The sequence below is a fragment of the Mauremys reevesii genome, linkage group 6 (genome assembly GCF_016161935.1).
Source record: "Mauremys reevesii isolate NIE-2019 linkage group 6, ASM1616193v1, whole genome shotgun sequence".
NCBI lineage: Eukaryota > Metazoa > Chordata > Testudines > Geoemydidae > Mauremys > Mauremys reevesii.
The window spans coordinates 83,233,397-83,377,575 of NC_052628.1; the positions used below are offsets into that span (position 1 = coordinate 83,233,397).

The 144,179-nt window shown below is 42.0% G+C and overlaps 4 protein-coding genes and 1 long non-coding RNA gene across 12 annotated transcripts; 4 read left to right on the top strand and 1 right to left on the bottom strand.

The window, feature by feature from the left end:
- Nucleotides 1-2,184: 2,184 nt before the first annotated feature.
- HABP4 (hyaluronan binding protein 4) lies at nt 2,185-28,109 on the bottom strand. 2 transcript variants are annotated; one of them, XM_039543453.1, is made up of 8 exons: nt 27,613-28,109; nt 16,603-16,753; nt 14,394-14,555; nt 14,132-14,203; nt 12,499-12,582; nt 5,930-6,098; nt 4,018-4,200; nt 2,402-2,731 (listed from the first exon to the last, which is right to left on the bottom strand). In XM_039543453.1, the coding sequence occupies exons 1-8, from the start codon at nt 27,914-27,916 to the stop codon at nt 2,675-2,677; spliced, it is 1,182 nt and encodes a 393-aa protein (XP_039399387.1). In that variant the 5' UTR covers nt 27,917-28,109; the 3' UTR covers nt 2,402-2,674. The 2 variants fall into 2 exon arrangements, with proteins under 2 accessions (XP_039399388.1, XP_039399387.1); XM_039543454.1 differs by lacking the exon at nt 14,132-14,203 and having other exon boundaries at nt 2,185-2,731.
- Nucleotides 28,110-28,506: 397 nt separating this feature from the next.
- Nucleotides 28,507-31,763, top strand: LOC120407660. The gene is made up of 2 exons (XR_005600161.1): nt 28,507-28,786; nt 31,502-31,763. It is a non-coding gene; the product is annotated as an uncharacterized LOC120407660 (long non-coding RNA).
- A 3,012-nt stretch (nt 31,764-34,775) lies between these two features.
- On the top strand, nt 34,776-49,028 carry ZNF367 (zinc finger protein 367). The gene is made up of 5 exons (XM_039545863.1): nt 34,776-35,525; nt 37,803-37,953; nt 43,626-43,745; nt 44,085-44,223; nt 46,414-49,028. Exons 1-5 carry the CDS (start codon nt 35,196-35,198, stop codon nt 46,649-46,651), a joined length of 978 nt encoding a protein of 325 aa, XP_039401797.1. The 5' UTR covers nt 34,776-35,195; the 3' UTR covers nt 46,652-49,028.
- A 2,205-nt stretch (nt 49,029-51,233) lies between these two features.
- Nucleotides 51,234-79,064, top strand: SLC35D2 (solute carrier family 35 member D2). 4 transcript variants are annotated; one of them, XM_039545976.1, is made up of 12 exons: nt 51,245-51,868; nt 56,569-56,602; nt 57,244-57,330; nt 61,086-61,153; nt 63,088-63,159; nt 64,262-64,330; nt 66,897-66,999; nt 68,952-69,044; nt 73,179-73,246; nt 74,670-74,748; nt 77,578-77,660; nt 78,398-79,064. In XM_039545976.1, the coding sequence occupies exons 1-12, from the start codon at nt 51,732-51,734 to the stop codon at nt 78,483-78,485; spliced, it is 981 nt and encodes a 326-aa protein (XP_039401910.1). In that variant the 5' UTR covers nt 51,245-51,731; the 3' UTR covers nt 78,486-79,064. The 4 variants fall into 4 exon arrangements, with proteins under 4 accessions (XP_039401913.1, XP_039401911.1, XP_039401912.1 ...); XM_039545979.1 differs by lacking the exons at nt 77,578-77,660; nt 78,398-79,064 and adding an exon at nt 77,199-77,416 and having other exon boundaries at nt 51,234-51,868; XM_039545977.1 differs by lacking the exon at nt 63,088-63,159 and having other exon boundaries at nt 51,239-51,868.
- A 7,594-nt stretch (nt 79,065-86,658) lies between these two features.
- On the top strand, nt 86,659-112,363 carry HSD17B3 (hydroxysteroid 17-beta dehydrogenase 3). Of its 4 annotated transcripts, XM_039545802.1 has the most exons (11): nt 86,659-86,890; nt 90,113-90,159; nt 96,299-96,374; nt 99,320-99,427; nt 100,336-100,403; nt 104,157-104,192; nt 106,894-106,928; nt 107,942-108,023; nt 110,760-110,825; nt 111,110-111,259; nt 111,725-112,363. In XM_039545802.1, the coding sequence occupies exons 1-11, from the start codon at nt 86,737-86,739 to the stop codon at nt 111,833-111,835; spliced, it is 933 nt and encodes a 310-aa protein (XP_039401736.1). In that variant the 5' UTR covers nt 86,659-86,736; the 3' UTR covers nt 111,836-112,363. The 4 variants fall into 4 exon arrangements, with proteins under 4 accessions (XP_039401736.1, XP_039401737.1, XP_039401739.1 ...); XM_039545803.1 differs by lacking the exon at nt 110,760-110,825; XM_039545804.1 differs by lacking the exon at nt 96,299-96,374 and having other exon boundaries at nt 86,811-86,890.
- The last annotated feature ends 31,816 nt before the right edge of the window (nt 112,364-144,179 follow it).

Below are 144,179 nucleotides of genomic sequence, written 5' to 3' on the forward strand. Positions count from 1 at the left end.
TGCACCTTTGGAAAAATAGAAGCAGCAAAGAATCCTGTGGCACCTTATAGACTAACAGAAGTTTTGCAGCATGAGCTTTCGTGGGTATCCGAAGAAGTGGGTATTCACCCACGAAAGCTCATGCTGCAAAACTTCTGTTAGTCTATAAGGTGCCACAGGATTCTTTGCTGCTTCTACAGAACCAGACTAACACGGCTACCCCTCTGATATTTGGAAAAATTTTAGATCTAATGCAATTGTTCTAAGATAGTGAAAAAAATAATTCCAAGTTATATTCATAGCACTTTGGGTTTTGGTTTCATTAGATTGCATGTGCTAAGCAGATTCAGGCATAATTATAAGTTGGATGGCAGACATCAAAGGAAAACCCAGCTGCTATAAGGAAAGTGAGGTTGATATAGTAGGTTGAATCTGCCATGCACCCATACTGAACCCATTCCCAGCATGGGAGCAGTGTTGCTGGCAGAAGAGATGAAAATTCAGCCTTGTCCAGGAGTCCCCAGTAGCATGCCCACTGTAATTTCTAGAACAGAGTTTTTATTCTTTGTCTCACAATCAGCTTTGTATTAGGTATATATTCTGCCTGCTTGAAAACTTCCTTCTAGGTGCTTACAATATGTCAGAACACACCAGTGAAGAAAGTGAGCCCAGATCTGTCAATGGATTTCCAGTGTCTGCTGCAAGTCCTCCAGCAGAGAAGACCTCAGTTTGGAAGGGAGTGGCAGCTGGCCTTTCACACCTGTTGCATGTGATGAGGAAAAGTCTCCTCCCTAGGCATGTGGAGTAACTAGTGTTTCCTCTTCCACCAGAGGAAGAGTGGGAGCTGGCTAAGGAGTCAATACTGATCAGCTCTGCAGCTTCACTGTATGTGGAGTAGTCTCAACTCTTCACCAAAAGTTGTGTTCAAGTGGCTTACAACCTGATCTCAGGCAAAGTTCAGCTGATGTTTCAGAGGTCTAAAGAAAAGATTTTTCAACTTTTGAACTCAAGCCCATTTATGTTGAGTAACATGACTTTGCTTTTCCAATGGAAAGTGTTGCTGAAACAAGAACACTGGAGAAAAGCAGCTAGAAACAGGTCCTGATTGAAGTCACAGACCACACTCCTCTCTTCCACCATTGCAGAGGTGCGCTCTCTTTTCTGTTCCCAGGCTGCTGCCCTGCATCTTCCTCCCCACCACCACCAAAAAAGAAAATTAAAGGTTAATTTATCCTCCACTTTTCCTCTGCAAAAAAAAACACAAACACACACAGGAGTTTGGTCCTCCTATCCTTACACAGTGAGATTTGGCCACATTTCAGTCTTCATGTGACTGCATCTTAAAAGCAGAACATTCATCCTATCCAACCTTCCATTGTTCTGTTGCAGTTAGATGTGCAAGGAATGGAGAGCACAGAAAGAAGAAAACTGCATGAGCATGCAGTCAGAGCAGGTAGGAAAGGAACCCAGCCTGTGCAGGAATTCAAAGGCTCTCTCTCTGTGCCTCAGAAGCAGTAACCAGAGGTGGCTGTTGGCCACTAATGAGCCCCTCTTCCCATTTCCTTCCCTTGCAAACAGTGTCCAAACACCAACTCTGCTCCAGTGCAGCTTTAACAATTTGTCCCTTTTGCAGCTCATATTTAAGCCTTTGCAATAGGTGGGGGGGGGGGGGGGGGAGGAAAGACTCACTTAGTACCCAACTTGGGCAGCCACTCAGATCTCTTATCCTCAGCATTAAAGCAGAGCCCATCTCTTCTTCTACCCCACACTCAATCAGCTCTCTCATGAGTGAGTAGACTTGTACCTAAAGTCTTTAATGGGAGCAACTGCCAAAAGCTGGAGTTGCTTCTTAAAGCAAAGTTTTCTACAGCAAGGGAGGAACTAAACATTTCAATTCACACAACTCTTCCACATACAAGTAGTTGGGGTTAGGACCTGGCTATTCTACAGTACACAAATAGGATTTCCATTTCTCACGCTCTACTAAAGGAGGACATTTTAAAAAAACTGAAAGTGTAAATGTGCCGCAGAGAAGTTTTTAGTTAAATTTAGATCCCTCTCCTACATTGTCAAGATTGCTGTTTTCAGTACAAAAGCCAGAGAAATGCAAATTGATATTCAGACTTCAGTAAAGCAGAAGCAGTCACACTTTGCTACTCCAATACCAAGGAACACTGAAGTTAGTTATAAGCACCTCACACCCAAACCAATTAACAGTTTTCTTTATTTGTCAACTTATGAAAATTGCGGTATAACTGCTTAAAATATGCAAAGGTACATTTCACTCAATGGAGTAGGGAAAGCAGCCTTCAAGTGTCTACAGGGGTTTGCTACAGATTTCCAATAGCAGACCATGTTGTACAGCTTACATTTCACTGTGCTTTCATGGAAAATTCTAAATTATCTTTATATACACATTTTAAACACTGTACTCTTGAACTTTATTGCAATCCCTTGAGTATAATACCATAAGCCTTCACACAGTTATCCCAAAAGGAGGTGCTGGAATCTGTAGCAAGATCCCAGTCCATTGATCTCCAGAGCCCCCTTCCCTCAATACCATAGAAGTGCAATCATTTCACACAAGAAAAAAAAAATCCATTTTTCCTTCAGACTCAGATGATCCTTTTCCACAGCAACATAAAACTGGTCTCTTCACAGCTACTTGGAGGTGCTGTCATTCAGGACAGTTCTTTCAAGCTAAAGCAGGAAAATCCTCAGGGTCATCAGGATTTGGAGCAATGATTTGTGTCTACAAAATGAGGAAGTAAGTTTAGAAAAACACATATATCCAGGACACATCTGAAGTCTCCAATCTATCTCAGAACTAGTTCCATTTTATTTATTTGTTAAATTACATTAAGAGGCATTCAATGCTTATTTCTAAACTGTTTTGTATCCATTATTTCTATGCAGGTACTAGACTTGTACCTGTCATTGTGGTATGGGTATATTTATGGTGTTGGGATAGTGACTGAAGGGGAAGTGACATTTTCCTGATACTTCAGATTCTATCTATTGGAAATTTATAGACAAACACAGGAAGCAGCTCACCATTCAAAGTGAATGAGAAGTTATTTTAAACACTGAAAAACTGAAGAGTTAATTTTTAGTTGTGTGCAAAATGCTACAGTGATACACACTTGATTTACTAGGTGTTTTCAGAATGTAGCTTTACTGAACGAAAGCATCAGAGGGATTAATTCCATGTCCCTTTTAAAGTTTCAAACTGTATCCTTGCTGAACTGAAAGAACCCTGGGGATTTTACTTAATAAAAAAAAAAATCCTCCATATTTGTTCACCTTCTAGCAGTATAAGGTTGCTAACCAGCCCATGTATCTCTAGGACTGTCCCTTTTTTGAGGCAGCTCCCCCAGAAAATCTGTATGATGCTCAGCACACGCTGTCAGCTGCCCAGTTTTATGGACTCAGGATTGTCCCAGATGTTCTGGTTTTCATACCTCAATGGTAGCAACCCTTGGCAGGTATGATACCAACTGTGAAAGAAGCAGTTCTATGAGGAGAATAGTTTTGAGTATGTTAAATCAGGGGTTTCTATGGAAAGTGGCAGATACTTGTCATTTATTTAATAGAGGATTGTACCTCCTGCATCTTAACCTGCAGGATCAAACATGCAACATTTATTAACTTTACTCTTAGTAGCTACAGGAAGTATTAGAATCTTATTACACAGTAATTTTGCTTGAAGGCTACAGCCTTTAATAATTTTAAGTGCAGAGTTATTTCCCTAATTTGATCAGAATTCTTTTCAGAAACCAGAAGTTACTTCTGCTGTACTACTCCTTCTAGCTATCATAAGAGTGACCTGAACTTTGACCTTTGAATGTGAACTCTTCACAAATAAAAAGCTATTTGCAATCTGAATTGCAATTTCACCACGTATAGCAACATACTATGGACTGAAAGCCTGGTACAGTATTGTAAGGAAAACACTAAAGTCCTCAGCAAAAAAAAAATAAATAAAAGACCTCGACTTCTCATGTCAGTTAGAAAAGTATAGCCACAAAATCAAATTACCACCACTTCTGGTCTAGGCCCAGTATCTTCGACTCTTTTGACACGTCCACGACCTCCTCGTGTTCCTCTGGCTCCACGCCCAGGACGAGGAAGATTCCCAAAGTTAATGTCCAGCTGAGAAGTTATATCATTAGCTGCTTTTCGGAAGATGTGGGAGTCATCCTCAAAATCCTCCTTTAACATCTAAAAGTGAATTTATCTGCAATTAGCATGCTGCTCAGAGCTTCAAAAGAGTTACTATATTACAAACCAAGTAGCACACCAGTAAAGTCAGACTTCCTGGATATCCAGGAGCCCCTAAATTTTGTGTGGCAGTGGGGGTAACAAGGGAGACTATGATAGCTCCTCCATTCTCAGGCTAGTTCTACGCTGGCTCGGGTGCAGTTAATCATAAGGACATAGGAAACTGCTATGCCAGCTCTATACCACCAGAGAACTCCCACACTGAGAAAATCCTCTGTGGCAAGAGCTCAACAGTTCCAGAAGGAGCACACAATCTGGCCCAAAGCGTTTACTCATGAGATACCCTCTAAGGAAGGGCTGGAAAGGAATAAGAACGGAACACTACAATCTACTTAAGTGCTACCACTGATCCATTCCGGTATTGGCCTTGCTACAGTTATAGCTCTAGTGTTGCTGTAAAGGGCAACAATTTAATTAGCATTAATATAGTTAGTGTACTAAAAGAATATTTTCCATAACAGCCTTTACAATACACCACCAGTAGTGCCTGGTACTGCTCTAAAGGTACAGCAAATCATATTCCCCATGTATCCAATTTGAAGTCTAATAGATTGCCCGTGTTAAGGAATACCCGTACCAGACAAGTCCCTACTCCTCTAGGGCCCGTTTCTTGCCATACTTGGGCCCCTTTACTGCCGGCCATAAAGTCTACTCAGGAGTAAAATAAAATTTAAGGCATATTCTTCAGATTCTGTGAAAGACAGGTCCTAAACTCACTAGGCTAGTAATTGAGGGAAGTCTAAAGCCACCTACAGGAACACACATGTAGGATTGTAAACAGCATACAAAGTACAATCTGCCCAATAAGTTATCCAGTCCAACAGTGACCAACACATGCTGAATCAATTTTTTAATTCAGATTCTTGGCGTGTAAGGGTCCCAGTCAAGGATCAAGCCTCCACCATCATGTCAGATGCTGAACAGACACAGCGACTTCCCTACCCTGAAAAGCTTACAGTTTAAGTAAGTCTAGGCAAGAATCTACAGGAGAAATCTGGTTCCACTGACATCAATGGGACCAAGATTTCACCCTACAACTTTAGTTATAACAGTATAGTGGCTCTGAGCAGAACAAGAGTTATGGAAAATAAAACAAGCTCTCCTGGATCACTTTAAGAAGCAGTACCATAGTCCTCATAAAAAATCGTTCAGATGTTCTCAAGTGGTTCACCAATAGTAACCAGATTCAGGACAACTTGGTATGCTGATGATGCTGGGAAAATGAATTTCCAGTATACACAGATAAAAAAATCATTAGTAAAGCAACAAGTAAGCTAAACACCAGGTGTATCAAAAAGTGATTCAAAGTTAAAATATAAAACATTTAGTAAACAGAGTTCACTTGTGCCTACAATTCAGTTAACAGAATTGTACATAAGGTGGCACAGGCAAGGAGACAGACTTCAATCTCCTAAAACTAAGCCATAAAGTAAGCAGAACTGAAACTTTACCTGGGCTAACTACTACTTGATATGTCAAGCGTTCCATGCTCATAATACAAAAAGGGATGCCTGGAGACTGGACAAAATGAATCTGATGGGTTTTTTGCACACGATTACAGGAGCTTGAACTATGAACACTTATTTCCAGTTTGTTCAGAATCAGGTAGGAGCCAGTGTCCTAACCCTGGGTGAAAGCAGAATTTAGAGAATCCTAAAGCAATGCTTACATCATCTCTATACTTTGACTTGTGAATCACCACTGCTTTGGAAGGAACAGTGGATTCTGGCTTCCGGATGTTGAATTCAGGCTTTGGTCGACTTTGTTGCTGCAGATTTTTCCACTCATCTAAAGTCATTTCTTGAGCTACTTCTTCCACTGGCTCCCCTTCAGCAACTCTAAAGGTTTATAGTTGTAAAGTAAAAACCATTAGCTTGTTATATGCCAGGAAGAACAAAAAAAAAACCTAAAGACAGACTACTTTGCTAAATACAATATTTTGAATGCTTCAGATTCTCTGCCATCTCTGAATTGTATCTGAAGAGCTTCAGTACTACAGAAAATATACCTGAAGCATAGACCCATTTACTTTTCATAATTTCTCATGCTATATTTGAAACCAATCATTAACTACTGCGGTCTCTAACTTCCCTTATCATGGAAAGGTTTGGCACAGCTGGAACAGCTAACAAGGGTCAAGGAACATGAACTCCAGATTAAGCCAGTCTGGCTTTTGATCTGGTATAGCATAGACCTTGCAGTTTTGCTGGTGGAGTTACTCCTAGCAATAAGTTCAGACTAACATGTCAGCAGGTTTGGATACCACTGACCACAAGGTTTTGTTGGGCCTCAGTCCTGCCGACTGACAAGACTAGACAGAATCATGCTTCAGAGAATCACACTTCTCAGGAGATCCCAGAACGTTGTTTTGGGTAATCACAGGATTCTACTTTGTTAGCCCCTTTTTAAAAAATGTGTACAGGAGACTGAGGGAGAGATATAATTTGGGCTGTGTAGTCAATATGCATGTAACATGCAGCTCTGATGTCAGACCTGGATGATGTGGTTCATTAACTGGCCAAGAAAGGCATGGATGAGATCAAGCTGGCTAAACGTCAATCAGGATGAAGACTGACAATGCTGGTATGTCCCAGGAAGCATATGAAGTAGGACAGATTGACAAAAAGCAAGCATACACAGGGAAGACAAAGTTCATAATCTGAAAGGCTTCTATATCTGATCATTTGTAGATTCCCCAGAATGAGATAGGTGGTGGCCGAAAGCCCCTTTCTATCAACATTTGGCTACACTTCCCAAAACCTTTAAGATGCAGACCATGCCACAATCCAGTCTGGTACAGCAAACTTTTACAATACGCTCCATATGTGACTACCATTGAAGGGCACTTGGAAGCCATAGCTAGTGCATTGCTCACTATGTGGTGTTAGCTGCAGAGAGCTCATCATATTAGTTTCTGGTTGTAATTAAAGGCGTTTATATAAATGTGGTTTGGGTCATGGCCATCTGAGAAGCTGTTTTTTCCCCCACAATGCATTGCCACAATGGTAGAGATTAATTGAGGCGTTTTACGAACAAGTTTTGAATGTCCTAAAGCTTGTTAGGCCATTTTATGGTGAAAGGCCCTCAAGATCTGCACTTTGCTTCTCCTGTTGGCCTCAAGCACAACGCTTTTGATCATTAAGGTTTGGCGTCGAATAGATTTACTTCATTTTGTACTTTGTAAAAATAAATTTGAAATATGAAAGGGGGAACAGTTTTATCTTGGAGGCAGGAGGAGTCAGAACTAACTTCAGCAGCATATTATGTATTTGTTTTTAGATTATAGGAGTGCGTTCAATGAACATCTGATAGGCACAATCTCTAAGCTTACGTTATTAGATTATATGAGAGAAAGGGCTTACTCCTTCTTTCAACTTGATCCTGCAGTAGAAGTCATAATGTTGACAGATCTGTCTCCATAGCAACAGTGTGTGTCACTTTACTGCAGGATCTAGCAGGAGAAACTTGGTAGAAGGAGAAAGCACTTAACTTAACAAGCAAAAGGAAAAATTTTAATTTGGGCTCTCAGACTGAAGAGCTTTTAAAATAAGGTTTCCTAAAACAAGAAATCATCACGTAATAGTCATAAAAGAATTACATAAACCCATCTCTTGGCATGTCTCAATAGTCTTGTCTAGGAACTTCACAAATTATGTTCAGTTTACACAAGCCAAATGTTGAGGGTAGTTAAAACAGTTTTGGATGTAGTGCTGAGAATGAGGATCTAACTGTGACCCTGGGGCAATAAGTAGTATGGGGAAAGAGTATATGGTGTGTTCACTATGTTGAAGAGGGATCTGTTGGAAATCTATATAAAAGGTATACTACCTTCAGGAAAGCAAGGAATGGAGAAGGAAGCCAGTAAGAGTATTAGGATTCTTCCTGAATTCTTTTTGTATTTCAAAAATGCTACAGATTATAGTACAACAGGAGGAGATTCTACTAAAGTACAAATGGCCAATCTGAAGATTAAGTGCTGAAGACTGGAAAGCAATGAGGGAACTGTGAGATTTAACAGGTATACATCTGTATCAAAGCTGACCAAATGCCAACTGCCCAAGAATTGCATGGGATATACATTCTAGAGATTTTCCGGAAGGAAGATAAAAGTCACTTAGACAGCCTGAGTGGATCCTTTATTTGAAGTACGGGTTTTATCTAGCAAGCAGGTCCACGTGAAGGTCTAAAATTCTGAGACCACCAAGGGCTAGCACCAAGGGCTTAACAAACGACCTGAAGAAAATAATTTCAAATTTGGATTTAAGATCGTGATATCACTGTGGCAAACTACATTGTGCGCACTAAAGGTCTACTTGAAAAGGATGTTCATACTGCTACTTCATCCTCCTGCTCTCCACTCCTACCCATTTATTTTATCCAGCTGTTGAATGTTTTCATTAACTAAAGTTATAAGCTCCTGAGTGCAGGGATTTACCATTTACAACATGTTTGCACAATACCTTGCAGAGTCCCCGACTAGGGCCTCACGGCAAGACAGTAATAAAATAAGTTTGTAATTCAATTAGTTTGGTATCCCTGTATACATTTAAGAGGTTTTTAGTAATGCTGCAAATTACTTTTCAATTGTGCTTCAGTTTCTCTTTTCTATTTTTTTGGATATAGCCCTTTACTAAGCATTAGTTTAAAGTGTCTTTTCCTCTTGGTTGCAGAGATTGCTTTGTTTGAATGAACAGTAATATACAGAAGGGGTTGGGGCTGGAATCACAAACATATCTGCCTGATAGCACATTACCAGTTCTAAAAGAAGCCAGGGACAAACCTTAAGAGATGGTAAACACTAAAAGCATGGCTTAGAGTTTGTTGACAGCAAAATCTTTATTTACTTTACCTTCAACTGAAAAGATTCAACCTACATTGTGTAGCTAGCTGATGGGAGGGTGGGCCGGAAAAATCAGAAAACGATAGCAACAATACATTTTAGTGCCAAAATTAAAATTAAGACAATTAGCCAAAGGGTTAAGAAAAAAGGTTAATCAAGCTAATAAGTGGTTCCAGAATACCAACAGAATAGCAACAGTGAGACAATCAACACTATCAGTTTTGCAAAACAAAACTGAGAAATATATTGAATGAAATGCTAATGAGGATGTGTCTAAATCTATAGATTAGCTGTATAGAGCTATTAAAATGGTAGCCAGATAAACAGATCAGGAGGTTTCCTAAAGAAAGAATAAGAAGGAAATGTAGAACGAATAGTGGTAATTAACTGTGAATTTATTAGGTGCCAGAGAACTGAAAAAGGACAGATTTAATACCAAGAGTAAGTAGCAGATCAAGGAAATAAGTAATCTCAATAAGAGGTAAAAGAAGAAAAATTGAGGAATATATCTGTAAATATTACTAGCTACTATTCAAAAAATGCTTTAACAAGATCCTAAACCAATTGTGCAGACAAGCCCCATAGAAGTCTTCCAGGTAATTATAAAAATGGGAATATAAAGACAATTGGGACCAGTACTGTTTTTATAGTTTAATATATTAATTACATCCTGGAACATGTTCATACTACAGCATGCATATAGCTTAATAGTGTGCACACTGTGTCAGGAGAGGCTGCAAACAAAAAGAAGCTAGAAAGGAATCTAGACAATTCAAAAATATGGGAAATAGAACTAAGTTAAGGTTACACTTAGATAAATACAAGATAAACTATGCTGCCTGGCACCAATATAAAAATGAAAGCTGAACAGTAAGATGGACAAGAATCTAGTGATGATGGCAGAAAAGGTATATACAGGCTTGCAGTGCAATACTATTAAAAGCCTCCCAGGTTATTAAATGCAAGACCAGGAAAGTAACAATAGTTCTACAGCCTCACAAATGCTATACCCAATTTCTGGGGTCTTTCCTAAAAGGATCAGTTCTAATAAACTGAGAAGGGAGGGAATGACTAAATAGTTCGAGCTTTCAGATGACACTTGAAACCGAGTGCCTGACTGCAAGTGGTTATTAAAAGGCAGCTGGAATCACTGAACTCTAAAGTCGTCAAAATTAACTATTTAAGTCTGGGAAGGTTAAAGCTATTTTGGGGCCCCTGTTAAGTTGCCTGACCAGGAGGCCTCTGTTGCTACTGCATTACCTGCCAACAGACTGCAACTCTGGAAGGCAGAGCCTCCAAGAGGAAGCGGGGCATTAGGCACACAGAGTCACCAAAACAAGTCATTTTAAACAGACTAAAACGAGTATTCTATTCAACTAACCCCTGCTTCTGAACAGCAAAGGTCATAAAAGGTACTGTCCCAGTCTGACTTTGTGCAAGAGTGTAGGTGTTAGCAGATGTTCTGAATAAATGCAATCCCTGATTATATATTCTGCCTCTATTAGATATGGTATTTACTCGTTCTTCTGAAGTGTGGGCTCATTGTGCTGCTATCTTCCCCAGAGATAGTCACAGTGAGACCCATATATTTAATATGTTTTTAGTTTGCACGCAGCTTTGAGAAGTCTCAGGATAAGAGTCATTTACACTGATGTAAGATACTATATGATAGTGTGCCTTTCACAGAACCTTTGCATATACTGCTTTCTTCCAGATTGCTGTGGACTTCTCCTACATCTAAACTTCCATTGAGGAAGAAAGTTTCTAGCCTTCCTGTCTGCAATGAAAGCCTTAGCAGGGTAAGAAAATACAGATCTATCTTATTGATTCTGAAGAGAATAGTCTGAAATAGCTACAGAGTGATAAGCGTACACATTTATTAGTTTCATAATTAAAAGCCAACCAGATTTGCCCACTACAGTTGGATGTACTTTTCATGTCTCTATGTTCAGTAGAAAACTGAGGTTATAACACATGTACTTACAAAGAAAGAGCTAGGACAGCTGAATTTGATTTTGATTTCAACTACCATAAAGAGGAAAATTATGTGAGACTCTGAAACATGACCCAGGACACTCAAGTAAAAAGGCTTAACCACTATTTTTAATATTTAGCTCTGTTAAAAAGTGTATAGTAGTGCATACATAAGAGTTAAGTTCTATGTAGATTACCTGCACTGCCCACATGATTTAAGTCTGCTGAAAATTAAGTTTCTGGAAACTCAACATTCTTAACTCAAGTTTGTCCAAGAGAACCCCCCCCCCCACACACACACACACACAGTTACTTTAAAACATTGAGTAACCCAAATATGTTAATTGCATAATTGAAAAATTAGGTCAACTTAGAATCTTATAAAATATCTCCAACTTGAACATGGATGTACATAAATCGTAGTGAAGTGGCTGGCAATAAACTAGATGCCTTCAACTTTTGTCTAATGGCTGACCCAAACACAGTCAGTTAGATAGTGATATTCTTTCCAACTTTAAACAAAGAAATGTTGGCTGAAATATTGCTCCTTACTTTGATGTCACCACCCCTTCACTACAAGCTATTTGTGTTGGTAGTGTTCAAGCTGGAGATATTTAAAAACGGTTGAGTTGATCTAATTTCTAACTTGATAATTAATATCTTTTGAAGCAAAATTAATTTTCACATTTGGACACTGATCAGAACCAACGACTGAGTATCAGGATGCAAACATCTCAATTTACCTTAGCTTTAAAAAACAACACAACACTCTTTCCAAGCAGTCATTTTTTTAAAATCGGGTTTGGAGGAGGAAGGCCACTCTTGCCCCCTATGAATCTCAAGGTAGAAGTTCCTGTTGTATAGGAGACACCCCTGACTGATTCATAAGGGAATTTTTTGTTAATGTATTTCAGTCGTGTTATCACTATATGGTTCCACAGGTACCTTGATGAGGGAATGGTTTACAAGTAAAATGTCTGTTGTAACATATCTAAAAATAAACTGGGAACTAGAATGCCACTATATCATTTATATTCCTTATAGAGTTTAAGAATAACTTAGAGAGGACTCTCTCATTTAAATACAAGTTTATATGTTACAGAAATTTATCATCTAAGTTACTGAGCTAGAGGGTTTTTAAAAAAAAAAAACAACAAAAAAAACAGGTTAATATTGCCATTACTTAGAATCAGTATGTATGTATTGTAGCATCTGAAGGCCTCAACTGAGACTGGAGCCCCATTTTGCCAGGTATGTATTTCCATTCTAAAATATTTATATAGTGCCAAATGTCTGCTAAGTGCTTTACAGACACATTGAAAGGCATGGTCTTGGAATGTCTCCCCACATGAATCCAGAATATTGGCACTGGCCAGTTATTTTGTTTGCATTTTAGAATTAAAGATATTTAAGACAGACTGTACTTGGTCAGAGGTTCTCCTTCAGGTGTCCCTTGGTGATCCTCTGTTTCTGCAGTCTCTTCCACAGGAGCAGTCTGTTCCATCTCACTGCAAAATAGAAAGGGGGGGGGGGGCGCCACGGGGGACAACAAAACATCCCTAGGTTATACTGAAAGCTTACAGTTCAATAAACCCCATTATTTGTAAATGTGCATATTTCATGACCAAATGAAGATAGAACTCATCTATACATTTCCAGACAAGGTACTATCAGAACTTTTCTGTGATCATAAGAGTTCCCAATCTACTGATCACCCAAAAACCACAACAAAACCATTAAATGAGACTAGTTTAGTGTGCTAGTAATACAGGATTATACAGTCAGAAGCACTGGAAATCCTTGGCTGGAGGAAGTGGTATCCACAAATATGTGAAAGCCAAAAGTATGCATGTTCAGGATATGAGAAAATTACACAGCAATCAGACCTAATGCCTTTACATGAATTTTCTAGAATCATATATATTTGCCTCAGTGTCTTGCAGCCCCAATTTCCACAAGTTAGTTGTGTGCTGTGTAATATGTCGCATGTCCTAATAAGCTTTAAATTTGATTTTTAAGTTTCAATAGATGTTCACTTGTTTTATGAGAAAAGGTAAACTAGAAATACCCAACTGACCTTCTCTATACCATTTCATATACCTAGTTTCATTTTTAATTCATTTTGATTGACTTTCAACAGCACTTGGAATGCCCAGATGACCGACACGCTTTTGAGAGACACACTAGGTAGGTGAGGTAGTATCTTTTATTGGACCAATTTTTATTGCTGGAAGGTACAAACTTTTGAAAGTTTTACCCTAAGCCTTTAAGATTACCCAGCTGATTTATTTTATGTTATAATTAACTCTATCTCCCATTTTTAACCCTTGAAAAACTTATTTTAAAGTTCAAATTACAAAAATATGCATTTGTGAGCTATTAAGTTGTTTATATATAAAGACTAGCACGTTATTTAGACAATGCAATGAGTAAGAATAGAATTTAATGGCCATTAAAGAGACCGCTATAAATTATAAAAGTTTTGCCTCCCTTCTCCCCAGGGTAAGCTAGCTGAGGAGGACCCAGATAAGCAAGTCAGTCCTGCTATGTCCCCTTGGAGGAAAGCTGGCTTATGCAGTTACCAGAATAATATTTAGCTGAAATAGCAGCACATCTCCAGCTGTGTCAAGGGATAGAAAAGGTGGCTTGTGGTCCTGTTTCCAGTTCAAGGCGATTTCAAACAGAACCAGATAAAGAGTACAGAACAATTTTTAAGACCTAGATACTTGTTAGAATTGTAGAATTCTCTTTAAAATTGACACAGGCCATCACAGTACCCACCATTTACTACACAAGCCCACCGTTTACTAAAATAGGAAAGCCAATTATATTTCACGCTAGCCAAAAGATGACTTGGCCCTAGGCAAATATATACTTAGAAGCCTGCCACAAATGAAGAATCTCCTTCAGGCTAGGATCTACTCAGTAAGCTTGAGCAAAGGGGCCATAACAGTTAAAGACAGAGTGAATGGATAAAGCTTGAAATAAAGGCAACTGTGATCAAGCATATAACAATTTCTGTAAAGTAAACTAGAATGGGCACAAATCTGCATGTACCTCAGATCATCTTTTACTGTTCCCCAGTTGTGAGCTCCACTTCCACCCCTTTTGTCTTCTGTTCTGATTCCTCTAGAGACAGAAACAGTATTCTTCAAATTAAGAAATTCATCCCTCATTGATGTATCAAACCAAAAGCACTATTAAATTGTTGAATACACTCTTTTCCCACTCCAACACTTCAAAAAGATATTGAAATGTTTAAGGTATGTGTTTGTTATCAATATATTAGATGAGAGCAGTAGTTACACAAAGTACTTACGTTTTATCACTCCCACTCTGTCTTTCAAATTCCCGTTTCCCTCTTTGGTCATAGCCATTAAGACTTCTGTTCATCCCACCACCTCTTCCTCTGCTTCGCATTCCACCTCTTCCTCCTCCACGACCTCTCATTGGTCTTTCCCGGTCAAATCTGTCAACTGGCCTGAAAGACAAGGAAGATTTTTAGTTAGACTACTTCTACATAAAAGTTAGTAGGAGAAAATCTGGTGTCATAGGGATGCTTTAGTGCAGCTGTCATAATAGATCAATTATTATACTCACTCACTATTACTAAAAGTATTTAGATCACATCTTATGCTACACTGATCTTATGCCCAGTCTGCTGCTCTTTGTCAGCATTAAAAACAGACAGAAGCTAAATGTGAGAAGAATTTTAGGTCTGCATTCTTTTATCCTTATGTTAGTAATAGTGACTATTAATTGTTTGCTTTTTTCTAAATATGCCAAACATCTAAAAGCATTTTATTAGGCACTATTACTGCCCTCATGTATTAGATTTGCATGTAGCAGGGTGTAAGCATTGGATTTTTTAAAGTCAGACTATCAAGGGGGAAGGGATAGTTCAGTGGTTTGAGCATTGGCCTATTAAACCCAGGGTTGTGAGTTCAATTCTTGAGGGGGCCACTTAGGGATCTGGGGCAAAAATCAGTACTTGGTCCTGCTAGTGAAGGCAGGGGGCTGAACTCAATGACCTCTCAAGGTCCCTTCCAGTCCTAGAATCCATGAATATGAATCATGAGAAATAATTAACAAAACAGGTTCAACCCCATGAGTACAAGAAACTCAAGAAGAATTTTAATACAAACACAGAAAGCAAGACTGACTTATCTGAGTTCACTAACCAAGCAGCATACAGCATAGTCAGGAGTAGATCTGGTTTATTAACTAATGTGGGTGTAAGTAGGGCACCTCCATGTACTCTTGTAATTGTAGACTTGGGTGCAAAATCCACCCCTAGCTGCAGGGTTATACTCCATAATCTCATCTTTCATTTGCTTTTTTTTTAAAGTTTCTAACCATTATGGCTGTGAAAATAACCTTGAAAATGTGACCCATGTTTAACCAATAACCATCGGTGTCTGCAAGCAATCTGAAATGCTAGCTCTGAAACATGTGAGCTGCCCCATTCATCTCACTCAGGGCCCCTGGACTCTGACTCTGTGGAATCTAGCATTTCCCCCCCCAAGATACCACAGAATTCAACAAATTTTTACTGCAGCATGTGTTACTTTGCTGCAGCCAGGCAACCCACATTGTTTTCTGTCTCCCTGCCCTGCTGGGGTCTGCTTGAAACTACCTCTTGCTCTGCACGTTTCTCCACAAGAGGGAACCGCATTACAGTGCACGCTCTTCACATTTCTTTTTGGGGAGCAAAGAAAAGAGGGGTGGTGGTAAAAAGGAGCCACAGCTTTCAGCTAAGGAACAGGGGTAACAAGAAATGCAGGTTGCACCGCTAGGCAACTTAGAGGATAGAGCAGCAACTGGGACCCAGGGAACTGAGAAATGAATTGCTGAAGCTGACTACAAGCTCCCCACCCACCTAGCACTTACGTGGCAGGAAGGATATTCTGAGCTTGACTGCCCAGACAACACTAACCACTGAAGCCCAGAGAGATGCCTTGGGTGGGAGTGGGGGGGGGGGGGGGGGAAATATATATCAAACACAGCCATTGCTGAAAACAAGCAATGACAAGTTGTGCATCTATTATTTTTAGCTACGAGCTAGTTATATACATCTGGGCAGAGGAATTTCATGGAGATACAATAAGTGAGCACTGCCACAGAATTTAAGGGTTAACAGAATTTGGCCCTATTTTGCTTCAGAGTCTATGGGGCCTAGATGTACAATTACTTAAAATCTGGTTGGTGATGTTAATACTCATATGCAGAAGTCATGAAACATTAAGTTCTATATGGCAGACATTGAAACCAGACCTTTAAACCAATTGCTTAACTACCAAAAAAGCTTGTATTATTCCATTAGAAATTTAACTGACATGAAGACACCAGACCCATACAACATTCTGACTACAATATAAATACAGGATGATTTACTTGAGAACTGATTCTTTGTCATATCAGTCTTTATAAAGATAAAACTAGGCTAACTAAATGGTAATCCATCAAAGCCTCTCAGGACATCAAACCCTTCACTGAGGGCCACCTTGCATCTTCTTAGAAATACATACTTTTCTACTGTGAACTCCACTTGTCTCTCCTTTTCATAGGGACGGTATTCCCTGAAGGAAGGTTTCCATTCGGCTTTGTCTTGTTTTACCTCCGTTCCCCTGTTATCATTCCATCCTTGTTGTTCTCCCCTTTTAGGAGCTCGCTTCTGACCTGCACACAAAAAAATTGTGACGAGTCTAAACATAAGCAGCATTAATAGATTTAGTTGCAATTACCAGACTACTGGCTCAAAAGAGATGACTATGCCACCATATATTCCTCTAGTTTTTCACTCCTACCAAGTTACTATAGGCTGAGCCGGTAGCACCACCTGTGGTCAAGGTTGCCTAACACTTCCTACCATAAAAGATCATATTTCTGTTGCTTATAACTCCAAACTTTAGCCAGTCAGGCTGAAATTACCATGCCAGGCATCTGCCCCAGGCTGAAAATTTTGGAGTGTTTTGGCTAACATAGTGCAGCCATTTCAGAAAACAAGATTAGGAAAAATACCTCATTTTGCTCATGTTTAAAAAAAAAAAAAAAGTGTTACAGGAACTCTGCCTCCCTCTGTGGTCACCCAGACAGCAAGATGGCAGAACAGCCTGACTGGAACTCAGAGGGATGAGGAATGAGCAGAGGGGAAGCGAGGCTGCTGCAGGAGCCAGAGGATGGGGAACAGGAGTCAGGGAGCTGGATGTAAATAGGAGCAGAGGGGGACAAAACCAGGCAGATTTATACTCCTTAGAACATATTCCACCACAACCTGGAATTGAACCCAGGAGTCCTCAGTGTCTACATTCCTCTACAATCAATAAACAGATGTGAAACCCATCCCTTTCTAGTGGTCGTCCATAGAGAGTGACAATTACTACTGCTGTATGCAGTGTTGTTGTTGCCATATCAGTCCCAGGATATTAGAGAGATAAGATGGGTGAGGTATTATCTTTTAGTGGACCAACTGCTATTGGTGTGAAAGACAAGCTTTCGAGCTTACACAGAGCTGAGGCAGAAACTGTGTGAAAGCTTCTCTCTCGCGCCAATAGCAGTTGATCCAATAAAAGATATTACCTCACCCACCTTGACTCTAATTATACGGCTATTAGTTACTCCATTAGTTTAAATGGAAGAAGTCTATGCAATGGACCTAACCTGCTGATGAAACAGGTGGGTGTGATTACGATGCCATATGTCAAGGCTGAATCCCAACTCTGTCACTCCGAGTGCAGAAGTGGGGCCCGCCATGAAGTTAAAAATTAATACTTGCTACTCCAGGCTTGTATTAAACGCCCAAGCTTTTTTCTGACCTTGGCTTGGTAAACATTGCCACCACCCAAATGCAAAAAAAAAAACCACAACAACTTTGGACCCAGGAAGGAACACTTGGGAATTCCTCCCTGTGGGGTACCCTCAAGCCCTTTCACTCCCCCTCTGGGGAAGAGCAGAGAAAGAAGAAAAAGGAAATTAGCTGTGCTTACCAGCTAATCAAACAACACGCACAAACCACTTAGGACACCAAAAATTCAATCCTGTTCTTAAGAAAGGTAAATTTTATTAAAAACAAAAAGAAAGAAAATATACCTGGAACTTCGGCTTTTGCTAGATTTTAAAAGAGCAAGTCCAAAAATCGAGCACTCAAAATAGCTTTCTTGGGGGTTCAGCTTAAAGGTTACAAGCAAAACAAAAGCATCTGGGGTTAGCACAGAGGAGTCCACAAGCCAGTAAGAAATAAAAGAAATAACCCTAATTGCATGTTTTTAGACATTCCCTAATTTTACTTACATATCTGAGGCTCTAGATAAATAGGTTCGAGGTATGAATTGATAATCTATAATCATACCTGGCTTAAAGCTGGTTACAGCATTACTGCCTGTGTCCCTGCAGCCCGAGAACAACAGACAAAGAGAAAGTTTCTTTCCCAATTTTAAAAAGTTCTACCTTCCCATTGGCACTTTTAGTCAGGTACCCACTTTTTTCTCTTTACCTGGGGGATTTTTTAACCTTTTACACGTAAAGCAAGTAAAGAACGGCTACCAAGAGGGATTTTACAGCTAACTGTCTGGCTGTCCATCAAAGGGAGATATCCCTCCCTTTATTTATCACACCATACGATTAAACTTTTTTTTTTAATTAGGAAATTACACAAAAAATTACATATGAGTGTATGTGAAGGTTGCAAAGCCAAGCACTCAGGAAATGCCAGAATTGAGGTGGCCCATGCAATCATAATTTTCTCCCCTTTTATGGAAGCACCACGATACAGTCTTTAAATTACATGATCCCATACTATTTTTCTCATAGGACCCCATTGGAATTCAATGGCAGAGGCATGGTGCTCTGGAAATGAATAAGGCTATTGTATATAGTATCATTGCCTCAACTGTTGCAGAAGTTGGAAGGTGTGTAGTGAATGAGGCAGGGGATCGCAGAAAGTGAGAAAGGATGGTCTTGTAGTTAATGCCACCTTGGAGAACTGAATTCTATCCCCGCCTCTGCCACTGAATTCCAATGAGTTAATGGGCAAGTCACTTCAACCAAACTTTTTAGTTAGCTACTAGTGGTGTCTTTTTCTGAGTGCCCAAAACGTGACCAAAGGCCCAGATACACAGATGTGTTGAGCACACAAATGCAACTGAAGTCAATGGAAGATGAGTTTTGGACATATGAAGAGCTATACAAACCCTAAGTAATCTTAAAACAAACCAGAGCACAGGTGTCTCACGTTGAGCATCCAAAATTAGTGGTCACTTGGCAATTTTGGCCTCGGTGCTTCAGTTCCCTTATCTATAAAACGAGGGTAATACCACCACTGAATTTAACCTGGACATTGAGAAGATGAATTCATTAATTTTTATGAAGTACTCAGACACCATGAGGAGAGCTGTGAAACATGGCCAGAAAGGGTTAAGCAGCTCACAGGCTAACTGACTCAGGTTCAACCTTTAAAAGAGTATGTAAATGGTAATTAGGGCCATTCCATGTTAGATAGACTAGAACTTTGAAATGCAAACCTGTATTGCTAGAGAATTAGAAGTGATACTAATTGTATGTGTTTACTTATATCTTGTTAGATGTTAGCCATGTAAACAGACAGTTCCTGTCTATTACTATAGCTATTGATTCAGAGATCAAAAGGGAATATTAACATTTAGATGAATCTTGGGTGAAAATGTCAGTCTATATGTCTGAAGTTTGTGGTAAACTGTATATGAACTGCTTAATGAATAATAACCTTATGTTAATCCATGTCGTTAATTACCAGTGATGTTTAGGAAATAGGTTACTTCAAAAGCCTATTGTTCAAGAGGCTGCTAGAAAACTATATAAAAGACTCTTGGGACCTGATCCTTTGATCTCAGATCTTGATTCTTTATGCAAGGGAAGCTTGAGTCCATAAGACAGATGTTCAGTCCCACCTGGATAGCCATGAATATGAACATTATACTATAACCCATGGACTAATTCTGAAAGAACTCTTTGCAACTACAAAGCTCACCATCTCTACTATGAAACTGATATCAGAACGGTACTCATGCCTGTATGTATACTGATGTTTTAACCAATACTCACTCACTTTTTTCCCCTTTTTAAATAATTTTTAGTTTAGTTAATAAGAATTGGCTGTAAGCACGTATTGTGGGAGGTAATGTGTTCAACCCTTTGGGATTAGTAGAACTTTCGTATTTGACTTGGCTGCCTAGGAGGGAGCCCAAAGACTGGACTGCTTTTAAGGGAACTGTGTTTTGACTTCTGGGTAATCAGTAAGGTATTATAGAAGCTGGTTTGTGCTGGCTTGATAAATCTAAGTATTGGAATATCCATTAGCTTTGGGGATTGTCTGCCCCATTCTTTGAAGTTTGCCCTAATTGTGCCTCAGTGTGGCCACCCCCTGGGACCCTGGTCACCAGGGCACTATAGAAACACACATGGAAAATAACGGGTTCAGTGTAGGGTTTGCATGACAAGTGTTAAACACCTGGAGACACTCAATGAATGAGGCAGGGGTCCCGTGGAAAAGGTCATATATGATCACATAATTCAGGACTTTCACAACACATGCCTGTGGAACTTTAATTCAAGCCCTTCCTGTGCAACATCTTCATCAACTGTGGCTTATTTAAGCTATTCACATATCCCTCACTAACTTCCACTCTCTGACTTTTGGGCAGCTAATGTATGCCACAGAAATTTATGGGATTCTGGGAGTTCACTCAACCTTCCATAAAGGAAATATAATGCAGGTTACTACACTGAAAATTACTATCCCAACTTAAACTGAAAACTCCAAACAGGTTAGCCTTAGAGCAAACATTTTATGTAATATCTGTCCTACAGAATTGGAAACTAGAGCAAGTTACAAACTATATAAATCATTCTGCCTATTACTGAAGTGCAGCCAACAGATTATACACAACATTATATAAAACAGTAAGTGAAGAACGCTATTGATTTGAAACCAAAGGGGAAAATGTAGATATGCAGAATATATTTAGTAATGTTGGAATGTGGCCAGAAGCTGAGGTTAACATCCCTAATCTAGTCCAAATTGGTTGCTAACATTACATAAGACAAGTGATCAGAGCCACACTATTACGTCCCATCTAACAGAACAATTCCATCATCAAACTTAACACAAGGCCCTATATTATATATATATATATATATATATATATATATATATAATGTGATTATGATCATATAAATTGCCCCGTTCATATATCTCAATTTGCCACAAAAATGAAAACGGATTCTTAAACAGTTAAAAACTTAGCACAACTAAGAAAAAAGTCTCTAGCTTTGTGTTATGAAGGTTAGCTTTCAAAATGCTAACTGATAGTGTGATATTTGCATGACCATGCCAACAGATCAAAAGAACTAGCTGTGAACAGGGTCGGCTGTCCCATTCTTCCCACTGGGCTGTTGACATTGAAGCCTAATGATAAGACTGTCAACACTTAGCTTGACATTTCTTAAAAAATGGTCAGCAAACATACTTCACTGCTGTTCCATGTAGTAACAGATATTGAGAACGAGTAGCAGGGCACCTAGTTGCTGTCATGACATTACAGTGGGGAAAAAAAAGGAATTAAAAACCCACTATCTAAAGCCTCAAATGCCTTGTGGTTATCAAAACACAAAACCAACATCCACACTTAATAGGTGTTCCAACCCCTTCCCATCCAAATATTCCCTACTCGGTTGCCAAAACATCCAGCTATCATACCTCGCTACCCTTACCCCCAAGTCTTGAGTGCTGTTTATTTTAAATATAAAAAAAAATCTATGGCACACAAAATTGAAAGTTTTGGGAAAGCTCAAAATACAATGAATTTAAACATCAAAGCAAGGTTACTGTACTGATTGACTAGAATTGAGAAGGGGGGGATGGTGCTCTATAATTCAAAGGTCACTGACATAAGATATGGCACCATACAGGACATTAATTCATTAATGACTCAGGAAGAAGTACGAAGTTGTAACCAACAGAATTTGTTTTTCATTTTTCCTTTAAAAAGGATAGGAAATTGCATTAAAAAAGAACTATTTTTGATATCTATTTCATACAATAAAACATAGTGAACTAAATGGAGATAGACTTCCACCTTGTGATCTTGTGCTTTCAATATGCCAGCATTCTGTAACAAAATCACCTACAGCAGTTTCCCCCTGTACAACCTCATGCCTATATATCTGGAATAATTATATTGCAGTTAGTCATAAAAAAAAAGTGTGGTTTTCACAGCTACCATCATGATCTTCGATTCTTCAAAACATTCAGTGTCTTACTACCCACTAAAACGGTGGATATTAATTAATCTTTTAGCAATCAGAGATGATGTCTAAACTACACCATTTCCAAAGTGTACATGCTAAAGATAGGAAGCAAATCTCCTAAAATGTTCATAATAGGCTTAGAGACAAACTGAACAGAGCTTTTTATTACTGCAGGATCAGCAACTTTTATTTGCCTGGACTGGTAGAGAATGCAAACTGTGCATTTCACTGGGCCCTTTCAATAAATTGCTGGCAAATGCAATTTGATCACTGTTTTAAGAATGGGTGAGCTGAACTAACATCAAGAGACCATTACAAAAGCTATAATACCTACATTTCATACCTTTCCCCTTGCCCTATCATCACACACAAAAACAGCTCAAGGACCAAAGAACAAGGCATTTGTGAACAGTAAACATCCACCACTATTCTGAAAGAATAAGGAAGCACCAGAAGCTTGGTAGTCTGAAGAATAGAGATTTTTTAAAAAAGGTTAGATCAATTAACAATGGTACTGCTCTTGTTATTGTCTCATCTAATTAACAACAAAGCCTAGAGAGAGTATTCTGGATTCAAAAAGATTTAATATTAAGCTGTGCAAGGCTAACACCTAATAGACAACTGGACTTATGACTTCCATTTGCTTTATGAACCACTCACTTTCAGGTGAGCTCCATGATTAAGTGAGAACTCACTTAGGAATAAAGGTTGAGGACCAGTTAAGAAAGAAAAAAAGGCAGCTGATTTACAGTAGTATGCAAATACAACAAAACCTCCATTCAAACCACAAAAAAGTTATATTGAAGAATATTACATAGAACTTCTGAGCAGAGCCTGACAGAGGGACAGTTTTACTAGTTGAAGATCTGAAGTCACAGTATGTCTACATAAGTGAAATTCAAATCTTTCTGAAAAGTGCTGAATGTTTATATTCAAATTTTACATGTTGCAAGGAACTGCTCTTAACTAACAATTTTTTTCTAGTCAAAGTAACCTACATAACGAAATAATTTAGATAAAGCTACTATAATGAAAATTGCACAGTAGTACTCTAACCCTAATACCAGAACCAGTCTTGGCTGTTCAAGTACTTAAACTTAATTTGCGAAAAGTCTAGTAACAAGTCCCTTGAAGTCTATTACAAGGCAGGTCAAGAAAACCTCACTTATCTTTAAAATAAAGCTGTACTCTTCAACACATGTGGGGATCATTAGAAAACTCTACAATTTTGCCAAATTCAGCCTGTAAGGAGTTTAAAAAGCTCTTGCGTATTCTTTTCTGCCAAATTGGTGATGCTCTGGCTCCTGTACTGGGTCGGGCAGTAGGCTTTCAGTCAAACCACATCCAGGCAAGGCTCCAAAGAATTCTAATTGCCTATTAGGGACAAGTTTAGATTTTTGGTAGTTTATCATGAACCCTAATATTAGGAACACCCCAATGTTGATAAAGATCATTCATCCAAAACTCTTCAGAGTAGTGTTCTTAATCAGTCAGCTGTTCAAGACAGACATCATATGCCCTTCCTGCCTATGCAGATATGCTTGATTATAGTTGTGGCTTTTGTGAAAACATATGAAGCCAACACTCTCCCAGAAGACAAGTCACAAAATTGGTAGCAATGTTCCTCAACTGCAAATCAGATTATGGCTGTATATATGCTCATAGAAATACTTCCTGAGTACTGAAATTAAGTCCAGAGTGCATCAGCTGCCTTTCAGGGTGTTCGTCTTCAACTTCTCTTTGACAACATACTGATTTACTTCCCTGAAATCTAGTGTGGGTCAGAGATCTTTTGTCATTTTGATTAGCAGGAAGTATTTGGAACAACTAATCTCACACACGCTGCAGGGGAAGAGGAAGCCCTGTCCCTCCCCAGCCTGGCCCAGACTAGCAACTAGAAGCCCACAGCTGGTGTTTTCCCAGCAGCTTCGGGGAAGATCAGACCCACATCTAAGAACGTTCTTCAGCGGCAGGAAGATCAGTGGAAAGAGGAAATCCCGTCTCTCTCTCAGCCTAGCCAGGATTAGTAGCTGGAGCCTCTGCACACTAGGAGCCCCCCAGCTGCATGGGGGAAATCAGACCCACCTCCATGAGCCTCTTCCAGCTGCAGGATGCTCCATGGCTGTTGACTTCAGAGTCCAGCTCTGAAGGCAGTGCAGAAGTGATGGTGGCAATTCTGCAACCCCACAACAACAGTTTTGTGACTCCACGGTTACATCATCATGAAATTTCAGATGTAAACATCTAAAAATGTTAAATTGACTGATTTTAAAACTCTCTGACTGAAATTGACTCTGATTTTGGTAGGGCCCTAACTATTAGCTTCATGGCAGCCTTGCTCAGGATTAGTCTCAAAGAGGCATCCCCTTTTGTTACTTGTACATGAACGACAGAGAGAGAGTCTAGAGCAGGGGTGGGCAAACTTTTTGGCCGAGGGCCACATTGAGGTGGCAAAACTGTATGGAGGGCCAGGTAGGGAAGGGTATCCCTCCCCAAACAGCCTGGCCCCCACCCCCCATCCGCCTCCTCCCACTTCCTGCCCCCCTCAGAATCCCCAACCCATCCAACCCCTCCTGCTCCTTGTCCCCTAACTACCCCCTCCCAGGATCCCTGCCCCTAACCGTGCCCTGGGACCTCATCTCCATCCAAACCCCCTGCTCCCAGACCCCTGACTGCCCCTCTGACGCCTATCCAACCCCCCAGTTCCCTATCCACACCCTTGCCCCCTGACAGGATCCCCTGGACTCCCACACTTATCCAACCCCCTGTTCCCCATCCCCTGACTGACCCCCAAACCTCTGTACCTTATCCAACCCCCTTACCATGCCACTCAGAGCAGCATGTCTGGCAACCAGACACGCTGCTCTGCAGGAGCACGCAATCCTGCCTCCCAGAGCGCTGCCTACATGGCGGCGTGGCTGCAGAGGAGGGGGGACAGCAGGAGAGGGGCCAGGGGTAGCCTCCCGGCTGGGAGCTCAGTGACTGGGCAGGACAGTCCTGTGGGCTGGATGTGGCCCACCTTTAGTATAGAGGCTACAATGCAGATACCGAGCAGTGGGGTGCTGCTAGCCACTCCTCAGGAACTCCTTCTTTGGAAAAGACTGTCTCATCCTGTGACCTGAAGAGCAGTACCAATGACCACAAATGCCTGGCAGAGCCTTCAGCTCTGAAGATGACATTACCAGCTACTTTGATAGAAAAGCTGCCCTGCCAGATTTAACAGAGAAGAGTTGGGCCTGCACTGTGTAAACAGCTCTAGTACCAAATCTTAGCACTCAGCAGTCTTGACCAACTCAAAGTTTTAACTTTAAGGAATTACCCTTCAAAGTAGTCAAAGCCAGCCTGGTGCTATTCTTACTGTAATCTCCCTGAGGTTCTACTGATGCTTCTTCGGTGCTCAGGGTGACATTGGTCCCCAGAGCATTTTGGTCAATTTCAAGGCAGACAATGCAACAAAAATGGTCAGGGGTCTTCAGCACTGCTCTGCCACAGACAGGGTTTGAAGTTGCAGAATGGCTCTCCTTCCTCATTTGATGTCATACTTGAAAAGAAAACAACTGAAAAGAGAGATCTGTTGTTATCCTTGATTGGAATTATGCTACAGCACCAATGCAGGCATGAAACAAACAGATCTGAGCTCAGAAAGCAGGTGCTGCTGTGCTCTTCAAAAGTCTGAGTCATTTCTCTAGCACCTTAGGTGCTGAGAGACTGCAAAACACTCAACTGGCCAAAACACACGCTGAAGGACTGAGAAGACAAGCACCACACAGAACCACCCCATAGCGTTCAGTTTACTCTGAGGGGTTAGTAAATCAACTACTACTATAGTGCTCCAAAATATAAAGAATCCATTGCAATATTTAGAACCAGATATACAATATTTACATTTGCACAGCTCATTTTGTACTGGAAACAAATCACAGCCTTGGCAAGCCTGTATCTAAAATTGTTCTATACATAAGGTGTAAGGTGCTCAGGTACTACACTATTGAAAGCGATACAAGAACCTATATATATAAAAAAAATAGTGAACTTTCAGATGCATGCTGTTCTGGCAGGAGTTCTGCAACACTGGACTTAAAAACAGAAGTGACATCCTGGCTCCATTAAGATGTTCACGTTCAACTAATGTTATATAACTGCAATCTGATTATAGGATCCACAAATGCTTGTGGTCAACTTTGTTATTTAGTAACACTAGCCCTCTTCTTCTAAATCACTTTACAGACACCAGTAGTTTCTCTTTATTAAATTAGATCTTTAAATCACTGAGCTGTGTTTCAGCATCACTCAGGCTTGCCTCCAAAATGCTAAAAAGTAAAGACAACCTTAATAAATGCTCAATCGCAATGTCACCACTCTCCTAAATTATTTTGGCTCATGCACTTGAAACAGTGTTACCTCTACGTATTTTAGTTTCAGTGCTATTAGAGTAGTTTCACTACATTTCTACCAGAAGCACTCATCTTCAACAAAGAGTGGACTTACTTATAAAATGTAAAGGGTTTAAGTCACACCACCACAGTTTAGTCTGTGCATCTGATTATCTGCTATCTGAACAATTTTTGTGTTCAGAACATGAAAATAAAAACATTAAACGTATAAATTCAATTTTACACAGATTTTGGCCCTAGCTGGTTCACCTACTGCTGAACAAAGGTATAACTTCATTTCTAACCTCGTTTTTATGCTGAAACAAGATAATCACTTGGTCATGTATTTGAACTTAAATGTTGCCTCTTTAAAGTCACAACCAGCTGATCTCCAAGTTTTTCAGCTCTCAAACATCAAGAGATGATTGGAGGAGAAAAGCCTGGGGAAGATAAGAGTCAGCGAGGGAGAGAGGGGCCAGTCCTGTGGTTCGGGTGAGGCAGGGCCGGACGCCAGGCGGTGTGTTGTGGGCAGCTCGCCAGACTCACTAGGTGACCTGGGCCCAGTCACTTGTCTGCGTCCCGTCCCGCACGCAGGCTTCCTGCCTACCTGCAATCGCTGAACCGTTCTCGGAAGGCCAATGGCCAAGCGCTTCCCACCCTCTCCTGGCCAGCGCCGCAGCCCAGGCTCACAGCTGCTCCCGGAGAGACTCCCCGCGTCCAGCTAGACACGCCCCGGCACAGGGCCAGGCGGCAGCCGCGGCCGGCCCCAGCCCTGAGCAGCAGGAACCCACCGCTCCGCCCGCCCGCCCACGCACCCTCGCCCACCCACAGGGCAGAGTTCAACTGCCTCCCGCCGGCCGCGGGGTGCGCCGCTCCCCGTACCGGGCTGCGGCGGGGCTCCGGGCGCCGCGGGGCTCTCGGGCTGCAGGACCTTGCGCTCTTTCTGGGACTCCCTCTTGCCGGCGGCGGGGCCGGGTCTCTGGCCGGGGCCGGCTTTCCTGCCGCCGGCGGCGGCCGCGGCCTCATCGCGCTTCCTGCGCTGCTGCTGGCGGCGCTCGGCCTCGCGGAGGACGTCGAAGGGGTCGGACTCATCGTCCAGCAGCTGGTGGAAGCGGTTGGCGACGGCGCAGCCGAAGCTCTCCTGCATGGCGGCGCCCACCGGGCTCCCCAGCGCCCCCTTCATCATCGCCGCGGCCGCGGCCGCCCCGCCACCTCCGGGCGGCGGCAGCTGCGGGCGCTACCAGTGCGCAGGGCGAAACCAACCCGCGCGGCAGGGAAGGGACAGGGGACGGGCACAGAGCCGGGCCCGGCTCAGCAGGGCCCAGACAACCACGCCATCGCCGCTCGACCCCTCCCTACACCCCGCGGGAGCGCCAATGACCAACCAAAGCACGGGCGCCCCTGGCGGTCTACGCGCACAGCCAATCAAGGCATTCAGCCGCGCCCCCTCCGAGCTCTAACAACCAATACCCGCCACGGCAAGCTCCAGCAACCAATCAGCACATTTGGTCCGGCCTGCTGCGTGCCGTGAAAGCCAATCAAATCCGTAGGATGCAACCAGTCAATCACACGCCACCGACCAACGAAGACCAGCGACTATGTCGTCGCTGCAGGTAATTTTGCCTCAGCTGCTCCCCGCCTGCGTGCGGCATTAACCATTTTACCCCGTGGTAAATCGTCGTATTAATTATTTATGACGTTGTTAATTATTCATGAGCAGATGTGGCCCGGAAGCGGCTGGGGCGGGCCAGGTCTGAGCACAGCCCGAGTGTGAGAGCGGGTGTGTGTGTGGGAGGGGCACAGCAGGGAGGGGCTTTCCGTGGCCCCACCACCAAGGCATGGTGTACAGTACACCTAAAACCTAGGTCAATCTAGCTGCCACTCAGAGCTATGAAAAATTTTGCTCCTAAGGCACCATAGTTATGTCAGCAGCCTACCCTACACGTAGATGAAGCTAGGTACAATGAAGAATTCTTGCATCCACCCATTACCGCCTCAGGATGGGGTGGTTCTACTAGTGCACAGAAAATCCCTTCCATGCATCTCTGAAATAAGGGTATGCATCACAGTGGAGCACCACAGCTGGGCCACTGATACTGTTGTTGTAGTGAGGGCCATTTTTCCAATTAGGCACAGTAGGCACGTGCCATGGGGCACCTAAAAGTTAAAAATGGGATAAAAGTTTCAATTACTATGGAAAACACAAAGGTCAGCTGTAGGCAGAGGGGGTGCTGAAGATGCTGTACCTAAGGGTGCGTAAGGTGTAAACCTGGCCCTGCTTGTAGTGCAAACGTACCCTCAGTAATAACAATTAGTCTGGTACTAAACCAGTACAAGGTTGATGCTGCTCATCTTGTAATACATGATACCCAGTTGTAGAGAAACTCTTTCCTTAACCTTTGTATTAGATAATGTTAATATTAACTTTAATTAAAAAATTATTCCTGTAAGATACCATAGGTAAAGAGGAGGTGTCACCTTTGCAAAGGTCAAAACAGAAGACTCCAGGGCACCCTTTCACATTAACTAGTGAAATAGTACACATTAATTGAAGTCAATGGAGTACTGTCCGATCAGGCTAGGGCTGAATTTGGCTGTAAAACATTTGCTATTCCTTTTCACTTGTGCCTATTAAAGATTATGGTGCCAGCAAATGCAGCAAAGTGTAAAGCACAGGCATTTGCAATGCATTACTTGATTAGTTTTTCTTTACACAACAATCCCAGCAAGCTGGCAAATGTGCAGACCCAATGAATGAGAAAATAATGCTATTATTACTCAAGAAATCAGTCGTTTTGGTTAGAGGATGGTTGGGGGAAGCAGAGAAAAACAGAATCCCTAAAAGTTGGTTCTAGAAAGTCTAAAGGCTTCTGGTTGAAGTCTTCTGGATATCTTTACACAGTCAAGTTAAATTGAGCATAAAACTGAAGGGCTGAAAATAGAGGTTAAAAGGAAGAAATAGGGATTCCTGATAAATATCCTGGGAGGTTGACCAAAATAGTGTTTTTTCCCACCTTTCTTGCGAGGAATACACATGGCTTGACTTGGGCTAGGTAATGCCAGATTGGCAACCTAGTTCTTAGACATCTCAGAATTGCTTTCTTTAAGGGGTTGTCTACATAGAGAAATTAACCAGACTACCTACTGGACGTGAATTAAGATAAACTGGAAAAAACCCCACTTTTTCTGGAATAAGAGTGTCTACATAGGGAGCTATTCTGGAATAGCTATTGCACTTTCAGTTCCCCAACCTTATTCCAGAATAACCTCCGCATATAGATAAAACCTAAATCTCCTGCCCTTATGTTTGCAAAGAAAACCATGAAAAAACATAATCTGAGTGCAAAATGCAGTGTTCACTGACTGCCTGCATCTGCTGATAGCATGAAAGAAAAGCTCTAATGGGGTGTTGACTCAGATGCCCAATAATGAAAATTTAAATGTCAACATTGTTAACTATTTCACTGCAGATCAAAGCATATATGAAAAAAGAGGAAGAATCATGTTATTAAAGTTTGCACAATTCACTATAAATGTAACTTTATTTTCTTACTACTTGAGCAAGTACTAGCACATTCTGTCCTGTGGTGCTAATAAAACAGATTAGAGAAGAAAGCATCTAAACCTCACCATGAGGAAGCCAATGCAGCAGAGCCCCACTTGGCACCCAAGCATTCCCAGACCAGCATACTTGCTGCCCTCACCTGCATTTACAAAGATTGAGTACACAAATCATATAAGTAGTCATTAAAATGTTTTAGTACACATAATGCATGTTTTATTCTCCTTCTAGTAAAATCACCAACAAGGTATACAATTAGAGATGGGCCCAGTAGATCTGAAAATTTCTCTGAAGTTTGGCTTTGTTTGGATCTGAGTTTCTGGGTCATTCTGTTGTAGAAAAGTGGCCTTCCACAAAGTTCTGATCTGACGCTGAGCTTCACCACCCTTTAGGGTTCTTTGAATGTTGGGGGTTTGGTTCAGACTCCCCTTTAAATAAAAAATACTAGAAATAGTCTTAGTAGTAATTATCAAATATTATAAAATTAATTGAGGTGGCATAGCACCACATCAGCAATGAAAATTTGTATCCCATGAAGTTGATGGCAAAGCTCTCATGTAGTAATTCAGTGTAGTAATAGTCAAAATCAGAGACAGAGAGAAAGCTGAGTTACTATATTGTTAGTACTTCTGTGGTACATTTTAGATCCCTGCATTGGACTATTCTTTAATCCCACTCCCACTATTATTGCAGCGGGTCATGCAGGACCCACAGGATCCCAGTCCCACTGCAGGGCTCTACACTAGTCCCATGCCGGGCTCTAGTACATCCAGCCTGCTGCCTATAGCCTGTCTGAAAACCTTGTTCTTCCCCTCACATTTATCATCCTTACATTCCTAAACATGGCTCACATACTGCATGTTTAAGAGATTTTTTTTTTACTGCTCACAGTAATTTCCACTTGGCTGCTGTCTGGCTGGCAAGTGGTACACAAGTACTCTCTGCGCTACAAAAGCAATTTGATACTCACTATACTAGTTGAAGGAAGAGTGCGAATTGGCCAGCAGTGAGGGATGTTGGCAGAGCATAAGGAAAATGGTACTAATACTAAAACTTTTTTGTTGGGTAACTGTTTGTGACAGATATGGCAATATCCTGAACAAACCTTCTTAAATTAAGTTAAACATTATTGAATTAAGTATGTTTAGAACTCCATTGTATTAAAAATGAAAATATTTATGTGATATTGTATGAAACTTCTTTAAGAAGAAGACAGAATTAATACAATTTCTGGGAAGTACTGTGGGCAGCAGAGAGTGAAAAGAGACCAGAATGAGAAGGAAAGACTGAGCAGAAAGAAGGAAGGAGGAGATGGGGTGCAGCGGAATTCTGAACTCCCCTTAACAGACACTGACCGAGGGACTCTTGGAGTGAGGACACTGTGGTCAGGATTTGTGTACAGGTTTTGTTGTTTTCCCGCACAGCTGTGTATCTCTTGTGCCTCTCTGCATAAAGTATGGCTGGTTTAGAATTTCTTTTTCAGTCTATTTTTGCTTCAACTATCACATGTTCCTGAAGATTTAAACTGTACACCAGATTGCCCACAAAGTGGAGCTCTGCCTCTGGGAAAGGGAGTACTTAAGCTATTGGAAGGTAGAGGGTCAGCACTAGTCGAAGGGCCCTAAGGCAGCTGGGCTGTGAGCTCCCACTTCCAGCAGAGATACCAAACAGAGAGAGTGTGCCAGAAAGACTAATGGAAGAGATGACCGAAGCCTGCCCAGACAAAGGGAGCTTAAAATCATATAGGTCCAGTGTGTGGGAAGTGAACCAAACACAGCAGCCTGCTGAGTGTCCAGAAGGGGGAGCTTGACCAGACCTGTGACAATGAGTAAAAAAGGAATGCAATTATCCTTTTAGGTATATACTGCATAAATTCAAATATACTGGAGTATCTATTTCCAAATCTTTTCTCTTAATCTGTTAATACATTTTCTAATATTACTGCTAATTTTTTATAAGCTGGATAGGTAGTATTTATTATTTATTAAAGATGAACAAGCTTCACAGATTATGTCTTCATACTTCCCAGCTTTGAACCCTTTTTTTTTTTTAAAAACTTCAAATGGATAAAGTAAAAACTGATACAGGCCCTGGGTGTGTAATGCAATCTGCTAGTGTGGATTGCTGGATCCATGTGGAGTAGTATTAATTTCAATGAGATTCTTTTGGGATGTAAGTGTCCATGGTAGCAGATGCTCAGATATGTTGGCAATGGTTAGATTTGTTCAACCAATTTTTTTACAAAATTAATCATGGTGTAATGCTAAATTATCCAAGAGCAATTTCACTGTCCATCTTCAGACAATTTATTGCTATAATGTACATATTGGATGAAACTTGGGAATCTTTTTGGTCATACAGAATCATATGCTCTCTTGTAAAGATGGAAATGTTATTACTAATTTATGTTTTGGAATACAAGGTGTGTGTTATACATGTGAAAGAAAGATCCCAAGTACTTCAATCAATGCTGGAGCACTTGTATTCAAAACCTATTTTTCATATTTTGGACACCTACTGATTACTCCATATTGTGAAGATAGAATAAGTAATAGAATCAATAACAAATTGGATTAGAACCCTTCAATATGCTGTGTTATTGGGAAGATATCCCAATGGACAAATATCAAGAAACTAACTGCAGCTATTACACTGCAAAATAACAATGCAAGAAATTGGCTACATGCCTAGAATCTTAAGCATCACAGAATGGAACAAACTTGTCTGTACATTTGATTAGACTAGAAAGGTTTAACTCACTCAGCAAATAATTCTCTTGATATAGATTACAAACTGCATTCACCTTAGGGCACACTAATACAATTCCATTGCAGTTATGGGTTACTTTTGACTCAGTACCAAATAAGAGTTCTGAATTATTTAGGATGCTCTAACTAGAGTTGTACATCACAGTGGCAAACTGTTCCAAGTATATCATGATGAGGGCTTGTTTCTGGTTGCTGAAACTGACTTGCACAACTTTAAAAAACGCATATTAATTGAAGATGAAGACAGGTCATCTGACATGACTGATATGCAGTATATAGGAAATGATCGTGATTGGAGCCGTTAGATTAGGGTGACCAGCTGTCCCAATTTTTGGGTCTTTTTCTTAAATGGGCTCCTATTACCTCCAACCCCCCGTCCCGATTTTTCACACTTGCTGTCTGGTCACCCTACTTTAGATGCCATTGCAATATGAACAGGAATAACTTTAAAATGCAATCTCTGGTGAGATATTTGAGAGCACAGAGTCTTCAAAGCACAGGCAGATTTTATTTTTCCTTTTGATAATGCTGCTTTCCTAGGACAATGGTTCTGACACTTGAAAAGCACACACCCACTTCTGCATGGAAGCATCTACAACGACTAGGCAGTTTGCATCAACCAATATATCGATGGCAACTATTTATTCTTCTAGTTAACGTTTTTAATTTTGTTTTAAACAAAGCCCTAACAGCGCTGTAAAATGCGCCCTCCATGTCTCGGGGCAAACACACCATTAACAAATATCGCCTTGGGGAACTTTGTTTTCTAGGCAGAGCGGAGAAGGCAGCAGTCCCGGCCTGCCCACCAGAGCCTCCTTTTCAATCTCCGGCTCTCAGCGCTGAGAGAATCATGGGAGGGTCCGGCTTGCCCGTTTGTCTAATGAAAGGCAGATTCAGCCTTGCAGGTTGCGGAGAAAAGCTGGAGTACGGGACCATCAGATGAAGAGCGCGCCCGCTGTGCTTGTTACGCCTCCTGTCGCGGGGCGCTGCCACGCTGCTTGGGGCACTAGGTGCCCGAAGTCAGCAGGCGCAGGCGCGGCCGCAGCACAGGGCTGTATGCAGGCGCTGGCAGGGCTGCCCGCCGGGCAGGGTACGTAGCGCCGCTTGCAGCGGCCCACGGGCCAGTCGGTGCCTAGCCCAGCGCCGGAGAGCCGGGCTGCGCCCGCAGCAGCAAGCGGGACCCTGGCACGGAGCGAGGCGAGGGTGGAGCCGGGAGCGGGCGATCCATGGTTAGCAGGGTACTGGGCGGGGGAGCCGCCAGCGGCCCCAGCAATACCTCCGCCTATCCCCTTTAAGATGAACAGGTGACACAAAGCAAGAGACGTCATAGATGGTGAAAGCGCGCGGGAAACTCTATTCTGCCTCCATGATTGGCCAAGGGAATAAGACAACAACATCGCGCGCCAAACTCCGCAACCCGCCCAGCCTCTTTACAGCCATCCATAACGCCACGCTGGCCCCGCCTCCTTCCTTCAGCGGCCTAATCAGCACCCGACCAGCTCCTTCAGAAAGGCGCCCCTAGTGCAGGGCGGAGCATCGCTTGGCTCGCCGCCGCTGGCCCGCGATCCCAAGAAGTTTCGAATTCTGTTGGCCGGAGAGCTCCCTAGCCAATGGCGGGGCCGGGATGTGACCTAGCCCCGCCCACATCCCGCCCCCACGGGCGTGACTGGCCATTTTCTCACAGGTGATTGCCTGGACTTGGCTGTCACTCCGTTATGTATCAACGGGATTCGGTGATTGGTTCCGCCCAGGCGCGAAATGTAACGCGGGAAAATCTTGGGCTCGGCAGGGGCCGGGCTGCCTGCAGGTTCGGAGGGGTCGTGGCGGCTCGGGTTCTGTTGTGACCGAGGCCAGGTTGTGGAGCCGACACCGCCGCAAACGAGAGCAGCGCAGGTGCGGCCGCTTCTCCGCGGGCTGCTGCCATGGCCGGCGGCCGCCGCTGACACGGCGCGTCTGCAGGTCGGCGGCCGGAGCGGGAGGGGAGACACTGAGGCCCAGAGAGGACCGGCCGGCGATGAGTGGCTGAGGCAGATCGGGCGGTTACAGGCGGCTGTAGGGTGAGATCTCCGCGCCCGGGAGGGCGGGCCTGAGCCGCCCCGGAGATTGCCCGCCCCGCTGCCTGCGAGGGGCTCGCGATGGCGGAGAGGCCGCCCCCGGTGATCTTCTGCCAGGACTCCCCGAAGCGTGTCTTAGTCTCCGTTATCAAAACCACCCCGATTAAACCGTCCCGGGGGGGCGAGGAGCCGGCGCCCGCCCCGCCCGTCCCCACCAGCCCCGGCTTCAGTGACTTCATGGTGTATCCCTGGCGCTGGGGGGAAAACGCGCACAACGTGACCCTCAGCCCCAGTAGCGCCGCTGCTCCCTCCTCCGTCCAGCAGCCTCGAGGCGGGGTGGTCAGAACCTCCAGCGGGGAGGAGGAGGAGGCGGGCAGCCCAGACAGCGGCGGCGGCGGCAGCCACCTGAAGGTGAGTCCGGAGGGGGCATGCCAGGGAGCTGGGCACGATGGGGTTAAACCCTCGCCGGGCCCATAGGAGCTTTGGGCCAGAGCGGGGATGGGGGAGGCGCTGCCGCCGCGGGGCCTTGGTGGGCACTGGGGAGGGCGGGCGCCGGGCGTCTGTCAGGTTTAAAGGGTGAATCTCTGGCCACCACCCCCGATTTAAAGTTAAGTCACTTCCGGGCGCGGTTTGTGCGCTGGTGACGACACATTCGCGCGCCAAAACGATACCTGCCCGGCGCTCGCTTGCCGTTTGCTTGTGTCACATGCTGGCTAGGGAGGGCGCGAGAGCGCTCCGGCTCCGCTCCTGTGCGCAGGCGCGCTGCGGAATGGCCGCCTGTAAGCCTAGGGTTCGGCCGGGGGCAGGGCTCGGAGCAGAGCTGCGGGGAGCGTGGGCCACTGACTTGACGCCCCCTCTGTAAACTGGGTATGGGGGTCGTTGCAAACAGGTGAAATTCTACCACTGTAACACGTGGCCCTCTGCAGTGAGGCGCCAGCTGTGTCTGGCTGATTCCAGGCCACATGCTCCGCTTCCAAGTAAAAATGCTTCTCCAAACTGCCAACCCAGCAAAAGCCAGCCCGGCCCTGAGAGTCCAGCTGTGCTCCTTACTTCCCACCCCCAGTCTTGGTAACAACTGAATCTGTATGGAAGCTAATAATCTCTGCTGTACTGCAACCCGTGCCAAGCGTAAAGTGTGAGGAGGTAATTTTGTGGCGTTCAAACTTCCTCTAAACTCTTGGTTGCAGTTGATTGAATGTAGATATTTAAATACATGATCCTTCTACAAATTGGCTCTCTGGCTGAGTTCTTTCGAGAGTCAGCCCCCTCTAAACAATCTTTTATGTCCCGGTGTTAAAATAGGAATCCTCCAGAGTGGGCGTTACTAAAAATATGGATTACAGTGATAATGTAAATAGCAACTTAGCTGAGTTGTATAAGTCTCAGAACAATGCATTCCAAGACTTCTTATGTATTACTTACTCATACAAATGCTATTGCCACCTCTTTTCTGGACCTGAAGTTTTAAAATGTGCTCAAATCAATCTGTCAGCTAAAAGGACTACGCATGATGTGGTAGTTCTTTCATTTTCACAAGTGGAGCTGTTCGGTCCTGACAAATGTTGCCTGTTGTTCTGTTAGGCGCTGTCTAACTGATCCAAAGTTGGAATGGCCTTGATACTTTCAGTAATTTCATGCTGTCAGTAGTAGGGAAAGGGAGACGTTTAGCAGGAGGGGACTCTCAATCCTGATGCTCCCTGAGGTAGGAGCTAAATTAATTAGTCTGATATATTTTAAAAGTTACAAAGTCTTTCCAAAATATTCTAGATCATATAATAGTCTTCCCTCTGCCAAGATGATAGTGCTGTGCAAGTAGGTTTCATCATGGGAGATGAATATAGTGTAAATAAAAACATCACTGATTTCATCAAGAGTACTCAAGCAGCGCACAGGCAATCCTCTTTTTCAGGAATCTAAGCCAAAACGCCAATGCCTGGTTCCCAGGGAGCAACTCTGTCCCAAGAATTTACTTACCTGGAAGAGAGCAAATTGTGCTGCTGCTTGCAGTGGCTACCCCAAAAAGAAATTATATCACAAAATTAAGAACAATGTAACATTTATTTGAAAACTGAACAGAGCTCATATGCGGAGAAACTTTTTTTTTTTTTTACTATGTAATAGGGTCATCTGGTGACTCCTACCATAACAAGATACTTTATGGTGCCAGATATTCCCAGACTTCAGATTTGCAGTGCTTTCATGTCCTTATTTTTAAACAATTGTTCATGGCTGTTCAGACAAACTGGTTCAAGAGTTAATGTTAAATCTATGTAATCCCTGGGTCCAGCTCTTTCACTCATGTGTGTGTGTGTGTGTAACTTGAATACTATTGTTGTGTTTATGCAATTACATGTTTCTGGTATCTAATTACTTGTGTTCTTTAAAAATGACATTTAAACTGGAGCTTTGTGATTAACTTGTTTTCAGGAAAAAATAGTTGCTATGGATTTAAATCTCTTGATGTGGTTCTTTTAATGTTTGGTGAATAATTATGACGGAGGAAAATAAAAGCTATTAAACAACTGTATTTTCCTGATGTGTTGGTACATACTTTCGAGAAAGTTGTTCCTGTTTAGAAAAGCTTTCCTTGGACTGAATCATTTGTGTCCAAGTATTATTTATTTATTTATTTATTTATTTATTATAAACAAACTCTGCAGTTTCTTAATAGTGTGGGTTTTTTAATAGGATGGTATTAGACGAGGCCGACCAAGAGCAGACACAGTGCGAGATCTAATAAGTGAGGGAGAGCATTCATCCAGCCGAATCCGTTGTAACATCTGCAACAGGGTGTTTCCACGAGAGAAATCTTTACAGGCACACAAAAGAACTCACACTGGTAAGTGAAAGGAATGTAATGTTGTGCATAGAAAACATTTATCAAGTAGTTAAGATTTTAGCTTGGAACTTCTTTCATTCTTACAATTAGTATTCTGGTCTAGTTATTGAATGGACTACTTTTTTCCCTGAGGTCTATTAGTGTGGTCAAGACATTTTTTTTAAATTTATTTTTGTATAACTGCTTGTGTTTATACTGGAGTAATTGTGGCAGAGCAACCAGCATTGCTATGGTAAAAATAAACATTTAGAGAGGTTTCCCTCTGCTCTAGTTACATGTTCCACTTAGTAACTGAAAAAGACAGGAGTGGTTTTTTGTCCTTAGTTTTACTCTATATATCTGACAGTACTTTTCACTTTCTTTTCTCTGTTTCCCTCTTGTGTGGGTCTTTCACACAACAATGGAAGGGTGAGTGCAGAGAAGGAAAATGTTAATAAATCTATAAATTGTTGGGAGCTTTAGGCCAGGTATATTTTGAGCTTAAAATTTTCTTTTGACTAGCTTTAAATAGCCCCTGCCCACTCATTTTTTTTCATTAACATCCCTTCTTTTTGTATTTATTATTTGATAAAATATGTTTCTGGCTTAAATTTAAGGATAAAATCTCTTCCTATGATTAGTTATTTAATAATTATGAAGTTAACATGCATTTAGATTAAGGGAGATCAGTTTTTTTTATTAAACTTTCTTTATCTAGATGCTCTGTTTTGCTCAGCTCTTGCTATTAGGAGGAAGAAACTGCTGACTATCTTAACACAGACCTTTGACCACATGACTAGCACCTAACTGCATCTTTTTGGGGAAAAATAATGTAAGAGTGTTACAGAAAAATGCATAATTTTTTGCTAAAACATTATGCATTGACAAACTGGACCCATCTTGCTTTTGAAAAGTGAGATTCATTGTTCCCTTATAATAATTGAACAGATTTTTCTTATGTACATGACATTGTATTCTGCAATAAAATGTCACAATACTTGATAATACCTCCGAAATAACGTGTGTCCTGTGGTTTATTTTTCTGGATCAAATAAGGCAATTCTGCCTGCCTGCCAGTATTAAACACCAATTTCTCTATTCTTTTTTGGTCATACACAAGATGTCCTTGTATTTCATTTTCCTTGGTAATGCTAAACTTCCATCCCTGAAGTGCTAACCACTTCAGATTGTCTTGATGGAAAACTCGTTGGGTAAGATTTATCACTGGTGATGACACTCCATTGACCAGTATAGATTTACTACAGTACTAGATTTGGCTAGTTACATCTCACAAAAAGACTGTTAGCCCATTTTTATTTACTTTTGAATTTTCACTGTAGAACAGGAAGGCAGAAATTATTAGCTGTATTTATTATTTGCACATTTGTCTTCAGCTGACCTAATATTCTGCCTCTAAATCCTGATGTCCTTTCTTAGGCAAACTCCCCTTGACTTTTGTGGTAGTTTGCCTGTATAACTGAAAGTCTTAACACTTTTCTTTGGTCAGCAGACAGCAAATAGCTGGGAAGAGAAGAAATTCTGAAGTTCTTTTTGCAATCTTCCTGGAACTGCCCCTCCTATCCCTAGCTATTGGGGCTCTGTAAAGGGTAGCATGAGTAGCACATAGCATGAGCACGCAGCTCTGCCCCCCAGAGCACTGCTTTACCGCATTACTGCGAACCCGTGTTATATCTGGGTAGAGGTGTATGTGACTCACTAACATTGGACTCCATTACTATTCGTATCAGACTTAGAACTGCATTGTGGTGGTGAACCTTGCCCTGCTTCAAATTTCATTGTGGAGGTTTAGGGGAAGCAATACTACAGTCCAAAGTTGTATTTCCTGCCTCTCCAAAACCTCTGGCAGCTACTACTAAGCAGTCACGTGGCAACCCAACCAATGGTAGAATGGCTTCAAGAAGGCTTCTGTTCTTTAATATGAGTAGCATATTGCTAACCCCATTCACAAGTCACTCCATCCAAATCCATATCAAGCTCTTGCTTCTGTGTGAGTCCAGGAAATACTCTGCACAACCCTTTTTTCTCTTGGAAAGGGTAGGATCTGTGGATTTCTGTGCACGGATCAAGGGTGATCTGGCTCCATGTATGGATCTCAGGATTTGGCCCTAGGATTTAGGCCCAGATCCCCAAAGGTATTTAGACTTGTAACTTCCATTGTAATCGGAGCCTTATTTCTGAAATATTAGCAATCATGTTTCTTTTGACCAATATTGCATCTTGTATTTGTTGAGTATCATCTAGTGGTGGAATTGTGAACTGTACTACAGATTTAGAACATAACTTCAACCGAGTGTCGTCCTTCATGTACTAGACAACAGGGGCTGCTCCAGCCTCTTCCCAGTGCGGGGTTGAGATGGGCTAGAATGAAAGTTGGGAGGGCAGGGGGCCCTATATGTGTTGTGGGCACACATGCGGGTTTTTTTTTGTTTTTTGTTTTTAACAAAACACACATTTAAGTGCATGTTATCCTCAGAAGGGGAATAAATATATATAAAGATTGGTTTTAAACTTCATCTATAGTAGCTCACTTGTGCAACATTTATTTAGAGAAAACCAATAGGAAAAATAATTAAGCCAATAAAATAAACAAATTCAAACTTCTGGAGGAAAAAAATCACTAGTTAAATAATATTAATAGCTAATTACCTTAAATTGGAGAAAGTACTGTATTATATTTCAAAATTTAACCATTTGCACATGGCAGATTAAGATATTTGGAGACTCAGAGCCATGATACAACTCACTCTAGAGCAGGGGGCCTCAGTGCAAGAAAGAGGTAACTGAACACATAGGTGCTATAGAAGGCATTACCTGGACAGCTTCTGCTCTGTGCTCAGTCTTTAGCGGCAGTGGGTGGGGAAAAAAATGGATGCTGGGTCTATGTGGCTCCTGAGCCCCAGCCAGTTTGCAAACCAAAGGGTTGTTGGCCTGAGCCGGAGCATGTGCAGCTGCAGCAGGCAGGGATCTACACTCTGGGGACGTGAACCACGTAGGGAGGAAGCAGGGGTGCCATTTCACATTTTGGTGGGGGCGGGGCAACTTTTACTCTGATTCCAGGGGTTGCTTAGACACCTGAAAACTCTAGGTTGTTTTTTTGGGGGGAGGGGCAGATCACATAGAAATTAACTGATAGGAGGACTGTATCTAATTACTATATAAAAAATACAGACACAAATTAAAGCCATATTTTAACAATCAGGAGATAATACAGCGAGATAATCCCAAACCTTGAGGTATAAATTTTGAGCCGAAACACAAGTTAGATGATCTGAACTCTATCTTTAGTAGAGAAAGAGAGGAAATATGCTTATTTTCTTTAACAGACATACTCTGTTACTGCTATTATCTACTCTTTTAGTCAATTTTTTCCTCCACTTAAAAACATTTACTTAATTTTAATGTGATTTCCCCCCCCCCTTTTATTAACAGGAATTAATTTTTCTAATTATTTTGGCATTTATGTTTACCAGTCACGATCATGTACACCTCTACCCCGATATAATGTGATCCTTGGGAGCCAAAATATCTTACCATGTTATAGGTGAAACTATGTTATATCAGGTAGGGAAGGCTGTGTCTCCCTAAACAGCCTGGCCCCACCCCCTATCCAACCCCCCCCACCTACTTCCTGCCCCCTGACTGACCCCTCAGAATGCTTGATCCATCCAACTCCCCCCTGCTCCTTGTCCCCTGACCACCCTGCGAGGCCCTCTGCCCCTTATCCAACCCCCTGGCCCGACACCCGTAACATGCCACTCAGAGCAGTGTGTCAGAGCCGGTGCAAGGCCCGGGACAAATCAGCCTCCCCACTAGTCTCCTCACCGTCCGCCCAGCACTCCCGGCCGCCGCTCACCTCCTCTCCATGCCTACCTGTCCACCACTCGCCTCTCCGCTAGTCTCCTCGCTGTCTGTCCGGTGCACCTCTGCCCAACCGCCGCTGTCTGGCTCGCCGTCTTCCTGCTCCCCGGCCCCCCCCCCCCCCCCCCCCCCCCCCGCCTGCTGCTCACCTCCCCATTCACCTCACCCCTCTTGCCTGCCCATCTCCCACCTGTAAGACGCCGCACAGAGCAGCGTGTCGGAGCCAGACACGCTGATCTGCTGGAGCGTGCAGCTCCGTCCCTCCAAAGCACTGCTTTACCGCGTTACTGTGAACCCAGGTTATATTGGGTCGTGTTATATTGGGGTAGAGGTGTATGTGACTCACTAACATTGGACTCCATTACTATTAGTATCAGACTTAGAACTGCATTTATTTTCGTATGCATTTTAAGTTACTTTACAAATATAATTAAAAATACAAACTGAAAATAAGTGACCATCTGCACAGTGTTTAAAGTTTAGCTAATTTTTTTTAAACTTGTACTACTAAAGTGAGTATAAGCTAAACTTACATTCTAGAAGGACACTCACTTGATTGTACCACTTTAAATAATTAATGATAAAGCACAATATGGTAAACGTAATTATAATTACTCCAGCCAGGACAGGTTAGTTATTTTAGAACTCACTACTCAAAGAATTAAATTTAAGCATAAGAGAAATAAAATTATGAAATTTACCGTCCAGTCAAAAAACTAATAGTACTGTAATCCTTAATGAACTTTGAAAGAATAAAATGACAGAATATATGTGCGTTTTGACAGGAAGTACCAAGAAGAACTACTACTACACGTGTGTATGTGAGAGAGTGAGAGTATGTGTTGGTGGAAATGTATGGGAGATTGTGTGCACCTGAGAGTGTCAGTGCACTGTCTCTTTAAGCCGAGCACTCAAGAGCCTGAACAATTGTTCAGTGCAGCAGCTGCAGCTCCCACACCTGAGCCAGAGGCACCAGCACAGACAGGTTCCCTGTTCCCCCAGCTCAGCGGAAATCCACTCAGGCACAGCCATCTCTAACATTGGGCAAGCTCCCACAGTATCCTGCCAGCCATGGATCAGCTTCCCAAAGAATGGCAGACTGCAGCCAAGACAGCAGCTGGGTGGCTGGAGATCGTTGGCTGCTGGCCAGGTACCCAGTTCTGAGAAGGGTGAGGGGGCTAGGCCAAATTTTGGAGTGGCTGTAGCCTCCGCAAACCCTCCAGCCCTACCCCTACTAGACAAAGATTAAATCGGTCACCCCATAATATAAACATCTGTTGTGCTTATTATCCAAGAGGATTTCTGCATTTTACCACAACATAATCACTTCTGCTGTATTAGGGACACTCATATCTCCCTTCTGTCTGAAACTTATAACAATAGGTAAGTAGTTAACACCTAAGATTGTTGCAACTGAAAGTTGAGAGAATATTTTTCTCTAGTTGCTGTTTACTTTGTGTTAGCTCAGTTTTATTCCTTTATATTGTCACTTTGTTTCTTATTTGTGGGTTTTTTCACATAGTAACATGGGAAAGGCTGTGTAAATTGCAAAATGTTAAGAAAATTAGGGGACATGTAGCACCTAAGATTACTTAAACATGAACTCAACTGACTAAATTTCAATTTGATGTCCTTGTGGAAGTGGATTTTTGCAGTTTCTGGGCTACGAATATCTTTCCACAGAGGATGTATTTTTTTCATCTTTGATTTAGGGGATCCTCAGCAGAAGCACTGACTCATGGACCATCACTAGATGGGTCCAGACTTTTTGAATTTATAACTCTGAAAATTCTACACAATTTTTTTTTTTTTAGGTGAAAGGCCTTATTTGTGTGACTATCCAGATTGTGGGAAAGCCTTTGTTCAGAGTGGGCAGCTCAAAACACACCAACGTCTTCACACAGGAGAAAAGCCTTTTGTCTGCTCAGAAAATGGTAAGCCATCAGAAAATAACTGGCAGCATTCAGAGCGAAGGCAAGTTTGGCTGTAGTATTAGTACTTCCATCCACATGTGCCCTAGATCTCAATTTTAGATACTCTTTTAAAAGGCGGGAAAATAAATCTGTGTGCAACCACATAAACGTTTGTCAGTTTAAAAGCAAAGTTCTTAAAAGCATAACTACTTAAGTTTTTGATTATAGGGCATTCTATGCTTAATTGAATCCAGATTTTAGAGAGGGAAGAAAGTTAATTTAATAATGAGTTTTTTAAATTTTGGGCTTACGTGTTGGACAACTGCTTTTCTTGATTATTGTCCTTGCTTTTTTATTAAGGATGTTTAAGCAGATTCACACATGCAAACCGTCATTGCCCCAAGCATCCCTATGCAAGACTGAAGAGAGAAGAACCCACAGGCAGACTGAGTAAAAAACAAACAGCTGACAATAAAGCTGTTGCTGAGTGGCTAGCAAAGTAAGTTCTCTTAAACTGTGACCATCTAGAATTATTTATTAAGATGCTGAGAGCACTGATTTTTGAAATGTCGTAGAAGCTAAAAACTTTTACGCTCGTGGTGTTTTGTCATCTCAGACTATTTTTAAATTCTTCTTGAATTACAATACTTTAATACAACCTTTTATGTGAAACAATTTTTAAAGACTGTCATTATTTCTCTAGGTCATATTTACCTTGCAGTTCTTGAATGTATTGATTCCTTCACAGCTATGCCATTAGAAAGTTAATCTAGCAAAGGTTAATCCATAGAGCCTTTAAGAGAGAATTAAAATGATCAGTATTAGAAACTGACTGAGGGCTTGGCTACACTTGCAGCTGTGCAGCGCTGGGAGTTAAAGCTGTCTTCGTACAGCTGTGTAGGGAAAGCGCTGCAGTGTGGTCACATTTGCAGCAGTGTTGGGAATGGTGCATTATGGGCAGCTATCCCAGCGTTCAAGTGGCTGCAACGTGCTTTTCAAAAGGGGGCTGGGGTGGAGTGTGACAGGGAGCGTGGGGGGAGAGAGAGAGAGAGTGTGTGTGTGAATTTTTGGAGCCAACACTGTCAGCTCCCTGCCTTGCAAATTCCAACCACTTCCCCGACCCTTCATTCACTCTTAAATGCAAATAGCCTTCAGACCAGATAAGCAGCTGCTCCGACAGACTCCCCCCCCCCCCCCCTCCCGCCGTGCTGTTTCTCTCCTCAAGCAAACACTAGCTGTGGACATTCATCCCCCTGCCTGCCTCATTCACAGCAAACAGTAGCTGTGTTTGTTTTTTATATAAGCAGCTCTGGGAGCCCCGAGTTCACAACAAAACAAAGAGAGTTCTTTAGTTGAAAGCATTATGGGAAAATTCCGGAGGTCAGTTACAGCGTAGTAAGTTTAATCACTGTTTACACTGGCACTCCAGCGCTGCAGCACCAGTGCTGCAGTCGTTATTCCCCAGGCCGAAGTGGAGTACAGCCAGCGCTGTAGCCAGGGAGATACAGCGCTGTATGTGCCTTGCAAGTGTGGATGGTGAGTGAGTTGCAGCGCTGTAAAGCCACCACCAGCGCTGCAACTCTCCAGTGTAGCCAAGCCCTTAGTACCTTTCACTGGTACAACCACCCCAAGTCAAACTTCAAGGCACTTCTCGTGACAGTTTCTCTGAAAGTTCTTAATATTCCCTCCATGGTTACACAGATGTCTCATTTTGATGAATGTACTACTACATGCTCTATAAAAGCATTGAACTCAAGACAATAGAACACACTTCCTCTGTTCATTTTCTCTTCAGGTTGAATGATTCAGTTGTTCCTAGTGTCCTATTTGTTTAAATTCCAGAAATTAGAATTAACTTCTCTAGGGGTAGTTGCTTCAGCTTTCTTTCTCATTAGGATGGACTTTTGCCTTCTCACCTGTTCTCCCTTCTCTATCCAATTCCCCCTTTGTGTGGTTCTTTGCTTATTGCAGAAGCTATTAATACAGTGCTGTCCTTTGGTGCTGCAGTGTTCATGCTTTTGAATACTCATGCAAGAGGGAAGGTGGTGGTAGGTGTAATAAGAGTTGACTGACGAGAGAGAGGGGGGCGGGGTCTTGTAGTGGACTGGGACTTGAGATTTGAATTCAGTTCCTGACTGCCACTGACTTCTAAGCTAGTCATTTAGTCTTAGTTTCTGAGACATTAAAATTTCTATCTGTAAAATGTGGATAACAGTACTCCCTATCTTCCTGACTTTGGAACAGTGTACATAGGGTTGTGGTGGATTCTCCATCGCTGGCAACTTTAAATCAAGATTGATTGTTTTCTAAAAAACTCTAGTTCAAACAGGAACTATTTCAGGGAAGTTCTATGGCCTGTGTTTATTAAGGAGATCAGACTAAATTATCACAGTGGTCCTTCCAGGCCTTAGAATCTATGATGGAGGTTTGGGAACGACATGTAGAAGGATTTGCATTGTAGATGTGTGTGAGGACAGTTTGCTGAATACCATTTGACATCTTCCTGAGGTGGAAAGCTTGCTGTTTGCTTAAATGCTACAAAATAAGGACTAAGAAATTAGCAATCGGAATGAAATGAATGATCCAATCATGTTTTAAGATTCTAGTTTGGAAGATTGTCAGCTTTCAGTGAAACTTGTTGTGCAAGCTGGATCATGCTTATAAAATATGTAAAACTTTGACCTCACAGATATTGGGAGACTAGAGAGCAGCGCACTCCTACTTTGAAAAGCAAAACAGCTCAGAAAGCTGACCAGGAACAGCAAGATCCCATGGAATATCTTCAGTCCGATGAAGAGGATGAGGAGGAAAAAAATAGTGCTCCCTCAGCTGCCCGCCGTCGCCTTCAGGAGCAGCGTGAACGCCTGCATGGTGCACTGGCTCTTATTGAGCTTGCAAACCTGGCTGGAGCACCAATGCGACAGTAGCATAGGAACTGAATCTGCCAGTATATAAAATGTACTGCCTGGTGGTACTTAACCAGTTAGATCCTGGGCATAAGCTAAGCACCTTATTTGCTTATCATAGGCTGCTATTCTGTAGAATTTATGAAGAATGTTGTTGCCTCACAAGATGGGGTGAGAGAATTGCACTTTTTTGTATGGTAAAAGACAGATGTAAAGTTTTTAAGTATTTTGTAAATATGGGACTGCACAATGCAGGGTCGACAAATTGCATATTGTGGAAAGTTAAGATTTTTTGCAAGGTTAATTCATTCATTTGAAGCAGTTCTCACAGGAAGCACTTTCTGAACATAATGCTGTATGAATAGGAGAATTGTATAGGTAACAAGGAGGATTATTTATCTGACTATTTAAACAAAATTACATTTAGTACGTTTGATAATACTGTAATAAGCAATGATGCAACCAAGTCTTTAATGGCAATATATTTTGCATAGTATCACTGAGAAGAGGGTAAAAGTTCTAACTTGTGGCGGGGAAGAAACTGGTTATGTAGAAACAGAGTTCAGGATCTTCACTGTGACTGCCCAAAGTATGAGACTGACTTTGCTATCTTATTTTAGACTTGAGATTTCAGTAAAATCTCTTGGTCTGAGTAGCACTTGTTATTCCTAGCACATGATGTTGGGAACTTTTGCACATTGTCGGGCTTATTTGAAAATGAATGATTTGCCTTGCAAAGTCTAGACAAAGGTAACAATTAGTAATATTTCTCAGATATTTTGGACCCTGTAATGAGATTTGGCACTTGTTTTGTTAATAAAGTGGGTATTTACAGGGTGGTATTGATTTGTAGTAAACTATTTAGACATCTTATTAGCTAACACTACATTTTAAAGTTCTGCTTTTATATGAATATTAGCAAATAGAAGCCTCCATATTCTTTTTTTAATTGCATAAAGCCACCTTATTGCTTTACTTCAGGATAAGATGTCAAGTTTGTGTTCACTAAGTGTAGTACAGCTATCAGTTAAACACTGCAGAAGAATATTTGCTGTTCAACTAGAAACTAGGCTTCCAGAGATAGTTGCAAGTGTGTTTAAATTGTGTGGTTTCATATCTTTCCCAAATAAATGAAGTTACAGAACACGGCTTAGTGTCTCAAGCACAAACTGAAAAGTAAGTTTAGCAGCACATCCTCATCACCTCATGTTTTGTATTGGTTTTATCTGACTTACAATACAACAGGCTTGTATCATGGTCTTATTTTGCCTTTCTTTTGAGCAGCATATAACCAGAGATGCATAATATGCTAACAGATAATAAATTTGGTGAATTGGGCATGCTCCTGAATTTTTTTTAATGTTGGGCTGCTGGTTTAGTGGATATTAACAAAAAAGTCCAGTTATCTTCAAGTTTATTGATCTGCTTCTGTAGTTCATAATATTACCCAGGCTATAGACTCCTTCCTCTTATCACAACAAAACCAGAAAATATAGATGTGAAGGGGAGCTATTTTTCCTGTTAGTGTGAGAGGGAGGAAAAAGTATTTAAGACTCGAGTAATTTTTTTAAAACTGATTAGATGAGGACAGATGTTTCAGAAATCTAACATGATTACAGCAGAGAATGCTACTCTTGAATTCAGTTTTTCTAATAACTGATGCCTATAATGGCATGAATTTTATTAACCTGCTACATGTTTAGAATTGAGTTGGTGCACTTAACTAAACAGTGGTCAGAGAGATTCTAACTTAAGTGGTTGTGATTTTTAGATTTAACAGTGTAGTTCTTGATTTCTTGTGTTCATTTCCTTGTTAATTTATTTGGCCTCAAACCTTTTAAAAAAAATTAAAGCAAAATACTCTTCTGTGGCCATTTGGGACATTCTAACTACATACAACTACTTGGCAATTCAAAGGCAGTAGCTGTAAAACCCCGAAGACTAACAGTGTTGGCCCTAATCCTTCAAGTGGCTGGACATGGGCAGACCCCTATGCATGCCCACGTGAAGCAACACTGACTTTATAGGCACTCCATGTGGACACAGGGATCTGTTAGCAGCCAGTTGCAGAATCAGAGCCATGTATTGGGGGCAAGGAGGAGAACCCATTTACAGTACTGGAAGAAACTTTCTACAAGCTATTCAATACACTAAATTTGGTCTAACTGTAGACACATTCAAGCAGTGTAACCTGTTTTGTGTACATTATACATTTTGGGAAAATACCAACTATAATTTGTTTGAGGTGTTGAAGATTGCTTTTGGAGTATTTAATGTAATTTTGAAGTGTTCTGTGCTGCATACGTGTCAGTTGTAGTTTGGCATGACTTAACAGCAAAAGAGTAAAAGTGCTGTAATTTTCATAGGTGCTCCAAATAAAAAGTTGGTTTAATTTTAAGTTTAAAATCTAAGTGTTAGCAGTGGTAATTTTTGATCGTTTTTAAACCGTACTGTTTCAAGCTAGTTGCTCTTGACTCCCACAGTTCAATCACTTTAACTGTTCCTTGACCCTTTAATAGGGTTTATTGGCCTGACCAGTACACTGTTGTAGAAAAAAAAATACTTTTGCTGTTTACTTCCTAATCTCCTAACTTGAAATTGGTTTCTGAACCTTATTACGATACTTGATGAGTTCCAGATAATGCACTTGAATAAGAATCCTGTTTGGAGTAATTATGGTAGCCCAAAATGAATAAACATAGCAAGAATACATTTTCTTGAATTAGTCCAAGCTAGTGAAGTGGTGTTCTTCATGACCACCAATTCAGTTTGCAGTTGATCCTCTGTTCATTTTCAAGTTCTTATTCTTTGTCAGACATGGTAGGTGTGAAAGAACTTATCAGTCAGTATCTTAGATTAAGGTACGCTGTGGGCATTAGCAAACTAATGATATGCCACTGGAATCGTCATGCAACATTGTCCAGAATTCTTAAGTGGAAAGACTGGTTAATAACACAAGCTATAGTTTCATCAGGCTTCTATACTTGGCTCTCTGAGGGGACAAAATGGGTAATAAAAGCATTGCTTAAGGAAAATTAAATATTTCCTAAAGATAATTCCCTCTCCTGCATGAGTAGGAGGAAAGTTCATGTTACCTTGAAGTGACTTTTTGTAAGTTATTAGCAAGGGTGGCAATTGGCATGTAACCTACCTAACAGGAATTGAATGGAGGTCACAGAAGAAACTGATAGTAACCATTCCTATGCACTACTGATCAAAGCCATAGCTGAAACAATTACCAAAAATGAGCAATCTGCTTAGCTTTCTTAGGCGGGGGCAGAAAGTCCTACCCTGGAATCTCTGTATACTCATTTTCTAACAGGTGCTCTTTTGTGAGAATTTTGCATTACTATACAACAGGCTGTCCAAATACTGTACAGGAAATTGCAGAATTGAGTCTTATTTGCATGACAGTACTACCTAAAGAAGAGCTCCGTGTAAGCTCAAAAGCTTGTCTCTCACAAAAAAATTGGTTTAATAAAAAGATAGTAACTCACCAACTTTCTCTCTAGTACCACTTAATCACAAATGTGATTGTAATGATACAATTTAGCTTTATCAAATACTTTAAGTGGAGGAAAGAGTGCACGTAGATGATCAGAGCAGTATATGAATGTACTCAGCATATCATGTATATTACACTTAATCAAAATCTTTAAAGTCCTCTTGGCTTTCATTCTTGCTCATTTGATATGGAGGAAATCTTGTCTATTGTGGTGCTGCTATATGAATATTGTTACACAATGAAAGTGGCCTGTGCAGTTATACTGGGGATCAGTTTGGAAATGCAGAAGGATGGCCTTCTGAAATAAAAAGGCTTCAGAACTAAGACAAGAGCAGCCCACTGTAAGGAAAGTCTGTTTCTGCAGACCTGGCATCTATTCACCTGTACTTTGAGGCAGCTGGTGGTATCACTGCTTTATTACATTAAGGATTATAAATGTTTGAGGTAAACCAAAATTGTAGTCGGTGCTCAGTTAGATGACCCTTTTTTTTAAAAAGGGTTGAAATTACTCATTACACACACTTCTATGTTTAATTACTTTTTTGGATACTTAAGATCATACTTCTTAAAGATACTTTAGCTACCATGAGAAAGTTGCACTGATTTATCAAATTGATTTAAAACTGATTTAATCTGGTGCAAAGCCCCATGAAATACTCTTATTTCAGTCTGAGTAGTTCCTTCTGATTTAACTTAAACAGATGGGAAAGTTTATTTCCTGAAACTGCAATGTGTCCACACGCTGCCTTGGTTTAACTAAATCAGTTTAAAAACACACCTTAAGTTAAATGGGTGCAATTCTTGTGTAGAGAAAGCCTAAATATTCAATCATTGCTTTTCAAATTCTTTATATTTAATTAATGTTCAACACTAGTGAATATCTACATAGTATATATTTCTAGCCACTTAATTCTTCATAAAAAATTAAATTGTTTATATGCATCACGTATGGCAATTACTAAACTCTAGATCTGAACGTCCTTTTCTATTTTTTTTTTAAATCATACCTACAGGCCCCCTGCTTACATGCACCTTTATGTGCATTTCACACAAACGTACGAGTGAATATGTATTTTTGAGCGAGAGGAAGGCAAAGAAGCCCCCTGTCTGGGACGCGGGAGGAAACCAATCAGCTCGTGTCACCCCAGTGCTCAGCCGGGACTGATGAGGTGCTAGTCAGTCTACCCAACTTTTCCACGCGACAGCCTACGAGCTGGAGCTGCTGTTCTCGGCATCTCCCTGCTGCGGGGCGGGGCCCCATCCACTCCGGGGCTCAGCCTGAGCCCGTGCATGGGCATGGCTGGGATCCAGCAGCGCACCTGGACGATGGGACCTTGAGCCCGGGCGCGCCCTGCCCCAGCCACACGCCGCCGAGGTTTCAGCAGGAGAGAGACGGAGGCAGCAGCGAGGCGCCCCGCTGCGGAGGGAGGGGACTGGCTGGGCGCGATCTCTTCCTGTTTCGCTGCCTTGGTGCTGGGGCGGCCGCACTTGCCCCGGGTGCTGCTGCGGGGTGGGCATGTCCGGCGGCGCGGCTCGCCGCTCTCCAGGGCCCGGGTTTTGTTGTCTGCGGCACAGGCACGTTGCACGTACGAGGAGATGAGCGCTAGGCAGGCCGAGGAGGAGCCGGCTGCTGCCGCCCATGCGCCGCTGCCCAGGCTGCTTTCCGCCTTCTTCTATGGAACCTGCTCTTTCCTCATCGTCCTGGTGAACAAGACCGTGCTGACCACTTACCGGTGAGACGAGGGGCCAGGACTCGGGTCCCTCTGTCCGGCTCCTCCCCAGCTTCACTTCCCGAGCTCCCGGAAAACGCCACTCACGCACACACGCAATTTGCCAGCTGCAAAAGGAATATTTATGCTGGGGCTGGCCCTGAATCCTCCAAAGTGAGCGCGGGATCCAACCCCAATCCCAGATGCTGCCACCTTCCCTTTCCCCACCCCCGGGCTCCCTCTGCAAATCCGTGGGTAGGAATAGCCATTTTTGGAGGGGCCCGAGGAAGGATTAAAGGTGTCTGCACCAAAACATATGTATAACGAGGGTTAGAGTTACACTTCCTTCGTTCAGGGTGTGCTGGCTCATTGGATAACTTGCTGTGGTGCAAACACCAGATACCTGCACTTTACAGGCTCACTTTCATCCTGAAGGATCTCAAAGTGTACATAAGGACCATAAGTGAAATAATGGAGCCATAGCTCCAGTGAAGGGCAGAGGCAACCATACAGTGAAATGCACTACTGGGGGGTTGGGGAACATACTTGTATATAGATAAATATATTAAGATTTTACTTATATGCCAGACAACTCTGCCTGTTTTAATGGGAGACACCAACATCCAGGGTCCCCATAGATTATGTAATCTAATTGGCCACCTACATCATCTATGTCTAATGCTGGTTCTGTACAGAGGATAAATCAGCAGTAAATTACACGTGCTATGTTGAGGAAAGTTTATGTTCTTTGATTTTCACCTGTAAGACAGTGTTGGTCAAGTGATTCAATTCAAAGTTTGTCTTATCAAGGAATCTCTAGAGTTGCAAAGGAAACACTTTTTCCATTGCAAAGTAGGTTGGTTTACAATATCCGTACAGTCAAACAACGTTCACAGTAATGTTTTCATCACTGTAAACGGTGTCTGTAATTTTGAGTACAATGATGTAGTTGTGATGCTGACAGAGCAGGTGCCAGCTCATGCCCAGGCTTCACTGAACACTTACAAATGCATAGCTCGAAACCAGTCTTGTTTACCTGTGTGTTAGCATTATCAAAATAGATATTAGATATTAAATTGATAAGATATTAGATGTTTTGTGTTTATACTTCATAAAATGCTTGTAGGATGCTGCATGTATTGATCTCATTTATAATCTTTATAGCCCATGGTGTAAAGCTATATTGAGTGCTTGCACCTCTGTAATTGTGTATCTCAACAAACCGGAAAAGAAGCATTGATTAAGGTAAAGTGCTCGCCCTGCATACAAGAATGGTCCATTGAAAGCAATTGATATATTCTGTAGCATCAGAGACTTTGTTGATTGCATTCCTAACTGCCTCCCAGAAGAAGAGAACTCATCCCATCAGTTTTGGGCTCTGGAGAGGAGGGGATAAAAATCCCTGTCAAGGAGAAATTGAATCTCTTGTATGCTATCTGGACTCTGAGTGGCAAGGATTCCTAAACGTAAGTATAGCGATCCCCATGCCATTTGGCATGGGTTAGCCCTGAAAAAAGACATTTTGCATTGACCAATCACTACAGCGCTGTCATTCTTAGGATTTAGACTGCAACTCATTTGTGTTATATGCTTGCTTGCTGGCTTTAATCTGTAAATAACTCATTTCTTTTTCTTAATAACCCTTTAGTTAGTTTATTACAGAGTTGGCTACAAGGGTTGTCTTGGTGTGAGATCTAAGATACCAATTGGTCTGGGATAAGTGACCAGTCTCTTGGGACTGGGAGCAACCTGAATATTTTGTGCTTTTTGGTGTAAGTGACCATTTATCACTAAATCCAGCTTGCCTGGGTGGCAAGATAGACTGGAGAGCCTAAGGGGACTGTCTGTGACTCCATGGTAAGACAGTTATAGTGATTCAGAAGTTCACATTTTTTACTGGGCTGGTAAAATCTAATTGTAGAACATACCACCAGTTTGGAGTGTCTGTCCTGTTTCTGACAGTCTGCCCTGAGGTAGGCACTCACAGTCGTGAGCCACTCCAGCCTGACAATAGTAATAGACTTATAAGTGGTCAAGCACTCACTGAAACTGACATTTACAAAGATCAGGCAGGGAAGTGGTTAATCCAGGGGTCGGCAACCTCTGGCACGTGGCTCACCAGGGTGGGCCGGGCCAATTTGTTTACCTGCCACGTCCACAGGTTCGGCCGATTGCGGCTCCCACTGGCCGCAGTTTGCCACTCCACGCCAATTGGGGCTGGATGGAAGAATTTTTTGATGTGCTGCATTTTAAGGTACAGTAACTACACACTTAAAGTCGTCCCGGTTAACGTTGTTTCATTGCTGATCAGTTAGGGAACATGCTCGTTGAAACTTACGCAATGCTCCCTTATAATGTTTGGCAGCCGCCTGCTTTGTCCACTGCTTGCAGGAAGAGCAGCCTGTTGCAGCTAGCTGGTGGGGGCTTGGAACCAGGGTGGGCCAGGAGCCCCCCATCAACTCCTCGCTCCCCTAAGTTCCCTGTGTGGCAGCCGCCCAGCAGGCTATCAATTGCCGGCAGTTCAGCTGTCCCTCCTCCAACTGCCATGTGCTGCTCCTGCCCTCTGCCTTGGAGCTGCTCCCGGGAGCCTCCTGCTTGCTGTGCAGGGAGGGAGAGAGAGGGGGGCTAATGTCAGGTGTCCCCCTCCCCCCTACTTCTGTCCCCCGCTTACCCCTTCTCCATATAGAGCAGGGTGGGGACACGGCAGGGTTCCGGATAGATAGAGCTTGCTGGCCACAGCTGCTGTCTCAACTTCCTGATATACTTAAAAAGGCAATATACTTAGAGTGGTGTCAGCGTACTTAAAGGGGCAATGCACATCTCTCCCTCTCTCTCCCACACACTGCCATGTCTCTGTCTGTCTGTCTCTGTCTGCCATGGTGTCTCCCCTCCCTCCATTCATGCTGCCTTGTAGAGTGTGAGGCTACATTAACAATAATGTGCTAACCCTTGAGGGCTCAGCCAAATGCTAGTTCATTATTTAGCAGTAAGGCATTCCCTGGGAAATATCCCACCCTCTTTCACATTCTAACGTCACCACCCTCAACCAAACTTCACAATCATCATTGCTGTGTACAGTATTAAATTGTTTAAAACTTGTACTGTGTGTGTATATATATATATGTATATTTTATAGTTTTTTGTCCTGTGAAATTTTTTTCCCTGGAACCTAACCCCGCCCCCTTTTACATTAATTCTTATGGGGAAATTGGATTCGCTTAACATCGTTTTGCTTAAAGTCGCATTTTTCAGGAACATAACTAGGTTAAGTGAGGAGTTACCGTATACAAAGGAAAACAGTTGTAAAACTAAAAATAGACTTCTATTAAATTAATAATAAACAAAAGATATTACATCTTTTGGCTTGAAACAATAATCACATTCAGTCACAGTCCTCTTGGCCAGATGTTACTTCCTGGATTCCTCAGCCTTAGCTAAAGAATATTGCTGTCTTTACAGAGCCCAATCTCTCTCTTTTTTAACTTATTTATTCCAGTCTTTATCAGAAGCTGGAAAAGAGGGTATACAATTTCTCCTGCATTTGCTGAAAGTTAATGCTGTTTGAAACATACAACTATGGTCTATTACGTGTCTCCCAGATCCTGATATAATACAAGCTTTCATTTGTTGTATAGGTGAATACAGACTGTGTACTAATATAGTGATGAACAGAATATGTAATAAATCCATCAGTTAATATCCTGTCTCTTCCATTCTCTATTTCCGGAATCTCATCTCTATTTCCCAGTGGTTTTATCTCTTTTGGACCTTCTTGACCCTCTTTTTATATTATGGTTGGAGTATAGTTATGACATTCTTCCTGCTCTGTTCAGATTGTTTCTACTGCTAACAGTACAGTCCTGGTCCGAGGTCACTCAGCTGAGAAGGGTACTTCCTAGTACTTGTTCAGTGGTGCTGTAACAGTTTTTCACAACCTCTGTGATTCATAATCACATTGTCATGGAGTGCTGGACGCTGGATACCTGCAGTTAGAAAGCTTGCCAAGAAATCAGATGCTTGCTTTCTTAAGCTACATGCAGACTTGCACCAAAATAGGGTCTAATACATATGTTTTGCTACTGTGGTGAAAGTTTGTGTGCACACCAACCCTGGTGCCGACCAGTTCTGCAAGATGCGAAGTGCCTCCTGGGAAGCAGTGACTATTACATTCATGAAGAGTTTGCACCCACAGATTCCAGCCTGTGTTTCTGTGGGATAAGAAGCATCTGTGGAAACTTGTTGCTAGACCCATCTCCTAACATCAAGATACCCATGGAGAATTAGTGCCTTATGGATTAAAAAAAGATCCTTGGGGGCTTTATGATTCTACAAATATCCTACTCAAACTGCATCCCTTCCATTGAAGTATCTTTGCTTTGAGCTGAGGCCAATCCACAGGGTGGAGAAATAGGCTTTTTTTTTTTTTTTTTTTTTAAGCAGCCAATGTATGTTTCTGCAACATTTATACAGCCTGTGATGTATTGCATTTTGGGGGATGGAGGGAGAGAATTGCCTTTGACTAAAATAGTGCAAGATTACTTGGAACTTCAGTGACAGTTGCCGGTTGCTCAGCACTTTTGAAAATTTGGCCAGTCATGTAGGTATCTAACATGGATTTAGACACCCATTTTTGCTAAGCTTGGCCTAAAGGAATAGGAACCCTATTGCTTCCTCACACTTTTGTTGTTGTGATATGCATGTTTATAGTTCTCTCTTCTTTTCAGATTCCCATCTCCAATGGTTCTTGGAATTGGACAAGTATGTTCAACAATAAAGCTTAATATACTATAGTTAAGATTGATAATGAAATTAAGTGCTTTCATCTTACAGTGCAGTAATACTGTTATGGAAGAAATCACTCTTCCTCACAGTTTATCTTTTTTAACAACCTGGAGAAAATTAGGATCCAATTCATCCCTTATGTGGGAAAACCCATGTAGAGGACTGGAAATGCCACAAACTTTCTCTTGCAAAATTCAGTCAACAAGATGCTCAGCCCTCAAAATCTGCTAGTTCCCCAGATCCATATGGATCCCAGGGGATCCACTGAAGACCTGGGATATATGTGTGGTGGCACTGTCTCTGCATTCCCTCATAGTTTTCTTAAATTCCCTTGCAGTTTGCTAATAGGGATCCACATAATTTTTGTTCTTTGCCTACAGAGGCCGAGGGGAAAATAAAGCTGAGTGCAATGGTGTAGCAGGAAAAGGGAGAAATCCTTGTTGAAACTGATAAAAGACATATATAAACATTTGTCTACACGGGGAATGAAAAGAGTTGATGACTCAAAGAAGGAGTGGGTGGGGAAAATAGAGCCTGAGAGGGAAGCAGTTGTTTTATATGTAAGTTTAAAATAGTGTTTGGCTCTTACATTGTGTCTTGCTTTTCTTTTTTTTTAGATGACAACCACCATACTTATTCTGTATGTGTCAAAATTAAATAAGATTATTCACTTCCCTGATTTTGACAAAAGTATCCCTGTGAAGGTATGAAATGTCTGGATTTTGAAACTAGAAGGAAATTGTACCTTTGTCAATAGTCTTCTTACTGTGGTTTTTTCAAAAATGTTTTCTTAGTTTTCAAAAATTGCAAACATTCTGATTTTTCCAGATGTTCCAGGAAATTTTGATTTTGTATCTTTATTTTATTAACTTGTTGTAAGTAGATAATTTAATTTCATTATAACAATCTTGCATTTTATAGAGACAGAATTAAATTGCAGTTTGATTATGTAGTTTGGGTTTGGCATGAGAGAGGATGCATTTGAGACGGTAATGTCTAACAATAAAATTATCTTCTCAGATCAGCCCCACAGTTTGACTCCAGTATTCTGCAGTGGGAAAACACTATTATTTTTATTTATATATTATGTGTAAACAGGACCCATTGTACTACATGCACTACATACACATAGTAAGAGTGCTTATAGTCTGAAAAGGCAAGACAAAGGTAGGGTGACCAGATGTCCCGATTTTATAGGGACAGTCCCGATTTTTGGGACTTTTTCTTATATAGGCTCCTATTAACCCCTACCCCCATCCCGATTTTTCACATTTGCTGTCTGGTCACCCTAGACAAAGGATAGGAGACAGGATTTATTATCTCAGTTTGTCATACTGGGAGCTGAGGCACAGAGTGAATAAGGCACTGATCCTGCAGTGAAATGCACATAGGCAGACTGTTACACCACTGCAGAATGCCATGGAAGTCACTGGGACTTTAGATGGGTGCAGAGGTCTGCCCGTGTGCATCATTTTTGCAGGATCAGGGCCTAAATGCTTTGCCCAAGGTCACACAGGAAGTCTGGGTTCAATTCCCAGCTCTTCCATTGATCTCGTCAGTCCCAGTCTGGTACCTTAATTACAGAACCATCCTTCCTATAGGGCCTAAGAAGTTTGACCATGTGCACACCTTACAACTAAAGAGCCTGATTCCATGAGCCCTATTTACATGGAATTCCCATTGAAATCAATGGGACTTCTGTGTATAGAAGTCTTGCAGGAACAGCTATGACCGTGGGGGACACCTGTCTCAGTGGGTAGGTTGGTACTAACGAGCAGTAGCACAAATCTCACAGACGTATTGGATCCTTGAGACCATCTTGTTCCCCATCCATACTGCTCTGCACATACATTCTTTCCATGCTGTACCCTCTGTGCCAGGCATTTCTTTTATATTTTTCAATATTAATGCTTTGGAGGTTTTCTGGGACTACATCTTGAGCAATCGGTGTTGCAACATTTCAGCAGTTATTTACCAGCCGTAATACCGGATTTTCCTAGTCTCAACACGTCAGTTGCATTTATATTTGTTGATTCTTCTACTTTGTAAAGTGTGTTTAGGCTGTAATTAACTGTAGAACAGTTAGACTCCCTTTCACTTTCAAGTTCTCTTATGTCACTGTGGCTTCTCACTCCCAGCACAGAGTACTCCAGCATTGCTCTTATCCATCATGCTGTAGGAGAGCCAGAGGCCACAAGATGAAACACAAAGGCCTCCTGCTAGATGCCAAACACTCTCCACTCCTCTAGAGTTGAGAGTGCTCAGCAATTTGCATGATTGGACCCACATTTGAGATGGAGAATCTTTAAATTACAAATAAATTTAATCTGAACTTTGAATTTGAGACATGAGCCTGCAAACTGCTGATTTCAGTAGGAGAAGCTCTTAGTATTTGGTTTTTGTTTGGCAAATTTTTCACTGCCCTGTGGGATTGTGCGAGGTGAGCTGCAGTTATCTGTGGTTTTTCACCATTACAATAAGTGAAAATATATTCTCTTTTCCATTGCACTCGGTTCCATTTTCACCCCATATCTAAAGTTCTCTTTCTGGATAAAATGCTGCAGCAGGGGGTTGTTATTACTAAATGTTTTCAGGGTCATGAGAGATTTACAGGCTATAAATAAACTGTCGCTCTTTTCCGCCTCCGTCTCCTTTGTTCTTCCCTTCCACTTGAGAGCAAATATGGCATAATTTAAAAAATAAATAAAATGTTCATGTCTATATGCTTTTGTCACATAGAGCTTTAGAAACACAGAATTCGTTGTCTCTTGGGGAACACACACAGCAACACCAGGCATGGTTGAGGCATGTTTTCCCCTCCCATGCTGATCCAGCTCTGCTAGCTCATGCAGAGCCAGGCCAGAGCTATGGCTCCTCTCCATCCTCTCTGGTTACCTCTGTTGGCTTTAGACTCCCTGGTCTTTCTGTGTCAGGGATACATAGCTCCTTGCATGCTCTTTTCAGGCTAGATGCAATGTGTTGTTGTTATTTGTTTGTTGTGGTAGGGCCTAAAGGCTCCTGTCAGAGTCATAGGGTTGTCAGCTTTCTAATCACACAAAACCGAACACTCCTGCCCCAAGGCCCCGCCCATGCCCTGCCCCTTTTCTGAGGTCCTGCCTCTGCTCACTCCATCCCCCCTCCCTCCACCGCTCACTCTCCCCTCGCACTCCACCCTCACTCACTTTCACTGGGCTGGGGCAGGGGGTTGGGCTGGGGGTGGAGTTGGGTTTGAGGACTCTGGCTGGGGGTGCGGCCAGGCATAAGAGTTTTGAGGTGGAGGAGGGAGCTCAGGGCTGGGGCAGGGTGTGCAGGGTGCAGACTCCAGGAGGGAGTTTGGGTGCAGGAGGGAAATCCGAGCTGGGACGGGGGTTGGGGTATGGGAAGGGCTTGGGGTGCAGAGTCCTGGCAGTGCCTACCGTGGCTCTCAGGAAGCGGCCCCCAGGTCCCTGCCGTGCAGCCCCTAGGCACATGGGTGGCCAGGAAGGCTCACACTCACAGGTGCTGCCCCCACAGCTCCCATTGGTCATGGTTCCTGGCCAGTGGGCACTGCGGAGCTGACACTAGGGGAGGGGGCAGCACCTGGAGTCTCCTTAGCTGCCCATATGCCTAGGGTCACAAGGACCTGCTGGCCACTTCTGGGAGCTGCATGGAGCTAGGGCTGAAAACTGGATGCCTGGCAACCCTCCAGTGTCAGGACCACATTTTTATAGGTGCTGCCCTAAAGGGCCTGCAGTCTAACCTACCCCTAAACATTTAATTTTTCTTTTCAGCAGTCTGTATAATTTATATTATCATAGAATATCAGGGTTGGAAGGGACCTCAGGAGGTCATCTAGCCCAACCCCCCCTTCTCAAAGCAGGGCAAATTCCTACTTAGTTTTTTTTTTTTAAAACCCCAATTCCCTAAATGGCCCCCTCAAGGATTGAACTCACAATCCTGGGTTTAGTAGGCCAATGCTCAAACCACTGAGCTATCCCTTATTGTTCACTAAGACTCCTCAATAGCTGTACTTAAAATAATCTTTTTCTATACATAGTGGTATATGCTCCTCTGTGTACTCTATTGTGTCCTTACAGATCAGTTGTGCTTTCATTCCACCTGCTCAATTGCTTTCTGTTTTAAATCTAAATAAAACCAGTTGGTCTAGGCTAATAATCGAGTATTCATTTTGCAAAAGTGAAACTAGTCAAGTGCTGAGTATTTCTTTTTTAACCTATATTGGGCCAGATCCTCAGCTAATGTAATTCAGTGTTGCTCTATTGGAGTCAATAGAGCTATGCCAATGAAAACCAGTTGAGGATCTGGTTTGATAAAGTCAATGGATGTGAGGTTCTTTTTTCCCCCCTAAGAAAAAAAATCTCTTTTAGGAATGAAAGAATTGTACACAATTAAAATAAATCAAAGTTCCTCAATAGTAAAGCATAGCTCTAATCTGAATTGTACTCTGACTTTATTGCAGTTGTTTCCTCTGCCTCTGCTTTATGTTGGAAATCACATAAGTGGATTAACAAGCACCAGCAAACTAAGGTACAGTAAACACAGGTCATAGCTAGACCATTTGGTTTTTATAATTTTATTCTTGTAGGTACAAAGTATAAGGTTAAAGGTTAAGATTTTCAAAGTAGTGCCGGGGACCTAGCTGCACATTAATTTTAATGGATGATGTATGACTAAATCCCCTGCACTGCTTTGCAAATCTCAACCAAAGCAGCTGATCAGTTTACAATCTCTGTACTGCCTTTAGGAGAGATTAGCATGGTCTGTACCAACAGAGAGCGTGAATGCAGTTTCACTGCATAGATGAATGTGTTTGTTAAATGTTTTCCTCTCTTCATGTGAATGGCCAGCATTCCATGGGTAGCCCAACAAGAGGGGTGAAACCTGTAAGAAAAATGCCTTTACGTGCATATGAATAGTTTTGAGATCTATGGTGAAAAGCCCTATATAAGAGCTAGGTATTATTATTTTATGTATTTTATGTATTTTCCTTTGTATACAAAAGTCTTGCATGAGTTATGTAGAATGGTATGGGGAGGTATGGAATTCACATGTAGTAGGAAGGACAGGCTGTGGACAGGCGGCATACATACATACATACATTTTCTGTATGCCCTGAACACTACTCCATGGTGGTTGCCTTCACACCAGGGCTGCAGGTATAAGGATTATTGGCAGGACTGAGATGACCTAGGATCTGCTATATGAATTGAGAGACCGAGCTCCCAGTGGAAGGGGATCCTAGGCAGCATGATTGTAGTAGCACCTGAGGCTGTAGTAGTGCCCATGGAGCAATTTCCAATAATGTTATACTCGAGGGTCCCAAACGGTAGTCTATGGAGCTGGGGCTGATGGTCCTTAGTAATTAATTTGCTCATGTGAATTTGGAATTGCCTTCAGCTCAACAAAATCTAACAATGAGTATTGTAGTTTGGTTCACAAATTATTTTGAAATACAAAGATATTGGTCTATTATAATTTAAAATGCAAGACACCCATCTCCCACTGCAAAAATATACTTTTAGATTTACTCATCACAATTTTGGGCCATGATTTCATATTATAACATTAAGGAATACTGCAGTTTTTTAATTGTTAATATGTAATTCACCATATGAAATTTTCCACTTCACATCTAGTTTTTGAAAGAATATGTCCTGAAGACAAGATATAGATGTATAAATCCAAGATTGCAGTGAGTTGCAAGCCTGAAACTAGGATTTGTATAATTTTTTTAACATGATCACTAGTCCTTACCTTGTAAAAGGGATTAATTGGTCCAGGTGGCTGAGGTGTTTAATTTCCAAAACATCAGCTGCAAAGACCCCATAATGCATCATTCTGTGTATCCTAACAATCTGTTATTCAAATACAACAATTTTTTTTGATAGACAGGGTTACTACTGATTTACATGATTCTAGTATGTTCCATCTTTTTAGTTATGTTTCATTTTTTAAATACAAAACCTGTTTGATGTTAAGCACAATCCCTTGAATTATATTTCTTATATTCATTTATGGAACCACATTCACTGGTCATCTTTAAACTTTATAATAAAGGCCCTGATTATTTATTATAACCAGCATTTCTCCAGAAAACTTCAATTCATAGGGGCTGCATTAGATAGAATCTGAAAATACAGTAATGATTTCTATTCCTTTTCCTCTTTTCGAACTCTGAGGAGCTTTGTAACAGGTAGCCGGGTTTTGTTTGTTTTGAAAAATTGGCAGGACTCTTTATTTGCAATGATTATGTTATCTAATCTGACTCTGGTGTCAGACTGACATTTTTATGTGTGGTAACAGGCTGAGAATTCGTTTTGCTAAGTTCTTAAGGCTCGTTTATTTAGTTCATCTTCTGCTTAGTGAATTTTGGTAAGAACTAAACGAATAAAAATGCTTGGCATTTGACACAGTGCTTGGATCATTTTTTTTCTTTTTTCTTTTTTCCTTTTTTTGGACAGTTTACCGATGTTTACAGTGCTCAGGAAGTTTACCATTCCACTCACATTACTGCTGGAAATCATCATACTTGGGTGATTTTTGTTTTTGTTTGTTTGTTTCATTTGCAAAATACCTTTTATTTTATGTCATTACCAAGTGGAGGATTTGTGGTATTCAGTCAGGATGTTGCATGGCTGATTTTCACTGATTAGAGAAACTCAGAGAAAAGTATAGAAACTAGTTAGAATTTTACTTGTGAAAATAAAAAAAAATACATTTTTGTGGATCTAGGACAAAATCCGCTCACTTTAATTCATATGAGTGAGTCCAGTGACTTCACTTCGCCTGAGTAAGATAAGCAGGGTTTGGTCCAAATTGTTGTTTGGCTAAGGTCTGCTCTTTTTAGACACCAGTCCTGAAAACTGCTCCAAACAGGCAGAGCCTTGTGCCCACATGGAGCCCTGTTGAAGTCAGTGGAGCTATGCAGGAGGCTGCTCATACAGAGCAGCTTGCTGGGTTGGCCTTAAAATATACTTGCTCAATAAGGCAAAGTGGGCATCTACCAATCTGTGTAAACAGCATTCTTTGGCCAAATTAATTAAAAATAAATCAGTTGTTTGGTATAAAAGAAATTAGAGTTGTAATAACCAGCCCCAGAATCAATAGACCAAATCATACTGTCACCCCATTGAAGACTGCGGTTGCATCAGTGTACCTGAGACAGAATTTGTCCCACTGTCACCAGCATTGAAACATATTTTTCTTGGCTTTACTTTGGAAATTATCTAGCAGCAGAGGACCTTTGACAATTTGTGATCCTGTTTATCGAGCTGTGTTTACAGAACCCAAAATATTAGAGTATTAGCATTTTGTTACAATAACAATATCTCAAGAAAGACTATACTTAAATTATGACAAGATTAGCAAAGTAAAACATTAATAAGAATCCTGTCAAACTGCAGATTTTATTACTTACTGGTTTTATATTTTCACAGGGTCAAATCCTGAAGGCTTTACAGGCAGAACTCTCCTTCATGTCAGAAAGAACTTTGCCTGCTTAGGGTTACCAAGATTTGTCCTTCTGTTAGTTATTTTCCAAATACTAATTGTTTTTGAAGCCTTTTAAATGGACTGGAAGCCAGTTAGTTTCTCTTCTAATATTCTAAATATGAACTTGTCTAATTTTTGTTACAGGAAACGATATTCACTGGGTATTATAGTCAGCATATTTACCATCATTCTTGGGGCTTTCATAGCCGCTGGGTAAGGCTTTCATTTGTTCTCATTAAATAATGTTTGAAGTTTATTTTTTTCTTTGTTATTAAGGGGCAGATCTGCCCCTGGATGAGTGCAAATCCTATTAAAGAAATAAATTAGAGAAGAGATCTACTAAAGTGGATGCGGGGAGGGGCGGGTCACAAGCATATAAGGGCAAAATCTAGTTCTTACTGAACAATGTCTCTGTTACCTACATTTTTACTAGATTTTGCATATACATGCTAATTTAAATAACACAGCAAGCCAAGAATACACAAGAGCAACTGTTTTTCCTTGATAAAATTCTAAATATAACATAATCAAACATAAGAACCACCCCCGCCAGTTCGAGAGAAGGTGGGTGGTCTGTTGGTTGTCATGTAATTAGAGTAGGCAGTGTACATAGTTCATATACTTTTGGACAAGTTTAAAGTTGAGATGGATCACTTTGTGGGGGGGCACAGAGGGCAGGGGCTGTATTCTAATGTCTCATCTGCCTTTCCTGTTAGAAAATTATTTTATTTGGATGGAATTCCATAAGAAATGTAGAATATTTTGGTTAGCTACATACAAAGTATAAAGCAGTTAGGTATTGTCAGGGTTCCCTCCCCACTCTGAACTTTAGGGTACAGACGTGGGGACCCGCATGAAGACCCCCTAAAATTATTTCTACCAGCTTAGGTTAAAAACTCCCCAAGGCACAATTTTTCTCTTATACCTTGGATTAAGTAATGCTGCCACCACCAAGTAATTTAAACAAACATTTAGGGAGGGCCACTTGGAGCCCTACCTTCCCCAAATATCCCCCCTACACCCCCTTTTCTGGGCAGGCTTGAGAATAATCCCCCAAGCCCCTTTCCTGGGGAGGCATGAGAATAATATCCTCACCAATTGGTACAGGTGAACACAGACCCAAACCCTTGGATCTTAAAACAATGAAAAATCAATCAGGTTCTTAAAAGAAGAATTTTAATTAAAGAAAAGGTAAAAGAATTACCTCTGTAAAATCAGGATGGTAAGTACTTACAGAATAACAAAAGATTCCAGAATACGGAGGCAAAAGCTTAAAGTTAAAAAACTAGGCATAAACCTCCCTCTTACACAAAGGAAAACACAAGCCAAAATAAAAGTAAACTAATGCATTTCCTTGCTAAATACTTACTAACTATAGGAGTTGGACTGCTTGCTTCCTTGATCTGACTCCGGCAAGCACACAGAACAGACAGACCAAGCCTTTGCCCCCCAGATTTGAAAGTATCTTGTCCCCTTATTGGTCCTTTTGGTCAGGTGCCAGCCAGGTTACCTGAGCTTCTTAACCCTTTACAGGTAAGGAGATTTTGTGCCTCTGGCCAGGAGGGACCCCACAGCACTGTATACAGAAAGGTGGTCACCCTTCCCTTTATATTTATGACAGGTATAGTTGAATGAATAATTTCCATCTGACATGAATTTAATGTCTCCACCATCATTTAAACAAATTGCCCTATTTGAGAATAGTAACCAAACAACACTGAAGAGACAGTTATTTCCCGTTGGATTCTACTTATAAAAATTGGGTAGATTCTAAACCTTAGTTACTGCTTGTGTGAAAATGTTCAGTATGTATTGGACATGTTGTTAGAACTGAGCTAGATGGAAAAACGGGGCAAAAGTAGAATGGAACAGTACTGACAGTCCTTTATTGCATGAATTTCTGTGAAGAGCTGACTTGTTTGTAATATTGAAATTTGTGGAAATGTAAAATAGTTCAGCGTACAAAAAAGACTGAAGGCAAAACTCTGAATTTGCTGGGGTTTTCAAGGTTTATATTCTTGTCTCTATGTGTGTGTGTGTATATACAGTAACTCCTCACTTAAAGTTGTCCCAGTTAAGTTGTTTCATTGTTACTTTGCTGGTCAGTTAGGGAACATGCTCATTTAAAGTTGTGCAATACTCCCTTATAACGTTGTTTGGCAACTGCCTGCTTTGTCCACTGCTTGCAGAAAGAGCAACCCGTTGGAGCTAGCTGGTGGGGGCTTGGAACCAGGCTGAACTGGCAGCCCCCCCATCAGTTCCCCTAAGTTCCCTGTGTGGCAGCCGCCCAGCAGGCTATCAATTGCCGGCAGTTCAGCTGTCCCTCCCCCGACTGCCATGGGCTGCTCCTGCCCTCTGCCTTGGAGCTGCTCTCTGGAGCGTCCTGCTTGAGGGCTCAGCCGATTGCTAGTTCATCATTTAGCAGTAAGGCATTCTCTGGGAAATATCGCACCCTCTGACTTCACCACCTCAACCAAGCTTCACAATCATCATCTCTGTGTACGAGTATTAAATTGTTTGTTTAAAACGTATACTCTGTGTGTGTGTGTGTGTGTGTGTGTGTATATATAGAGAGAGAGAGTCTTTTGTCTGGTGAAAAAAATTTCCCTGGAACCTAACCCCCCCATTACATTATTTCTTAGGGGGAAATTGGATTCGTTTAACATCATTTTGCTTAAAGTTGCATTTTTCAGGAACATAATTACAACGTTAACTGAGGCGTTACTGTGTGTGTGTGTGTGTGTGTGTGTGTAATATATATATATATATTTTTTTCCAGATCAGATCTCTCTTTTAATTTGGAAGGCTACATCTTTGTGTTACTAAATGATATCTTCACAGCAGCAAATGGAGTATACACTAAACAGAAAATAGATCCAAAGGTAATTTTGAGGTGATCAGGTTGCACCTCGTCATTTTGTGCATGTGATAAAGGAAAGTCATCTATTGTTATATGACTTCTTGCGTACAAGTGGGGTAACACCAAATTGAACAAAGAGAGTCAATTTCTTTTGCCTTCATGTTCCAGATAATATACATACTCTAATATAGATTGGCTTAGGGAGAAGCTGTTAGGAATTTCTCAGCCCACACACGGGTGAGTAACGTGTTCGATTTTCACCCAGGTTAGCCTTTGAGGCAGAGTGTAACATAATCTTGTTTTACTAAAGAAGGAAAAAATAAACGTCACTTTCCCAAAAAGTAATTCTATCCAGAAACTAGAGTAAAAGCAAAATGTGTTTACGATATCATGCATATCTGGAGGAGAACAACTTTTTGGCCACAAATGATCTTTATCAAAGCAAAAGATTATATAAAATGAGCTGGGAGTGATGTTAATCTCAATCCAGTTCTTAGTAGCCAAGTGTTTTCTATCACTAAATGTGCCAACTGTTGTGGTGATGCTGGTATAGGGTGACCAGACAGCAAATGTGGAAAACCGGGACAAGGGGTGAGGGTGGGGGTAATAGGAGCCTATATAAGAAAAAGACCCAAAATTTGAGACTGTCCTTATAAAATCGGGACATCTGGTCACCCTATACTGGTATAACAGGTGGCTTTGGAGAGCCCTGGAACTGAACGTGCATGGAAAATGAACCATCTTGCCCCAGTGGGTGATTCCATAAGAACATAGCATATAAGTAAGAACTTCGTGGAAGGTTGCCTCTTTCCATGCTGTACCCACCTGGGTGGGTATTGTGACCCCATTAAGCATTTAATATCACAATCATTTTACACTTTTTTTTCCAAACTAACAACATCTTTTAATTTTACTCTGTTTGTTATTTTTAAAATGAAACCATTTTGGAGTTGTAATTTTTCTTTCCTTCAGTTTTTCTTGCATTTTTCTAACACAGAAATGACCAAAACAAAAAATGGTGCAAGAATAAACTAACACAAAAGAACAGATCCCTTGTAATTCAAGAAGCAATTTGCTCTCCAAAACAAGAAGTGTTGTAAAGCTGGCAGGCTTTATAGCCTTAAACACCAAGCATTAAACACTTTGGGTGAAATTCTGTCCCTTCTGAAGTCGATGTGAGTTTTACCACTGACTTCACTGGGGCCAGGATTTCATCCCTACAATGGGTATATGTCCTTTAGTAATCAAAGAGGTCAAACTGAACCGATTCTGTACATTGTACTCCATCTATTTCTGCAGAATTTAAGCTTTCATTTTAAAACAAAAATTAAAACCCAGATATTTGGCTACAGTCAGGGACCACACGGTGTAGCTAAAAGGTGACCTTTGCACTCCCCTGATTCTTGGCTTCCCCTGTACCAGGCAAATCCCCCAACAAAATATACAGCGGCCTCAAGATTGCTCTAGGTTACATCAGTTGCCAGTGACTCAAAGCGCTCCATATTACCACCCTGGGATCATCCCTTTTCTCCTCGTCACACCCACTACACCGGGGCTGGGGAGGTGATGTAGGACTGTGTCAGCCCTACACTACTGAAGATTTATCCTATGCTAGATGTGGTGAGTTTTCTCATGGACAGTTATGTCAGGCTAAATCCTTCAGCTGTGTGACACAAACCAGTTAAAGATTTAGACCTAACTGAGTTTCTAACTGTATGGTTATGGATATGTATGTTTGAATGTGAACCAGTGCAGTGTTGCTTTACTGAGTCTGCCGACAGGCTAACTGAAATGGTAGCTCAGCTCAGTGTTTAGTTTTGACACCTAATGGTAACAAATTTGTCATTTAAATTGTACTGCATGAAGTTTTGCACATTCATAAATAAATTGCTTGAAGTGATGTTGGTTGTTACAGGGATGTTGGTTGTTATCAAATGGTCCAGGTTTACAAAAGGTGTGTTTCATTTTTCACAGGAGCTGGGAAAATATGGTGTCCTTTTCTATAATGCTTATTTTATGGTGATACCCACAACGATTATTAGCTTCTTCACTGGAGACCTTCAGCAGGTGAGCAGCGCTGTTAGACATCTCAGACTAGTACACTACCCTAATTATTTCACCCCTTTTAGTTATTTTGCTGTATCTAGAGTTCCTTGGAACAAAATGGTCTAGCCCCATTCTCCAAACTTAGGGCCACATTCTGCCCTGAACTACATCTCTGTGCGATCCTGTTAATTTCATTCGGATTGCACATGGTGTTAGTCCAGCTATGTTCTGGCCATAAATTCTTCAGCCAGCTAGGAAGATTTTTTTTTTCAATGTAGTGAAGTTAAATGACACAAAATGATGAGTAATCACGTTGTAAATTCACTTTCCCACTTTTTCTCCATGATAAATAACCAATAAAGCTACACTAATTAGCACAAGAGTCTTTCCTTTTGACCTTTTCCATTACAGTTAGAACTTTGAGATTACTACTCTCAGTATCTCTCATTTTGACTCTCTACTTTTACAAGGCACCTTTTCCTCTGTATTTGGAGGCCAGCATTTGGATTCCATATAGCTTGGACTTTTTCTTCACCAGAAAGATCCTGCAAACCCTTACTGTAATTATTGGTCCTTAGCCATATTACTAGTCCTCTTTCAGTCAGTGTGCAAAACTTACTAATGACTAATGAATAGCAGCTGGAATTAGTGTGCCCAAAATAAGGCCCAAGCTGTGTCATGTGATTTATAAGCTTTCAGTTTTGCCAAATGCTCTAAAATGAGGCTATTAGCCAAAGCAAGCAACTTCCATGCCATCTATTCTTCTATCAAAGAGAGAATATTCAGAGTTAGCTAGACCCAGTTCCCACTTGTGACCTACATATCACTTAGTTATAAGCTCATGATAGCTCAGTGGCCCTTCATAGATAATTATAGCACATCAGTGGAGGCAGTGTTGCACAGTGGATGGAGCACTGGAGACCCACTTTCTATTCCTGGCTCTGCCACTGGCCTGCTGGATGACCTGGGGTAAGTCACATTGTCACTGCTCTGTGCCTCAGTTTCCCCATCTGTAAAATGGGGTTAATGACCCCTTTGTAAAGTGCTTTGCGATCTACTGCTGGAAAGTGCTATATAAGAGTTTATGTATTATTATTATTATTCATTATATTGTTCTTTGCTGCATGTTGTTGGGCACCTTGTTCTTTGTGACATTCATACTGGTGTGTTCCTATAATTATGCAGTTACCTGGAACATTGTCACCCACTACAAATATATTATGGCTTAGTTCAGTCCTTTGTGCAAAACATCATCTTGTGGCTTCAGTTCAGTGAACCGCTGTCCCCATCACAAAAAACACATCTGTCCTCCTGGTTGGCAGTCTCGGTGGAGGCTAAGCTTATGTGGTTATAGGGATCGAACTGCTGTCTCACACTTAGATGTGATCCCTGTAAGGCAGGGTTGAGGCATTTTGATGGGAATGCATGAGAAAGTCTGCTCTGCTGCAGTCTGCGCTATGCTTGTTCTGCGAATAAATCAAGGATTTCATTGTGCTGGGCTGTTGCTCTGGCACCTTTCACAAGCAATTTCATGCAGTTTATTTTTAAAAAGACTCTGCCCCACAAATGTATCATGGCTATTGAGAACACATATTTGTACCTATTAGAATTAAGTTCCATTACTATGAATAGGAGACACCTGTATAGCTGACCCAGCATGATTAATATTTACTTCAAATAATGGAAAATGCCATGGTAATGTAGAAACATTGACAAATGATCTGTAGATCAAGGGAGATACATGACAACCAGGTAAAAACAGGTAACAGAAATTTTTGTTGCTTTGGTGCTACATTACAAGGTTTTCTACTGTAATCCAACATGGTCACTGTGCAATCTGTGCCCTGTAGTGAGAAGAGACAACCACATGCCAACCAAAATATTTGTGTTCAATCTGTGTGGAATGGAAACTGTTCCCACTCCTGCTGACTCATACAGATCTGGTAGAGTAAAGCATCCCATAGGCTGTCTGTGAGGAAAGGGTAATCTAGGAGTGTCTTGTTATTAAATTGTCCTTAACACAGCTGGATGATTGATTGTTAGTGGAGTATGAACTAACAAAACAGAAATGAAGTGTCTTCAGTAATTGTAACAATCATGATTCCAGTTTATCATCAAAGTTAATGCAAATGAATCTTATTGACACATTTAGTAGTGACTGATATGTGATTTTTTTGTTTAGTTGTGTTTCTTCCCAAGGAACAACCTTCAGACTGATATATGAGCCTTTTGTTTGACTAGATAAATGAAATTTTTCAGATACGAAGTAGTCCTGCCCTTGCACACTGGGAACAAATCTTGTTAACATAAGCGAGTGTTTTGATCTCTCCCCCCCCGCCCCCACACACACAATTGCATATTTTTAGGGAGCAGAGTAAGGGCTTCTTTTCACCTCAAAGGCAAAAGCGTGTGCACTTCCAAGAAAATATTACCCAACACCCATATGTGAAAGTGGTAGAAAAATGAGTGTTCAGTATAGCTAGCCCTTCCTTTCATATGGCTATGCATAATGGGTGTTGTTAATCCCCAAAGCAGCTACAGCTAAGAATCCAAACAAGTCACTTGGGGGGTCTGATTTTCAAGATGTAGAGAGGTCAAATTGCATTTCTTCTTTGCGTGCACATTTACCATCTGTTCCCAGTAACTGGAGAACTGCATGTAAACAAGGCTAGCAGGTGCCTGCTTGCTTGTATGTGCGTAAATTCTTGCTTTGCATGCAACATGCAGTAAGTATGCTTGTAAAAGAAGATGTGGATCTTAACTCCACTTATGAAAACCAAGCCCTGGTTTACATCTGTGAAAGATAGCATAAAAGAGGGTGCGTTATTTTAATAGTTGAGGAAGTTTCCAAAGGTAAAGTCCCTCCCCCCTCGAAATTATACCTTACTGTTTGATACTGTTGCCCATCCCCATTGTATCTGCATGCTGAATCCTGCAAACACTTTCTCATATGAGTAGTCCCATTGAATTGTCAGTAGTCCTTACCTGGGTTGAGTAGAATGGGTCTAATTAAGTGAATAAGAATGATTTGCACGATTGGGGCTATAGTCCCTTCTATCCATGGATCTCCTAGTTCTTTACAAATATTTACATATTTTAGTCACAAAACACCCCTGTAAGATTAAGAATTATCATCTCCAGCTGTACAGGCAGAAATTGAGGCCCAGGCAGGTTAAGTGACTTGCCCTGGGTCACATCCAAAGCCTGTGGCAGAGAGGGAACTAGATCCTAGAGCTGCTTATATCTAATCTCATGCTTGAAAACCTTTGAAAAGTCACATTCATTTGTAATATCTCATGGAAAAGAAGGATTAGGGTCTGACCTTGTATCCAGTAATATCTGTAGCAATGCTCCCTTTGCTTTCAGTAGGTGCAGAATTAGGCCCTAAAAGCTGTGAATATGCAATACATTGATGGAATAGGTGTCTTTTCTGGAGAAGGTTTAATTCTTTATCGTTTCACTAGTTTTAGGTCTGGTCTACACTGCGGGGGGTAGCGATCTAAGATACGCCACTTCAGCTACGAGAATAGCATAGCTGAAGTCGATGTATCTTAGATTGAATTAAAATTTCTTACTTCGCATCCTCACAGTGCTGGATCGATGGCCGTGGCTCCCCTGTCAACTTTGCTTCTGCCTCTCGCACTGCTGGAGTTCAGCAGTCGATTGGAGAGTGATCGGGGATTGATTTATCGTGTCTACACTACATGCAATAAATTGATCCCCAATAGATTGATCGCTATCCGCCGATCCGGCGGGTAGTGTACACATACCCTTAGTGTAAATTCTAGTTTGTTGCATATTAATGATATGCACAATTAGGCAACAGCATCAATGAATGAGAGTTCAAACCAAGATTCTGTATAAAGAATTATTAATTTGTTGCATAGTGTTTGCAACATGCAGTCTAATGTGACTGCTCTGTAAAGATTGCTATACCAGACAAAATTAAAGAATATGTTTCAAATCAATTGTACTGTTAGCATGCTAAATGTATAAATCTATTTCCCAGATGAATATAAACCATCCATAATTCTAGCATGAATTGTAATCAATTGTTTTTCTTATTTTGGACATTTTCATTTTAACATTTCCATGAATGTATATACCGTATTTAATTATACAGTATTTAATTGCATATTTCTTTCTTTTTAACAGGTCACAGATTTCAAGCACTGGACAAATTTTTTATTTCTCTTTCAGTTTCTTCTCTCCTGCTTCATGGGGTAAGAAGACAGTGATAAATGAAGAGGTTTTAGTAGCAATTTTATTTCATCTCTCAGAAATGTGGTTAGTTAGGCAGAAAACAGTAAATACTCAAGATAGTTCTCTGGGAATTTCTAGGAGAATGTACTTCATTGAAATGTAAGATGGTAAAGCTCAGGACGTGGACTATGATCAGAACACTTGCTGGCATTTGTTGTTGTTTTTTAACTGTGGTGGTCAGAAACATGACTATAAAATGGCATCTCCAAATTATATGAGCTTATTTCACTGAGTTTAATAGACTGCATATTCTTTAGGGAGGGACCAAGTTTATTTATTCTTTAAAACACTTAGCACAATTCAGGGGCTATAAAAATGATGAATATGAATAAAACACAAGCCTTTGCTACAGTTAGCAGAGTAAATACAAATATAGGAAAGTGAGCTGGATTCTATTCTGTCTCACTGCATCACCAACCGGTGTCAAGTAAATACACATAACAAAATTGGTACTACTGGTGGTCAGGGGCAGCTCCAGGCACCAGCACGCCAAGCGCGTGCTAGGGCTGCAAGCCACGGGGGGCGCTCTGCCGGTCGCTGCGAGGGCGGCAGGCAGGTTGCCTTCGGCGGCATGCCTGCGGAGGGTCCACTGGTCCCGTGGCTTCGGTGGACCTCCCGCAGGCATGCTGCCGAATCCATGGGACCGGGGACCTCCCGCAGGCAAGCCGCCGAAGGCAGCCTGCCTGCTGTGCTTGGGGCAGCAAAATACCTAGAGCCGCCCCTGCTGGTGGTGATTTAAGAGGCAAAGAAGATGCAGCCTGATGCGCCTCTCAGGTGGGACTTGCACAGCTGACATTTATAAAAATCATTTTTAGACTTGTAATCTGAACAAATTTGGTATGAGAGTCAGTAAAAGAAACTAAACCATAATCCTACCATGTCTTTTTTTAGAGCTGTTTTTTTCAGAATGTTAAATGCACTTTAAAGGAACTGATAAGTTTGAGGACTTCAGTAGGGCCTTGATCATGTAAGGTCCTGAGCACTTCAAAGTGTTACTGGGCATCCTTGATTCCCATTGATGTTAATAAGAGATAAGGATGCTTGGCACCTTAGAAGCTGTCCGTGCCTTGAAGGATCAGGACCTAGGTCAGTTTAGTGGTAGTCCACAAACCTATGGACAGAGACAGAAACGCAATCTCTATAAAAGAAGCTGTAGCACAATTTAGTACTAGAAGTGCTAAGGTAAACCTTACTGTCCTGGGTCACTCTGAAGTGGGGCCATTCAGTACTGTACTTAATGTAACCCGTGTCAGTCATATGTTTTTTACTTTAAAAGTCATAAACCTTTTACTTCTGATTTAACTGGAATACTATTTTATAATGTTGAATTGTTTAATAGATTCATGTGGAATGAATTTACTAAGGTTTGTTTCTTTGCCTTAGGTTTCTCTTAATGTATTCTACAGTCTTGTGCAGCCATTACAATTCTGCACTTACGACATCAGTGGTTGGTGCAATCAAGGTAAGTGGTAGCAGGAAAAAAGAGTGAGAACACTGAAATAGTGAAGAATATTCAGAATATGGTGAAGAGTATTCAGTCACCAATTGTCTTGCTGATGTTGTGAGTATATGTATGAGCTGGAAACACAACAAATGGCTAATCCATGTCTTGGTGGCAGTGCTACATTTTCCATACAGGAGATCTACATTAGGAGAATGAGTATAATTTCTCCCAGGACTAAGTGAAGCTCAGATGTATTGTAGAAATGAACATGACTCAGGCCTTGCCTGCTTAATAAAGCTGCACCCGTGTAATTAAAGGCGTGATTTTAAACTGATTTAGTTAATCTGATGCAAGCTCCTGCGTGAACACATTTATTTCAGTTGGAGTGACTTATTTTGGTTTATCTTAAACCAATTCCTAATTGACTTAAGATAATACAAACAAAGCATGGTTTAACGAAACCAATTTACAATAACAAAAGTGCAACTCCCGCATATAGATAAGGCCTGAGTGTCCATGTGAGAAGGTCACTGACTGCATAAGCACCTCTTACCAGCCAATTCATGGAGGAGAACACAAGAGTTGTCAAATGAAAGAAGAGTACTGGTTTAAAAAAAAAAAAAAAAAAGCCTGGTAAAATGGTTCTCAGTCTGAACGAAGGAGAGAAGATCCTAAACATCTCCTCTAGAGTGGCCTTGGTTGGACTGGATGCAAAAGCTTAGAGAAGCCCCAATTGGATGGCTCCAGCATGTTTAAATTTGTCAAAGGAACATTCAAGTCGCTGTCTTCTGAATGTTTTCTAATTCTGGCAAGCATTGAAGTGGAAACCTTATCTCTCAGATCTGATCCATGCATTGTTGTTTTAAATTATGTACATGTGCCCTGAGACATCTGGATAGGGCACATCACAAATTGGAAAATAACTAAAGAAATGTGGATCATTACAGGCACAATAAAATCAATGCCACAGACGTTGCTTTCTAGACTGGTTCACATATTCCCACCCCAAATTTGAAGTGACATAAGAATCCTTTAGGCATTCCATCATAAACAGGGAACAAGGGTCTTCCAATACATGAAGACCCAAATAACATACTGAAATTTGGTCAATATAATAATGCCTGCATCTGTAATTTTCACTCCATGCATCTGAAGAAGTGGGTTTTTTACCCACGAAAGCTTATGCCCAAATAAATCTAAATAAATCTGTAAGGTGCCACCGGACTCCTTGTTGTTATTGTGGATACAGACTAACATGGCTACCCCCTGATACCAGAATTCTGACTCAAATCCACTCAATCTTTTTGGCTTGCACTGCAAGAGCACCGAAGACTTGGATTTTCCCTGGAAAATCACTGGTGAGCAAGATGGAAGGATGCCAAAGTCCTGAACAAACACTTAATTAAGGACCCAGTGGCTTTTCACTCCCCTAGGAAATATGGTCCACTTTGAATTGCATCCACACATCACAAGACAGATGCTCCTACCTTCCCCATAAATGGGGACTGAGATACAATCTTATTTGTGACTGTGGAAATGGATTTCAAAGTAGGGAACACATAATGAATGTCCCGAATGATCTGATCCTGGTGATATCTCTGCCATCCATTCTACGTCACGTGAAGCAATTAATTGGATTGCCAATTGAGGCTTGGACAGCTAACATTTTGTGTTAAGCCACACAAAAGAAGACAACGACTTAAAAATAGCATAACTAATTTCTGAAAGGTGTTTTGAATTTTGAAAGGCACTTTGTGACTCTAACACCCAATAGAAATGAGGTCATTGACCGAACTAGATTCCAAAATTTGTGAAACAAAAGTGTGGGCAAAATGAGCACAGTACATAATACCTTTCCATGAAAAAAATCATTTTTTGAAACTTTTTTTTTTATTATTAAAAGATCTGTCCATATTGACCTACGGCCAAATGGTCTGATTGCCTTTTCATGCTGCAGAGCAAAACACTGAACCCTGTAGAAGAACAATACATCATTTTTTATTTTATTTTGTTTATTTTCCAACACTTTTCCCCCCCCTCCTTTTTGAAGGACATGAGACCAATTTTCAGGAAATTGGAGGTGAAATGAATCTTAGAGTATGTCTTCACCGTGAGAAAGAATGTGTTCTTAACTTAGGCTAGCTAATCCATGTTAGCTAACTCAACTTAAAATGGCAATGAAAACACAGCAATGTAGCTTTTAACTCAGGTTAGCAGTGCGAGTTAGAGCCTAAAGGGGAGGCTGGCATTGAACTTGAGCTTCTAGCCCAAATTAAAGGCTGAATTGCTGCTGCAACTTCACTGCTATTTTAACCTGAGTTAAGAACACAGCCTTTTGCAGGGAAGAGGAACCCTCCTTATATCGCAAAAAGTAGCATCCATTTTTGAGGGGCCAGGGGGCCCCAATTTGTGCCTACAATTGAATAGCCAGTGCAAATCTGAATACCTGAACTTCTACACAATTGCAGATGTAAATCAAGACGCTGTAGACACAGATGCTGAGATTTTCACCTGAAAAAGAGAGGTTGGGCTCAGCTGAAAATGTACCCTGCAAAAAAGGTACATAGAAAAGTATTAAAGAAATAGTCCTTGGGATTTCTGGTCATTCAAAAACGTTCTACCTGAATCAGCTTGTAGTGAATTGTTCATATTTGGGAAAATGATGAATGTTTATTATATATTGTTTTTACATTATCAGTAAACTTGCCACACTGTGAAACTGATTTTAGTAATAGTCTTTGAAGGGACAACAACTAAACGTGTTCAAAAGCAAATTAACTTGATGACATTTAAATTCTCAGAGGCTAAAATTGTTTAGTAAATGCATGGCTTTTGATTTCTTTTCAGAATATATCCATTGCTTATATTGGAATGTTGGTTGGTGGAGACTACATATTCTCTATATTAAACTTTATAGGGCTAAATATTTGGTAAGTGGAATCTGAATGGTCTTCATTTGGTAAAACTGAGAAACTATTCCTTAATGAGCACTAGTTTGTTTTTGTTTCAGTTGGCCAATTTGGTTGAGGTAATTTTGAAACTTGTGGCTGGGCAAGTGCTATATGTTGCCTCAGGATGTAAAATTCATTAGGATCAGTTCTAATTTTTACGTCTATTTACGTCTATGTTTGTTTCTGTATATTTATTTTGTCATGTTAAGATTGTAATTATGTAGATATACCTGCAGTTTTACTACTAGGAGCTGTAGCTCATTAGCTCATGAGCAGAGCTGGGTCTTGTCAGTTTGGGGATGAGACAGCTAAGGAAACTCTAAGTATTGCAGGAAACGGGAATGTTGATTCAATATGAGATGTGCTCATCCATGTGACTTGTCACTGAATCTGTGTGCCAGGATGGTGTACTTTCAGTAGGAGTAATCATTCTTCATTTCCAGTTCTTAAAATGTGTTGTGTTACCTGCATCCCATCCCATATAGGTGCTATCGAGTGGTTATATATTGATTTTCCCCTTCCCCAGTATATTCAGGGCCAGATTCTCTGCTCATGTAAATCAGAGTAGCTCTAAGCTATATACATTGACACCAGCTGAGAATCTGGTTCTCTGTCTGTAAAGCACTTTGAAATCTTTTGGAAGGAAAGTTGTTATATACATATACGATTTTTGTCAGCAAGTATCTCTGATCCTGTGTCTGCTCTCTCTTCTTTAGCATGGCAGGAGGACTGAGATATTCATTTTTAACATTACGAGACCACCACAAGTCTAAGCAGCCTACAGATGTAGAAAACACGTCTTGATTCAAAGAGCTAGCAAAAATGAATAATGTGAAATGCAGTGAAGATGCAAGCTCACTAAACAGCACTGCCATGAAGTTAATCAAGGATATGCAGCAGGAATGTATCTGAAATGAGAAAACTCTACCTCAGTTACCATTGTGCGCACACATCTTATAGGCTCAAAAGTGTTCTTACACACAGTGGCACAACTTATTTTTGTTTTATTCTTTTACACCAAGACTGACTTATAATATGGGAACATCTATCCAAAGTAATTGGCTAGTTGTGACTGTCTTTATTCTTCTTGCCATTGACAATATTTGTACTCAGCCAATTCTTAAATTTCTTACTCAGTTTTCATCAATCCTTGTGAGGCAAAACTCCCACTAAAGACAATGGGGGCTTCATTCATTTCTGTCCTGTATCTTGCAGACTTGTTTATATCTACAAGGAGTGTGTACAATGCTACCAAATCAAAATGGTTTTACACCCACTTTGCACTAGTGTAAATGACTGCACAACTGGATCCTGGCTCACTACAAAAGCGGTTTCCCCTCTCTTGGTATTGACACCTCCTCATCAGTTATTGGGAGTGGACCACATCCAGTCTGACTGAATTGGCCCTGTCAACACTGGTTCTCCACTTGTAAGGTAACTCCCTTCTCTTCATGTGCCAATATATTTATGCCTGTATCTGTAATTTTCACTCCATGCATCTGAAGAAGTGGGGGGTTTTACCCATGAAAGTTTATGCCCAAATAAATCTGTTAGTCTTTCAGGCGCCACCAGACTCCTCATTGTTTTTGTGGATACAGACTAATACAGCTACCCCTCTGATAATTGGATCCCGGGTGTTTGTCCTGGATAAGGAGTGATTGAAAACTGAATAAGGAACTCAGGGTACAGCCCAGAATGTTTTGAATAAAGAATCCTCTCTTATCCTACCAAATCTCTGCTTAATTCTTCCAAAGAAGCTATCATCCTCTGTGGTATCACAGTCTGTTGCCACAATCATGACTGTTTTTCATCAATGGATTATTCTGACTTTCTGCTGGATCAAATGAAAGGAAGAGATGGGCAGCGAGAGAAATATTTATTGTTTAAAGAGAAATACCTTGACTGATTAGCCAGTACTGCATGGAAAAATATGAGAGAGACCAGAAAGGTAAATTCATTTCTGTTCAGGTATGCATACCTAGATAGCAAAGGTTCCCTCTGCACATTGTCAGCGCTTAGCTTGGAACACTGCACAGCAAATGCTGCTACTGTTTGCTGACTGGAACAGAAAAAAATGAGTGGCACACTGAAGACTGACTTTATGCAATAATGTTTCATTGATGCAGAATTGTTCATGTCCCACAGTGTGCCATGTACGTAATGATAGCTGAAACCATGTAGAATTCATCTGGTTTATTTCTGTACTCTAAACTCAGAGTGTGTTCCCAAAGATTCAGTAAGGAGAGGAAGGATAGTCCAGTAGTTGAAGTACAAAACTTGAATTGGGAGATCTGGGTTCTGTTCTTGCTTCTGCCATGGATGTTGGACAATAACATAACTGCTGTCCGCCTCAGTTTTCTTATCTGAAAAGGCAGAAAATATATATTTACCTACATCACTGACTGTGTAGTTAAGTTAAATTAATCAATCTTTGCAAAGCATTTGATCCTCAGATGGTGCCACAGTGATTATTATTGTTAGGGTTCTTAATTTCAGATACACACGAGCCAAGTTATGATTTTCTGTTGAAATCATGAGAAGTGTTGAAGTTTCACAAGGTTTTGACATGGAACCAGGTAGATCTGGAGAGTATTGATTGACTGAGTTTCAGTTTGAGATTTGAGGTTCAAACTCAGCAAAACTTGGGGAGTACAAACAAATGTGGACCATAGGAAGTGGTATTCTGGGTCAGCAGCAATGCCTATCTAGTCCAGTATTCTCTCTGACAGTGGCCAGTACCAAATGTTTCAAAGGAAGTTGTCAGAATCCCACAGTCTGCAAATGTGGGATATCTCCCAGTCTCACCCTGATCTCTAATAGATAGAGGTTGGCTTAAGCACTGAAGCACAAGGTTCCTACATTTTTGTTGTCATTAATTATAACTCTGGATTTTCTTGATAGCCATATAATTATCCACTCTCTTTTTGAATCTTAAGTTCTTGGCTGTAGTGACTTCCTGCGGCAAGAAGTTCCACAGCTTAATCAGGAGTTGTGTGAAAAAAGTATTTCCTTTTATTAGTTTGAATTTCTCACCTTTTTAGTTTCATTCACTGTCCCCTTGTTCTCATGTTGTGTTGTGAGAAAGGGAGAACAGAAGCCCCCGATTTACCTTCTCTATACAACTCGCTCATTTACACAGTATAATTCCAGTTATCCAAATACTCTTTTTCCAAAAATCCTAGTTTATCCGAATCCACGGTGTGCCTCCCCCCCCGCCCATGTAGCCCTATGTTAGTGAATCACCCACTGGTAATTTCTCGATTAGCCTCGTAACACCCACTAGCACTACTCAACAGCTTTATATTTGTATAGTGGTTCTTATTGGTTACTGCAGCTAGTGAGATCTAATCTTGTTTGCGCAGCTTGGCAGGACAATGTAAAAAAAAAAAAAGATCTGTTTGGATCTCAAGCAGCAACTACAGATTCTTGAGGTCCTAGGCCTGCCCTTCACCTAAAACTTAAGTCAACCTAGCTACATTGCCCAGGGCTGTGAAAATTTTCATGTCTTCAGCAACATAGTTAGGACAACCTGCCCCCCAGTGTGGACATTGCTAGGTCAACAGAAGGATTCTTCCATCCATCTATCTACTGCCTCTTGGAGGGGTGGATAACTACACAGATGGAAAAGATCCCTTCCGTTGATGTAGGAAGCATCCACACTATGGCACTATAGTGGCACAGCTGCAGCACCGTAGCTGTGCTGTGGCTTTAGTGTAGATATACCGCTAGAAATATCAGCATTACTCCCTGTGTTCCCTGTATTTCTATATCTGTGAAACTGCAGCTCAGAATAGCATTTCTGTTTATCCGAATGCCCAGTTATCTAAAAGTTTTGGATGTACCCCAGGCCATTCAAAGAAACGGGAGGGTATCATATGCTTCATGCCCCCATTTATTCATTTCCTTTCTGAGGTCTGTGTGGATCAAACCAAAAATAGTGTTTGTATGAAGCTTTGTAAGTGAAACCACCACATTTTGAACAGTTCAAAGAACGGCCTAAGAGCTGTCTACACAGCTAAGTCAATATGTTTCCCTATATTGGTATTATTATATTGGCATAGCTATCCCAGTAAATTTCCATGTGCAGACAAGCCCTATTCCAGAAACCAGTATGTGACCTTTCCATCTCCATTCTCTGAACTATTAAAGAAAAGCAGAACAGGTATTGAAATGCTGTTTTATCATTATGATATTCAAATAACACCCTGGTATTTTGTTACTATTAGAGAGCCACATATTATGGATTTGCATTTCAAACATCCTGAAGTTTGGAGGGCATTTGTTTCCATGGTTATGTTTCAGCCATTTGCAAAAACCAGAGCCAGGTTTGGATTTCAAACCCCAGAGGTTGGGGGGGTGTTGGATGGAGCATTTGGACTCTGGTCCATCTCTAGTCAGTGTATTTACTAACTTAATATAAAATATAAACCATGCTGCTTGATTATTGAAATATTTTTTGCAGGGTATTTAACTTGCTCATGAATAGTTTTTAGCATGAAACTGAAAATTACCTCAAATTGTCACAGGTACTGTATAACCATTTTCTGCCAGCCCTACATCTAGGGCCAGACTGGAGAACAAAGAACCTCTCCCTGCTCAAGAGTCAAACACAAGAGTCATCCTTGCGTTCCCAGGATCTGTACTGTCGTAAAGGCAAGCTTCTCCAAAGTGAGGAGAGCAGAGACACTGCACCTTCCCCAAAAGTGGCACAGTTGGTCTCTTTCTAGCTCTGGAAAGTATTTTGCCTGCTAGAGATACAATATCTTTCATCACTCCTGCTGAGTGATGCAACCCTGCACTTCCACTGTCTGGAGTTGGGGCTGCATGCTGTGACCAAACCTATGTTGTAACTCTACCTTTCATATCCCAATCCAGAAAGCAGTTATGGCTAGATTGTTTTCTGGTTGAACTAATTTCCTTTAAGGCTTATTTAGCTGGTAGGTTACTGTGCAGTAAACCAGGGTGTGGTTCCACAGTTGGGGGAGGGATAGCTCAGTGGTTTGAGCACTGGCCTGCTAAACCCAGGGTTATGAGTTCAGTCCTTGAGGGGGCCATTTAGGGATCTGGGGCAAAATCAGTACTTGGTCCTGCTAGTGAAGGCAGGAGGCTGGACTCCCTGACCCTTCAGGGTCCCTTCCGGTTCTATGAGATAGGTATATCTCCTTATATTATTAAAGTTGATTGCACGGTAATGTCACACACTGCTACAGAGCACAGAGGTTATGTCTAAGCTGCTATTAAAAACCCATGGCTGGCCCATGCCAGCTGACTTGGGCTCAGGCTAAGGGGCTATTTAACTGGAGTGTAGACGTTCGGGCTCAGGCTGGAGCCTGTGCTCTAGGCCCTGTGAGTTAAGACGATCCTAGAGCTCAGGCTGCAGCCCAAGCCTGAATGTCTACTTCACAATTAAACAGCCCCTGAGCTCTGTGAGCCCGAGTCAGCTGACCCAGGGCAGCCACGGGTTTTCAGTTGCAGTGTAGACATACCCCCAAAGTCCCAGAGTGTGACTTGAACATGTTTTCAAGCAGCAGTATACCAACACTTTCACTTTTACTTTCTGGCTATTATGATCTAGTACAATTCTGTCAATTCAGGGAAATACTTTAATTTTAAAAAATGTTTTCTTTTATATTTAAAAACATTCTTGAACATTTTTCTATTCATATTGTCTAGTAAAACTCCCTTTGCCCCACCACTACCACCAGAATGTCAAATTTGGGCCTAAACTACCTGACCATTCAACTTTAAGCAGGTGGGCAAGATGGCAGGATGGCTTTCACTGGTAATCAGAGGATTAGCACAGCAGTGGGATTACAATATTGCTTGATATATAGCAATTGCACCTTCTGAAATGAGGCACACTTAGTTGTTTTCCTTGGGGGTTTCTTTTCATGTTCAACTTGTATTGTAGCTTAATTCTACAATATTGTTTGCTGTATGCTTGTAAATAAAGAAATGCAATTATTGTTACTATTTTTGTATTTTTATTATTGGGTGCAGAGGAATGATACTTCTAAATCACAAGTGAACCCTAGGTCAAATGCATTACAGTAAAAAAACCAACAACATCATAGCTGAAGTAATTTCAATTAGCCAATTATGCATACCAGGCTTCTGATGAAGTCTTTGAATTTTGGGTTGCTTAGCTAAAGTACAAATCTTATACATACGTATGTTTTATTAATCAAAATAGATGTAAAAGATCATTAAGAAATTAAGACAATAAAATAGATGATTCTGTGGTAATGTTTGTAGAGTTTATGTGGATGAACTTAATGTAGGATGTCAAAACTTCTCAAGAAGATATCAAATCCAAACTCTAATCACACAGTGGCCAACAATAATCTACTATTTTCTTTTCATATAGAAAATTTTGATCCCTAATTCTAGTTGCTATCCATTTGCCAGTCAAATTTTAGATCAGTGAAAGCTACAGGAATGTCAGGAACTGTTCAACCAAATGTAATTCTTAAGTTAGAAATTTAAACACATATTGAATTATTGAAATGATAATTAAATTCAGAATTATTTTGACAGATATTGGTAACTTTACATACCTCACCCCAAAGTATCCATTTACTAAATCAAAGCTACTTCTAATGTCTCTTGCCATACACCAGTAGATAACCCTACTCTTAGTTTTATACAAACTCATAGGTTGTTTTAACCAAGTGTTAAGGTGTTTTGTAAACTCTTAGAACTCACTGCTCCAATCTTTCTCTTTTTGTGGACAGGCCAAGATTTTAAAAAATAGGTGCCCAATTTTAGGCTTCTAAGTCCATATTTAGGTACCTAAACAAATGGCCTGATTTTTCCAAAGTGCTGAACAGCTAGTAGCTCCCTTTGACTTTAATGGGAACTGCTGTATGCTTATCACTTCTGAAAATCAGGCCACATGTTTAGGTAACTGTAGGGAATGATGCTGTACACAGAGCTTGGATAAGCAGTGACTGGATTAGGATATTATAATTGTACAAATATTTATAGGCTGTAAGGATGGATAAGAATTGATTGTCATAGTATTAGCAGTAATTGGATGAGAGTAAAAAAAGGAAAACTGATTCTGAATATCAGGAGACACTTTCTGACAGTGCAATCTGTAAACAGTTGTTGTAAACTGAGTCCCAGAAAAGGAAAATCCCCAAGGTCATTTTCAGTCATTGGCAGAGCTGGAAATAAACTCTAAGAGTTCTGAGGCTCCTGGTCCAGATCTGACAGCTAGAAAATACTGCATCTCATTAGAATATCATAGAATCAAGGGACCTCGAAAGGTCATCTTGTCCAGTCCCCTAAACTCATGGCAGGACTAAGTATTATCTAGACCATCCCTGACAGCTGTTTGTCCAAACTGCTCTTAAAAATCTCCAATGATGGAGGTTCCACAACCTCCCTGTGAAATTTATTCCCGTGCTTAACCACTCTGACAGTTAGAAACTTTTTCCTAATGTCCAGCCTAAACCTCCCTTGCTGTAATTTAAGCCCATTGCTTCTTGTCCTGTCCTCAGAGGTTAAGAAGAACAATTCTTCTCCCTCCTACTTGTAACAACCTTTTTCTGTACTTGAATATAGTGTAGAAAACAATCTGCTTTGGTAGGGAGACTGTCTTGATAAAAAGTTTTGTTGTTGTTATGGATGTTTTGACGGCAACTCCAAAGTCAAAGTTGTACTGAGATTTTGACTTAAAGAATTCAACCTCCTTGTTACGTATGAAGAACACTGTATCCTCCCCAAACTTACAGCACTCTGAGTACATAATGAATTTCCTGAGAAATTGCAAGTATTTTTTAATAATTTTGAGTTACAATTAGTTAAAAAAGGAGTACTTTAAGAAATGTAGCACCGAGATTGTTTTTGAGAATGATTTTAATAATGGAATAACACAAATATCAAACACTTCAAACTTTCCATTTAGGTAAAACTCACTGGAATCTCATGCACAGTTTACCTTTGAAGAAATCAGGTTGCAATTAAGTGAAATTATTAATTATTTTTATTGTTTTAATTAGAAACTAATAGCGCCTGCAGTAGGACCATTGTGATCAACCAGTCATCACCTTTCCTCTTTAACTAATCTGTATACTGCAATTCTCTTGGTGGAAGTGAGTCAGCAGTGTGAGGGGAACTATACACCAGGATTCCAGTCATAGATTATTTGGCTAAAAGAGTTTTTAAATTTGAACGTAATCCATACAAGTTAAAATATGTAAATGCGTAGTTCAGGTACATAAACAACCTTTGTTCTGCTCTGTAATAAGCGTATGATGAATGCAGTTTGGTGTTTCTGGTCCCAGACTAGATGAAACTGACATTTAAAGATTGGTTTTTCATTTCTTTTCCCTTCATATTGTTGCTACAGAGGAGAGTTAAGGTTGCCTGAGTGGCTTAAGTGTGTATTTCCATACCTTAACATGTTTAGCTTTATAAGAAGTTTAAACTTAACCCTGCATTTTCTATGTTACTAGTGATTCTTCTTGGGATAATTACAACATTCTTGAATATTTCTTATCCTTAAATTACTGATATATACTCTCAACCTCAAAAGCAATTTAACATAGAGGTTTTTGTCTGGGAATTTAGAGATGAGTCCAGGCCACAGAGTAGGATCCTAATTCAACATGAACATGCCCAAAGTTTTGAGGTGACTGCAATGAAGATTTTAGTTTGTCCAGCAGCAAAATGTGTGATGTGAATGTCCCCCAAGTTTGGAGGTGTTCTCATCCAGGGTTTTGGGTTAGGCCCATCTTTAGTCTCTATGAAAATTCTTTTTTGTTCCTGGATGTTTTCCCAAAAAAGGAACCTTGTCTAAAACCAGGTATTAGAAATTCTAGTTTGGTTTTATCTTTTCCAGTAATTTACCAATCTGAGTGTAGTATAGGGATGTTACTTTAATCTAAACCCTTGGCACTCAGTGGGGAAAAAAGAAATCACATGACCTAGTGGATTTGATTAGACTGTACACTTCTCTGCCAATGCTCAGAGAGTAGCAGTGCGCTAGGAGGCAGTTAAGGGGAAGATAGTGTTGGTATTTCATCCAAGCTCACTGGATCTGTTCACCATGGGAGAGTTCCAACAGCAGCTGCTCACTCTTTTGGGGGGTCTAATTTGTCTGTTTACTCTGGTGAAATTCATTAGATTTTTGAAGTATTTTTTCCCATATGTATGGAATGCTTTGCCTCAGTCTTTCTTTCGGTCAATGGGAGAATGGGCAGGTAATGGAATTTTCTTCACATTTTTACTGCTATAATTGAGTGTTGAATTTCTGTGTTATTAATCATGAGTGGTTCTCCCCCTAACCCGTTTAAGAACTAAACTTGTAACTTTTGCTGGGGTGTTTCCACTGATATTAATTTTTATGAACCAGAAATTTCAGTGTACTTGGGAATACAAGAAAATAATCAGAATGGTTATAAAACAGCATATGTTCTTTTTTTAAATACCTATATATGGAATTTAACTCCCTCCTCATCCTTCCCTATACTGCACACATCCCAGTTCTATCACCTTTTCTCTGCTGGAAGTGCTTTAGTTTTATAACATTGCCTATATCCTTAGTTTTCTGATATAGCATTTATGAAGCAACTAATTTACCATTAGCGTCTGTCCCCATCCTCGGAAGCTTGTTTCCTATGTTTGTGGTAACTTGGTTCCAGTGTAATTTGCCTGAAGTGGCTACCTGTCAATAGTAATCTAATTAACATCCACATTTACAGTAGACTCAAAACTTGGCTGCTCCATTTGAAAGGTACCACATGTCCTCAAAGGAAGAATATTGGTATTTAAAAATAAAACATATTTTCTTGATACTGAATGCTGAGAGATTTTTTTTTTCAGGATTGTTAAACTACTAACATTAAGCAGGATTGAGGATTTATTGCCGTTTCTGAATTCCTGTATTGCGAGTGTCACAGTTGAGGTCACTTAATAGCAAGATGCCATCATCAGCATCAAATGCCAATTTTAGTGTAAAGACTTTCCCCTCCAGATTGCAGTCTCAAGATCCAGGTCTCATTTACTTTAACGGGAGTAGATCACATCTCACTGTACATGTTACATTTTGTTACTGATGGGTGGCATCCACCCCTGTTCAGAAGGCCAGCACAATGCCCAGGCACTACTGAAATAACCCATAAATCCTACATTGAAGAATTAAGTGGGACTTCAGTAGGGGCACAAGTCTAGCACTGACTCTCTCTGTGGGGAGTGGATTTCATTAAGTGGAAGTTCTCTGGTTGAAATCCTGACCCCATTTAAGTCAATGGGCTCAGGATTGAGGTTGGTTTATTTAAGCAGTTCATTGCATCACATGAAACAGGATATTCTAAGGCACTAGAATTAAAATTGGCAGATCTAGACCTGTCAAGTCTGCTGCTTTGCCCAAAAGAGTACTGCTTTTTAATTATTGGTCTACTGGGAAACCTAACCAATCCCTGCTTGTTTTGTTGAAGGGCTACTGGCTCCATATGAAAAAAGGGAGTGATGTATGTATTAACAACTAATCTTGGCATTAAAAACTCTCTCTCATAATTCAGACTACACAAATCCATATTTTCCAGAGACTCTCATGAAACAAAATCCTTTAATGCTCATATTGCCCATTTCATTCCATTTATTATGAAGACTTCTTGGGGCTACCTGGGAATTGTTCAGTTTGTTCCCTATGGTCAGATTGTTTATACGGCACCCAAAGCGTTCTAGTTGCTGGGTGCCCACCCCAACGATATTTTAAACCAAATGAAGAGATGATGGGATGTGTGAAAACAAAATTGAAGAGAATGGGTAGGAGAGTGGAGGGAGAAGGGTTACACGTACGTGGTGGCGAATTTGCTTTGGTTGTGGTCTGTGTATGTTCTGCTTGGAGATTGTAGCATCTTTAAACGTTGTTATCTAAAAAATTAAGATATTGTATTTTAAGGTTTGGTGGGGTAGAAGTGGACTAGATAGGACTGGAGTGGTGGGGAAGGATTTGCCGGAGCATGGAGGAGAGACTGAAGGGAAGAGGGAAGCAAAAAGAGACGGACAGGGAGACGGGGATGAGGAACAGGCAGATGGATGGAAAGGGTCCTGGTGCTCAGAGGTGAGGTCCATGAGCAGTGCAAGAGGGGTGGTCCATGACAACACTAGGTCCTCACTGGGCTGTGGGGAATAGTGGGGACTGGCAGGCCTGGATTCACTACCTGCATCCTCTGCGCTAGCTGGAGACTGGGGGAACTACACCTGCTACTGTGATTTACAAGCCACCTAGGCAGGGTATTGTCTACATTGCAATGAATAACCCATGGCTGGCCCAGGTTAGCTAACTCGGGCTGAGGTTGCGGGGCTATAAAATTGTGCTGCAGTCATTCAGGCTCAAGCTGGAGCCTGGGCTCTGAGACCCTGCAAGGCCGGAGGTGCCAGCGTCCAAACTGCTGCAGTGCAATTTTATAGCCCACAGCCTGAGTCCGAGTCAGCTGACCCAGGCTAGCTGCAGGGTGTTTTATTGCAGTGTAAACATACCTGTAGGCTGGTCTGAGCCATGTAGAGTGGGGAAGAGGCAAAGGACCTGGCATGCTACGCAGCTCTGGCTATGTCTAGACGTGGGAGAAGTGGAGACTGGCAGGACCAGATTCATTCATTGCAAATTTTGGTTTTGCTACTAGTTGGTGCAAGAAGGAAACACTGTGGCATTTTTATAGGTCACCTGAAGACTCCTCCGTGTTGGTGGTATTCATGATAGGTACTTAAACATGGGGTAAGGCTGGAATTTTCAAGAGATCCACCTCCCATGACTTTCAATCAGGTTGTGCTCCTAACTGCCCCTTTGTGCCCCTGAAAAAATCTCTTCCTGAGAGATTAGAACAGAAAAGAATTGCAGAAAAGAATTGAGTCCCTCGGTTTGGTTTGGTATCCTGTTTCCAATACTTCAGAAAAAATGCAAAGCCAGCATAATGGACAGTTATGCCACAACATGCCTACACAAGAAATTTCTTCCTAACCAAAGGCATTTGGTAGTTGGCTTGTCTCTGACTCGGTTTCTCCATCTATAATGGGGATAATACTGATCTAACTACCTAATAGGGTTGCTATAAGGATTAATTAGTCAATGTTATTAAAATACCTTGAAACTGAAAAGCGCTAAATAAGGTGATAATTATACTTAGTTGAAAAAGTCACAATGCCAATAAATGAAATATCTAGAATGAAACACCATTGGTACAAATTATTGTTCTGCTTGCACTTTAAAGGGAAGTATAAGCCATACTTTCTGTACAATGCATTTAATCACTGATTAGTGGAAGCAGGTTCTGTGGGAAAAAAACTAAAAAGATACTAAAGTTTGCACTTTTAGTCCAGCCCTTTGAGCACTGGATACTAGTGTTTAGGAAATTCTGAAGCATGAAGATTGAATAATGAAAGGACGAACAAAAGATTATAAATTTATTTTTTTCCCCTAGTGGTCACAGGAGCAGGAGATGGAATTGGAAAAGCATATTCCCTGGAGGTAAGATAAGCACCTATAAAATCAAAGTGGAAATATTGGTGAATGGTAAATTTCTTCCCTTCCAACATTCTTTGCAACTTAGTAAACTGATTCTACAGTTAAGAATATTATACATGCTTAAGGACCTAATCTTTCTTTTGTGTATGTGCATAACTCATGTTATCACTTAGTGATATGACATTCACTTTCAGAATTAGAAGAATGACATTAAATAGCCCCAGCTGCTTCCATAGTGCCAAGAAAATTACTGGGAAGTATTGAGTGATCCTAAAGATTTCATGCATTCTGTAATAATTATATAGTATACACTTTAAGAGACAGTATAGTCTAATAGACTAAGTTTGGGACTGGAAAATCTATTGACCTGGGTTCCATTCTCAATTAACCTGCTGTTTTGTTTTGAGGAAGTCACTAATGCCAAATATTTCAAACTTGGGTGCCTAACCTTAAACACAAATTTGAAAGTGTTGGCCTTAACCTTTTTGCCTCAATTTCCCCAGTTTTTATACTGGGATAATAATAGCTACCTCACAGGGGTGAGTATTTAATAGCATTGCCAATTTTATTGCAAAGTTCCATGCTCGGTTACTTAATACCCCTGCTCTTGGAAACAAATATTTATGACAGAATCTCAATTTTAATTGAATTTTTTTTTCTAGCCCTCATGGTTGCAGAGAAAAGCTTGAAAATGTTATCTGTTGGCACAAAAAACCAGAAGGCATAGAAAAAACATTTAAAAAAACATTTTTAAGCATATCTTATGACATTAGGGGTCTGACGCGTGGTTTTGAACATTTGGGGTTGTCAGTATTGTATTTTGTTTGAACATATAAAGCATAAACAAAAGTGCCTAGTATTTATAATTTAACATTATTATTATTATTATTATTTTATTATTGTGTCCAAAACAGCCTCCCAGATCATATCCTTCCCATGCAGAAGAGTGGGTCAGTTTCATTCTCTGTGGCATTCCTCCTTCCCTTATCTTCGGTCCAGTTCTCAGTGAATGGGCAGGTGTGGGGAGGGGATCAGCTGGGGAAAAATGTGCAGAATAGGGGGAATTAGCATGCATGCCCAATTGCATCTTCAAAAATACATTTATGAGTGCAATACCTACAAGTGGAACTTGAGGAACAGTGCATATAAGTGAATGTTTGGATGACATTTAACCATGTGTTATTACAAATGCTGTGTTGCCCACACAAATGTGGGATTTGCATGCATAGAGAGGTGCACCTGCAAATGTTCTGGATCAGACTCAGTGCACACTGGCTGCTTTGTGCTATTTGAGCAATGCAAAGCAACTGTAAACTCGGCTTAATGGGACAATTAAAACACATTTATGGCTGCTTTGTGTTACTGTGGAGGAGTAGAACAGATTGAGTGCGCTTTTGGAAACCAGTTACTGTGGAGCATTTGTTAATTATTTTGGCTTTTGTAGTACGAGTAAGAGTCAGATTCCGCCATCTTTATTTACGCTGAATAGGACCTTACTCCACAAGTAGCCTTATTGATTTAAAGTGTGCTCAGCTAATCTACATGGCAGATGCCAGACACAGGCCTCTGTGAGCTCACTGCTCAGCATCTTCATTTGGCAGGCACAGGATTTTGTGAGGCTACTGGTTAAATATCTCTGACCCTTTGAAGTTTCTGGCGTGGCTCCTCTGCCTTGCTGTACTGATACTGAAGTATAAGTCCCTCTGAGGTTACTGACTCTGTGCCTCATGTTCTCTGGGCTGATGTGAAGGCACAGGTCTCACTGATGTCTCCTCCTCAGCACCTCTAGTTTGCTGGGTTGAAGCCAAAAGGCCTTTATATGAGTATTGGCTCAACACTTCTGCACTTATGGGTTTATAACAGAGGACAGATCTCTGCAGGTGTGATGACGAGGGATGGCCCCTGTGAGGGTTCCTGGCTCAGCATATTTAGTTTTCTGGGTTGATGTAAAGGCATAATGTTACTGGCATGACAGTTATAGCTTGCTAATGTCACAGGGCTTGTGGAAGCAATTGACTCAGCACTTATAGTTTTCTGGATTTGTATTAAAGTTCAGGCCTCTGTGAGACCACTGGATGAGCCCTCTAGCATATTGGGCTGATGTGAAAATCCAGGCTCCCATGAGGTCTCTAGATCAGCATTTCCAGCTTCTTGGGCTGATGTTAAGGAACAGGCCTCTGTGACAATACTGGCTCAGTTCCTCAAGCTGGCTAGTCTGATATCAAGGCAAAGACCGCTCTGAGGTTACTAGGCTGTAGCTTGCTGGCTGATTTCATGAACAGATTTCTGTGGGGTCCTCTGGTTCTGGACCTTTAGCGCCTGGGCCTGATGTCAAGGCATAGGGCTCAGTGCTTCAGACTTGCTAAACTGATCTCAAGGCACAGGTCTCTGTAAAAATTACTGGCTCAGCAGCCACAGCTTGCTGGGATTATGTCAAGTCTTAGGCCTCTATGAAGTCACCCACGGCATTTTTAGCATGTCAATGCACTGGCCTTTGGCAGTTTACAGGCTTGACACTTCTATCTTCCTGGAATCATGTCAAGGGACAGACTTCTCTGAGTATTACTGGCTGAGCACCTCTACTTTGCTCAGCTAATATGAAGACCCATATTTATGTAAGGCTTGTGGCTCAGCATTTCTAAACACCCTGAACTTGCTGAGCTGAAGTGAAAGCACAGGTCTCTGGATGTCACTGGCTCAGCTGAACTGGGCAATTTTTGACAACAACTTTCCTTGTTTATTAATAGCTTCATATCTTTAAACATTTAAGGTTGATTTGCTTAAATCAGGGTTTTATTAGATCATTTCTGAGAGCAAGGAATTTCATATAATATAAGCTTTGGTGTTTGGGAAACCCTTTGTGTGATTTGTTAAAACTTAGCATGTTGTTTACAATCTGGAGAAAATTAATTATGGCTTGAATTGCCTTATTCCAGTTGATTCATTATTTTACTGTGTTGCAGGAGTCTCCCATTAAATCCTTCTGCTGACACAAATATTTTAGGTTTGTTGTAGCAGTAGCACCAGAGGAAACATTTTTAAGCAGTTTTGCAGAATCCATTTCTCCTTTTGGTGAGCTTCATTTTTGCAATCCTTCTCTCCTATCCTACTTCCTTTGGGCCACATAATTGTTGAGAGATTTGAGTCAGACAGGTCTCACGGGTTTGAACTGCGAGAAATTAAAAGAAAAAAAAATGAGTGGGGATGCCAGTCCTGCCAAAAATCCCACTGTATAGATCTTAGAGAAAAAAATATATCTAATAGCTTTTACAAACCTCTAGAAATCTAGAACAACTTTTCCATAAATAATAATCCTGCAATTTTAAGTTCTTATGATCTGGTCTGAGGATCGCCAGTTTGTGTGTGCAGCTGCGGTACTAGCATGTACAAATGAGGCCCAAAATCTGTGCAGTTTTGCATGTGGCTCTAGCTATTTGAAAACTTGGCTTATTCTGTAAGCTGCAAAAATGCACTATAAGGCATAGTGGTTTTTTTACTCGTTTGATGTGTGTGAAAGCCTTTCGTTGCACACTACAATGCCTGCCTAAGCCTTCTATTAAGCTGTTTCAACATACTTAGACATTTGTCACTGCTGGAAGTAGTAATGATGATCTTGCCTTTTAGGAATCCCAGAAGTTCATGAGCATTTAAATCCTTTACCACTGGGAGTCAGGATTTCCTAATACAAACAGGTTTATGTTGCATAATGCTGGGAGCTGGGGCTTGCTCTCATCTGCAGTGGGGAATTCTATTTTCTACCTGCATCACAGGCCTTGTCTGTATTAGGAAAATGCATTGTCTTAGAAAGTATTTTAACAAAGATGTTTTTACTAACAGACTTGGCCTTTAAACATGAATGATTAAAAATGAATTTTCTCAATACAGACAAGGTCATAGTATACAAGCCCAAGTAGAGTGGTATTTTCCAACTGTCTTTTTCATTTAAAAATTGGCCATCATCACGTCACATTTCCAGCCTGCTATAGAGAACCTAAAATGACGCCCACTCTTCCATAATGATCACTGTTTATTAGGGTTTATTAGCTGGCCATAAACATTTTTTCTTGGCTGAAATTTGGCATGCAAGGTCTTAGCAATGAAAATCATTATCATTTACTTTTTTCAACAAAATGCAATAAAAATCAGTGAAATGCATTTATTAAAACAGAAGCTCAGAAAAATAGCTCAATTTTTGATGATGATATTTATATTACCAGCATGGATCTGAATGCTTAAAAAACCCATCTAAATGGTCCCCAAATTACAACTTGGAATGAGTGACCATGGAAACAGCGACCATGTCTCCGTTGCCTTCCGAATGGATTGGAAACAGCTTGAGTCAAGCTTAATATGGACAAAGGGAAATTTGCCAGTACGCAGACAATTAGAGTTCTCTTCCTGAGTACTTCAAATGCAGCCCTTAAAGTGAGCTTTCAAAACGCCACAGTGTCTAAGTGTTTGCCTGTCTCTTTGTAGCACCGGACAATTATGTAAGAGTCTCCAGAAGCTCAGAACTGTGAGAATGGGCTTTGTGCTGAAAATGCAAATGGTTGTTTCCAATACATTTAGTGGACAATCTCCCCCTCATACTCTCGATGTAGCGAATTTTTAAACAAAGGTCCTTATTTCTTAACATTCTTTTCATTGTTTCAGGGAGGCTCAATGGGACAAACTGTTTCCTTCAAATAGATTTAGGGGGAAAAGCATTGCAGGGAGTCAGTTACAGAAATGAATGCCTTTTCAGTGTGTGGGCTTCATCAGCTAGTTCCTTACTCTCTAAGTAAACCTGGTACTTTCAGATGAAGTTGGCCTTATCTTTGTGCACATTCATTTAACTCTGCCTCTCCCTGCTTCTGTGGGCAGCTTTCTAGCTTCAGCTGAACTTTTTTCTGATCATGCACCCAAGCTCTAGTGCAACTTCAGCTTGTTAAAAACATACAGTCTACAAGCTAAGACATATTCTACTTTCAATCTGTGCACAAAGCTCTAATTGGGAGTCGAAATATTTATGTTCATGGTATGTGTATATATATATATATACACACACACACACACACACACAGAGAAGTTAAATAAAAACATAAAATACTCTTGCTGGAAGGTTGCAACCTAACACTACTTTATTTCTTAGACTTCAGAATTATAACACACAAGATCCCAAAAACAGAGAGAGAGAAAGCAGGCTGCTCCTTAAAACAGAGAGGTACAACTCACCCCACTTTACTCTAGGCTGGCTGCCTGCAAACTGATTGCTGCTAGACCAAGAATTACCACAAGAAGCCATAAGAATAAGGGGAGAATATGACTATTTGTTTTGTATTATGTTCACATTACCTCATCAACTATAAACAGACTTATGTTAAAAAGTGTTTGCATCTACAAACCTAAATTCTTGCCTACATTTTTATGGATGTGCTGTTGTGTTGTGCTTGTTCATTTACTTCACTTTTATTTAAAAAAAAATCTCTCATTCACGTTTTGGGGACATGGGGATATATATATATATATATATATATATATATATATATATATATATATATATATATATATATATATATATATATATATAAATTCTAACCAAAGTCCAAAATATATAATCCTTTTAAAACTCATCCCACTATTAGGGCCCTCCCACTATTCAATATAACCCATTTAGCCCCTTTTCTCAGGGGGGAAAAAGCTTGGAAAAAGACGAAATATTATAGAGTGACCTGGAGGTCAACAAATTCAGGTTCTGGTGAATTAATGGGGAAGTCAGTTCTACTGCAGAAGGCCCCTCATTGGAAATATCAGGTGGAATTGCTCTCCATCTGTCAGTTAATTAGAGTCTTTCAGAAAGGGCTCAAGGGACATTGTTTTGGCAAACCTTTTGTCTGGCTATAGATTGACGCTCAGAGTGTTTCGTTATGATGGGTCAGGATCATATAGGGAGGGGGATGTTTGTGCAGCTACTATAAGCAGTTTAACTAATGTGTTGCTTGGTTTTAATTTTTGTCGTGTCTCCAGATAGCACGGTGATGGGTGCCTGAAAGTAAATGAAATATTAAATAAAATGCAGAGTCTTGAAAGCTAAAAAAGTCACTTAATGTTCTCATCACCAAAATGTCATGGGTTTTAATAATTTTAAACACCTCTTTTGTAGCTGGCAAAACATGGATTAAATATTGTTATGATAAGCAGAACACTTGAAAAACTGCAGAAAGTAGCCACTGAAATTGGTAAGTGTTTAAATCTGAAGATAACTGTGACAGGCAGTGTGGTGTTGTAGGGCACTGGATTCATGAGACCCGGGATTCTGTTCCCAAAGTGTTTACAAAACATTAACTCTCATACTACTCTGTGAAGTAGATGAGTATCATTACCCCCAACTGACAGATAGGAATACTTTGCGAAGGCACAGAGATTAATTTTTAAACAGTCACATAAATGTGTGGTAGGGCTGGTTATTGAACCCACACCTCCTTATTCTCAGTCATGTACTTTAACCCATAGAGAACACCTCCTCCTCCAGTTGAAAAAGATGACTCTTTTGACACATTCAGCCCCATGAGTTACAGTTATGCCATAGAAATTCCCAGAATTGGAATTCTACATGGGCAGAAATCCAGCATTAAGAAAACATTTATCCCAAGTGTTGGAATGTAGAGTAAAATTTCCACCTATTCAGACAGGAAGGCCTTTAAAAAAAATCAAGATAAGATTTGAGAAAAAAAGAGATAAGTAGAGCCGTTATAGCGATTAGGCTACTAATGTAATACATTTTGTGTAGTGTATGTAAAACATTGATCAAACCATAAAACTAAGGCTATGTTTACACTACAAACCATTGGGCAGCAGTGTGTAATGTATGTATAGCTAAATGTCACATAGGGTTGCCAACTTTCTAACTGCAGAAAACCGAACACCCTTGCCCTGCCTGCCCTTTCCCGGAGGCTCCACTCCCCATTCACTCCATCTCCCCTTCCTCCGTCATTTGCTCTCCCCCACCCTTGCTCACTTGCTCATTTTCACTGGGCTGGGGCAGAGGGTTGGGATGCGGGAGCGGGTGAGGGCTTGGGATGAGGTGTTTGAGGTGCAGGAGGGGGCTCCAGGCTGGGACAGGGGTTTGGGGATGGGATGGGGTGTGGGCTCCAGGGGAGGTTGGGTGTGGGAGGGGGTTCTCAGCTGGGGCAGGGGTGTGGGAGGGGGTTTGGGGCATGGGCTCCAGGCAGCGTTTACCTTAGGCAGCTCCCAGGCGCTTGGGGAAGGGGCATGCAGAGCCCCCATGGCCGTTCCTGAGCAAGAGGGACATGCCGGTCGCTTCCTGGGAGCTGCGCGGAGCCCGGCAGGGAGCCAGCCAGCCCTGCTGTGGCCAACAGGACTTTTAGTGGCCCAGTCAGCAGTACTGACTGGAGATGCCAGGGTCCCTTTTCAACCGGGTGTCCACACTATGGTGTGCAGCTACATCTGTGTGTGGAAGGCTCTGGAAGAGATGAGGCAGCAGAGAAAGGCTTCATGAGCTCCATGCCACCATAGGCTTTCACAGTAGTGAGGAAAGGTGCTGTTGCCGGAGTCTTTCCCTGTAAATTTAGGGCTAGATTCTGCAATTAGCTCAGGGTCCTTTGTGCTAGTCAAGTGTGGAGGCTCAGATGGCATAAACCTGATGGAGCTGGCTCCTGCACCTGCTATTTTCACCCCACAGCATACAAGGTGGGGGTTGGGGGGCAGGGAGGGAACAGGTTGGAGCTCTGCTCCACTCCATAACACAGATTCTCTAAGTCATGCCAGGGCTGGCACAGACTGGCCCACAGAATCATGGGGCCATAATTGGCTTCCTGACAGCCTCCCTGCTGTCCTGCCCCAAGCAGAGCTCAGATGTACAGAAGAAGCAAGCTCTTGCCAAATCTGAAGATATGCTGATAACTGAAGTGGAATTAGAAGCTTGCAATTTCTGTGGAGATTAGGGTCTCCCTCTCCCCCCACCAAAAGGCCAAGCTCTGGTGACACTAGCTGGCGACATAAAAGAAGCACATAGGAAAGTTAGATACAAAGTCCAATTCCGTACAGCTATAGAATCAGTTTCCATTTCAATGAAGGGAGCTCCTAGACTTTCTGGAGTCTATGTGCACCTGAAATGGTCTCTGCATTTCCATTGCTGACAAATGTGTTTGTTCAGATCACTGTTCAAGAAAGGGAGGAGGTGAAAGCCTTTCAACTGGTCCTAGATTCACTTAGCAAATCTTTCAACAAACCTGGTCGGAGGTTCAAGATGATCATGAAACCTGAAAGCAGGCGGAGTAGTAACTATTTCTCATGTGGGCCCCCTTGTTAGCAGAGTTATAATTTGAGCTCTCCAACAGAGAATTTCAGCTTTCATTTTTGAAGTCAGTCAGTCATCTTCTCTTCTACGTGAAGGCAGCATTGAAACTGTAAACGGGATATAAACCAAACAACTCAGAGACAGGATTCTGCAGCTGGATTCCACTTCTGCAGCAGGAGGGGTAGGTGTGGGGGCGGGGGAGAGATTATAGATGCTCCCATTTCCCTTTTATGTAAAATGAGTCAAAGCTGAGGTGTATCCCAAAGAGTTGCCTCAATAATTCTTCCTAAAATCCTTAGACTGGCCCATCTTACAATGGTGTGATTATGAATAACACAAATAGGCTATATTTCAGAGGGAGGCAGCAAAATATAGTTTCCCAACCTGCCCCCAAAATGCAAAGTCCAATTCTGCTTGTTAAAATGTTCATCTTACAAAGAAGCAAACTTTTAAAATAATTGTATAAAATAGAGTTTACATCAAAGATCTGTCAGCATGTTCATTTTCAATAAATTGCAACACTTCTCCTATAAACATTACAATAATTGGGGGAAATGTTAGAAGTTTTGTATTATTTATATTATTTCTAATAAGGGGGCTAAATTTTGTCTTGATATTTGGGCAGAGCGCCCACAGATTTCAGGGCAGAAATTGACCCTACATTTTTCTTAAAAAATGTGTTACGGAAAGTGCCTTTTGCTTATATTTTGATTACTCTTAAAAAGCAAGGGAGTTGAAACAGCTGCATGTAGTACAGAGTGCAATACAAAAGGGTGAACCAAGTTCTTTGGCTCATTCCTCTTGATTACAATTCTCTCTCTCTCTCTATTTATATATAAAGACACTTTGTATTGTTAATTACAGAACAGGCCACAGGTAGAAATGTGAAGATCATACAAGCTGACTTTACAAAAGATTACATATATGAGAATATTGAAGAATGTCTTCAAGGCTTAGAAATTGGCATTTTGGGTAAGTTAATTAGACCCATTAATTGAAGAGTATTTTGATAATACATTATATAAATACAAATGCATTTAAATAATTGCAGTTTATTATGCAACTATAACTTGGCATCACTTGTTTTAGAACATGGTGTATATGACACTAACTAACATGCAGATGTTATTAAAACCAAGTGTGCACTTGCTTAATACACTGTTTTTAGTTGTTTATTATACAGGTTGTAGAGGTGAATCAATGCACTCTATGGTTCCCTATTTCTCTAATAGGGTACAGTAATTTCTTTTACCATCTAAGCCAATCTACCACCATCCATTTTATGTGGTGACTGTCCCTGTTTAGTCTCAATTAATTCATTTTCAGTATTTGTTTTACAGCTGTGTGGAATTCTTGCACCGAACCTGAAAACCACTATAAATGAACTTTTGGTTAAAGCTAACAGGAGTGATATGCAGGGCCGGCTCCCGGGTTTTTGCCGCCCCAAGCGGTGGGGGGGGGGGGGGGAAATGCCGCGATCGGCAGCAATTCGGTGGCAGGTCCTTCCCTCCAAGAGGGACCAAGGGACCCGCCGCTGAATTGCCGTCGAAGAGCCCGACGTGCCGCCCCTTCCCCTTGGCCGCCCCAAGCACCTGCTTGCTGAGCTGGTGCCTGGAGCCGGCCCTGGTGATATGAATAGGAACAAAGTATTTTTAAGTATCCTTTAATTAATCAAAAAAAAATCCAGTAGTAGCCTGGTTTGGTTCTACTGAGGTCAATATTGATGGCTTTGATTTCAGTGGGAACAAGATGGGTCACTAACAGCATTTCTCTTCACATACAGCTTAAAAGCTTCTTAAGAAGAAACCTTTTGTTTAACCAGTTAAACTATGCACTTCATCCAAATATAGTTCTTATTGTTCTGTTTCCTTCCTGATTAGTTAACAATGTTGGAATGCTTCATAATCCTCTTCCATGCCGTTTCCTTAATGGAGTAGACACAGACGAGGTAGGATTATGTTGTAGTACTGTTGTTTTTTCTTGCAATGTAACAATTAGGGCTGGAGGTTCCATCTACTAAGGGACAGATCCTGCATCCATTGAGCAGGGCTGGCCTTACAATGAGGCAAACTGAGGCGGCTGCCTCAGGTACCAGACTGGGGGGAGATGAGGCACTAGGACCCAGAGTGTAGAAAATTGTGTCTGTTGCTGGTGCATATGTATCTCTCTGCTCTAGATGCACAGAGATGGTGGAGTGCTGTGCTGGAGGAGGAAGGACACAAGAGGCATAACAGGGAGGCAGGAGAAAAGGTGAGAGGGAATAACTGAAAGCAGCAGGAGCTGCAGGGAGAGAGAGGAGGAGGAGCCTCTTATGTACCTCTCTAGCACCCCCAGGAGCCTGCACTGATTAACACCAGCTTCTCAGGGAACTTCCTGTTTCCTGCTGCTTCCCTGAATCCACTTGAGGAGAACAGGCAGTCAATTGAAGTAGTAGAAGCCAGTTAGGCCCTTAAGATGCTGATATCTTCCCTCACTCAGGCCCTGCTACCAGCCTGCTTATTTGTCCCCTTAAATTGAGTGTTGAGAGCCACTATAGCTGGCACAGAACAGCAGTCATGAGTGAAAGAAGAAAACACCCCTCTGGGGCAGCATTCAGAAAAAGAAAGAAAGCAAAGGAAGCTTTTCTACCTAAGCAGGATGGAGCTCTCCTGAGACACATAGACACAAATGTTCATGGTGAGCCTTCCAGCCCCAGTGAGGATGTGAATAGTGAGGAGATGCCTGATCTTCCAGTTAGTCAGAGTGCAGGTGACCTGGCAGCTACTGCAGCATACATATCTCCATCTCAAATGGATGTAACCATGCACATTCCTGAAGAAAAGTGTAGATCAGAGAAGAGTGTGGTGGAGGTGCAAGAAACAGCTGCTGCTGAGTTTAGTTCCTTAAGTCTAGATGATCCAGGACTGTGGACCCACTTGAGCAGTAGCCTGAGGGACTTCCTTGTACTGCATAGGCCACAGCAGGTGAAAAACCTCATGTCCCCCACAGACAATGAAAATAGAAGTTTCCATCCAACACATTACTGGCATGAAATCCGCAGTGGTGACAAAGTGGAGAGGCCATGGCTTATGTACTCAAAAACCCAAAATGTTGCATACTGTTTTTGTTGCAAACTCTTCCAGTCTAATGTCCCAGCCACATTGGGTTCTACAGGAACAACGGACTGGAAAAGTCTGTCTAGAAATCTGGCATGCCATGAGAAGGCAGCAAATCACCAGAGAGCATTCTGTAGGTGGAAAGAGCTTGAGATGAGACTAAGGTTAAAGGCCACCATAGATGATCAGCATCAAAAGAAGATTGCATCAGAGTCTCTTTACTGGCAAAATGTTCTGAAAAGGCTCATTGCCATTGTGAGAATGCTTGCTACCCAAAACCTAGCACTGCATGGCACTTCAGATCAGTTGTATGTGCCAAACAATGGAAACTTCCTTAAAATTGTGGAGCTGATGGCTGATGCTGTACTCCAGGAGCATCTAAGAAGAGTCACCAACCAAGAAATGTACACACACCACTACCTTGGAAAAACAATTCAAAATGAGACCATACAGTTCCTGGCAACAAAAGTCAAACAGAAGATTGTGGCAGATCTGAAGTCAGCAAGATATTACTCTGTTATTCTGGACTGCACACCTGACATCAGCCATATGGAAAAATGACTTTAATGGTGCGTTTTGTAACAACAACAGAACCTAGTGAAATCGTCCCTGCAATGGTGCCTGTCAGAGAGCATTTTCTAGAATTTATTGACATTGATGATACTACAGGAGCTGGTATGATAAATGTACTTTTTTAAAAGCTGGAAGATACAGAATTGTGATAGCTGACATGAGAGGTCAGGGCTACAATAATGGTGCCAACATAATAGGAAAGAACAGAGGAGTGCAGACACGGATCCGAGAGTTAAACCCTTGAGCATTTTTTGTCCCATGCAGTTCTCAATCATTGAACTTGGTGGTCAGTGATGCAGCATCAGTTTCTACTGAGGCTGCTGAGTTTTTTAATGTAATCCAAAGCATCTATGTATTTTTCTCTGCATCAACTCATCAATGGCAAATTTTGAAGCAACATCAGGGAACATCCTCTCTGACACTGAAACCACTGAGTGCTACATGATGGGAAAGTGGAGTGGAGACGCTAAAGCCTATTAAACACCAAATTGGGAAGATAGATGATGCCATAGTTGCCATTATGGAGGGTAATGCTATGACAGGAACTGTTCATGGGAGAACAGTGGCAGTGGGAAATGGGATCACCAGAAATGTACATAACTTCAAATTTCTGTGTGGCTTAGTGTTGTGGCATGACATACTGTTTGAAATAAATGTTATAAACAAGAGACTCCAAGGTGGTGATTTTGATATATCTGGAGCAATGGAACAACTGGACAAAGCAAAGTCATACCTACAGTCTTACCGGTCACATAAGGGATTTCAAAATGTTCTGAAGAATGCACATAAGTTGGCAGAGGAACTTCACACTGAAGCTATTTTCCCACCCATTCAAGAATACAAGAGTCACTGAAGAAGACATTTTGATTACGAGGCACGAGATAATCCCATAAGAGACCCCCAAACAACAATTCAAAGTTGAATTCTTTAACCAGGTGCTAGATTGTGCAATACAGTCAGTTGAAGAACGTTTCATGCAGCTCAAGGAACACAGCAGTATATATGGGACGTTGTATGATATTCCAAAACTCCTCACTATACCTGAAGAAGACCTACACCAGCAACGCAGAGCACTAGAGACAGTGTTGACACATGATGACATGCACAATATTGATGCGAGTGATTTAGGTGATGAACTGTAAGCCCTTTCCAGATGCATTTCAGCAGGATCAACTTCAAAGGTTGTTCTGGAACAAATAATATGACCACCCGCTTTCCAAATGCTTTTGTTGCTCTGTGCATACTTCTAACACTTCTGGTAACAGTTGCCAGTGGAGAACGCAGCTTCTCCAAGCTGAAGTTAATACAAACACATCTACGCTCCACAATGACACAGGAGAGGCTGGTCGGCCTTGAAACCATCTCAATAGAGCATGAGCTGGCCCAGACTGTGGACCTTCAGGAAGCAGTTCAAATCTTTGCAACCAAGAAGTCATGGAAAGCACCACTTTGATTATTCAAACAGATAAAAATGCCAGTGTTTACTATGAAGACAAGAAAAGTTACATTTGCTGTTCAGGCATTTGAAAATCAAGTGTTACTTAAAATTTTTGAGCAAGATGTTTTAAGTTGTTAGTTCTCTTTTATTGGGGTAGGTAGCAGAGCAGTACCATGAGAGGAATAGAACAGGAAGAAGGCAGAATTGAGACCTTTCAAAGTTTTGGCCCAGGCAAAGGGGCATGGGGGCGTCATTTGAGCTCCCTGCCTCAGGTGCCAAAATGTTGTGGGCCAGCCCTGCCATTGAGATTGGTGAAAGTTGCACTGTTGAATTCAGTGGGAGGAGAATTGGGCCCTAAATAAACATACTTACAAATGAACATACAATGACAAATTGGATAATTGTGCAGGAAAATAGTTATTTGCATATACAGTCTTGGTAAATATGCATGCATTTTTGCAGCCTCCTTTTGAATTCTTTTTACCCTGGATGTTCTGTTAGAAGTCTTTGCAAACTGAACCCTCATGTTATAAATGCCAGCTAAGTGACTTCTCAAAATGTGTCTATATTTGAATTGTTTTCTTGTTTCCAAAAGAACCTCATCAGCTGCAACATTATCTCTGTTATCAAGGTATGTACCACACACATTCAGTGTATAAAGAAACAAACGTATTTATACCAGAGAAAGATATTGTTTCAAACAGTGACAATGAGTTTTCTTGTGTCCTCGCATTTTGGCTGGCTTCTTAGCTGCTCATCCTGAGCCATATCGGGAGCATTATTTTAGGAGTCTAATTAACATGCTAGGTTCTGCTATGTGTGAAACATTTTGCTTAGAGCTGGTCAGAAAGTTCTCAACAAAATATTTTTGGTTGTCTAAACAGGCTGTTTTGGCAAAGCCAAAACATTTTGCAAAAATGTAACAGTTTTGACAAAACCTTTGACAGGAAAGCTTCTTGTCCATACTGGCCTGAGAGAGAGATTGAAAACCTGACCTTTTTGCTTAAAAAATGGATGGGATGCAATTCCACCTTGTGAAAACATTCATTGCAGATTGACCAAACCTTCCAAAGACAGATTTCAAAACCTCATAAGTCGTTTCAAAACAAAACTGTTCTCTGGCCAGCTCTAATTTTGTTTAGCTCCTTCCCTTTCAAGCACAGTCAGTATTTCACCACCTCCCCTGCTCTGATTAAGGTTTGTTGCTCTGCTGTTTGGGGCAACATGTTAACCTGAGCTACAACTAAATGCTTCATAGTTCATCTCAACCTTAGCTAATATCTTTATAAACATGACACGAGAGGCCTTTATTGACAGACTCTCCTCTTTAATTGTTAAGAGTTTCCTCCCCATATCTAACATACCTACTTCCCCCAGTTTGACCTGTTTGATCACACTACATACTTTCTCAAAGGCTCTGCTCTGGGAATTGCTTTGACTGCTTACCAAAGAATCTCTCTTCTTGAAAGGTGTCTGGATTTTAAAGTAGAGCACACAGCCCAAAACAATTCTTGGGGGTGGGGCTTGAAGTATAAATCCTTTCATTTTGTTCAACTAAAACAAACTATTTATTTCTGCCATTTCTTTCTATAAAACTTCCACAAAAGCTGCACATTCCTCTCTACCCCTCCACCACAATAATTTCCTTTCCAGGCCTGGATGATGCCTTCCCCTGATTACTGCAACCTCCACCTCTCTGACCTCTCCCAAAGCCACTTGCCCCCTTCAGTCTATTCCAAATGCTGGTACAAGAATTAACCATGACTCGGACGAGATCCATCCTCTCTTCAAATGTTTCTGCTGGTTTCTCATTTTTATCCTGATCATGACCTCCTGCAAGCTCTAAACATTCTGGGGTGAAATCCTGGCTCCAGTGAAGTTAATGGGATTTTTGCCATCGTATTTGATAGGGGCAGGATGTCCCCTGTGGCATCTGCTTTCATTGATACTGTGGTCTCTCTCTTCTGCCCTCCTTGTTCCAGTGAAACTTCATGGCAATTTTCCATATTGATGTCTTCCAGCCACTCATCTCTTAACCATTTCCCACTTTGCACACTATGACTGGCACCTTATCCCTTCACCCACTCGGACACGAGATGCCTTCCATAAATTCCAATTTGAAAATGAGGCTTAACCACCTGCATGCACATTCTCACCCCCTTCACGTTACTGACCTGGAACTAAGCACTGGTTTATCTGCACTAGTTTACATTGCTACACTTTCCTTTCTTTGTAAGTTGTCTATCAAGGCTCTTCTCCTTAAAAGCTAAGCACACATGTAAGGGTATGTCTACACTACCTGCTGGATTGGCAGGTAGCGATCGATCTATTGGGGATCGATTTATCACGTGTAGTGACAGGGCGGCTCAAAAATTTTTTGGCGCCCCACAATCGCGGCCCGAGGGCCCCGAGCCGCTGGAGCAGCGGAACTGCCTGAGTGTAGACGCGATAAATCGATCTCCAATTGCTCTCCCGTCGACTGATGAACTCCAGCTCAGCAAGAGGCGGAAGCAAAGTCGACGGGGGAGCCGCCGCAATCGACCCCGCACCGTGAGGACGCGAGGTAAGTCAAACAGATATGTTGACTTCAGCTATGCTATTCTCATAGCTGAAGTTGCGTATCTTAGGTCGATCCCCCCCCACCCTCCAGTGTAGACCACGCCTAAGTCTTTGAACACGTGAGGAGTCCCAATGAGTTCAAAGGGACTCAAATCCATGCTTAATGTTAAGCATGTGCATAAGTGCTTCACTAAATAGGGATGGACTTGAGCACATACCTAAGTTTGCTAAAACAGGGTTAGAGTGAGAGAGATGGCTGACTGAATAATTAAGATCCAACCCCAACCTTTGAAATTCAAAATGAACCTAAAGCTTTTACGCTGAGGCTTGAAAAAGTTGATAAGACAAGGAAAAACATTGTGTTTTTGCACTTTCTGATCCTAGTTGGGACCAGAAGTGGAAATGCTGAAATACCAAGAAACAGACTGAGATATTTGATCCAATATTGCAGGCTCATGAAATTCAGATAGTTTGGAGAAGATTTGCATAAGCCGGAGAACGTTGCATATCAAACTGACCCTTGGAAACTTTAGACAACAGTTCAACGCAATGTGTTCTAATCTGTGCCAGTAAAATTTCTTATCTTTCCCCAAAATTTCAAAGTATATTTTTTAACCTACCTGCTCTGGCTCAGACCCCCTGTGCTTTCAGAACTTAATGTGTTAGCACATTTTCTCTGTTTAAAAAGCCCAAAACCATACAAAACAATAACAAAAAGAGACACAAAGCACAGGGAGAGGGAATGTAACTCATAGCCCTTTTATTTCTTGTAGATGACACGAATAATTTTGAAACAAATGGAGCCAAGGTAAAACTCCCATTTTTCCCCTTAAGCTTTCTGTGCGTTCTAATTCTAGCAAATATTTGCTAGCTCCAATTAGTTCTGCAATAACTACTCAAGTTCCTGGTGGGTCGATGCCCAGTATAATTTCTCTCCTGCTGCTGTGTGAACAAATGGTAGAAACTGTAACAAAAAGGTAAAATATAGGGTAGATCAGAAGATGTAATATACTGGGTCAAGTTTACAAAAAAGATATGCTTGTATAGCATATGTAAACCTGCCCGTTATGAAACTAATTAGACATGCAAATACCTTTGCACACATTTGTATTTTCTAAAGGTAGCTGTAGAGTTTGGAATAATAGTATTTAAGTGTTAAAGATAAGTTACAATAACTTGATTTACTAAGAGCAATTAATTCAGCTCCATGAGTAAAAAGTTCCTTTTCTTATCTGTTTCAAGGGAACATATTTAAGACATAATTTTGATAACTAAAGTTTCATCTGTAAGAATTTAAAAAGGGTGAGGAGAAAATTTTTATTTTAGGATACAGTAAATTTTTGTTTCAGGAACAATAAAGACAAACTTTTACCTTTTACTAATTTTCCCTTTGGTTATTATGAAAATAGCTGAGAGATGCTTTTTACTGCATATAGGGAAAATTAAGGCACAAATGAAGGAAGTGGGAAGAGGAATGGTTTGGTTAAGGAGAGTTATAAGCATAAATTGTTTTCTCTGAATTTTTCAAATATCTGACAAAATATTCATGTTCAGATGTACCACACCATGAGCAAAATTTCCCATGGTTCCAGTTGCACTATTCACTTAAGTTACACTTATAAAATTATCTGTCTGTGTATTTGCTGGTACCTAATTAAGCTCTAAAGACTCTCTTTGAGAATGTAGCCTATTCTGTTTGTATAATAGAAGAGTTCTGCCTTCTAGAGAAAAAGGCTGCAGTTTTAATCTTATGCAGGACCCAGATCCTACTGTAATATAGCAAAAGGCAAAGTTAATGTAACAATTTAATTTGAATTTCAGACAAAAAGGACTTATTCTGAACCTTTCTTCTGGTTTGGGCACCTTCCCTTGTCCATTATATACTATATATTCGGCTTCTAAAGTAAGTCTTTCTTATTGCTTTGTAAATCAGTGTTGCTGAAATGTTCACCCAAAACACACCAGCTGTGACTCTGACTTATAATGTTGATATTTTCAGATACAATTAAATAACCACCACCACAATATTCATAGAATCCCTCTAAACTAAGGCAGAGAATAGGGCAAGGATGAACTTCTGTAGGGGCAGGCTAACTGGTTTACTCAAGACTGAAGATGCACAAAACATGACAGATTCTGCTTGCAGAGTGGAGGGTAAAATTTTGTGTAGTGGAAGGATGGAGATGGGAGACACGTGGGGAGCGGGCGGAGTCAGCCCCCTGGCTGCCCTCACTCCGCCACCCCACAATCAGCAGGCTGGGGTTGCCTGGCCTGTTTTTCATTTGGAGGCTTCACTTTGAGTTAAAACTCCCAACATTTTAACTTCATACTGATAGGATTCACTTTGATGATTTCCATTCAGAACCATAAAATGCTGAAGCCTCAGCTCTTGTTTGGTTGACATTCCACCCAAGGTCTCTCAAAACCCAGACAAATCTAGCCCAAGTTTCAGCTACATTGAAACCTGAGTTTTCAGGTGGGTTTTTTTTATTATAATAATAGGAGATATACCAATCTCCTAGAACTGGAAGGGACCTTGAAAGGTCATTGAGTCCAGCCCCCTGCCTTCACTAGCAGGACCAATTTTGCCCCAGATCCCTAAGTGGCCCCCTCAAGGACTGAACTCACAACCCTGGGTTTAACAGGCCAGTGCTCAAACCACTGAGCTATCCCTCCTCCCTAAGTTTTTCATGGCTCTACTCAAAAGTGAAATCAAATTCAAATCAAATATTTTTAGATTGAAAAAACTTGGTCCCAGCATTATCTAAAAATTTCTCATGACCCACTGGCATGTCTCTTTTTAGCTACTTATTATGGAAACCGGGGCCTTATATCTTAGAACCTCACACTCATATATTTATACTTACAAGACCCTTGTAAGATAGCATTTCTCTATTATCCCCATTTTAGATATGAGAAACTGAGGCACAGAGAGGCTGTGATGTGCCCAGTGTCACATGGATGTCTGTGGTGGAGCAGGGACTCGGACCCAGATCTAGTCCTAGGCTAGTATCCTAAAAACCAAACCATCCGTCTTCTTTTCTTGCACTTTGCATAGTCATTGATCTGTGCAAAGTGGGTGTAAAATGTTACCACTGATGTAAATGAGTGGACAATTCTGACTCGATAGTATTTTACACCCCGTTTTTGCTCAATTTATACAGGAGTAACATACTATGTAAGGCGCAAGGCAGATAATCAGGCCCCAAATTTCCAGACTAGAGATGGTCCCAACAGGAACAATATTCAACTATGGGTACATTGGGCTCTGGATCCACCTGTGGATCTGAATTTTGCAATGTGGGTCCATGAACATCAGAAACTTCCACTCTTCCCCCTTGCATAGGGTTGCCAACTTTCTAATGGCACAAACCCAAACATCCCTGCCCTGCTCCTTCTCTGAGGTCCCACCCCTGCTCACTCCATCCCCCTCCCTCCATCGCTTGCTCTCCCCCAACTTCACTCACGTTCACTGGACTGGGATATGGGGTTGGGATGGGGTGTTGGGTTCCGGAGGGGGTGTGGGCTCTTGGAGGGAGTTTGGGTGTGAGAGGGGGCTCACGGCTGGGATGGATCTGGGGATGGGGGTTTGGGGTGCAGGAAGGGGTTCCAAACTCGGGCAGGGGGTTGGGATGCGGGAAGGTTTTTTTCAAAGTGTGGACTCTGGCCAGGCAGTGCTTATCTCAGGCGGCTTCTGGAGATGGCCGGCATATCTGGCTCCTAGGCAGAAGGGCCTGGGGGCTCTGCACGCTGCCCATGCCTGCAGGCATCCCTCCTGCAGCTCCCATTGGCTGCAGTTCCTGGCCAAAGGGAGCTGCAGAGCCGGTGCTTGGGGCAGGAGCAGCATGCGAAGCCACCGTGGCCGCCCCTGTGCCTGGGAACCAGACATGCTGGCTGCTTCTGGGAGCCGTGCAGAGCCAGGTCAGGCAGCCTGCCTTAGCCCCGCTGTGCTGCCGACCAGACTTTTAGTGGTCAGGCATTCCAGTAAAAAAACAGATGCCTGGCAACCCTACCCTTGTATCAGGAAATGCAACTGCAGGTTACCCACCCTGCCTGCCACCTTCCTTTCTTTATAGATCCTGCCCAGCTCCTCCCCCCAGCTAGACTGATCTGCAAGTAGGCCCTAGCACACCCTAAGTTTCCTCCAGGTGTAGCCTATAGGTTATTGGCCTAATTTCTCCCTGCAGGCCTGGTGTGGGGTGGATGTCTTGGCGCATGTGTCAAAAGAAGAATGTGTTATATGCCAGCAGTGGTACAACTGCACCTGTGCTAGCAGCTAGTGAAAACACAGCTCAGGCTTTTTTACCACTGTGTCCTCAAAACTGCATTTTCATAACCTGGGATACTTTTGAGTCCCTTGTACACTAGTGCTTGTTTCATGTCTGACTTGTGCTGGAATGTGGGTACAACTTTATCTGTGCGCAAGAGTCCTGTGAGATCAGACTCAGACCCTCCTTTTCTAAATCTGGTACAGCAGGTGGATACACTAAGTAACTCATTGCTAGGTTTTGCACACATAGTTGGGCCTTAGCCTGGGTAATATTTGGGTCATTTTGGTAAGGGGTATATGTGCATGCATATATGCACACAAGTAATTTCAATTCCTTATGACTAAGTTTATTCAATTTTGTAATTCTAGGCTTTTGTATGCACATTTTCCAAAGCACTTCAAGCAGAATATAAGGCAAAGGGAATTACCATACAGGTGATATAGTATCTTTGTTATTTGCCTTCATTTTCATGAATATTTGAAGTCCAGTCACAGAGCCCAATCCCATGAAGTGCTGGACACCTGTGTAGAAGTGTTGGGTGGCCCAGTGTCCCTGCTAAAATATCCTCCTCACTGGTGTGAAACAAAAGCTTCCTCTCCTCATTTCAGCCCAGAGGTGGCTGCCCTTTCACTGGTGCTCCATGTACCCTCTATAATGTGTTAAGGACCCTTCTCAATGAAAGACACTAATTATTGTCAATAATGATCTTTTATTTCAGGTGGTGGCTCCTTATGCTGTTTCTACTCCAATGACAATGTACCAAAAACCCAATCTCATAACAAAGACTGCGGAGGAGTTTGTTAGAGAATCACTGTTTTATGTTACTGTTGGAGAGGAGACATTTGGTTGTTTAGCCCATGAGATCTTGGTAACTAAATTTAATAATTATTACAGGGCTCCCTGGGACTGATTCAAAGCCCTTGAACTCAACTGGAGTCTTCCCTTTGATTTCATGGGGTTTTGGATCAGGCCCCAGATGAAAAATTCTGCACAGGCTTACTGCTGATCGTGAATTGTTGATGCTTATATATGTCACCAATTAACCATAGTGGGAGTTAGGTACAAGCTAGAGTAGGTACTTACATATGGCAGCTGTTAATGCAGGGAATTTAGTAAAGCACTGAGATGAGTAGATTCGATCAGTTGGAAACTGAACCCTCCCTGTTCCCCCCTCCCCGAAATATTGACTGTAGCAGTATCACAAAAGTTTTCAATGCTAATTATTATAAACTACATGAACACTGATTTGATTTCTTTCTAGCTGCTTGTAATGATTTGTTTTTACTCCCCTCCCCATTTTTTGTTTGTTTTGCTTTTGTTTCACGTTTGGAAGGCGTGCATCCTGCAGCTCATTCCGTTGTGGGTATTCCACAGTGACAGATTTCAAGAGGTGTTCCTGAACACATTTCCGAATTACCTGAAGAGGAACTGGAAGAGCCCCTAACAAAATCAACTTTTTAGACTGTGTGAAATTGTGAATCCTAGATTCATACACTATAATTCTGGGGGCTAAATTCAGCTCTGGGTGAATTTGGCCCAACATGCTTACTGAAGAAGTTTGCTAAGGGCCTGATCCAAAGGCCATTGAAGTCAATGTTTTTCCAATGACTTCAATGGGCTTTGGATCAGTTACAGAGGGATGGGATGCTACAGCTGCTTTTGCTTCTTTAAACTGAGCTTGTAGATGCTGGGTAGCTACAGCTGTTTTGATGTTTACAAATAAGACCATTTGCATTATTTCCAAACATAGGTTTGTTTGCTTTGATGCTTTTAGGAAGACTCGCATGATCTGTGAAGGGGCTTTGGATTTTTGTGGGAGGACACACAGATTTTGCTGGAGGAGGAGGAGATCGTGGGAAGAAGTTTTAGAGGATGGAGGGAATCTGTGCATAGGGGCTTTGGAAGTTTGCAGGAACAGTGTGTATTAGTGGAAAGGGCTTTGGAGTCCTCCAAAGCATTTTATATGAATCCCTGTCACCTGCCCAGCAGAGCGCTGGCGCCGCCCCGCCCCGTCCCGGTCCCCGGTCCCCTCTTCCGGCGGCTGCGTTGCGGCTCCGCCTGCGCCCTGGCAGGTCCACCGGAGCCCGGACGAAGCGCTGCACAGTCAGTGTGCGCTGGGAGCTCCTCCGCCGCGCGGAAGACGGGACCCGCCGCAGTCATGCCTGCTGCAGGTCCGCTCGTCCCGGCTCCGTGACCCCGCCGCAGGCATGCGGCGGAGCTCCACGGGAGCCCCGAAACGGCCGCCCCAAGCGCCTGCTTGGCGCGCTGGTGTCTAGAGCCGCCCCTGCCTGTCAGAGACAGGATACTGGACTAGGTGGACCTCCAGTATGGTGACTTCTAATTCTGTGTTTGCAGGAAGATGAAAGCTTAAGGTGAAGACTTTGAATCTAGATTGTGTAATGTTTTCCAAATAACTTTCAGAACTTCTCTTTATTTTGTGTAGAATTAGGAAGTGAGCGTTTTTTACACTTTGCAATGTTGTTTTGTTTGTGCATTCCAAAAAGCTATTCAATAAAGAAACATTCAAATATCAGAAGTCTTATTTAAACCAGCAGGAGTGAATATATATTTGCATTTGTTGGCCAAATGTGATCTGAGGATGTCTCTGTAGTGTAAGCAAGATAGAGGTAAAGCTGTGCTCCCACTTAATTCAACCACTAAATAGATCCTAATGACTCCTGCAGTTCCTTTAAGATGCCATGTGACAAAGAACTATATAGTGACATATGCCAGACACTGCCACCCCACTGACATAGTACAGCATAGCAGCTCCTTTACATAAAACATGATGTTAAAATCTCATTGTAAGTCTGACTTACATCAGAAGGATGAGACAGGGAAGATCCTAACTCTCTGCATATGTCAGCACAGAAACCAGTTATGCACTGTTCTGAATCTTCATTCACAGGCACAGCAGGGAACACTACAAAGCATACAACATGTTATGGTGTTTGTGTCCACGTGCATGTACATACGTGTTTAGAAATAGTTGATTCTGACATTTACATACTAATATTTATATGTATTTTCAACCCCTCTCACATTGATCATCATCATTAAAATAATTACTTCAACCTCCAGGAAACAATGAGCATTCTTCATACTACACCTCCTGTAAGATACAACAAACTATGTTCTATGGAAATTGTGAAGCAAGGCCTCACAGAAGCACACTAGTAACTCTAAGTCATTCCACTGAGTTCAATGGGGCTATTTTACATGCTTAAGTTTACTCATGTGCATAAGGGTTTGCAGGGTTAGGGGCTAAGGTAGTAATAGGTCACCCAGGTCAGGGTTGCCAACTCCAAAGCATTCGAAAAAAATCCCAAGCCAGCCCCCCAAAACCATAGAGGAAACCCCACAATTGTGGCACTTGGCAACACTGCCAGGTCTTTCCTACTTTGACTGTGCTGAAAATGAAACATTGAGAGAAAAGTGAGCCAGATTCCTCAAGGACAGTAGAAACACAGTTAAGGCATGCGAGCACTAGCTATGAATTTTGGCGTCTCCCATTGTTTGCAACATTTCTTCAAACTTCTCTTGGAAGGAATAGTTACATTTCAGTAAGAGATTTGAGGTTGGTTAGATTTGAATTCTAACTCCAGAAGAAGTTTTGCCAAAGTTTTAGGAATGCAGATAGCAGTTGTACAAAAGGCACTGTGTATTAAAAGATCGCTCTGCTGTTTTGTGAAGAAAAACAAGTGAGAAATTTAATTAAAACCAGTACTGTATGCAGGATGCTGTTAATGACTGTTAGCAAAAGACTAGAGATACATTTTTCCAAAGCACCTACATGACTTAGCTCTTAAGTACCATTAGGACTTCAAAGTCACTTAGGCCCAGATCCTCAAAGGTATGTAGGCTCCTAACTTCTACTGATTTCAATAGCAGTTCTATGTCCATGTATTCTGTGACCAACTCAGTCATAGGGGCATCATTTCATGATGTTTCAATGGGTGATATTATCCTAGCAGTCCCTAGCTTCTCTGGGATCCCTTATAGATAAGAAACTAAGGCATAGACTGCCCAAGTGATTTGTCCAACACAGGCAGTCCATGGCAGAGCAAGGAATTAAACGTGAGTCTCCTATGTCTCAGGGCAGTGCCCCAACTGCTGGGTCATCCTTTCTCCCCTCCGTGGCAGCTAGGAGCCATTTTGAGGAGCTTTTGAAAATGTTACACAATATCTTAATACAACCCAAAATGAGTGTTTCTCCTATTTATGAAATTCACATACTGTACATTGGAACTGAATACCTTGTCTGTCTTTCTGAGTACACTATTATATAGAAAATGTTTCCTACATTTTAGGCCCATTGAACCTGCTCAGTTTGTAAATTAAACAGTCTTTCTACACTAGTTAGTTGTTTCATAGTTGTGTTAAACAATTCATAGAATATAAACTACTGAATATTCACAACCAGTATAAAAACCATCTGCAACTGGCAATGAGACATTGGTGTTCTGCATATTAACTTTGTTTGGAAAAAAATGAGGAATGGACATGGTTTGGTCATCTTTTCATAAATAACCATTTTATATAGATTAAAAGATATTCTCTAAAGTATGCTACTCGTACAGCTTTACAATAAAGCTAACAATACATGATAAATATTACATGTGAGCAAAAGCCTATAGGCCTTTGGGAACCCCCCTGTTCAAGTCAACAATTGAGGGGGACAGACTGACATTCTCGAGATACCAAATTAAGTCTTGGCAAGATAAGGAAATTAATAACATTCGTTCTCTAGCCCTACATCCATCTAGAGACACAAGTAAGTATATACATGCTTAGTTTAATTCATGTGAGTAGTCTCATGGGCTTACTCATGTGAGTAAAGGGACTGTGTTTTAGTGTCTAATCCTGCCCCATCGAAGTCAATGGCTTCTCTACCATTCATTTCAATGGTGCAGAATGAAGCAGAGAGGCCATTTAGCCTTTAATTTGATCTACTAACCTGTATGAAAACTACAAGCTGCTTTGTTTTCACCTTGAGGTAGCTAATGAGTTAACATACTTTTTTCTTCAGTGAGGACAAAGCCTAAATGCTTTCAGGACTGCAGCCTCAGGGTATGTCTACACCAGGGCCTCAAACTCAATTTACCTTAGGGCCAGTGCCAGTCCTCAAATCCTCCCAGCGGGCCAATAATGTCACTGAAGATGGTGTTCAGAAAAGAAAACGTTTATATTGTATTTTTTATTTTGAATTGCTTAGAAATAATAAAACTGTCATACAACTTTATACAATTCTTCGCCTGCCAGAGAGTTTTTAGTGTTTGCCAGACACCTGGCAACGCTTCAGTTCTGTCAGTTTGTTGATGTTTGGCCTCAGTGACTGAGCAGTTGAAACCTTCAGGATTGCAGCAAGGTGGGCATCAGATAGTTGTGTTCTGTATTTTGGCTTGTTTAAATTAATTGTGGATAAAAGTGATGCTGCCTCCATGGATGACTCTGCCCAGCAACTAATGATGCTGCCTTCATGGCTGACTCTGCCCAGCAACTAATGATGCTGCCTCCATGGCTGACTGTGCCCAGTGACTAGTGATGGTATCTCTCTCTCGCTCTCCCCCAGCCAGTGTGAGCTGCGAAGGGGTGACGCTTGCAGCAGACATTGGGCAGCATGTCTGCATGCGTCTCTTCTGCACAGGCCATGGTGGGGAGGTTCTCGGGCTGCAGATGGCCTGCATGCATAGGCACCAACTTCCTTTCTTTGTGGTAGGTGCTCAACCCTGGCCACCCCCCTGTACCACCCTCCACTCCCTTCCCACCCTCATTCCACCCCCTTCCCCGCCCCGGCCCCGCCTCTTCTCCGCCTCCTATCCTGAGCACGCCGCGTCCCCGCTCCTCCCCCCCTCCCTCCCGGAAAGTCTTAAGTGCTGCCAAACAGTTGTTTGGGGTCAGGAATCACTGGGAGGGAGGGTGAGGAGCGGGGACGTGGTGCGCTGGGGAAGGGGAGAAGGAGGTGAGGAGGGGGGAGCTTGGCTGCCGGTGGGTACAGAGCATTCACTAATTTTTCCCCGTGGGTGCTCCAGCCCTGGAGCACCCACAGAGTCGGCGCCTATGCCTGTGGGCTGGGACTTTGAGATCCCTGGTCTACACTCACTGCAAATAAAACCCCGCAGTAAGTCTTGGAGCCCAGGTCAACTGACTTGTGCTTATACTACAGGGCTAAAAATAGGTGTGTAGACCTTTGGGGTTGGGCTGGAGCCCAGGCTCTGAGACCCTGGGAAAGTCAACACTGCATTATCACTCAGGCCTTCAGTTTTCTCTAGTGATGACGGTGTTTTTTGCTTGCTGGGTAAATCAAATACTACCCTATTAAGCAACACAAGGACCACCTCCCCCACACGCTGCTGGAAAAGGTGGGACAATGGATATTTTGGGAAACTGAGTGACCTGTTCAGGAAGTGACTAGGGCATCAATAAAATTAAACATACCAAGTTCTCCAGGCATGTATAATGCAAGAGGAAATTTTTGCTTCTAGAAGACAGGATTTAAATTAGAAAAATGTGTATATTTGGCAAATTCCCTATTGCGTTTCAAAAGTGAAAATGATCAATCTAGTTTTGTTATCAAAGCAGAGTGAAAATACAAAGCTAGATAGGATGAGTATATGACAAGATGAAAATAAGGTTTAAAAAACATGGTAGTTTTAAGAAACATGGGTAAACAAGAATGTGTATTTGTATGCACAGACAGAAAGTCCTTAGTGATCTTGGGTGCCTTAAATTCTGGCTGTCCAAATTGAGGCATTTTAAAGGGCCCTGACTTTCACAGGGTAGGTGCTCAGCACTTGCTGAGAATCAGACCCCATTAAAGTGTCTCAATTTGGACAAAAGCAGTCATTTTTGAAAGTCTAGGCCATAATATTTTATCTGGACAGACTTTCCTTGCTGTTAAGATTGTGGCCTTCGATACTTCCTGCTCTCAGTTAATGAGTGAAATGTTGACTGTCTCTACTGAGTCTGCTCTACTGACCTAAAAATGTTCTACACAGTCTTGAAAATGTGAACAACCCTAACTTACAAAACATTTCAGTTATTGCACTAGCCTCATGCATGTTTGTACAGGCAAAGGGGACATTGTTTCAGTAAAAAAAAAAAAAAAAGTGCAGCCAGTCACCAAGAGTACTACATTAAGGGAAAAAGAAGCAGTTCAGGGCAAGATTGCTTTTAACAATAACGATGTAATCCACTGATTGAGTATATCAGTGGCATAGCACTAAGTCAAAGTCTTACTTTTAAAGAGATTGGAACTGCAAATCTGTCTAGACAAGCAATTTAGAGCACAGTAAAAAAAATCTAAACCATTGAATCCCAATGTTGTAAACACTATTATCAAGCCTGGTAATACTGACAGGACCCTTCTGTTCTCGAGGACCACCCACAACAGAAAGAATTTGATGTGGCAGCTTGCCCAAAATATTTATTTGAGATATATTGCTATGTGGCAACAGCCTAAAGGAGCTGTAGGAATGAGGAGTACTTACTGAGTGAGCAGTTGATGGGGTTGGCCTTGACAGTGGCTGCAATACATATTTCAGAAAGTGATACAGTCCTCCTAAAAGAGCAACATGGCAAACACACTCTCTCAGGCTATTCTGTCACATTAGGTCATCTTCCCATCCCAGCAGAAGGACAAGGCTCACATATTGATGGGGAAAATGCAGGCAAGGGTCAGTTATGCAAATCTTACTGTGAGGAACATCTTTTGTTATAAAGACTCTTGCATGTTCTATTCTTAGGCCTTAAATTCTTGCATCACATACCCTTACACTTTTGGGGTGCTGGGAGGGAGGGCAGGCTCAGAATTCAATATCCTGTTCAGGAGTTTCCAAAAATGCAAATGTCAGTGGCAGCTGATGGAGCAGAAGTGAGACACTGGATTGCAGCATGATGTGTTCATCAATACCCTTCTCCCCTCTCTATGGGGAGTGGAGGGACAATGAGATCTGGCTAAGCCCAGTTTTCAATCTTGGATGCCTAAATATATGTACCTAATTCTGTATTTAGAAACCTACATTCTCATTTTATAAATATAGAGGCAGTTTAGGATCAAGTTTTTGGCCTGCTTGCACAGTGACACAAGGGATTAAGCGGGCTGCAAGGCATCTTCTTCCCCTCCCACATGCACTGCATGGCCAGAGACAACTGGAGGCTTGTGGGGGCTTTAGGATTTAGGGATTGTATTAATAAATAAAGGAAGCACTGAGTTTGGAACAAAAACTCATTTATCACACTTTAGTAAAATGGAGATTTAGTTATGGTACCAAACTGCTCATTAAAGTGATAGCCAACAGCTTGTGTGTTTAAACTCTAGTCTCCCAAATGAAAAAAACTGTCGAGGCCCTTGCACTAGCTACCCATGTCCTGGGGCGCAGAAGAGACAGCAGGTTCTGCAGACCTGGTACATTCCAGCCCGTCCTTCACAGAGGGGACGCAGGAGAAGAGGTGGAACCTGGATTTACACATCCATGTGCCCAGCAGCGTAGCTATGCCAACATGCTGAGGCGCATCTGGTGTACTGGATATAAACCCAATGTAGTTTACTCCCTCGCCAGAGCAGGAGGCAGATGGTTACTTGCCACAAACCTGTTGATTTCATCCACATTAAAATGAGGCAATTATCTAAGATGATAATATGAAAACTGTTTCAGTGCAAGCAGATACGCTATTGTAAGGCTCTCTCCTTGAAGAAGACACTTCTGATGCAAAAAAACCTTTGCTACATTGCCAGCACTCATGAGAGTTTTATTGGCCATTCAAGGCAAATCAAATAAACTAACATCAGAGTACCTTTCACCGCCAACAAGCAGATGGATGCCACTGGAGATGTTATACAAAGTTGTAGAAATGGCTAATAGTAAGCGGATATTAATGCAGTAATAGTTAGCAAGGAAAGGGAGAAGTCAAAAGGAAGAATTATGTTGGAACAGAATAAATACTTGAGGTAGAGAGAGTCTGCTGTCTTAGAGGCCTGGAAGTCAGGAGGCCTGGGCTATATTTAACTCTAGCGATGATTGATTGTCTGACCTTTGGTGCGTCCCTTCAGCCTCTCTGGACCTGGTTTTCCCCAGTTTCTCTATATTACATCTACCTCATAGGTAAGTGATAACCTCTTCTTCTCCCCAGTTTGGAGGCTTTTATTAATGTGTGTCAAGAATTGTGATCCTTGTATAAAAGGTGCTATGTCATTATGAAGCCATATTATTATTATTGCTATTTGATTAAGGGTATGTCTACAGCACAAAATTATTCTATTCGAATTTTCGGAAGCAGTTTTATACATTTGGTCTTGTGTGTCCCCACTAAAGCGCATGAATTCGGTGGAGTGCATCCACAGTACTGAGGCTAGCATCGAATACCAGAGTGGTGCACTGTGGATAGCTATCCCACAGTTCCCGCAGTCCCCGCCGCCCACTGGAATTCTGGGTTAAGCTCCCAGTGCATGATGGGGCAAAAACATTCTCGCTGGTGTTTCTGGGTGTGTGTCGTCAGTTGCTCCTCCTTCCGTGAAAGCTATGGCAGACAATCGTTTTGCACCTTTTTGGCATGCAGACGCCATACTGCTTTCAGCAGATGGTGCAGTATGGTGCACCACTTCTCCCCTGGTACTATGAATCCACCTCACATTTCCTCTCATCTTTCTATGTAATTTCTATAAGTATCTATTCTTTCTCATCGACCGCTTCCGCTGCCAACTCTGCTCAGCCGTCATGAACCAAGCAGCACAGCTTCTGCCACCAACTCTGCTCTCCCGCTCTTGCTGCACTACCGATCTGCTCCATGTTGTCTGTTCTGGGATCCCGCCTCTGTGACAGCTACAGAAGACAACCATTTCCCACCTTTTTTCGGCTAGTGTGAACCGAACAGCACCTCTTCCACTGCCACTCTGCTCTCCTACGTTTCACGCCCTTTTTCCAGGATTACCCGTGCAGGCACCATAGCACAGCAAGCATGGAGCCTGCTCAGATCTCAGCTGCAGTTTTGACCATTGTAAATACCTCACGCATTATCCAGCAGTATGTGCAGTACCTGCAAAACCGGGCGAGGAAGTGACGACAGCGCCATTACTATACTGATGGACGCAGATGTTCCTAGAAGCACAGCATATGGCGATTGGGAGATCATGGTGGCATTGGACCAGGTTCATGCCGTAGAATGCTGATTCTGGGCCTGGGAAACAAGCACAGACTGGTGGGACCGCATAGTGTTGCAGGTCTGGGATGATTCCCAGTGGCTGCGAAACTTTCGTATGCGTAGGGCCACTTTCATGGAACTTTGTGACTTGGTATCCCCTGCCCTGAAGTGCAAAGACACCAAAATGAGAGCAGCCCTCACAGTTGAGACGTGAGTGACCATAGTACTGTGGAAGTTTGCAACCCTGGACAGCTACCGGTCAGTCAGGAATCAGTTTGGAGTGGGCAAATCTACTGTGGGGGCTGCTGTGCTGCAAGTAGCCAAGGCAATCTTTGATAAGCTGCTATCAAGGGTAGTGACTTTGGGAAAAGTGCAGACCATTGTGGATGCCTTTAATGCACTGGGGTTCCCTAACTGCGGCAGGGAAATAGATGGAACGCATATACCTATCTTGGCCCCGGCACACCAGGGCGGCCAGTACATAAACCTCAAGGAGTACTTTTCCATGGTGCTGCAAGCACTGGTGGATCACAAGGGATATTTCACAGACATCAACGTGGGATGGCCAGGAAAGGTGCATGACGCTCACATATTCAGGAGCTCTGGTCTGTTTGAACAGCTGCAGGAAGGGACTTACTTCCCAGACCAGAAAATTACTGTTGGGGATGTTGAAATGCCTATAGTTATCCTCAGGGACCCAGCCTACCCCTTAATGCCCTGGCTCATGAAGCCATACACAGGAACCCTGGACAGTAGTAAGGATCAGTTCAACTATGGGCTAAGCAAGTGCAGAATGGTGGTAGAATGTGCTTTTGGATGTTTGAAAGCGCACTGGCACAGTTTACTGACTCAGTGAGAACTCAGCACAACCAATATTCCAATTGTAATTGCTGCTTGTTGTGTGCTCCACAATCTCTGTGAGAGTAAGCGGGGAGACATTTATGGTGGGGTGGGAGGTTGAGGCAACTCGCCTGGCAGCCAATTTCGCACAGCCAGACAACAGGGTGATTAGAAGAGCACAGCAGGGTGCTGCGCGTCAGAGAAGCTTTGAAAGCCAGTTTCATGACTGGCCAGGATACGGTGTGACAGTTGTGTTTGTTTCTCTTGAAGTTACCCGCCCCCTATATATATATATATATGGAAGGAAATAAAGTCACAGTTGTTTAAAAACCATTCTTTATTATTTTTTGCCCAACACATTGAGAGAAATCTGAAGGTAGAGTGGGGGAGGGTATTGGGTTAGGGAGGTGGAGGAGGAGGGAAGGACAAGTCCAGAAACCAAATCAAAATTTCAGAAATGCCAACTTTCTGCTGCTTGTGCAATCCTCTGGAGTTGAATGTGTGGGTCCCCGTAGCCTCCCCTGTGTTCCTTGGTGTCTGGGTGAGGAGGCTATGGAACTTGGAGAAGGGAGGGTGGTTATACAGGGGCTGCAGCAGCAGTCTGTGGTTTGCTGCCTTGCCCGCATTAGATCCACCATACTGTGGAGCATGTCAGTTTGCTCCCCCATGAGTTTGACCATAGCATCCTGCCTGCTCTCATTGCGCGTGTCCCTCCTCTCTTTGTGTTCATTTAACGCTTTATGGGACTCCACAATTGTTTGCCTCCATGCATTCAGCTGGGCCCTATCAGTGCGGGAGGACTGCATGAGCTTGGCAAACATGTTGTCCCGCATTCGTTTTTTCTGCCTTCTAATCTGGACCAGCCTCTGGGACGGAGTAGATAGGGGCCGCGTTGAAACATTTGCACCTGTGGGAGGAGAAAAAGGGTGGGTAGAATTTTAAAAGATACATTTTAGAGAACAAAGAGGACACTCTTTCTCACTTAAACAGGCAATTCATAGTATACAGCACATGTTCTTTCTGTATAAGGTCGCATTTTGCCTCTTATACTGAAGTGCCTGCCACTTTGGTGTGAGTAAGCCATCACACGCAGCCGGGCACACGGGCTTCTGCTTCTTCTGCTTTCATTTCAATGCTTTCAAACTGCCAGACCCCCGTTCCCATAGCAAGCAATGCCTGGTGGGTTTTCCATATAAAAGGAGGGCCTGCGGGCAGTCCGGGATGATCGCTTCACATAACACACACACCCCCCACCCCCTGCACCCACTGCGTGGCTCCGATGAGGCTCTGAGCAGGGATGAGCCTTTTAAACTAAACGCGAACAGCCCAGTGTGGCTGGGTTCCCCCCCTACCCCCTACCCCCACTGCGTGGCTCCAATCAGGCTTTCACTCACCAGAAGTGCCTTCTCCAGGCTCATGGTCTGGGAGCCCACCTTGGGAGTAGGGGGAGGCTATTGGCACCTGGGGGGAAAACAGATTCCCCACTTGCCACCTGTGCACTGTCCTCCTCCTCTTCATCCTCCAATAACTCATCCTCCTCGCTCTGTGCCACTCCCCACTTGCAGGTGTCCATGGACAGTGATGGGGTAGTGGTGCTGTCACCCCCCATAATTGCATGCAGCTCACGGTAGAAGCAGCATGTATGGGCTGTGACCCAGAGCACCCGTTCTCCTCTCTGGCTTTTTGGTACACTTGCCTGAGCTCCTTGATTTTTGTACGGCACTGCTCTGTGTCCCTGGAGTACCCTCTTTCCATCATGGCTCTGGAGACTTTAGCGTACATATTTGCTTTTCTTTTTTTGGAACGTAGTTCTGCCATAACAGATTCGTCTCCCCAACATGTGATGAAATCCAGTACCTCCTGTTTGGACCATGCTGGAGCTCGTCTGCAAATCCGGGACTGCGTGATCTCTTGTGATGGTGGACTCTGCATGGTCGCCTGTGATGGTGGACTGTGCTGATGGTGACCAAACAGGAAATGAAATTCAAAAGTTCCCCGGAGCTTTTACTGCCTACCTGGCTAGTGCATCAGAGTTGAGAGTGTTGTCCAGAGCAGTCACAAGGGATCATTCTGGGATAGCTCCTGGAGGCCAATAACGTCGAATTGCGTCCACAGTACCTGTAACTTGGATCTGCATTCTCAATTTTAGTGCTACTCCACTTGCCAAGGTGGAGTACAGAAACTGGATTAGAGAGCCCTTTAAATTAAAAAAAAATGGTTTGGTCGCGTGGACGGAATCAGTTTTATTTCAAATTAACCACGTACTGTAGACCAGGCCTTAGATTGCAGTAGTACCCCAAAGGCGTGGCACTTTCTAAACAGAAAAGCGTACCTGAAGAATGCACAGTCTAAAAAAAATAGTACATACCAATATTCTAACTTGCTTCCATTCAAGTTAGCAGGCCCTACTGAGAGACCCAACAGTGCTACAGGAACTAGTATCAAAACCATTAGCAACTATTTCTGAGACCTCAGAACAAGTGAGGTTCTAAAGAGCAAACTACGTTACCTGTATTTAGAAAGGAACTAGAGCCTGATCCAAAGCCCGCTGAAGTCAGTGGAAAGACTCCCATTGGCTGAAGTGGGCTTTGCACTGGTCCCATAGTGTAGAAGAAGGTACTACTCAAGAGGCATATAGCTGGCAGAATCTGACCCTTGATTTCTATTTATGACAGGTTGCAAAGCCTATTCAGTAGTTCTCAGTGTTAACAGTGTATTTGAGATGGTTCCACATAACTTGCTCAGAGGGAGCCAGGTAAAGGTAGATTCAATGGAACTGCTCTATGATTCAGACCCGTAAAGGTGGTCAAAAGGCAACTGCTTAAAGACAAACAAAACAATGCCTCAGTTTCAAGAGAAAGTCAGGGCCACTGGACCATTTCTCTCACACACAGTTTGGATATTATCCCTGCCACCTTCTGCTGCCCTACAAATAGCTACAATAATTAAATTCCCTGGATCGGGGGTTCTCAACTTCTCTTTTTGACCCCCCATGCTATAAAAACTCCCTGGTTTAGCTGAGCCACAATAATTGTTTTTCTGCATATAAAAGCCAGGGCCGGCATTAAGGGGTAGCAACAATTGAGAATCATGTTTAGGGGATTGTATAAATATGTCCATTGTGTTTAGACACTTGTTTTTGGCTTGTCTGCCTTTCAGTAGCTCCTACACTGCAAATAAAGAGTTTTCTTCTGTCTGATTGTGGGATTATTCCTTAGGTGCCAAAGCATAGCAATTCCAATCAGACCGAAGTTTTATGTTCAGGAAGACAGGATTTTCTTATTTTAGCATGTTTATTATTTACAGGCTGCATGGGCAGCTATGTAGGTTAACTCTCTCCCCTAAAAGAAAAAGTTATTCTATTTGTTTCAAGGAACCTGTCAGGCTTACTCTTACAGCTGTCCCAATCAAGGAAAAGCAGTATAGATACTGTTTTATCTTAGAGTGCTGTTAGGGATGTTACAGCAGCATTAGTGGACTTAGATATACTGCACCCAAGGCTGTTGTAAGAACCTGAAACTACAGTCGTGTAGTCTTGTAGAATAGGCACAGGATTTGCAGTCATGAACTGAGTTCTGCTCTAAGGCCTTAGGCTAATAACCTAAACTCTGTAAAATAGGGATACTAGAGGGGGAGGGATAGCTCAGTGGTTTGAGCATTGGCCTACTAACTTAAGGGTTATGAGTTCAATCTTTGAGGGCAACACTTAGGGATCCGGGGCAAAAATTGGTCCTGCTAGTGAAGGCAGGGGTCTGGACTCAATGACCTTTCAAGGTCCCTTCTGGTTCTAGGAGATTGGTACGTCTCTAATAATTATTATTATTACTTACCTACTTGGATGGATGCATTGGCTAATAGCTGTATAGTGCTTTGAAGGTGTCAACTACTATTCAAGGGTAAGTATGTTATAGTGTGTTCAATAAGACCATTGCCTGAACTAACTAAAGTGAATGTTAGGTTCCTATTTTTGAAAATCTTGGCACTTTTTTTTTCATTTGTGGTTTATTAGTTAGACATTTGCCCAGTGGAATGGACACTGCAGACATATAATGTTTTAAGGTTTCCTTTGCCTGACATTATGAATGTAGGTAGACACGCTCCATTCATTCTATACCAGTATGCCCAAATTGGCATGCAGTTACTGCAAGTGGTGTACAAATGGAAGTTTGCATGCACAATCACAGTAAATCCATATAATTCTGTATATATTTTCCATACAGACATTGGGCCTCTGAGAATTTTACCCTAGGAGTGCAAATATCAGCTTCTAATGGCAAGGTTTTTAATATTTATCCCTATTAGCTTTAAAACCCAGGGGGAAACCATGCTTCAATAAACAACTGTGTATAATTCCTTTAACAGATATTTTTATATTTCTCCAAACATTACCAGAAGAGGGCACTACTGCCTCATTCTAACAAATTCCAGATGCCATCACCAGCCATCCCTTCCAGTATGCCATGCTAACTTTTGTAATTTCATCTAGCTTATCTTTCTGAGACAAAATACAGTGTCCAATAGTAGATAAAGTCAAATCTTGACTTCAGTGAGTGTTTTGCTTGTATAAGGACAGAGTAGAGACATGGGGATTTGAAATCCAGATTCTAGGTCCCACCCTGTGAAGAACTCAGACATCAGCACTTTCTGGTACTTTTCAACTCAATGCTACAGCAGAGCATTAAGTCCTAGCATTAATATACCTATCAATAGAATTTAGTCCCCTCTAATTTCGTCAGAATGAGCCAACTGAACATGCTCAGACAGAAAGACCACTGATAGCAACACAATATTGAGGAATGACCAACACTGCAGGAACTCCACCTGTAGGGAAACACATGGTTCTGGTTTATGTCTGTTCTGCTAGCAGGGTCTGGGCTAACCCCACTGTCAGACTTGCTCCTATCTGTGGATGACCATGGCTGACTATGCACTTATCTTTCACTATGCTTCACACAAGCTGAAGTACTTAAAGATCTGGGAGAACAAACAAAGGTGTAAATGGCATTAGATAAATACTATATCTCTGCCTTTGAACAACATGAAGGAATGCTATATACCTGGGTGGTGATCAAATACAGTTATGTTGCCCCTTCTACTGTAGATGTTTTATTATTTACAATATGTAGTGCTGCTTAAATCCATCTTTTTTCTGGCTATGGTTAAGGCAGAGGCTGCTTTGATGTGTGGCTAGTAACATATCATGTGAATGCTTAGCTGAATGTTCACCACCCTGATATAGTGTAGTCAAAGGCTGATATGTTCTCATATGCAACTCCTTTCTCTATATTATGAATGCATTACTAGTGACTTCCATAGTTAAGGTTAATTAAACTTTGCGGGATTTCCTTCTCACTTTAAAGACATATGAGTAGAGTGGTGTTCCCTGTGGTGAATGTGGCCAGGTGCATGGCAGCGTAGGTGAGGGGCTAGCTGCTGATTGACAGGAGCATCCAGAAGACAGTGCCCAGGCAGCCCATCAGTTGCAGAGCACTATGACAGCTCAGCTAGGCAAGGATAAGGAGGCAGGATGTCAAAGGCCTGGGAGCATGGCTTCATGCTGCCCTCTCACCCCCCCACCCCAACCAGCACAGCTTTGAAGGCATGGACAGACCTCAGAGCTCATTTTAAAAATGTCTGGTCCTAAATATTCATAATTAAAACTACTGGGCTGGCCATCTACGAATGAGACTAGAGTTCCGAGTTTCCGTGAGATCTATAAAACAGGCAAAGTTTGAAGCTTATCACTTAAGCCAATTCTGACTCATTTAATGGCAAGATTTCTATTCTGAACATAGGGGCTGATTCCCCAGTATGCTGGTGCAAAGCAGCCCTGAGGTCAGCTTCACCAGACACAGGAGCATTCCCCCAGTGTAAGGGCACAGTAGCTGATATTGGGATTATGTGACCCTGGAAACATCCCAGTATAAGCAGGCAAGGGGCTCACTGCTACCTGGGAGTAAGTTTCAGCTGGCCTGACCAGTTCACTGTACCCCAACTTATTGATGTTCCATATGTGAAATGTGGGGTAAGATATTATTGGAAAACTAGTAACTCACTGATCATGTATAATTATGCATGATCATGCATAGACTGTGTACAAGAAAAAAAAAAGAGTGGTGCTAAAAATGTGTTTGGCAAGCAATGCATAAGCCCAGTATGCCCTAGCCAAAAGGGCAATGTATTGGGTTTGTTTATCCAGCCTGGTTGTCAGGCAGAAACAATGAAGGTCTCTTTACTTATACAGCAAACAAAGCCATCAAGTAGGGAGGAAGACAGAATGGTGTCCACACCTCAGCAAGAGAAACGTTATCTGGACTATAAAGGCAGCAGGTCTGAACCTCAAATAAGTAATTGATTCAACTGATTGTATACGATATTACTGTATTAGAAACGTTTATCAAGTGCTGTCTTTTCTGAAAGTTAATGGCACACTGCTGATTAATATCATTGTGAATATTTTTTATTAACACTATATGAGAAAATATAAATACTTAATGATATAATGCTTTAAAGGCCATGACCAAACACAGGGAGAAATGGGTACCCCCCCCCAAAGAAGAGGAAATGCAGCTACCTATGTGTCTCCAATGAAATTAAGTCAAGTGTCACCAAAAAACAAGCAATGGAAACTCCATTTACATACAAATCAGGAGGGGGAATGGAAGGAAGAAAAGTATGAGGTCATCCTCAGAAAGTTTGTGAAGATATAAGGAGAAAGGCGAAGCCATCTATCACTGGGCAGACAAAAGGTCAGAGAGAGGTGAAAGTGGGCTGCTACGGTGTACCAGTAAGAAGTGGCCCATATACAACCGACGTTAAAGCGCTTTAACGTCGCTGCCCCTTGCGCCCACCCCTGCCCATCATGGGGCTTTTTTGCCTTTTTTCCTTCACATTCAAATAACTTAAGTGGTTCAAGCTTGCTCTGAAGAGACCACTCTAGGGATGACAGTGTAGTTCAGATCATACATAGTTCATCCTTGGTCTTGTGGCTTTGCCAACCAGATTTCCACTTAGTGCCAGTTGCAACACTGGCATGTGTGATGTAGACAATGGTCTACTACTTACCCATTCTAGAAAGACCACCAAACGGTAATGGTCAATACTGACCTGGGCTGTATTTGAAGTAAAGATCTGTAAGTGTAAGATTCCTGAACCATCCATTCTCCCTCCATTAGCATTGTCAGTGTGTGACCTCACAATGCATGTGTATTACGTAACATGAACTGCTAGAACTTATCAGTTCTAAAGACAATGGCATTTTTAACTTCTCCACCCACAGAAGCAGAATACAGAGCACAATGGTTATGTATTATTAACTTTAGAGCTGGTTGAAAGTGGCAAGTATTTTCTGCTAAAGATTTCAAGAAAAGAAATTAAAGTATTCTCCTTCCCCCAAATGTTTACAAAAATGTTTCAGCTTTTGGTTTTCATGTTCCATAAACCTTTAAAAAGTTTTGTATTTTGAAACTTGTTTAATTAAAAACAAAAATTTGAAAAGAGTTTGCATGAAGATTTTTACTTTAAGAAAAGGCCATTTTTCATCCAAGATGTTGTTTTGAATGAAAAATTATAACCAACTCTGTTCAAGATGGTTTAATGAACAGCCTGGATAGTCTGTGGCAAATCAAAGTCAGGGCTAAGCTTAGGATCATGATAGCTATCTTGCACCCTATCTGGGGGGTGCGTCTGTGCCACCTTTTCTTGTGTTCAGACAGGAGCGACTCCTCTAAAAACCCAGCCCTCTAAAGTGACAGACTGTCACACAGAATGTGCTGAATGGAGATTGCAAAGGCAGGGATTCCTCTTGAACTCCCCGTCTCCTGACTTTTAATGGTTTATGCTAAACCCTTCTTACTATGAAATGTACCTTTTCATGTGATTCCAGTGCTGGTGCCATTTTCATCTATGATTAGAACACATCCACAGGTTTTAATTAAAAACTGTCATTTTTTGGTAAGGAAGTTATTCAGACTCTGGTGATTGAAACATAAAAACCTTCAGAAGTTATCACTGTTAATGACTTGCAGCCAAATCCAAAATGTGATCTGTTCTGAATGGGTAAGCAAGGCATTCCACTTAATTTCCAAAGGAAGTGACAAAAGTTTTGAAAGGGATGTTTAATGACATTCTGTACAAAGAAATATCAGAAACCAAGGACTGCTGCTCTAAGTGTTCACAGAGCAGCCTCTAACTAGCATCATATGTTGATTATATACATACAGGCTTTAGAAGACAGTTTTCATCCAAAAAGCCCACCCACTTCATAAATCAATACATAGATCAATAATGTGACAAAATGTCTCTGCTGCTGCTGCACAGTAGATGCCAATTCTGCTTCATGTTCCATTTGGCAGATCCAAATGAATGGCACTGTGTGGGTGGCCTGTATGATAACACCTTGATTTCCAGAGCTGCCTGCCTTACTAAACCATGTCACCCATCCCATCTGGATCACAGAAACCAAAGTGTACTGATGAAATCACAGAGGATGTCAGTAAGAGTTGAATAATATTCTTTTAATACTGAATAACCATGTAGACCTGGCAGGACTTACAACATATCCATATGGCAAGCACATGATCAACATATTGTACTCTGAATCAATTGCTTTAGTTTGTTTTCAGCACAATTTCAGTCTGAGCAAATCCATTGCCAGTAAGTGATTTATGAGGGTTTGTTGGAAGAAAGATATCACAGTAGAAAGAAGAGCTGTAATCAAGTCAATATTAAATAGAGGCTGCGCTTTTACACAAAGAGTTTATAATTAAAAGAGGGCATTTGCATGACAAAACTGAAAATGCATAATGAATTCAAGTGTCTGCAGGACAGTTTGTTAGAGCTGGTTGAAAAAATTAGCAGGGATTTTCTTTTGGACAGGGACACATTTTCAGTGACAATTTTTTTGCCAGAAAAGTGTCCCTTTTTTCAAGCTACCCCATATCTTTTACACTGCTCCCAACAGAGTTAGGGGCTTTACAATAAAACTGAAATAAAGTTCATACCCTGAAGTGGTTATATTCTGCCATGGTAGATAAATTACACATGCACACATCAGGAGAGCTGGGCTAAGACTCTGGTCATTCACTACCAAAACCATTAGCCGCCTCTTGAGGAACTGGTCTCTCCCATAATGAAGCAGACCCCTTATCCTCTCTCTGGAGCAGTCATTAGACTACATCACACCCCCTCCCCAAAAAAATGTTTTTGATTATACAGAGCTATTGCCTGGTTGTATAAAATTGGACCCCAGCACAGCTAGATGCAGAGGTTTACCCATCCTACTTTTTCACTTTCGTATTGTGAGGCTTAACAGCCCCACCTCTTTTACCACCACTCACCAGAAAACCTGCCAGTGGGAAATGAAAAGAGCAGGTCATAAAACATCCTGTCTTCTACATAATGACCTTTGGGGAGGTTTGGGAGGGGAGACTGTCGAGGCATCCTCAGACACTACACACACAAGCAGTTAAGTTGGTTAAAGAAAAATATGTGCTTACGTTTTATGCTTCTGTCTCTCCATTTCCATCAAATTCATTACACACTAATGCATCAGTCCCATGACTCATCTCTCTCCTCCCACCAGTTCTTCACTGTCCCCTCCTTCACTAGGATAGCCATAAGTACAGAAAGCTAGAAATGATTGACCTGGTATCTGAACAGGCACCTTCACTGACTTCTGCTCTCTCTCCATAAAAATAGCAGTGGGATTAGGGGAGACAATAGGGAAACTGTACAGTATAGACTCAAGTTCTTTAGGCTGCTACCACAGGGCAGTCTGGGGGATTCTTGGCTTTCCTCTCTCAGGTATAGCCCTGAGTCAGCAGTCAGTGCTGACCCCTTTGTCTAGGGAAGAACATTCCAGGGGTTGCAGCAAATTACCTAACGGGTTTAAGCTGGTTTAAGGAGCTAAATCTTGTTTAGTTCAATTTGTACATTCTTTGCTTCACTTAAGAGTGCAGGGACACAAACTGCTGAATCTAGCCTAATCTAGACAAGGCCTCTTCCTATTTCAGAGTCCTCTAAATACTTCTGAAGCCATCACTTCCCGCACAAAATAGTCCCTCCATCCCCAGTCAAGCAATCCCAATAGGGCTCTCCATCCCAAGACTGGCTACGGTGATTTTTAGCATGGTTCAGTCATCCAGCATGGACCCAGCCCCAAAGACTGGCTAAACAGTGTCAGCCATGTCCACTTCAAGACATACTTGCCTTACAAATAAGAGAAAGGCCTTTAGAAGCTCCATCTCAGCTAGTGGTCTGCCTCTCCAGAGGAAGGCCCATTTCAGCTATCTGCACGGGAGATTAGGCTAGGGTTAACTTGGAAGAGGGCAAATGTGTGCCTATGTTTTACCTGGGATGAAACAGTCTCACAAAAGCATTTTTAAAGAGGGCCTCAGGCACATGTACCTAAGGAGTGAGCTAAGGATTAGAGATGCAGTCCAGATAAGCACTCAAAAGTCTAGATCTGAGCCAAAGCTTTCTAAGTGCTACAAACCTCATCATGGGTCCATAAAACACTGGATGACATTCACAACACCTGCACTAAGCCCTTGCAACCAGTATGTTGATAAAGCATAGGATGCTGGGAATCGAAATTCACCTCCCCAACCCAGAGCCAGGCTGTGGAGTTCCAGCTCATTCCTTTGCAGCCACTACTGCCAACTACGGGGTGGAGAAGTGGTTACTGCTCCTCCATACATTTGCACACTGTGCAAGGGCCATTAGAGCTATGTAAATATGGAGCCCATAGCCCATCTCCTGGCTATGGAGAAAGGCCATTCTCCATGCTGGTACAGAGGCCCACTCTGCCATGAGCACATACCTGTGTGCAACTGCTTCACCTATGACTCCCCCCTTCCCTACACCCCCAATATGGTGCCTAAGTAGAAGGTATAGAGGGCCTTGTTCTGGCTCTGTGTGCACCTAAGTGAATTACACCCACTCTCAAAACAGATTCTCTTGTGGTACAGCACTCTATCCCTTCTACTTCAGGGGTGAACCTGGATGTGCAGAGGCATGTAGACATGACACATTGAAGGTCATAGAATCATAGACTATCAGGGTTGGAAGGGAGCGCAGGAGGTCATCTAGTCCAACCCCCTGCTCACAGCAGGACCAATCCCCAGACAGATTTTTGCACCAGATCCCTAAAGGGCCCCCCTCAAGGATTGGGCTCACAACCCTGGGTTTAGCAGGTCAATGCTCAAACTATTGAGCTATCCCTCCCCCCCAGAGAAACATAGACTCACTGTCCTCCCACTAGCTACAAACAGACCAAGCAACTGTGACTGAACCAACTGTGTTAGTGAAAGAGTAATTCAGCCTCCATGCCCCTTCTGACACCGCTATCTGCTGCGGTTGCTAATTGTGGTAGTGTATTGTAATGCTCAATTTCAGGATCAGTGATTTATTGGAACACTGCAAGGACCAACTCCAGCATGCATAGGAAGTATTCAACTTCCTGATAAAACCCCAGATCAGACAACATATAAGATACCACTAAGGGCTTCTCTACATGAACATTTAGCTTACAGCAAGCTGGGGGTGAATCTACCTCAGACTGGTGTGGAAGTGGAGAAAGAGATAAAGGCAATTTGAACATAGAGATCTTAGTTGGTCTCTAGGAATAGAGCAAGAGTCAGGCTAACAAAGTCGGGCTGACACTGACTCTAATAATGTGAGACTTGAAGGCAGGGCCTAGGCGGGTAGAAAGCGAGAAAGCAAATGGGAACAGACAGTAAGAGTTACTGTTTTGACCTTGTGTTAGAGAAGAATGGAATGTAGACTGTAGCAGAAATTAATGAAAAAAGTGAGATGTATGCAGCTGTTGCTCATTATTATATGTAACAAAAAGGTATAAAAGCTTGCTCTAATTGTTTATGTATCAGAGACCTGCCTGGACAGGGTGAATCCCTGCCAGTGTGCTCTCTCTCCTCTTTGCAATTGCTTGAGAGGAAAGACTGTCTCTGACTTGCTGCACCCAACCCAAGCATGAAGGCCTGTTTTCTTCCACACTAGCCTACCAGGGACTAACTGTCTGTGTGGACCCTGCTGATGGGCATTAACAATTTAATTTGCTTAGGGTATGTCTACACTACAAGAGTAGTTCGATTTAACTTAGGTCGAATTTGTGGATTTGACCTTATGAAGTCGAATTTGTGTATCCACACTAAGGACACTAATTCAACTTTGTGAGTCCACACTAACGGGGCAAGCGTCGACATTGGAAGCGGTGCATTCTGGGCAGCTATCCCACAGTTCCCGCAGTCCCCGCTTCCCATTGGAATGCTGGGTAGAGCCCCCAATGCCTGCTGGGGGAAAAATGTGTCAAGGGTGGTTTTGGGTAACTGTCGTCATTCAACCGTCACTCCCGCCCTCCCTCCCTGAAAGCGCCGGCGGGAAATCTGTTAGTGCACTTTTCTGGTCAGTGACAGCGCGGATGCCACAGCACTGCGAGCATGGAGCCCGCTGCGATCATCGCTGCACTTATGGCCGTTGTCAACTCCTTGCACCTTATTGTCCACCTCTTCCACAGTCAGCTGCTGAGAAATCGGGCTAGGAGGCTCCGGCAGCGCGGTGAGGACATGAAGTGTTAGAATGGCACAGACCTCTCACAAAGCACGGGACCCCGCGCCGCGGAGATCATGGTGGCAATGGGTCACGTTCATGCTATGGGTCGGCGATTCTGGGCCCGGGAAACAAGCACGGACTGGTGGGACCGCATAGTGCTGCAGGTCTGGGATGAATCACAGTGGCTGCGAAACTTCAGGATGCGTAAGGGCACTTTCCTTGAACTGTGTGACTTGCTCAGTAATTAACAGCAAACTATTTTTAATACTCAACTACACAGTTGGGGGATGAAACTGGGATTTGGGATTGGGTGAGCCAGGAAGGGAAGCAATTCTCATACTTTAGGGAATGAGAACTGTTTGGTACATGAGCGCTCTGCTGGGGTGGAGTGACAGTTTTCACGGCCCCTAGCGCCCCTCCTTCTTGTTATTTTGGGTGAGGGGGGGACAGGACTTTGTGGTGGGGGAGGGCGGTTGCAGATACAGTGCAGGGGGGCTCTCTTCTCCTGCCTGCGGTCCTGCAGAACATCCACAAGGCGCCGGAGCGTGTCCGTTTGCTCCCTCATTAGTCCAAGCAGCGTTTGAGTCGCCTGCTGGTTTTCCTGCCGCCACCTGTCCTCCCGTTCGCTGTGTGAGCGCTGCTGCTGGGAGAGGGTCTCCCTCCACTGGCTCTGCTGGGACGCCTCGGCTCTGGAGCAGGCCATCAGTTCAGCGAACATCTCATCCCGAGTCTTTTTCTTTCACCACCTAATCTGCGCCAGCCTCTGTGAGGGGGATGCCGGGGCAGGTTGGGAAACAGCCGCAGCTGTGTGATGGGAAAAAGGAAGTGATTTCCTTGCAAAGATACATGTTTGCGAACACTGAACACAGTCTAGTCTGTTTCTGTGAACAAGACCATACACGGCACCTATCTCATGCGCTCTCAGGACAAGTTTGAATTTTCGGCATTCGCTTTCATTGCCTGGGGTCTTGCACTGGAGATCAGACAAGCGGGGCAGGACAGCAGAATCCGTGCAGCAGCCAGGCCTGGTAAGCCGTAAACTTTAGGCTGCTTAAAAGTTAATGTATAGCAGTGCCCTCCTGCTGCAGGCAATCTGGAAAGCATAAACTCTGACCCTGTTCCACCCCCTCGCGGCTGTCCCCGGGAAAGATCCCTGTATGCTTCCCCTCTGCAGCCTCCACCACGTGGCTGTTAAATGACGCTTATTGTTATGCAAAGGAAAAGTGAAGCATTCCCAATAGTAACATTACACTAATTCCCCTAATTAGATGCAGCAGTCGCCGAGCGAGATCACCCTGAGGCGGGTCACTAGGAGAGACAGAGAGCGCATGCTGCGTGAAACCCTGCACAGACCAGGGCCCTATGCTGCCGTGCTCGTCGAGGCAATGCTCCCACTGTACGTGAGGATAGCCTGGCGCGGAAGAGTGTGCTTCCACGGAGCACCCAATAAGGCACCTCTCCCCAGGAACCTCCTGCGGAGGCTTTTCGAGTACCTCTACGAGAGCTTCGTGGAACTCTCCCAAGAGGATTTCTGTTCTATCCCCATATGCATTGACCTTCTTTTCATATAGTTTTTATTCCTGTTTTTTAAAAAATAAATGTTTACATGTTTATAGCACTTACCGACTGATCCTTCCCCTGATTCAGAGTCCGGGTTAACGGCCGGGGAGGGTTGGTAGGGGATCTCTGTGAGGCTGATGAAGAGATCCTGGCTGTCGGGGAAAGCAGTATTGTAAGCGCTGTCGCCTGCCTCGTCCTCCACAAACCCTTCCTCATCTTCCCCATCCGCGAACATCGCCGAGAAACTGCCCGTCGACACTATCCCATCCTCAGAGTCCACGGTCACTGGTGGGGCAGTGGTGGCAGACCCACCGAGAATGGCATGCAGTGCCTCGTAGAAGCGGCATGTCTGGGGCTGGGCTCCGGAGCGTCCGTTTGCCGCTTTGATTTTTTGGTAGCCTTGTCTCAGGTCCTTGATTTTCACGCGGCACTGCATTGCATCCCGGCTGTATCCTCTGAGTGCCATGGCTTTGGAGACCTTCTTGTAGGTCTTTGCATTCCATTTTTTGGAGCACAGCTCCGAAGGCACAGACTCATCGCCCCACACAGCGATCAGATCCAAGACTTCCCGGTCAGTCCATGCTGGGGCCCTCTTTCTACTCTGAGATTGCATGGACTCCTCTGCTGGAGAGCTCTGCATCGTTGCCGGTGCTGCTGAGCTCGCCCTGATGTCCAACCAGGAATTGAAATTCAAACTGGCCAGACAGGAAAAGGAATTCAAATTTTCCTGGGGCTTTTCCTGTATGGCTGATCAGAACATCTGAGCTCGGACTGCTGTCCAGAGCGTCAACACAGTGGTGCACTGTGGGATAGCTTCCGGAGCTACTAAGGTCGATTTCCGTCCACACATAGGCTAACTCGACATAGCCATGTTGAATTTAGTGCTACTCCCCTTGTCGGGGTGGAGTACCGAATTCGAACTAAAGAGCCCTCTAGGTCGAACTAATTAGCTTCCTGGTGTGGACGGTTGCACGGTTAAATCGAATTAACGCTGCTAAATTCGACATAAACTCCTAGTGTAGACCAGGCCTTAGAGCTAGTCCTCATTGCTTTGCTCTAGTTCTTTCAAACTAACAAACAGTTAATTCATGGCAAGCTAGTGAAGGGCAGATTCATACCTAAGCTGGCCATGCATTAAGTGTTCATGTAGACAAGCCCTAAGATAAAGGCACAGCATCATATAGTGGTGCAGGTGTCATCTGCACTATTGATTACATATTTTGTGATGTAGGGACATATCCACCAGACAGCTGATCTGTCTAATTTGAGACAGCTAACTCATTTAATGTATTGAACGGCCATCATCTGGTAATGATGGTTGGTTACTACATGTGGCAGACCGGCATTCACAGGAATGAGCCAAAGATAGTCTTATGCCACCTTTCTCTCTTCAGTTCTGGCATAAGTTAGAGTAGCCCCCTGTCTGTGTTACTCTTTCCTCTTCTGAAAGTACACACACGTGTTGTTGGGGGAGTAAGTCTCTTAGCATTCACAGGAATAAAGGTGTGAATACGTATTATCCTCCCCACTTCCCCCTTACACCTCCCTTTCCCCATCCACACACACTCAGGATACAATATCCGGAATAAAAGTGAATATTCTGAGGCAGTTTTCTGATGGTGTCAAGTCATTTTACAATGCCTTTCAGTATTTATTACTAAACATACACAAAATAATTCCTGTACATATCTTGCATGTTCATAAATGACTTTCAGCTGCTTTAAGGTAATAAAATACTTCCATGCACCTGGTCACAATTACAGTGCAGTTCATACTCCATTTGCCTTCCTCCTATCATTTTCTTTAAAAATACAGTGTTGTAAACTTCTAAACATTGGAAACCAATATCTAAACAAGCAAGTCCCCTGCCCCCATCCAGAAAATAAAGACTTAGCTGGAGAAAACTATAAATTCACTTAACACATCCCACAAACAGCTATCACTTATTAAAGAATGCTTTAGACTGCTAACCTATGGGACTCAACTTTTTTTTTCCTGTCAGAACTGTCTTATCTCCTTGATTTGATTGTTAGCTACATGGGCCATCCACATTTATGGCACACCATAATCAATACAATAATACCTATTGCTAGTAATGCTATCAGAAATAAAGACTATAATGCTATAGAATATTTGGAGAAAAAAGTCTTTTGAAAGAAGAGAAATTGTCTGACGAAATAAAGGAAGTGCTATCAAAAGAGTTTAAAAAGATGAGTGACAAATCCTGCTGATCTTACAGGAGTAAGATTGTGACATAACAAAACAAATTTGTAGTCTTGAATTTTTTTGTTTAAAGTATCATGCTTGCACAAGAAAAATTTCAGTATAAACATCCTTTCTTTAGGACCACACATACTGTAGCATTTATCAAATCCAGAATTCAAAATTGCATTGGAATCTGACTTGCAACTGTGGTATCTGGAGTGATTATGTACTGCCACTGTTTACCATTTAGTAGCCCAATGGATGCTTCTCTGCAAAGTAGTGTCAGTGAATTACAGGTACCTTTGTTTGAAGCTTCATTTCTACTAGTACGTGTGTGGTTTTTAATGCTTTTCATTAGCTCTTCCTGGAAAGAGAACTACTCATGTTATTCTAACCAAATGTTTTCCATTGTGGCTACTCCAAGGGATGCATGAAGTTTTCAAACAAAAATGAAGTGGCCCTACTGTGGTACCAATACAAGGTAACATATTGTATTCATGACTGTTCAATATTGTACAGTAATTCACAAATGCAGTGCATGTTAAAACTGCCATTTCTCACAGGGGTTTGTTCCTAACCTCTCATCCACTGTGGATTGCATCCTGCATTGTGCACTGAAGTTACCTGGGAATTGTGGGTATTCAGCACTGCACAGGAGGCATTCATCACCTTGCGGGATTGAGCCATGAGTGTCAGACATGTAGCCTTTTCCATTGTCTGGAAAGTTCTGATGCCAGAAAAAAAACGGAGAGAAAACGTCTTACACAGATACAATTACTAGAGAGTGAAGTATTATGATCTACTGAGAAAGTTCAAGACATTTCATCTCCCCCATGTCCTTTGCTTTGACTTTAATTACTCTTATTGGTGTGAACTTTCTTCCTTTTTGGATGAAACAGTGAGTCTGAAACATAATGCACACATGACCTGCATAACAGTCATCAGCAAATGGAAAAGCAGGACAATGCTGTGGAGAGTATGAATTGTACTCTGAGCTATCAATAGCAAACATTTACTCTAGTAGGAAAGGGAAATTTACTTAGCCTCCAACACAGTAAGTCAAAGATACATTAAAGCTGTCAAACTGATTGATATCAAACCTTGTCCCATGTGGGTTAGTCAAGGAGAACAATATTTTAGAAGTGGTATTTGTAAGCTAATATGAGGTGAAGACACAAATCCCTCAATTTATGAGCCTGGATATGAAGGCCAAGAATGACCTTTTGGCAGTAACCTAATAGCAAGGAGGATTATGGTGGATTAGAATAAGAGCTAGAATACCAGTAAGGGTACTTTTGTCACCTGCTTTCCTGTCAAGGCCACATCATCACATTTGCCAGGACGGATGTTGTAGCATTAGAAACACTGAACGGCTGTTACTGTTCCACCATTGCCATAGTAGGATATTCTAGAAATGGTTCTTGTAGAGGCCATGGGCCATCCCAATACATCCCTCATAGGCAGGTGTAGTACTGTCTGTATACCTCACCCTGGTTTATTCCAACTATGTGGCAACAACTGGTCATGCTCAGATCAGGGCAATAAGAAACCAAACACACTAATTAACATAAGTACATTTCCCTTTAACAAAGCCCCATAAAAGGAACCCTTGGAAAACCATTCAAAAGGTCCAGGTTCAGAACTCCCACAACTTAAAAGTCCAAAACAGAAGTCTTTGTATCTGGCCAGAACAGCCATCAGAGAGCTGAAGAGCACTCACCATCCCTTGACAGCTTCCTCTTCCTGTTTAAATAGGTCAGTCCTAGGGTGGAGCAGGGAGCCTCCTTGATTCTATGCAGGTGGTTCTGATTGTGGCTTTTGGCTGGCTCCTAAAGTGGTAATACACTCCATCACAGTCCTTCTGGAAAGTAAGAGCACAGTGTGACTATTCTGTTTGTCTGAAGATATGATGATACCTTGGAGTGCTCATGCAGCAAGTTATGATGCATCTCTAGTAAAATCAATATGCACAGAAGTTGATGGCATGAGGCCCAAATATAAAAGAGACCCAGTGTATTGAACACGAGAAATGAGATGAAGAGAATACATATGAAAAGACCTAGCTGGAAAAATAAGAATGATCAAGAGACTACGAAAGCTGGCAAATGAAAGGATGTGATATTACTGACAGGTCAATGGATGTCAATGGTAAATTTACTTAAAACCCTGACTGACTGATCACCATGATAGACAAAAATGCAGAGACTTGATGAGTTCTGCCATAGTGCTCTGCAACACAAATTTACCAAGGGAATGATAAAGTCTTAAGGGGAATGAAGGCCAAGGACTGAATGGGAATGGATACTGAACTACCTTCTCTCCATTAGAAATGGTCTCCGCAGAACAGTTCTGAAGCATGTTGTGGAGAATCTGAACTACGGTTGCTGGTACTGTCCCTGTCATGTGGATGGAGGACCTCAGGCTCTATAACTTTAATCTCACACCTTTTTGCCAATACGAATTTGAAAACTGTTGTAAAGAACAGCAACAAAAGCCAAAGCAAAATGACTAAGGCCTTCTAGTTTGCACTGTTTGCTTTCTACATGCTCTGCTCCCAATAATGGCTGTGCTGTTCAATCAGTGGATTTCTGGATTATTCACAACTTTTGAATATGAACTAACCACCAATGATCTGGTTAGGAGGATTATTTATCACCCATGGTGATACTCAGGAGAAGACCAGTGGTGTCTCTGCTCTTACAAAACTCAACTGCAAGAGTTTGTGTCCTTCTGCCAGAGAGCCACTAATGGAAGCCCAACCCTGAATGGAATGTAGCCTTCTGGCAAGTGATGGCATGAGTGGAGCAACCTAGGAAGGAGAGCAAAAAGCAGGAAAAAAGGAATAAAAACTGAAAGCACATGAAGAGAAAAAAATCAGATAAGGAGGAAAAGAATGGAGATAGGAAAGAGACATGATGGTAAGAGAGAATGAAGAGAGACAAGTAGAGAGATGGCTACTGTGCAGGAACAAGGTGTAAGATGGGTATGTGTGAGGGGGACCTATTTACCAACATATTGCAGGAAGGGCTTCATTAAAAAAATTAGCAACCACATCTCTTGCACTATCCAATTCCTCCATGTCTCTCACTATCAACTTGGGGAAAAAAGCCGCCTAGAAAACCATACTTCCGGGAATGTCATCTTGGGGCAGTGGCAAGACTCAGTGGTGATGCATGCGTAACTTATGCTTACTCAGTATGGTTCCATCCCCCTTTAGTGTTGAATGGACCACTTAGAAGTTTATGAGTCTGCTACAGCCTTTGAGCTAACAGAATGGGATATTACCACAGCAAGAATCATTAGCAAATACTTTGTGACATTATATTATTTCCAGAGGACATGTCTTCTAGAACCCATGAGCTGCATGTCTATAATCCAGCATAATGACTCAGTGTGGCTTTTGTGGGAGTTTACTGTTTCAGAAGAGTCACATGCAAACTTCAGTCTTTGCATTACAGAGCAGTACGGGGTTAACTGCATGTAAGTATTCAAAGTATATTCACCTGCGAGTCACAGCTGTGTATGCTGCACATACTGGGGAATGATGTTTATACAAGATAGTCTAACCCCCAGGTGCGCTACAAATGACTTTTAAATAGTTTCTTCAAATACATTCCCAGCTTCATCTCTGAAGAAAGAAACAAAAAAAAAAAACTGTATCAGCTGTAAATAGGAGATGAAGATCTTAAAAATACTCTTTCACTCCAGTCTCACTTTTCTGTAAACACAAGAGGATTTCTAGCTGTTGTATGGACATGCTCTCAGATACTACGGTGATGAGGGTGATGAAAGAACCTGTGTAGACTGGGCTAGAGTAGAATGCTAGGATGAGCTTAGTGTGATGTCATTCAAATAAATTCTTGCTGGTTGACTTTAGGAGGGGATGAGACAAATTCTACTGTTACACCAGCTTAATCTGGACCAATTCCTCCTAGACTGATGGAGTTGATCCAGCTTTGCACGTGTGTAACTAGGAGCAGATTTTGGACCCCTGGAGCAACTTCCAACCACCCAAGGCCAGGCTGTGGTTGTCCTTTGTGTGACAAGTCTTCCCCATATAGATGCTGATCATAATACTTAGTCCTGCCTTGAGTGCAGGGGACTAGACTAGAAGACCTGGACTGTCCAGTCCTATGATTGTTACAGCAGCAGCAGGAGAGAGTCCTAACATCTTACTCTGGGGAGAGCCCCACCTGCAGAAGTGAGCAGGCACTGACATATGTATATGTGGGAGCAAATTCAGCCATGGGGTAACTTAACTGGAGCTCAATGGAGCACACATGAATTGGGAAGTTCCCTGGTTTCCCAAAATCAGATTATGATCATGGGATGATTTCTTCTGGGTCATGTCTCCCCAACACTCAGAGCATGACACTACATATGCAAACAGTATGCACACTTCTAAATTTGCCAATACACTACTGTCCTTGTATTAGCAAATTTATATATTTCCTTCTGTGGCTAAATACTTGGTTTTGAAATGTTTAAATAATCCTGACTGCTCCTGTTGAAAGAGTCTGATGCTTTGGATGACTGGCTAATATTAATAGTCTTTTAAAATGTCTCTTTACTAAGTTTTTCAAATCAATTAAAACAAAATCAACAGCAAGAAAGCTCAGTGTCTGTATCAACTGTTTTACTTCTAAAAGACCCTTACAATGGGTCAAATCCTGTGGGCTGTGCAGGCCTCTTAACCCTACAGTTATGAGCTCTGGGGCAGGCCACACCAATCGTGAGGAGGTCAGGCTGGCCCAGCTGGGTGCAGAGAAGCCGCTCCATGTTCAAGCTCCATGAAGGCTTAACATGAGTTTCCTATGTTCACCATTCTGTCCCCTCTCTCTCTCTTCTGCTCAGGATACATCAGTCCACAGCAACCTCACTGCCATACACAGTGGCAGCAGGTCACACACTTCACCTGTGGGAGAAGGATCAGTGCTGTACAGCTGCCAGCACCTCCGAAGCAGTTGCTGAGAGTGGAGTGACCCTTTTCCATCAGAATTCCATTGGTTCAGTGCCATTCCAGGCTGCAGAACTCTGGCTGGTCTACACGTTTCTCATCAGGAGAGTCAGGATTTGGTCAAATAGTTGTATAAAATATGTTAACATGGAACCTAACCTTGTTTATCCAAACAAACTCTCAGTTGCACTTGGGGCTTGATTTCAGCACATAACATTTCCAGTGCTGGGATGACCAGTTAATACTGCACAGTATATTACACACACACAAAATACTTTTTCCTGAAAACTTTTATAAACTCTGGATCCTTTTCTTCTGAAGAGCTTATGATTCATCAGGCTCCTGAAACCAAAAAGATCATTGTTATATTAATGTGATTGTCCACAGTAATTTAATCATCAAGTTTGTTCTGTATTCTCACAAGTCAAAGGAGTCAGTTTAGAATATGTAGTCCGAAAAGCAGAGGAAAAAGAGGATGAATCCTTAAGTCCTAATTCCATGGAAGGAGTCTCATTGATCAAAATTTCATTTCTGCTTTAAGTTGTATCTGTGTCCTGGTAGTAGCAATAGCAGGAGCTCCAGTGCAGACAAGGTACTGGCATTTATATCACTGTATTATCTAACCCTGCTCAAAACAAGACTAGGTGATATCGTGGTGAAAACATGGATGGTCACTGTTGCCATGTCTACACTAGCGCTTCCACGATTGTTGCTACCATTAACGGAATTGAAGCTGTGGTACTGCAATGGTAGGAAATTTTAAGTAAAAGTTCATCGTAGACAGGGCTACTGTTTCTGGAGAATGTCCAGACCTACTGAGATGAAATTCTTGATAATGCAACTACTGACAAAGTAGAAGACATCCTCTCACCACCAGCAGCTTCTATAAAGGACATACAAAAGTTAATCAAACTGAGAATTTCTTCCTTTATTTTTTTCCCCTTTTTAGAACAGCTAAATCCCTGCCAAGCCTTTTGTTTTTCCAGTACCTGAGAAGGACGAGAAAGCTTCTCAGAGCACAGCTTAATCTGTGGAGAAATGGGAAACTCAGCTCACCCACTTCATAAAGAAACCTTGAAGGAAACGTTCCTTGTTAAAATTCCTCTTGTTAAAAAGCTGTGAAGTCATAAAATTTTACCGAACAATGGCTTCCCATACAAAAGGGCTCTTCAGTCAATAGTTTCCCTCTAAGCTGTTCCAAATCACCCTGGCTTCAATAAACTCAGCTCCTCGAACAATCAATGCAGGAAATAGTGTGGCTTCTATAGGTTTAGCAGCTGTTCAACATGCTCTGTTGTGGGTCTGTCTGTCTCTGTGCAATTTTGCCATGTTTTTCCACAGCCTTTTATTATCTTGCTTATTAGAAAGACAGGAAAAATCAATTTTAAAAATAGTTTTTGGGGACCATCTTAGATTCTCTTTCCTTCTCTATGTATGTAGTATGTTATTAAAGTTGGAAGTGGTTGATCAGGAGTATGGTGATTTAAAAAAAAAGGAGTTTAAGCACTGAACTGAA

Coding starts and splice junctions, on each gene's coding strand:
- HABP4 (XM_039543453.1), bottom strand. CDS start 27,916: ATGATGAAGGGGGCGCTGGGGAGCCCGGTGGGCGCCGCCATGCAGGAG. Junction 12,583..14,131: donor ACAGTAAAAGATGATCTGAG/GTACATGCAGAT, acceptor TCTATTTTGCAG/TGAGATGGAACAGACTGCTC. Junction 4,201..5,929: donor AGTCAAAGTATAGAGATGAT/GTAAGCATTGCT, acceptor ATTCACTTTTAG/ATGTTAAAGGAGGATTTTGA.
- ZNF367 (XM_039545863.1), top strand. CDS start 35,196: ATGGCGGAGAGGCCGCCCCCGGTGATCTTCTGCCAGGACTCCCCGAAG. Junction 37,954..43,625: donor ACACAAAAGAACTCACACTG/GTAAGTGAAAGG, acceptor TTTTTTTTTTAG/GTGAAAGGCCTTATTTGTGT. Junction 43,746..44,084: donor TTTTGTCTGCTCAGAAAATG/GTAAGCCATCAG, acceptor TTTTTTATTAAG/GATGTTTAAGCAGATTCACA.
- SLC35D2 (XM_039545976.1), top strand. CDS start 51,732: ATGAGCGCTAGGCAGGCCGAGGAGGAGCCGGCTGCTGCCGCCCATGCG. Junction 56,603..57,243: donor TGGTTCTTGGAATTGGACAA/GTATGTTCAACA, acceptor CTTTTTTTTTAG/ATGACAACCACCATACTTAT. Junction 77,661..78,397: donor TTTATAGGGCTAAATATTTG/GTAAGTGGAATC, acceptor TCTCTTCTTTAG/CATGGCAGGAGGACTGAGAT.
- HSD17B3 (XM_039545802.1), top strand. CDS start 86,737: ATGGGAGAGTTCCAACAGCAGCTGCTCACTCTTTTGGGGGGTCTAATT. Junction 86,891..90,112: donor GTCAATGGGAGAATGGGCAG/GTAATGGAATTT, acceptor TTTTTCCCCTAG/TGGTCACAGGAGCAGGAGAT. Junction 90,160..96,298: donor GAAAAGCATATTCCCTGGAG/GTAAGATAAGCA, acceptor CCTCTTTTGTAG/CTGGCAAAACATGGATTAAA.